The 144,179-nt window shown below is 36.6% G+C and overlaps 1 protein-coding gene across 7 annotated transcripts; it reads right to left on the reverse strand.

Moving 5' to 3' along the window:
• Positions 1-1,819: 1,819 nt before the first annotated feature.
• Positions 1,820-78,072, reverse strand: CD36 (CD36 molecule (CD36 blood group)). 7 transcript variants are annotated; one of them, XM_077863868.1, is made up of 16 exons: positions 38,622-38,895; positions 36,130-36,383; positions 31,567-31,655; positions 30,888-31,094; positions 22,060-22,220; positions 17,672-17,819; positions 17,044-17,223; positions 15,700-15,791; positions 13,631-13,677; positions 10,357-10,426; positions 9,042-9,229; positions 7,772-7,890; positions 6,677-6,750; positions 6,040-6,094; positions 5,038-5,202; positions 1,820-2,669 (listed from the first exon to the last, which is right to left on the reverse strand). In XM_077863868.1, exons 4-15 carry the CDS (start codon positions 31,005-31,007, stop codon positions 5,038-5,040), a joined length of 1,419 nt encoding a protein of 472 aa, XP_077719994.1. In that variant the 5' UTR covers positions 31,008-31,094; positions 31,567-31,655; positions 36,130-36,383; positions 38,622-38,895; the 3' UTR covers positions 1,820-2,669. The 7 variants fall into 7 exon arrangements, with proteins under 7 accessions (XP_077719994.1, XP_077719991.1, XP_077719996.1 ...); XM_077863865.1 differs by lacking the exons at positions 36,130-36,383; positions 38,622-38,895 and adding an exon at positions 77,880-78,072; XM_077863870.1 differs by lacking the exons at positions 36,130-36,383; positions 38,622-38,895 and adding an exon at positions 53,918-54,051.
• Positions 78,073-144,179: the final 66,107 nt, after the last annotated feature.

Consider the following 144,179-nt stretch of genomic DNA (forward strand, 5'->3'; position numbering starts at 1 on the left):
GATACAATTGTGTGGCTCAGACACTGATCGTGGGTTAAAAGATTGACAGATTATTGCAAATGCACAAATCCAAACACAAATATCTAGTACTTTCACGGTAAATTTTCAGGGATAAACAATTTGTCTATAGTTTTTTTTTTTTTCTTGAAATGATACCCCCTTTACCTCTTTGTTCCTGAGAATCAAAAGCTATATAGACTTTTTATGCACTTATTAGCAACAATGAGCATTAACCCATTTTGAGATGTTGTAGAGTCTCTAAATTATGTTAACCCCTTTTCAGATTCTCTAGATTTTCAAACTTAAGATATGAATAACAACTACAGTTTGTGTGATGGTTAAGGTAATTTGGGATGAAAATGTGCCTCTCTACCAAATAGTGTTTTTCTGTGGAATAAAGCATACACATTTACCAATGCAGTTATAGGTGTTTAAACATTTTCCCTCTTTGAACACCACACAAGTCACACATTTAATACATTCCCCAAAATGCCCCACTCCCATCTTAGTACACATATGTGCATGTACACACACATCCAAACCATTTTTTCTTATAAAAAAATCTTATAAAAAAATCTCGATTCTTTAAAGAAAATATTGTCTTCCTCACAGGATATTTTTAATACAATTGACTTACCTTTGCATATGTATTATCTTTCCTCTTGTACATATTTTATAGAATTTGAAGAAAATGTTGAGTAATGATAAAGATTAGAATATACACACATTTAAATAATACTAAAGACACAGAAGTGAAAATCTTTTCCCTGATACCTAAATTCTGTAGATGATTTTCTGTATGAAGATTTTTTTTAAATTTATTTATGATAGGCACATAGTGAGAGAGAGAGAGAGAGAGTCAGAGACACAGGCAGAGGGAGAAGCAGGCTCCATGCACCGGGAGCCCGACGTGGGATTCAATCCCGGGTCTCCAGGATCGCGCCCTGGGCCAAAGGCAGGCGCTAAACCGCTGCACCACCCAGGGATCCCTGTATGAAGATTTTAATGTCTGAATCATTGCTTAGGTACACAGATGTTGTGTGAGGTAGATATGTATGTTTTTCATCCAACTCTTCAGCCCCACTTAGTTCAAGAATTAAATTTTCTTCATATATCTCTTAGATCAACATGTCAACTTTGACCTTTCAGAAGATGTCTAGAATCTCATCTTATGTGTCCATATCTTACAGGGATACCCCCCCCATCTAAATGTAAACACATTAAATCAGTATGCCTTTGAGATTTTCTCAAGAAAAATCTGATGGTGTCTTTAGGGTTTTCAATATTTGCCCTAGAAAGTAATGTGAGGAAAACTAGTTATTTTTAATTTTAGTATCCATACCAGTTCCCACTAATTTGTCCTATAAACCCTTGTGTATAAAGCACTAAACAGAATGTGGTCCATTTTCCCTTTCCATGAGGAGCTTTTTAGGAGGAATAGTGCTCTCTGCAATAAGTAAACTCTTGCTAAACAAAGAAAGACTACCTGTCTAATAAAAAGGTAAAATCCTTAGGGTCTGGACTGACGTCCTGCTGATGTAACATATGAAACCAAATATCTCTTTTGCTTTTCCTCTCATGAGCTTAAAAACTTAACCTAGGAGAAAGTGGTCATGATTGAATTAAGAAAACATATGCCAGAAAGAAATAGAGAATCAGAACATTTATCCTAATTTTTTATATGAAGTATCCTATAATGCAAGAACCATGCAAAGTACAGGAATTTAAGGAAGAACATAGTTTAATGGTTGAGACCGTTCTAAGATGACTATGAAAGCAAGAACTATTACAACAAAAAACTATTAACACACATTCTAGATCATCTTTCATACAGTAATTCCTTTATTACCATTTACATCTCAATACTAGCACAGCATTCTGAAGTTGCCAAGCTTAAGTTGCATGTAACGGAGTAGAAAGATATCAGTCTACTTATAGTGCCAGAAGAGCTGCAGCACGTGGGAGATGACAAAGTCCTTAAACACGAAGAGGCAAAATGTGCTAAAAAATGATGTCCATTTGCATAATCAGGGACAAAATATAAGTCCATATTGTTATGAAATAAGAAAATGGTTACAATGCTTGCTGTTGCTGTGTGAAGGATTCCACAGAGAGAGAGACTTGAGTAATATATAATGAATGACTCCTAGGCCAATCATTTCTTTTCCATTCTTAAATGTCTTTCAAAACAGTCAGTGCTCATGAGATGTAGTGTACTGACAGTCCTGGAGTCCGTCTATTGCAAGTGAACAGGGATACTGTTGTCTTCCCTTGATAAAAAAGACAGGAGTTCTGGGTCCAAGATTTGTTGAGAATGTCCACTCTGCTGAATTTGCCACCAGGGAACCAGTTAGTAAATCAGTACCAAATAAAAGCAGTTGGTTCATGCTTGAGCCAGGTCTATAGAAACTGAAATCAATTCGATGGTGCACATGAGGAATTTTAAAAGGTTCCATATTTGTGTTCAAAGTATGGATTTTAACAACATCTTAAAATCCTTTAGAAATATGCTGCTGTTTAGTGCAAAAAAAATAATGCCACCATTTCTTCAACTAGAAGATAAGGTGTGTTTTGTAAAAATAAAGCATATTAAGTCTTTATCTTGTAGGCCAATAGTAACACAGGTCCTGTCGTAGCTGGTACATTAAAGGTTAAATCTCATTTACTGCCTGTAAAATAGAAGAAATATTATCACTTGTTAGAAAGCAGTGGAAAAATAAAACAGGTACTACTTAGGTTCTATATAAGCAAGATATCATACTTTCTTTCAGTTAGCCTAATTCTTCAAGTAACAAAAGTTCTCGAATGGATGTTATGGATAAGGCAATACATATTCCCAATCAAGGATACATGAAAGGCTATTTCTTTTCTCCCAAGAATTAGCCAGATAAAAAGTGGTAGCTACTAAACCATTTTTTTCCTGTCCCTTCAGACTATCTTTCACTTAGAGATGTATATACTATTTATTTTTATTTTTTTTGAGATGTATATACTATTGCTTTTGAAAGAAATATCGGCTTATTTTGTGATCCATTGAGTAAAACCACACATTAGCTCCACCATCTTTATTCCCTCTGTATATCTCATTATTTTTTCAATTGTTTACAAATCCACCCAAACACATACTTTTTATAATATTCAAAATGGATGCTGAAGGAAATCACCACCTTCTGTGATTTTTCTAGAACCTGTAATCTACACAGAGAAATTTCTTCTGTACTTACAAACAAAAAGACAGTTTTATAAAAAGCTGTAACTTTTTCTTATAACAGTCAAGTGTTCAAGCAAAACTAAAATACTTGCTGCCAAAACACTCTGAAAGCTTTCACTTACTCACCTTAACTTAGTCATGCATGGACTGAAGAAATTTGACATTCATGGCTTATTAAACACTGATGAAATTTGTCATATAATGGTACTAGAGAATCCAGGAAAATTTTTATAACTACTATCTTTTGAAAATCATGCTGTCCCACTAGAAAAAGATTTTTTCTGTAATTTATTTGGCTTTTAAAAGGATGACCTTTTCTATTAAAGATTGTCATAAGAATATCTTTGTCTAATCATAACTTATTTTTTTCACTGTGCTAATGCTAGGTCTTAAAGTGATGTAATATGTCCTTTATTTTAGTGTGAGTGTATTAGGCCATCATTTTGAATATTCTGTCTGAAGAGATTGTAAGCAGAGTCATCCAGTCTACTTTCTAGTGGACAAATATTGGCAGAAATGATCAGAACAAGATTTGGCTGCTTCCCTAGACACAAGCTCTGAATCTCACACAAAAATATTGAGCTGAAAATTCCACTGTATTATTTTTTAACAATTAATTTGCTTCATATTTTAAGAATGAACAGTATTTGTACTGTTAAAATTTTCTGGAATGTCTCCAGAAGATAGAATGAATGCTAATGATTTCCTGGCTAGTGTAAACTCATGAAATTTTATTAGGGATTAGTTGTGATAATCCATGAAAAATGTTTAACATAATCTTGGCACATAGTAAGAACTCCAGAGTTATCAGGGGCAATTCCAGATTTCTATATAAGACAGCTTAGGGTCAAAAGTCTGATTTGAAGTAGTGTAAGAGGACTTGTTTTGAAGTTGTGATTTTCATAGCAAGCATATTGCTTTTATTTAGGTTGTATTTTGTTGTTTTGTAGTGCCTAGGAAGAAAGCCTGGTGGAAACATTTGGGAAAGTAGAAAATTCTCCCCCAGAGGCCACACCAGTACCACCGGTGGTAATGATTAAAGACTTTCATTTCTGTTTATGAACAAGGTGGCACAGGCACTAATATCTAAAACACAGAGGTCTGAACTACCTCTACAATTTTTCCAAAACTTCCTTTAAACTGAGTAATTTAGTTTTGCTGTGGTGAATGCTACTTTTTCCTATTCTCTTGTACTATTATATTCAAACTGAACTCATGTGTTTTAATCCTACATTGGGGCTTCCACAGTAAACATCTTGGGTGCATACCCTAATTTCAGACCAGCATGGCCGGCATGTCTATATGTAGCAATTCTGTTTTTATATTAACATATTCATTTTACTTCAGTGTGTTTTTTAATAGCATATTTTTCTTTTATCTCTTTTAAATGAGTTTTTAGGTTTTTTATTAATTGCTAGCTTAATTTTTATTTTTTCCCTTAAGAATTTCAATCTCGCATAACCTTCCCTAGGCAATGATATATTAATTACTTGTGACTCTCTTTATAATGAGCAAGAAATAATCAAGGAAAGTAAGAATAAAGCTGTAGTCATACTAACTTTCCAAAGGTGGTAATTTCATCTTTTATTCCATTCCTCTCAGAACTTAAGATGTAATGTAGCAATCTGATATTCATAGGCCATATTTACTTGTTCAGTCATCATTTGTGTTTTAATCTAGACATTCTCTAAAAATGATAGTAGATAGTAGACTAAACAAGGCTAGAAACATTTGCAGCCTAATTTATAAACCCTATTTGGTAAAATTAAAAGTAATATGTAACCTAATGTTACTGAAGCAATATGTAATTTTTGGTATATACTTACTTATCTTTTTCCCTTTGATCTGCATGCACAGTATGAAATCATAAAAGCAACAAACATCACCACACCAACAGTGAGTAAGATGATTTCTACCAGGCCAAGGAGGTTTATTTTTCCGGTCACTTGTTTTCTGAACTGTGCTGCCTTCTCATCACCGATGGTACCAGTCTGTAATCAAATAATAATTAGCATTATTTGAAATTGGTGAAGCAAAATACTTGAAGCCTTCCACATATATGGCACTCTTTTCTCCAAACACCTGCATGATGTTAGTTATCTGTATTTTTGTGACAAGCCAAGAGAATTCACTTTGCACGTTGTAGAAGGCAATAAATGCCAAGATAGACTACTTAGAGTGAGATATAATCCCCCTCCCTTTGAAGATATTATATAGGACTATTGAACATACTAGGCTTCATTGCTTCAGAATGGCCTTACTAAAATAGTTCACAATTTTCCAGCAGATGTCTCCTATTGACAGAGGGAAGTGACAAATGTCAACAGTTTTGATCCCCCTAAAGTCTTATTTCCTAAATCTGTGGCTAATTGATTGCATGGTTTACACTACAAATATCTCATCTAGTAATAGGATAGACTGCCTACACCTACTTTAACCTGACCTCTATAAGCTTGTTTGATGATACATTAAACTGTAATATTTTTTAGCACTGTAATATTCACAGTCTTGGGTTATTTGGAGTTACCTAAAACAAGCATTATGACAAGAAAAAGTGCTTAAAAGATGCATTTTGAAAATAATCGAAAATGGTAGAAAATGCTTTGAATTTCTAAAAAAAAAACCGGTGAAAACTAACACAAACTTGATCTCAGTGTAGTTGGGTTTTCTCAAATAGGTATAATATGTATACTCATCTACACGGGCAATGAAAACATGTACAACATCAAATACTATACATACATAATCAATTTTGAAACGCCAAAAGCTTTCTTTTTATATACAAAGAAGTTTACTGCTTTTCACAACTGAGAGATAAAAATACTAACCTCATTAAGCCAAAGAATAGGTACAATGTAGTTTCGCTTCAGATTCTTTAATGCTCTGTAATATACATTAAAAGTAATTATGGAAACATATATCAATATATTACACATATACAACAGAAATTTCAGTAAGTACTAGTGTAAACGTATGTTTAGAAATTAGCTGCTCCTGCAACTTGGTTAAGGTCCTTGATTTTTTTTGTTCCCAGTAGTAATTTAAATGTTAATATGACTGTTTCTCAGAAATCTTTTATTCTTATAAACCTTTCTAATACAGATTTCTAACTAGATTAACTTTCTCTATGCACAAATTTTCCCTTTCAACAAATTCTACCCAGGAAAGTAAAATATGAATTCCAGAAACTGGTCACAGAAATATTTGGAAAGCTAGCAAAATAGAAGATACCACCAAATACCCAAAACATTCCAAAATATATGTAAATATCATTTCAACAAACACTAGATATAATTCTAAATTACTAATAAAAATCATCATGAACATTTAGTAATTATTATTTAATGACATTAAGCCAGAGAGAACTTGAACTTTTGTATTCTTTCCACTTACTTTAATAGATTGACTCACATTCTTACAAGAAAATACTAAAAATTGTGTAACCATAAAATTAAAGAGACTCACTCAATTTTTTTTGCTGGCTTGACCAATATGTTGATTTGCAGCCGTTTTGCAAATCGTAAAGTGAATCCAGTTATCTAAAAAGATAACAAACTAATTACAAACTTCTAAAAAAAATCATAATATCCAAAACTCACTTTTATTATTATATAGAATTATGATGAAACTTGCAACTTGTGAAACTGAAATGTTAAATATATTACATAACTATGATTACATGTGTCTGTGCATGTATGCATACAGATGCATGTATACACACACACAATTTTTTTGATCAATCAAATCTCAAGGTTTTAGTTAGATTTGAGGTATTTACCAAAAATGGTTTTGGGTAATTAACAATACTGAAACCCAGAACTCATATAGATTGCTGAACTATGCATCACCAATCGTATATTCAGTCAGAATCAATGTATCATCAGTTTAATTATAATAACTAGTTCTATCATTTAAACTGACACATGACCACTAAAATATTTCATTTAACTTCTGAAGAGGAAAATATTTAAATAAATTAAACTGTTGAGCTATAGGAATTTTTAATTAATTTTTCTTGACACTAAGTATAATAGATCTTGCCCCGAATTCACATATACCCATAAAATCTCTCTCCCTCTCTCTCTCTCTCTTTTTAAAGATTTATTTATCTGAGAGAGGGAGAGGCAGAGGGAGAGAATCTTCAAGGAGACTCCCCAGTAAGCAAGGGGCAGGCTCCATCTCATGACCCTGAGATCATGACCTGAGCTGAAATAAAAAATTGAACGCTTAACCAACTGAGTCACTCAGGTATCCCATAAATTATTGTTTTATGCTTATTTTATACATATTAAATTGTTTTAAGCCAATTAGAATCATTCCTATCATTGGTATTCATGACTTAGGAACCATTAAAAAGGCCTATAAAGTTCCATATGATGAAAAACTAAAGTTTAATGACCTTGATATTTCATAACCAACACAAGAAAGAAATCAATGTAATTTTCACTGAAATAAAAGTAGTAATTTATCAAGACTGTGAGTCAATAAATGATTAACAAGAGAATTTATTTTTTCTTTCAATTTAATGAATCAAATCAGATCAATAATATATTTGCTTACAGGTTCAACATCTAAGTATGTGCTATGTTCATCTTCATTTGGACTTAAGCCTTCAATAGGTTCTCCAATATCAGGACTTGCATGTAGAAAATGAGGAAGTGAAATATACACAGGTTTTCCTGAAAATAAATTTAAAAGATAATTTGGGATAAAAAGTTTTCCTCATTTCACATACCACTAGGAAAATAGTTCCTTAAAAATATAACTTTTTCAATAAAAGAAGACATAACTGGGCTTGAACACTGATGGGGGAAGAAGTTGTATGATCTGATCACTATTGTACAAAAAATAAAATACAAATCTCTGCATCATCCTACTAACTAATGTCAATTGTTTTTCCTGAGGTGTTCATTTTCAATATGTAAAATGTAGCTGCTGAGCACAAAATTTCAACCATTATGTTCATATTTCAGTGAGTAATATATCTGTGAACTGAGAATTTAGTAGATTTTCTTTTTTCATTCACATTCATCCCAATATTAAGGAGGTGCACTAAACTAGATGGACTTCAAATTGTATTTAAGTCAATTCTTGTTTCAGAGACATACTGAAAACATATATTTTTTATGATTTTATCTTTATTTATTCATGAGAAACACAGAGAGAGAGGCAGAGACATAGAGGGAGAAACAGGCTCCATGCAAGGGGCCCGATGTGGGACTCGATCCCAGACTCCAGGATCACAACGTGAACCAAAGGCAGACGCTCACCCACTGAGCCACCCAGATGTCCCTGAAAACATATTTTTATTAATCAATTTCTAGGGAAGAAAAAGCTAGAAAAATGGCAGACGGATAAGTTGGTATGCTCAGAATATCCTAGGAATTATTTTATCCTACCTGAAAAGAGCACGGGAAACCAACAAAATAAAAGGGCTAACTATGGAATGGTTACAACAACCAATATCCAATAAGTAGTTAATATCAAAAATACACAATGGATTCGTAGAACTCTAAAAAAACAAAAACAAAAACAAACAAACAAAAAAACACAAAACACCACACAACCCATTTTTAAAAAATGAAATAAGGCCCGAAAGAGACATTTACGAAAATAGAAGGGAAAACATCAGTATGGTTTTACCTAATAATAACTAAAGTTTCACAACATTGACACACAATTTGGACCTGAAAAGCAAAACAACACTTCTCTACCACCACTTGCTTTCTCACTTTAATTTTAAATTTTTGGTGGAAAGGGATCTTGGGTAAAGGCTGCATTTCAGACTACTGCAGATTATATAATGGACTGTGGTACTGAGAACACTTACCTTCTTTGCATTTGCCAATGTCTAGCACACCATATGATGTGCAGTTATTTGAGATAACTTTTTCTGTGCAGAAACAATGATTATCTGGATTTTGAAGTGGAGATGCAAAGGCCATGGATGGAAGAACAAATCTATAGACAGGAATTCCTTTCAGGTTAATTTCAGCTCCAAAAACAGCATAGATTGACCTAAACACAGATAAGAAAGAACTTTATTCCAGGAAACTGAACTTCATTCTGGAGATTTTTTTCTTTTATTTTTAGATTTATATTCTTGTTAGAATTTTAAACTCTCATGTAATTCACAGGAAAAAAAAATCTTGTGAAATTTCAGGGCATACCAGGACATACAATAATTCGAGTAAGAGCTCTTCTTACCTTTAGTCTCAAAAGCTTCCAAGAGCAGTTTTTGTGAACTACCATGGGAATTTATACTGAAGACATTTCTCATAGTTAATTTCCTCTATGCATTAAATATTTATATGACTTCCCTCAAATCCCTATTTGTGCCCACTTTACATGAAATACAATTAAAATTTCTTTCTTTCAAAATTTAATCCTGGAGGGAAGGCCACGGACTCACTGGGGCGTGTGTATGTGAGTTCTTGATACATAGATCTCATTATTTCCTGTGCACCCCCACCATTTACTGAGTACTCACCCATACCTAGACAATGTGCTGGGGATCAATACATATTTCTTCTAATTCCCACATAACCCTATATGAAGAAACACTGCTCTCTTCAATTTTACAGATAAGGAAAACATTGAGAGATTTCAAATGTTTGCCCATAATGATACATTTTTTTTTTCATAATGATACATTCTTTAGGAACAGGGCAAGGACTCAAGTGGACTGCCTTGGGCTCCAATGCTTGTGTGATATCTGCTGGGCCCACCAATCTTAAAAGGGGCAGTAGTAGCACTAGAGCTCATTAACATAGTTCGGTGACAATGGCATCATTTTCCCTGGACATCATTAAAAAAGATGGGCATGTCCTAAACATGACTGTTATTGAATATAGTTCTAGTGTAGTAAAACAATAAAAAATAAAAAACGAAAAATAGCTCTTACTTAAAAATGAGAAAGAAAATAATTTGCATTCTGTATATTATCCTTCTGCAGCCCTCAATTTTTATAAAAGTTAATAAGCACATTATGAGTTCCATATTGTATTCTGAATAAATCCAGAAAAATCTCCCTATGTGTACTTTTTTCTCCAGTAACATCATTAAGTATGAGCTTCTTGGTCTGTGTTTGGTCACTGGGGGAAAAAATTTTGACTCACGGAACTACATCGGTGTCTTTGTCTTACCTGCAAATGTCAGAGGAAAAGAAACGCAATACTCGTGTCTTCTCTACAAAAGGTGGAAATGAGGCTGCATCTGTTTAAAAATCAAGCCAGTGACAAGGGATTAGATGTAATGTGTGTCCTAGAAAAACCTAGAAATCTCTATTCCAGTATAATCAATAGAAATATAAGGCACATTGTATATGTAATTTTTAAATTCTTCAGTAGCCACATTTTTTTAGAAAATAAAAAGAAATGGGTATATTTGATTTAACCCAATACATCTCGGGGACACTTTGGTGGCTCAGTGGTTGAACCTCTGCCTTCAGCCCAGAGTCCTGGGATCGAGTCCCACATCAGGCTCCCTGCATGGAGCCTGCTTCTCCCTCTGCCTGTGTCTCTCTTTCTCTGTGTCTCTCATGAATAAATAAATAAATAAATCTTAAAAAAAAAAAGTCTCAAATGCCATTATTTCAACATGTAATTGATATAAAAATTAACAAAATCCAGTGTGTATTTTACATTTATAGCACATTTCAATTCACAATTCAATTAAGCACATTTCTTAATTTCTTCAATAGCATCATGTGGCCAGCAGCTGCCATATTCAATAAGTCCAATTTATATTCATTGGTATTTAATTTCATATTAAGTCTTCCCACTCCTTAAAAATAAATGAAAGTTTACAAAAATGATGCCAAAGTCACATGTTTTTAAATGTTAGTTTTTGAAATCCCCCACCTTCTCAGTAGTGTGGCACTTTTCTCACTATGAAGTGTCTTACCGTGAAGTTCACTTAGAGCTTCTGTTAGATTTATGTTGTCCTACTTTTGATAGTAATTCATTCATCTGTCCTAATGGCTGATTAATATTTTTTTTTTAAGATTTTATTTATTTGACAGAGACCACAAGCAGAGGGAGCAGCTGGCAGAGGGAGAGGGTGAAGCAGGTTCCCCACTGAGCAGGGAGCCCAATACGGGACTCGATCCCAGGACCTCAGGATCATGAGCTGAGCCAAAGGCAGATGCTTGATTGACTGAGCCACCTAGGCACCCTAAATATTTTGAAAGTCATTTAGTAAAATTCTCTCACTAACCAGAATTTCCCCCAAATGTATTGAAAACCTATCCATCACACACTTAGATATATGAAGAGATAGCTAGATAACTCTTGCATTTGCTTCCCAAGTCAGTGTCACCAAAACGAGCCACACCACTGAATGTGTTTGTATTTGTTGAAAACAGGAAGACCCATCCTTCAATAATGCATCCTGGGTTCTGCTTCTGCTTAAATGCCTCAACCTTGTGATCTTGTTACATTTCACTTATACTCTGTGATAAGTGAAATATAATAGAAGATCACAGTGGACTTGATCCTGGCAGTAAGAGAACTGGATCCTCAAGGCTAGTTTGAACTACTCAGGACTCTCAGTGGACAGTCTACACCTGCCTTCCCAACACCGTAATAATTAAAGGGAAAGAATACACTTAAACGTTTTAAGAATCGTTATATGAGATACGATTGAAGATTATACCATAATTATTCCCAACAATTACCATGGAAATAACTATAAGATTGCTGACTTTTTTAAAAGTTCAGTTGTATATCAGTATTTTCATTTTATGTCTCTTCTTACTTACTTTAGAAAGTAGACGAGGCACTTTTAAATCAGGACCTTTTTTGTTTTGTTGGTTGCTATTCTCTGATGCCATAAACAGAGAATCTCTCTCACAGAAATCACATCAGAGTCCCTTGCCCTGTCCAATCTACCTCTGACCCTAATTTGTTTTCCTTCCATTTTCTTCTTAGATATTTTTTTTTTTAGATACTTTTAACTTTATGTCTGATGCTCACACATTCACACATTTATCTTTTTGTGATTAATCAATCCTTTACCTCTCCTTTTAAAGCTTCTAACCTGGCACCCGGGTGGCTCAGTGGTTGAGCATCTGCCTTTGGCTCAGGGCATGATCCTGGGGTCCTGGGATCGAGTCCTGCATCGGGCTCCTGCTTTTCCCTCTGCCCATGTCTCTGCCTCTCTCTCTGTGTCTCTCATGAATAAATAAACTCTTTAAAAAAATAAAAATTCTAACCTTTGGACAGAATCATTTAATAGTTTTATTTTTTTCTTAAACTCATAAAGAATCCTTTACTATTTAGGAGCAGTACAATATATTTCTCTAATCTACTTTCTGAAGTATTATGCTTATGTAATGACTGGAGTTAGTAGCATTAGTTCACTTGATGATTTATTTGCAAAAATTCTTTACTTGAAATTTACTTGAAATTTGATACAAAGCAGACTCAAGATTTTTGCTGTTTTATCGTTTTCTCTATAAGACAGTGGTAACCAAATTAAATAGATATGCGAAGCTCAACAATAACCTTTGAAAAAGGAAATATGCCCTCTGTTTCCTTTTTATTCTTGCCCTTTTTATAATTTTGTATTGAACTTTCTTCATCTTTATTATACTGGTTTCCTGCAGGGTGGTGCCTCTCCAATTTTGGAACCCTCATATTTCTGCCCCTGCTTCTGCATTGTTGAAAGCTCACCTCAGGTCAGGTTTTAATCACCTCACAGTATTTGATTCCCATTTGCCTTTTAAAACCTTAATCCTTAATTCTTCAACCAATAGGTCTATGTGTACTTTGCTTTTGCTTTCCTTCAAGGAGAATAAGCAGCCAGATCTAACCTTGCTGCAAAAATGTAAACTCATACTACACTTCCTTTGTTTTCCCACTTCTAATTCAGAATGTTCATTTCTGCACACATTTCTCATGGTTAGTAGATCTCTAACCTTGCGGGAATTTTGTTGTTCTTTTCTTCCTTTCACCCTGACCACCTTGTTCAAAATAGATGCGACTTCACAGGTTGTACTTCAACTAAAAAGCTCCTGGGATGTATGTTTTCTTTTTCAAAATTCTCTCAATTTAAAATTATTATCTGCACAATATTTATAAAATATGTGAATGGTCACTATGTCTTTAACTTTTTATTTTTTTAGCCCTTTACTTCTGGGGCCAGGAAGGTAGTTCCTGCAGTCAAGCTTTTATCTATCAAATGTTTCCCTAGTAATGCAGTAAAGGCTAATCCTCAAGGACTAATCTTCAGAAATCCCATCACATTAGACAGATATTTACTAAGCCTATGTAACGATAGAGACTCTGAATTATGTTGTAGGGCTATAAAGATAGGTAAATGCATACCCTTAACCTTCAGAACATTACAGTGGTGGAATTTGTGCAACAGAGGGACGTGGGTTCATTGTGATAATTACCACGAAATAAATGCCCTTACCTGTACCATTAATCATGTCACAATAACTTGGCCAATAGGAGAGATTCCTGAGGAATTAAAAAAAAAAAAAAAAGAAAGAAATGAGCAAACATTCTCTTCTCTGGAGCACCTTTCTGCCATTACTTTGTCTACTGTGATTCAATACTTCTGATTCAATACTCTTTAAAATAATAAAGATTAAATATGTGACACATGCTAAGTTTAAGAAATGTTCTCAATCATTCAGCCCATGTTTTATTTGAAGGTTCCATCTTGTTGAGATAAACGAAGTGCCCAATACTGTTAAGTGGCCAGGTCATAAAATAAAATTGCCACGTGTTAATTTGAAACAACTTGGAATAGAGAACATTTCTGAAGAAAGAAAACGGAGAAAAACATCAGAAATTCAGATCTCTACCTAGGGGAGAATTTTTTTCCCATTGGGAGAAATGGTTTCCTTGGTAATATGTTGAGTGTTCAAAATAAGTGGGAGAAAAATATCAAGTGGTGAAGTGATAAAAATATGAAGTGGTTAACTTCTCCTCCAGTCTGAGGGAGAAGAGGCGCATGGAGAGGAGGTAAGAAAAGGAGATGTTGAAGAAAGAGAATAGAGTGGAAATGTGCAGACCATCCAATTTATACTTTTTTTTCCCTTTTAATGCTTGGAGGAGCTGGTATTCAGGTAGGACAGAGTTGATTAATTTCCACTCTGGTGTCTAAGTCAGATACTGGAAGCAATAAAACCAATAGTAGTAATAGTTTCTCTGTATCCTCAGCCATTTTTTGGTGATGGAAAACCTGTCTTTTCCCCACTGTTAACATACCATCTAGTGACATGTCAAAGCAAGCTGTTGATTGTTTTTTAAACAGAACATGCTGGCAGTCATGCTCATTCTTGCCATGATCAGTTAAATTGACCTTACCATAGTCTTAAAATGATGTGGAATTCTTACTTTGATTAGAAGCACTTAGCAACTCTCCTCAAAATGTCTCTGTAATAACGAAATGGCAGAAATGTTCATGTTCCTCAATATACAGTGATGCTATTTCCCCTGAAATAAGCATTTAGAAGTGTTTTTCTTCAACTATGCTTTTCTATAGAAAGGTGTTACTATGGAATCTGTAGAAGAAAAGTACTACCTTAGTGATTATTACTGAACAGTTGTATGCAATTTTTAGAAAGGGACTCAGTGTGAGGCAGTGGTTACTTATAATAAAAAAAGTTAATCTCTTTCAATTTTGACTACTGTAATCTTTTCCAGGAAAAAAAACTGATCTAAAGCATATTTATTAACTTTGATTAGAAGAGGACTTTCTTCCTTGACATTTATTGAGATTCTTCCTATTTTTTATACATATAATAAATTTTTTATATGCCAGATGAATGGTCAAGAGCCAGGAAAAGAAAAGCAAATCATGACTATACAAACACATGTCATTCTATTACTACTGCGAAGGAGGCGCAGTCTTTATTTTTAAGTTTAATATGCCCATTTTAGAACTATACTTGCAGTAGTAATTAGTTTTTTTAACTGACAAAGGTTTAAAAAGGCTGGTTTATCAATGTAGAAAATTATTTCCAGAAATTTTTGAAGGGAAAAGCCATGAAAACATTTGCACAGATTCGTTGTTTTCATCTTTAGAGACACATTAAGTCATTCAGTGAAATGAACAATTTTTATTTCATATGCTGAATAACAGAAATACAACACTCCCAGCAAACTGTTTTTCTAACTACTGGTTGATCAGCTGATGTATAGCTTTTCTGCCTTTCATTTGTGGTTACATAACCGTAGGAGTGCCCTGCAGTGCTGGCTGTGCAGCAGAGATGGAAATAGTCCCTTGGGATTTCATTATGTAAGCGAACCTGTGCATGAGGGTAAATCAAATTCTAAAGTGGGGCTGACAGTCAGCAGCTATGCACCAGGTGTGACCAGCTGTCACAACTAAAGGGTTCACACTTGGCACACAAAAATTTCCAGGGCTGAGATACAGGTACATCTGCACCATGGTTGGTGCCTGTGCCTTGCCAGATGTTAAGCCAATACCATTCTTGCCTTGGAATACACGCAGTTTACCTGGATACTTACTTTTTACCTTTGTAAGTGTCAATTATGGCAACTTGGCTTACGTTGTCTTTCCCACTGAAAACTGAATAAACTCCATCGACGGTGTTGTTGTACTGAAAAGATATGTACACGAAGAAATTACTCCTAGGACAAGCCATATTTTCCAAGTTATAAAAGATGTAACTCACTTTTGTGTTTTTCAAATACTGGTTATTCGTTGTAATTATCTTAGATGGCTTGAAATATATATGCAATGAAGTTTTAAAATTATTGGTCTTGAACATTTTAAAGGCAGACTATAAAAGGCCCTGAGAAATAAGTGCTGGAGGTTGAGACAAAGGAAGAAAAACCAATATCTTAAGTTAACATGATCCCAACTCTAGTATTCTTTGTCCTAGCTAAGCCAGTAAGGTGATTTTGATCACTCCTCCTATTATACTGAGGTGAGGGGATATTTAAAAATACCTATAAGTACAAGGACAGACTTCTAGAGGTATTCCAAGTGTTATGATCTTTAATAAATAGATACTAAAAAATAGGCCTACAAAATTAAAAACAGAATTAGCCAAGGAAAGAGTTATGAGTTCTTGGTTTAAAAATAAATAAAAACTGAGCCTCTGATCCTTTAAGGCTTTCTACATTCATATTTTTTGACATATAACCTTGCAATCCTAAACACGATCTAAAAACTAAAATAGCAAAAATTTGAATAACACCATATATAAACTAATACCACACATAGTGCCAAATAAATCATTGTCGAAATTCCAATTCAATAGCTTGTCCTATTTACTATAATTCAAAACCTTAAGCTATAAGTAAGTACATTGCCAAGTTCACCTTTTCTTTAATCTACAAACTGCCATTTCATGACAAATTGCATTAAAATAGGACGTTGCTGATTTATTCATCTCATTGTGTGCAAATTTAGGCTAACTTTTAAATTTATATTAACACAAATTTGTTAAGAGGTCTGGAGACGGAGGAATGATTAGATTAATCCATTTAACACAAATAAAAATATGGTATAAACCTGATATTTTGAGAAAGGAAAGCAAAGCTGAAAATAGAATGCAAAACCTTATTGGCTTACAACCTATTTTAGACAATTGTGTATTTCTCAAAGAATGGAAACGCAATTTTAATCTCATCATCTTTATTTTAAATTTGTTAAATTTAGATGAGTAAATTTTCCCACCCAGGAAAGCTGAAGCCATGTGAGACAGAGACTTTAAAAAATTAGAATATTTGTTCCCAGATCAGAAATCATGTAAACCCACTAAATCATTAAATTATAAATTGTCAATGCCAACATATTTATCCAATCAACATATAAAAAAATCAACATTTATATTTGGTACTCACAGGATAAAACACACCAACTTTTGTGTTAACAGGGTATGGAACCAAACTCAAGAATGGATCCGTGTAGCCCCACAAGAGCTCTTTCACAGTTCTATTTTGAAACATAGACGATTTTGACTTTTTGATAAGTGAATTGAGTACCACTTGAACAAATGCATTTGGATAGAGATGGGGTGCAGCCTACAAAAAAACAAAGCAAAACACTGTTTGAGACATAAGTTTCAGTATCTATTTAGTATCTAACAGATGGATTAAATACTAGAATTAAGTATAATGGGGGAAAATGAACTGTACCTTTAAATTATTCTCCAATCTTTAGAGGACAAAAAGTATAATTTGTCTAATCTCTGGATGATTACATTTCTCTACCTCAGCTCTAGGCACAAGGAGACATTTAAAGTCAGATCCTATTTTTTTTAAATAATATACTTTAAGTGGTCTTCCAATTCAGTTGTTATGATTTTTGTCATCTTTCCAAATGACCTTTACTCCATTCAAAATTATGACATAGGAGCATATTTTTATAAAAATGACAAAATAAAGAATACTTGATGATAGTTCTACTCATGTGATTAACTACACTGAGTTCTAGAGTATTTCAAAACAAATAATGTTGTTGTTCACTCACTGCTACAGCCAGATTGAGAACGGTCATAGTGTCATCTTCTGTTCCAACAGATAGTGAAGGTTCAAAGATGGCACCGTTGGGCTGGACAAAAGAGACTAAGTGGTTCTCAGTGTCATGAGTTATATTTTCTTTGGCTAGATAACGAACTCTGAAAAACAGAAATTGATAAAATTCAAAACAATTGTCTCAAGTGAACAGGTCTCAAATTCCATCCATTCATATAATAAATAATTTTTGAGTAGATAGACTATGTCAGAAATTAACCAATTGGTTTACAATGATAAATAAGCCAATGCTGGGTTGTGGGCAAATAAGAGAAGGGGATTTTAAATCTGCACAACACGGGAGAAGTAATAGGTGTTATTATGAGTTTTCATGGAATCCATGGGAAAACCCAGAACAGATACTTGGTCATGGTGAGAGCAAGGGTCAAGATACATTTTGGTAGCAATTCCATATAAGGGATCTGGCAAAAGACGTTAAATAAGGAGAAACTGGGTAAAAAGCTCCACAGTGTATTGTTAGAAATGCAAATTGTTGAATTTGGTTGGATTGCAGAGTGAGAATAAGGAGAACAGTGGGAAATAAAGCCATCAAACATAAGCAAGAGCTCACACATAAAGGGTTGCATCCTATTCTCTAATTCTATCCTGAGGGTAAGAAGACAGTAGAAAGGTTCACATAGGGAAATATGAAGAATCCCTTTTCTTATATTAGAAAGAATGCTCAACATATGTGGCCTCTCCAGCACTGACTTTTCCATATTTTCCAGTACTTTAATGAGAATTAAAGATAACTAATGGAATATGATTTCCATTTTACAGGCCAGTTGCCCTCCCCACTCCAGACATATATTAAATACTTACTAGTTCTAAGCTCCTGGCTGTAAAATCTCTAGGCTGAAAAGTACCGACTACTTTTAGGAACATGGTGATGGGTAATTATTATGCGGAAAAATCTTTTGCAAATATGAGAGATTTACTGAGACAAAACAAAGTATGCATCATTGCACTATCACATATGTGCATGTCTATACATGAGATGAATCCATAGGTAAGGTGAAGACAAAAAGCACGGAACTAAAAAATGTAAAAACACAAAACACACTATTTCACTCAGGTATAATAAAAATGTAAATTCCTGGGTGGTTCAGTTAGTTGGGCACAGGACTTTTGATTTCAGCTGGTGTCATGGTCTCAGGGTGGTGTCATGAGCCCTGCTTTGGGCTCCCTGCTCAGCACCAAGTCCTCTCCAGATTCTCTCTTCCTCTCCCTCTGTCCATCCCCCAGCTCGCATGCGCACGTGCACACATGCAAGTGCTCTCTCAAGCTCTAAATAAATAGAGTCTTTCTTTCTTTTCTTTTTTAAGTAAGTAACTGTAGGGTAGGAATTATCACTGTTTTGTATCCCCAAGCACACAGTGCATGGCACATGAGTTCTTGATAAATTTAAGATGAATAAATTAATTAATGGATCACATTCTTTTAAAGAGTTCACAGTAAGATGAGAAGATAATTTATTTTTACCATGATTTCATCAAAGCTTTATTATTTATTCTTCTTGTAGTACTGTAGGCATAGCAGGAATATATAATTCTGAAACATCCCCCAGGACAGTCTATTGCTAGACAACTACTATTTTCTCTGACGCAATTATATCTTAAAATCAGACAACCTGCTATTAACATTTAAAATTGAAGCTCTTTCATTTTCAGGAACATTTATCTATGTGTAATCATCAAGACCATAGCAAAGTAAGTGACCAAGATTCCAGCTCACTTAAATTGTACTTACAACATTGTACCAGTAGATGGCACTAAGAGAAAAAGCCTTTAAACTGACGCTTGTGTTTAAAATGTACTTTGAGAAAGAACATAATCACTCACTTCTTTTGTTTAAAACCGTGGAATGTATACAGGTTTTGGAAAGTGTCAGTTAATAAGGTCAAAGGGAGAAATTGGCCTTAGATTTAGCGCCAGTTGCTTTCTTTGTACCGCTGCCAAGGAGAAGCAACTTAAAAACAACAACAACAAGAAGCAGTAATGTGGGATCAGGGAAGATTCTCTGGGAATTACTGACCTTTCATAGAGATGATGAAATTGCAATATATATAATTAAGATCTGCACGCAGGCAATTTCATGCTTGGACCCATGTTATACCTTGTCAATCAAAGTGTCACTGAACTCACTTTAGCAGACATCAGCCAAATGAGCCTGTGGTTCTGTGTGGGGTGGGACATCCTCCTAAGCTTCCAGGATCAGCAGCATTCAGGGTGTCATATATGTGGAAGCAAGGTCACCTCAGCCCATTAACTGTTAGGAAGACTCTAAAATGACTAACTTTTTTCTGAAAGGTAACAAATGGTTTTCCCGTTATTTAAGGCAACCAAACAGACACTAATGGCTCCACTTTGGTGACATCCTAAGACAAGATGACCCCGAGTTAATTAGAAATCCCTTTAACATCATTATGTAAATGGGAATTTATTATTTATAAACTTTAGCTGCAAACCCAACTTCTCTAATTCAACCTTCTTCTCACTGCCTCTCCAAGTAAATCAAATATATCTAACCCTTCTGTCCCTTGGAGGGATAGGCTAAAGTCTCTAGAAAGAAAATATATATTAGCTGTCACCTATCAGAGCAGAGGGTTGGGTTCAGTGTTATGTTGATGTTTCTCCATATCTCAAGTAATAGCTTTAAAAATAAAAGATGTGACCTTCTCCCCAAACAGAGACGTTCTCAAATTCTAACAACGATTCACTTTCCTCGCATGTTCAGTTCACCTGGGTTATAATTTTGTTTGATAATTTTTCTTAGATTCTCATTTGTCCATGTGTGAATTCCAGATTTTCATAGGTATACATCATAGCCATAAACATTTTTTTTTTAGCAAGATACTCATAGAGGCTTTTGATAATAACAAGAACTCTAAGACCATGAAAAAATGAAAACATTTTCCAAGGTAAGATTTTCTTTTTTTCCGCCAACAATGAAAACCAAGTGTTCTTCAGTAGCAGTGTGAATAGTCACAGACACAGGCACAGGTACAAGAGACTGGACAACTGGTAGGACAGACGAGTCACCAAGGGCCTCTAGCATGAGCTACGGCCCCAGGCACTACCCTCCCAACTGCTGTTGGTGTATTCTATTTTGAGTGTGACCTGTCAATCTACAAACATATTAACGTCTAGAGGGGAAAGAAATTATATAGACTCTCTAAAACAGATGCGATTTCAAAACTATGAATTATAAGAAATCATTATAAATATGAAATTTTGTGGTAGGAATTGATCATGCTGTGTAACTAGTGGTAATTATCCTGGAGGAAAAGCCACCCATTTGTATAATAGCTGATACTGCAGGGCTTAACTGTGTTCCCACATGGATATCATAAATGTATTCCTCATCTTTGGTTATGGTTAGTGCCTTTTGCACCTCAGTTCCCCCCCCCCTTTTTGTACCCTAATAGTTGGAAGAAACCCCTAGTCTGTAGTTTAAATAGGAAAAAAATACATAAGAAAATCTAGGAGTCACCAGTTCCTAGGTCCGTGTGAACACAGACGAATCACTTCACTTTCCCTGGTGTCAGTTTTTTTAGTTTGCAAAATGAAAAGTTCCTGGCTAACCATTTCCCTTTAGTTCTAACATGTGAAGATTCTATTCAAAAGCATGTTCAACTATTAGGGAATATCAGATAGGGCTACAGCAGCTTCAATCTTAGTCCTGGAGAAAATATAAGGATGAAACCACTGAATCAATACAAACACCTGTCTGACTTGGAAATTAGTTTTAACAGAAATCCTTAGCAGGTACTGCAGTTACACAAAATCCATTTGATGCTGTGGTTCTCAAAATTGAATATGTACAGGAATCACCCAGAGGGTCTGTAAAATTCACTAATGGGCTCCGACTCAAGAATTTGATTCATTTGATCTGGGGTGACATCTGAGAGTTTGCATTGCTACCAAGTTCCCGGGTGAGGCTGATGCTGCTGGGGAAGGAACCCCACTATGAGAACCACTGGTATAATGTATACATTCAATTTTAGGATTTTAAGATGCTCTGGTTATTTAAAATTCTGATAGATTGTTTACTTTTAAGCATGCACACTTGAGAGTTGTCAAGAATATATGTCACAAGTGTAAAACACCCATGATTTCTTAAATGTAGGGCAGTTATTTGATGCTGCTAAATTTCTAATAAAATCCATATTTCTTATGATCATTAAATCCTTAGATTAGGATTCACTATAGACAGAAACTAAAACATTTCATTATATGTTACTGGGAAAAATAATAAGCACATCTGAAAACAGTGGCATTTTCCAAGTCTTTTCAGAAATACATATGGTGAAGGAAAGAATGCCCCTTATCTGTGTGGACTCACCTGTATGTGTAAGGACCTCTTTGTTTAACCTTAATTTTGCTGCTGTTCGCAACCACTTCCTGTGCATTTTGCACGTCAAATATCCAAAACTGTCTGTAAACTTCTGTGCCTGTTTTAACCCAATTTTTGAAAGCAATTGTACCTTCTTCAAGTACAACTTCCTATGAAAGAGAAAACAAGTTTGCGTTATTTCTGTGTAGTAAGATAGGAGCACATCTGGGAGTTCCTCACTTTCGGTTAGCTTTTGCGTTATTTCTGTGTAGTAAGATAGGAGCACATCTGGGAGTTCCTCACTTTCGGTTAGCTTTTGAAAGGACCAAGCTCAAGGACCCTGTTCCTGAGAACCTTGGTAAACTTGCCATACAGTTGCAACAGAGATGTTTTTAATAAATTATCAGGGCAAACCTCTTTCAGTCACCCTTTTAAAAAGGGAGTCAGTGTGTGATACTGCCGACATGGCAGCTGATTTAAGGCCAACCATTGGGATCCCTGGGTGGCGCAGCAGTTTAGTGCCTGCCTTTGGCCCAGGGCGTGATCCTGGAGACCCGGGATCGAATCCCACGTCGGGCTCCCGGTGCATGGAGCCTGCTTCTCCCTCTGCCTCTCTCTCTCTCTCTCTGTGTAACTATCATAAATAAATAAAAATTAAAAAAAAAAAAGGCCAACCATTGGCAAGCTTCAGGGTGCCCCTCTGGTAATATTGCAACAGTTTTAACACAATTTATTAAGCAAATTTTATTAAACCCGTTCCAAATAGTTCCTATCAGCTTGAACATTAACTTCTCTTCTGCCCTTAGTGAGACTGATGAGACAAAACAGAAAAGCTGAGAGAAAAATGTGGTGATATTGAAAGCTTTAACTTTTCTTCAAAAGTTGGACAGTTGCAGGGGATGATCACTTAACATTTATTAAATTAAAAAAAAAAAAAAAAGCTTCTGGATGAAAAGAACAAATTTGACTTCTCTCCCAAATCTTCAATCCTGGGACACTTGGGCAGCTCGATTGGTTAAGCATACAACTCTTGATTTTGGCTCAGGTCATGATCTCAGGGTTGTCAAATCAAGCCCCATGTGAGGCTCCACGCTGGGTGTGAGCCTGCTTAAGATTCTCTCTCTCCCTCCTCTTCTGCTTCTCCCTGCCTCCCCTCCTGCCTGCTTGTGCACCTTCTCTCTCTCTCAAAATCCTTCTCAATCCCTAACTCAATATATTTGTGGCAACTGAATAGGACATGTTTTCAAAAGCTACAACAGTCAACATTATTAAGTTCCTACTTTTAAAATAAAAGGATGAAATAAGGAAGTTGTCCTATTATTTTGTGGAATTCATTACAAATCCTCGACACCCCATGTAGTGAAGATAAACAAGTGGAAAAAGTGCCAATGACAGAACCACAAAATGCTATATTAGAAATATGTTCCCTTGTTTTAGATGCTGTGGGACAGAGTGGAAAGTCACCAACCCACTCAGGCTCAATTTCACCATCTATTAAATGAGGGAGTTCTAGAAGCTCTCCAAGTCGCTGTCCATGGCTCCCACTCCCTGGGCTGAGGGTCTGTAAAGCTATCCTAACTAGAGCCAACCAAGGTGATTTGGTAGTAAGGCAGCATTTCCAACTAGGTACCTTGGGAAGAATGCCCAGAATGGAAACCTTGATCTTTGTGCTTGAGGAAAAGGAAGAAAAGTATTTCACAGGAAATGAGCCCACACAGACCCATGAATACAGGAACAATCTGACCTCTTTGTTTCCCTCACCAGGAAGCATCAATTCATGGAATGATGAAATCTGAAGGGACACTGAACATCACCTTGTCTTCTAGGAGAGCACACGGAGGCTCTGAGGAGCTCTGTGGCTGGCGCCCAGGCCATCTAGCCAGAGCAGAACCACCATGAAAATCCTAGTCTCTGACTCTTGGACTGTTCTTCTTTTACACTCTGCTAAAAATATCTTTTTTTTTTTTTTTCCTTCTGTCAACTCTGGACTTAGTTGGTAGAAGTCAAATTAAATTTCATATCTTCAGGATACGTTACTTATTGCTTAATGCAGAGACTAAGGAAATTCCTTAGAGAAGAACAGGGCACCAAGCTGAAATGCTATGACGAAATCCTATGCTGTTGCAATGCATTTTCACTGGGTTCACTGGAGCTGCTAAAATGATGTTAGACCATTACTTTTTACGACTTGTCCTTGAAAAACTTTCTATTAGCTCCTTAAGTGTCTTACTTCCAATACTAACAAGCTCAATATTAAGACAGAGTTACATGCAGATGCTAGATGAGGGCGTTGGAGCTAAAAGCTATGATAATGTACCAATTTCAAGAGACTGTATGAGGGGGAAAACACACTACTACGCTTGCCCCATAAGAAGCTTAAGGACTAATGCAATATCGATTCTTTATCCTATAACTCTTAAGCCACACATTTTACTTTAGTTCCTAATGAAAGAAACTCAATAAATGGTTATAGAATTGAAAAAGAACTGTGATGGAAGGTATTTGACAGGACAGAAAACTTCCCTACCTCTGAGATGTATGCATTTCATATAATTGAATATTTATCCTCCTCTTATAGAGATTGATAAATGCGAGGACTTAGCCCAGTGTTAGCACATCACCAAGCTGTGTGCTAAGTTAGCTATTATTCTTATGCAAATCCTACCTGGCCGTTGGAGGGAGAATTCTAACATCATGAGCTCTCCATACTGCTTGAATTATTTCACTCACAGCATTTCCTGTCTCAACCAGTCATGTGGCAATAACTCATGTAGGATACGGTGACACTTCTTTTTTGCTATTTAATCATTTTAAAATTTATTCTCACTGAATTGACATTAAAACTTCCTTAAAATGCAGAGACATGCTGAAAATAGTCTTCACCCCCCCTTACTCACCACCACAATGTGTTCCGTTTAGGACCAGTTAAAAGCCATTTCCTCACTCGCAAAAAGGCTTGTGCGTGCACTATGTGTGCGCAAGTGAGCATAGTGCATGTGCACAGGAAGACACTGAATTATTAGTGGCAGTTGTGCTGACAGTCAATAAAGGGCTTCAGTCTCAGGTCATCAGTTAAAACCCACCATAAGAGTTGGTGAAACCGATTAGATTTAATGTTTCTGCAACCCAGGAAATTAGCCTCCAAAAATTTATGTGAGAACTTAATATAGGAGATTGTGCATTCGGCATGAATACTAAATTATGTTGTTATGTTAATATAAATTGGATGGAAGAAAATTATATATACATACCTGCTGTTTCTTGAAACACTGTTAAGTAATTTTATTACTGCAGTTAAAATGCAAATATATGTAGCATTTAATCCATTTTTATACCTCTCTTTTAATTTAAAATTTACTTTGGACTGTTTCATGTTCATGTTTATATTCTCATATGTTATTAATATAAAACAATCTCTACAAATTATTTTTTCATACCTGGAAATACCATAAGCTTATATTATAAAAGTAATATACGTATTATATTATTTAAAATAGGGACTATCGAGTCAAATATTGGCCATTTAAAAAAAAAATAGTATTTCAATTTATTTTATCTGAAGCCACGGCTTACAAGCTACTAAAGGATTGTTCTTTTCAAGAATAGGGGAAGGAAATGATGATATAATTGAGTGATGCTATAATTTAACATTAGTCTTTCAGGAGGAAAGATAAGAAAGCTTTAATTTGCTTCTTGATGTTCTATACTTAATATCATAGGGAAACTAAGATTTATTTAAAAATACCAATGTTATACAAAATTCACTAAACATTTATCAAGTCATATTAACCATGTCAATTAATAAATTATCTTTTGTAAATGGTGACAGAACTTTGACCTTTTCCAAAGTGTTCTGGTAGTTTCTACATTTGTGGCAGCTGATACTGTTGACTTTGTCCATCTACGTAAGATTGCACAAACCTGCTGGCTCTACAGAACTCTGTTAGGAATCATAGTCAAAAGAACTGGTAAGGGTGGCATAGCAGTTTGGTGCCTGCCGTTGGCCCAGGGCATGATCCTGGAGACCCGGGATCGAATCCCACATTGGGCTCCCGGTGCATGGAGCCTGCTTCTCCCTCTGCCTATGTCTCTGCATCTCTCTCTTTCTCTCTCTGTGACTATCATAAATAAATAAAAATTTAAAAAAAAATTAAAAAGAACTGGTAAGAAAGTTTTCAGCTGTAATCCATAAAAAGGTATGAAGTCCTAGAAAACATCCCTTAGAAATAAAGTAAAATGAGTATATGTTTACCTATACATGCACACACATATATATCAAAGAAGTAAAATTTCTGGACCATTTTAGACCATTTTAAGTCTCGCTGTCATGGTGCTATCATTTCGGTATCACAGAACATATCACAGAGTTCCAGCTCCACTTTATAAATGAGAGAACAGTATGGGATGATTTTCTGATCTTTTTCAAATAAGCACTTTAATTTTTTTAAATTGTGCTTGTATATAGGTAATAACTTTCCCAATTTGCTGTTAGTCAATTAAATGAAGAAAGTAATCTTCAGTGAATTTCAGTAGTAAACAAAAACCAGAACTAAAATTTTTATACATTTGTAAAAGGACAGCTTTAACCTAAGTCCTCCTGAAGTAAAGGGGTAAAAGGCACTTGGCTCTTTTGGGTTTATGCATAATTCAGAGATTTGACTCCCACACTATGTCAAACAGATACATATTGCAATTTTATTTTAGGACAGTTTTATAAACTGAAGAAAAAGGAAACAGCCTAGAACAAGGAAAGAAAAAGTCCCAGCATCTTTATAGGACTAAAATTGACAAGGAAATCTGAGAGCAAAATCAGGCTTAGTCTTAAATACATCAGAGATTCTAACTATTGAAGGGATTCTTTTTTTCTTTCTTTCTTTCTTTCTTTCTTTCTTTCTTTCTTTCTTTCTTTCTTTCTTTCTTTTTTTTTTTTTTTTTTAAAGATTTTCTTTATTCCTGAGAGACACACAGAGAGAGGCAGAGACACAGGCAGAGGGAGAAGCAGGCTCCATGCAGAGAGCCCGATGTGGGACTCGATCCCAGCACCCAGGGATCATGACCTGAGCCAAAGGCAGGTGGTCAACCACTGAGCCACCCAGGCACCCCCATTGAAGGGATTCTGATGATTAATGGATATGTGGTAGGCGTACAATATAAACTATCATGTCATAGTTTTTTCGAACCCATTCTTCCTTAAAGCTCAGTTTTGTGCCTCCTCCTGCCTTCTAGGTCTAGATCCATAGTATACCCCTTGTCCTGTAAAAGATTGCACAGATATCCCTTATTTCAAAAACAAGAAGAGAAAGTACTCCATTTCTTTGTTGTGTCCTACTCTACTAAGTTTATTGCCCTCTCCTACTGAATTTCTATTTTCAAGAACCTTAGGGACCATGTTCTAACCATTATTTCCTGAATTTTCATCTGCCTGAGAGCATTTTATTTTCTTTCCTTGAGCGCCGGCCTCTTGATAACTTCCAAATTAATTATACTCTTTTGTTTTTATTTCTTCACCTAAAATCATTGTGGCTTTTTGGTTTTCTTTCCTCTGAATTATGCATAGAACCTGTAGTAATCTCTCTGCTTTTTTGTCTCTACATTCAAGCTCTCTAGAAAGCAAATTGACTGTTTGGTTTTATCTATAATCTCTATAGCAATGATCAATCTGAGTTCTGACCTTTGAATAGATACATGTTCACATCACAGCACTCATAAAACCTCTATCTTTTTTTCTCCTAAGGTATACATCTCTCCTGATAACTCAGCTGGACATCTTGAAGTATTTTTACCCTCTCTCCTAATTTTGTTCCATATCCAAACTTCCACTGCACTCCATCACCTATTTTTTTTTCTGTGTACTCCACCATGCTATCTGGGGCACCTTTGTGATATAATGTGCAGACTGAGCAGAGATCTTCCTAAAAGGGAGTCTCAAGTTCTCCTTGAGAAAAAGAAAGTAGCCATGTCCTATGTAGTTTTTCTTCATTCTCCTGTTTTTGGCTTCCTTGCTCTCCAGTCCTTTCTATTGTAGGATCATAGTGCACAGTACTGTGTGTCCTCTAGTTTTTGCCTTCCTACTTCCTAGTTTCGGGAACTGACTCCTCCTTTTGGCCACACAAGTTGGCAAGTCGATTTAAGGTTTTATGATTAAAATGAGTAAAATAATAAATAGTACCTTCTCATAGATATCCACAAAGATTAAATGAACTGGTATACATGAAGCTCTTCACAGCACTGAACAAAGGCTAGCCATGTGATATCAACCCCTAGACACAGGCTTTGTTATCTCTTACATTTACCAGGAGACATTCCCCAAATACCATTGCCTGTCACATAGTCAATTAAATATTCTTCTTGATGTTTGAAGCTTCCTAAATTTTACTCCATGCTGTTTTTCTAATCATCTCTTTTGTTGATACCATATTAGGACACATTTTCTATACTCTTCCTTCTGCCTCCCAGTAGTTAGTTGCATTTTTCACATCTTTTTCCGTAATATTAATGAGACCTCAGATGCCTTCATTGCAGTCCTCTTTGGACTTTCAAAATCCTATACTTGCTCAAAATCAGCAGTTTCACCTTTCTGAAGTTATTGAATATTCTGAGAGATTACTCTTTCTAAGTAGCATTTTCCCATAGTATGCACTAGGCTTACAGTTCCCTATATGTTGGTATGGTATGCTTGTCCCCAGTTAAATCCTATACTTGTTGAGGAAAAAAATTATTTTACTCTCTGTCACTCTATAAAAACAAATTTTTAACATCTCAAAACTCTTATTTTCTTTTGATTAACTATTATGAACATAAATATTAAACATTAAAATAGATGTTAGCCCCTCACACACCACTGCATAGAGAGGCTATCTGCACTATTGTTGAATGAAAAAAGAAAAAGATAAATGATCAATATTTAGCTGTTGGACATTTGTTATGTGTCAGAAAAAAAAATAGTTTAAAATGCTGTGCAGTAGGAGATTATTGTGACTTTCCATTCTGAAGACTTTCCCAAACGTTACATTCTAGCCTGTGTGTTAGCATAGAAACCGATTCTGTTCTCTCTCCACAGAAGATCCTAGAAGAGAAGCATAGTTTACAGAATAGGAGAGGACCGTGTGATGGAATTCCATCTCACATGCTCACCTAAGCCCTCACCTCATCCACATCTGCCTGTCTCTATTAAACTAGATCATAAATAATAGCAAGAAAATGAGGAATTCCAAGGAAGGGGGTAACATTCCTATTTACAATATATTTTTTAAAGTTAAAATGCATGGCATTGAAGATTTGGAATCTGTTAGCAATAGAAAAGCTAGAAATGCCAATATTATTATTGAGAAAATATAGCACTCCGATCTATATCTGTATCTATACCTATATCTAATGTCCTACTGTCCTCTCTTCTATACTAAGCCAACAGCTATAGTGAGACAATTTCATTTAATTTTAAAACCATTATCATTTGTAGCTAAGGAAAAAAATACCGGAAAATTGTACCCTCTTGTCATGAATAACCGGATTTGAAATGAATACTTCATATTAATTTGCCAATTAAGTCAATGCCTCAGTGAAATAAAATGGTACTTATTTATATTCACAGTAAGAGCAAGAGGTCAAAAGGGATGACTGGATGAGAGAAGTAAAGGCTTTGGCACTAACAGAAATTTCCATATAAATTGGTCAGTCTAGCCCATTTTATGGATTGTTTCTTGTTGTTCTCCATGATCTACTATGCTCACTAACTCACTTGAGCCATTGATATCTAAGCAGGCTGAGAGCCCAAGGCAGCACCCTGATTATGTTTTATTTGGCCAGCATTGTAGTAAAAAAACTGAGCTTCCATGCCCTGGGGCAGGACACACACTCTCAAGGTTCACAATCATCGTGTTCTTATGTTATTTTGTTCTTGGAATGTTCTTGGAACCTTCACTTTTTTTTTTTTTTTTTTTTTTTTTTTTAAACCCTGTCTCCAAACCCCTGAAGCCATTTGAATTTGCCACTGCTGGTTTAGAAATTCAGCAGATCTGCTTCTTAGTCTGGTCTTCCCTCTCTCTCAGTATAGTTCAGTGAGTGTGAAGCTCATTAGAACCAGGGTGGGAGATGAATCCTAGTTTGCTGTGCAAAGCCTGTGTATTGAATCAAAAATTAATTTTTGCTAAGACTACAGGCAACCCATTGCATATATGCTGGCATGTGTCCTACATAACGTTTCTGAAAGTATTTTTGCAGAATCAGCATAAAGCTTTATAAGTAGGAAATGTTTACAAGACAATCATACATTATTACATGTATTGTAAAAAGCAGCAGTTCACCAAGTGAAAAAGTTAATACCAGTTTCGCCAAAGACTCCTGCTTCATTATTAAATACAATCAATTTTAAGTGTGTGTGTATATATATGTATTCTTATCTATATAAAACTTTTCTCTGTTAACCAAAGCACAACTAATTTTATAATTAACACATAATAGTTATTACATTATACATAATTAATACATAATTCTATAATTAATCACAAAACACACTTACTTATTTCTCATTCAAAAGCTATCAACATAGCCTTTAGACATAACAAAAAGCCACGATTTCTACTAACTGACCCGCGTCCCTCTAAACAGCTTTTATCAGAATTTGGATATCATTCTTAAGCCAATGGTGCATTCTTGTTAAATGTAGTTATCCTCTGAACATTCCTGTGTCATGTGAAGTCACCAGGGTTCAGAATCACCCTTGTGTTAAAGACACAAAGTTGCCAGGCACCATGAAGTATAGTAGTGGTGCACAGTGCAATGGGGACAGAAGGCAGACTGCAGCACAGGGCCAAGAAATACCCTTTAGAACCCCATACCTTCTTGATTGTCTTCTCAATCAGCATGTCTCCGACGGGCATCAGAATGCCCCCCAGCAGGGCGAGCACTGCCCCGATGACAGCGCCCGCGATGAGCCCACAGTTGCGGTCACAGCCCATTCTCTTACGCAGGGAAAAAAATTCAGGTTCAGCACCTGTTGCTCTCAGACTCCCAGGTCTGATGAGGTGGTTTCCAGAGGTCTGGGTCTAGCATGAGAAAGAGATCATAAAACAGAAGCTTAAATATCAGTACAACAAGATCAAAGTACAAAGAAAACGCAACTGAAATATCCCTTTGCCAGTTCCAAATACACAGATGCTTTTTCCTTTTGTTTAATGAGATGGACTCACCAGGTTAGTCCCTCCCCTTTCTTGCTTTTACCTACCTACCTACCTACCTACCAGTGGAAGAAACAAAAGATACTATCATATAGGGTATTTCCTCAAAATTCTCGTCTTTGAAATTTTCTCCTATTGCATGAGTATTGAAATGGTATCTCCGAGAACATGCTTACTGTGCTTTCTCCCTTATCTACTGTCCCGGGACACCCAGATGCATCCTCGCCCTTCATCTGGCTTCTCCCCACACACAGCCACACACATCCTGTCTGTAGCTCTCGTGCGGACTGAGGTCTTCTCTGTCAAATGCCAAGCAAGCATGGTGTTGTCTTTACTGTACCTTATTCACGAGTCTGTAGCAAGGTCAGATTTTATAGGAAATGTTCTGATGAGTCTCAGAAAGAACCAATTCTTCTAATCATTTGTAAGCTGTTAAAATAAAAATGCATGGTTAACTTGGGAAAATATATTGTCAGGAAATTAATACCAGAAGGCCTCTGATGTCACCAAAATTAAAATCACTACTAAAAGAAAATCTCATTTTCATGAATACTGAGCTCTTGCCTAATTGTTTTTTTATAAACAATGTGGAAAACTGAATAGTTCAAAGAAGTATACCTTACTTTCAATTTCGTGGTTAACAATTAACTTTTGTTTAGACCAGAGGTATGAAGAATATCAAGAAAATATATAATGTAGAGGATGTCTAATTTTAATGGTAGGCATTGCTTTGTTACTAGCTTCAGAGATTTTTTTTTTTACATATTCAACTGCAATATTGTTTATTTTTTTATCATGGGCAATTGCTTCACCCCAATTGTGTTAAAACCAATTAAATTGTGCCAGTGTGTATTTCACCTGGCGGATCTTAACTTTTGGTGCCTGTATATACTATGTGGTTATTTCACAAAGATTGAAAGAAAATGATTTCTGAAGTGAGTAATTCTATTTAAGAGTTTATTCCTTCTCATATTTGGAAACACACTCATACTTTGGTTGTAACAATATTCTTTTAAGTGGGGCTGATCTGACATTGATAAACAGTCAAAATGTGCTTTGTAGCTTATAAACAAATATTCCCTACCTCTTTGCCCAAAGCCATGGAAAACACAGTGCTAAAAGAATGGAGACTACAGACAAAAAAAGATTCACAAAATATTTTTGTCAGCACCGTAAACTCAATAACAAAAATTATATTTTGTAATGATCTCGGATTTTCCCTCCACAGCTTAGTTGCAACAGAAGTGCCACCTTTAACAATGTCATTAGCACTTATTTCCACTGGAGGAACTGTTTCATTTTTCAGGAACATTACTTGCATAGCTAAGAAAATAAGGAAAATTAGACTTTTCCTCAAAATGGAGAGACAGAAATGTCACACAATTTTCCCATGGCAATTTTATTTATTTACCTTTACTCTTTCTAATCTTTGTGCTCTCCCTTTCCCCATGCCTTACACCTTGGATTCTTCTGCTGTAAATCATGATGCACTGAGCTCATTCACATGGAGGTTCTGGTGGCTAAGAAGCTTGAATACGATTAGTGTCATATGTTTTTTCCAATGTAAAAGGAAATATATAAGCCTCAGCAAGTGAGTTAGCTTTCCCTGTGGACTGGAGTTGGCTTTTTAGTAATTGCTTAGGAGTAGAGTGTGAAGAAAAGCTTTCCTTGCCCTCTGAAATCGTGTAACGTGCTACCCATCCTGGTGTGTTCTGTATACTATGAACAAATAATCACAGTCAGGGTAGCTTGTTAAGTAACACCTCACTGGATGCTTATTTCAAAGACCATCTTCCAGGTCTCATTTGCAAGTTGTACCTTAAAGTAGCAATCCAAATACAGAGATCTAACCTAGTGTAGTTGAGACTAGTAGACTGGAGATTAAGCCCAAACCTGATTTGCGACTCTTGCCAGATGACTACGAGCAAAGCACCTAATCTCTCAATACTTCAGTTTCCTCATGTGTAAAATCAGATGCCAAGATGAGATCAGCAGTTTTTAATTTAAGTAGCTGAACTGGTTCTTGAGATTCTAACACGGAAGACAAATGGGCAGAGCGACTATAGAGGACAATGGTCGTGGGCGCCCTGGCATCTTGGTTCTCAGCTTGGTCTCCCCACTCCCCCCTGATATCTCCTTTCCACTTTTAGGAAGCTCTAGGAGAATCTCTATAGAAATCAATGGCTCTGCAAACCCATTTAAAAATTGGCATAAGAAGTCCCCAGAGTCAAATTGCAGTTTTCTTTATATAACATCCTGAATCTGTTTAACAGGACAACTCAAATATTAAGTCATCCCTTTTGGAAAGTTATTTTATGTTCTGTATAAATGTCACTAAACATCTTCACTAATAATGTCATTTGCAACTCTGATGGATGGACATAAAAGGATTAAAAAATGACAATTCTGGGATCCCTGGGTGGCACAGCGGTTTGGCGCCTGCCTTTGGCCCAGGGCACGATCCTGGAGACCCAGGATCGAGTCCCGCGTCGGGCTCCCGGTGCATGGAGCCTGCTTCTCCCTCTGCCTATGTCTCTGCCTCTCTCTCTCTCTCTGTGTGTGTGTGACTATCACAAATAAATAAATAAAAATTTTTAAAAAATGACAATTCTATTGTTGCTAAAATAGATATATGTGCACAGATTTGCCCTTCTCCAAACTCTATGCCATAACCTAGTCATGAATCTGATATTTTCCAGAATTATTCTCTTTTATTCAAGCAGCCCATGTACTACAGAGAAGAGTTTCTGCAAAGGGCAAAGAGTCCCAAGAATGTCCACTGGAAGACCTAGCAGACAGCATATGTTGTCCAGTGCCTCCCTCACTAAACCTGGAAACTCATTTTATTACTTCTAAGGACCCAGAGCCCCAGAGACGTCAAGTAATGGGCATGCCTGGATCCTGCCTAGGCTCTGTCTGCTGTAAATTTAAAACTGAAGTGAGATAGTACATCCATTCCACTGCTGTTGAGTTAAGTTCATCAGAAAACATAAGGGTCAAGTAATTTATCCTGTTAAATCTCATGGTTAGACAGTTATTGGGATAACACTGGTCTGGGTGATATAGCTGCAAGTAATAATCTAACATTACTTCACACATATACCAATACTTTTAAGACAGACTGAGTTTGTGCACTTTTTTTTTTTTTTCAAATTTTCAACTGACTGATGCGCTCTTGGTATTTTGTTGTAAGTTTCCAACATTTTCCCCCAAATAATAGGCAAGATATTTGACATTACTTGGGTTCATTTATTTTCCTTTAGTGCCTTGACACCGTGAGTAATAGGTATTGTTATTCCACTCATACTTTAACCTTATGCTTCCTATTATAAAATTAAAATTAGTTTTATTCACCTGAGGCAAAGGAGGGCAAACACATTGTGTTAGACACACACTGAGTACATAAGAGAAAAGTCCAAGTTATAGCATTCTATTCAACAGTTTTTCCACCCATGTTTATCTTCAGGAAAAAAAAGGGGCATAGTTTGTCCCCATTCTTCTCTCACATTTAGCTAGGGCATGTAAAATTTGTGTCTAGCACACTTGGTTTTCTTCATAACATAGTTCCTTACATATTAAAGTAGTAATTGATTTCACTTGCTAATTTTGGAATATATTTTATTATTTATTATTATTTCTCCATCATTAGAATAGATGAGACGTTGATATCTGCAATAATTTACTTCTTGCTTGAAGTACACAAATTTAGAAAGCAAATAATAATCACAAGTTCAGGAAGGAAAACTAATGGTTGAGACTTGTATAAAGAAAAGAAGGTGTATTTAAAAATATCATATACCTTTCTTGAGTCTATAGGGAGAGCAGCTGTATCCTATCAGTTTACAGATTACAAATCCTATTCCTTTTGTAGAATTTGTAAGTGTATCTTATTCCCTTGGGTTTATCTTTGAAAGAAGGAAGAAGAATACAATTTTTCTTTTTTTTTTCTTGGTAAACCAATTAAGGGTTTCCAGAATGAATTTAACAAGCATTACACCTTTTCACTATGTTGGAAGCCTGATGGTAGAAACTTGAGAGACTAAGCTATAGGAAGCCTCTCCAATAAATAGGTCAGAAAATCAGAGAAACTTCCCAGAGGATCTATAATTCTTCCCATGTGTGGATAAAGCTGTGTTCCTTGGGAAACTCCACCCAGAGAAGGCATGGCCTAGAGGTAAAATTTCTTGGGATGTGAATTGCAAAACTTGAAAAAGCTTCAGATTACAAGAGTATTTGTACTATAAAAGAATGCCAGGACCTGCATGACATTTTGTTACTCATGAGTGAGTATCTCAGATTTCCTATTCTATCATAAACCTTCTTTGCACATTTCCTTAGAATAGAAAACCAGACCACACACTTCTGCTTTCAGACACACACACACACACACACACACACACACACACACACACACAGTTCTTTTGATACACAGCCTTCCTCACCTAATAAATAGAGTATCTGCCCATAAAACCCATTTTTGGAGACTTGAGGGGGGGGTGATTAATTCAACAGATTGGATATGAACAATGAAAGCTTTTAAAATTAAATTCCTTTTCACACTCTTACCCTACACCATGCCTGGATGTGTTTGCATGCCATGATTTCTGAGACATGAGTATGATGCAGAATCAAATCCAAGTTAGTTGCAATGGGTGTAAATCAATAGTTTAAATCTGTTTATGCTTCATCACGTGGAAACAGAAGGTGATTAGATCAGTACTTTATAAACTTCTATTTAGAAATATAATTCTTTACATGCAATTCCAATATACAAACATAGCTAAAAGAAAAGCTATTCTGGCAAAAGGGGGCAAGAACTGTGGCCCTTTCCCCTTCCTGTCATACTTCACTTGGGCTCTGAGTCATCCTCACAGAACTGTAGAGCTCTGCAGAAAATACTTACATAACTAGATGAGAAGTTCTCCAACATCTTTTCTTATTGAAGTTACCATAATCCTTTTCATATGTACATTTGTATCCTATTAGAATATGTGGAGGTAGGGGCACTTGGGTGGCTCAGTCGATTCCGTGTCCAACTCTTGGTTTCAGCTCATGATCTCAGGGTTGTGGGATCAAGGCCCACATCAGGTTCTATGCTCAGTGGGGAGTCTGCTTGGGATTCTCTCTGTTCTTACCCTTCTGCCCTCCCCAGACCCTCTAAAATAAATAAATAAATAAATAAACCTTTAAAAAGATTATGTGGACATAAAAATATGTAATAGGAAAAAATGTATAAACATCTATAATATGAAATAATACATATCATTAATTATACTTTTCAAATATTACAATTTAAAACTCGTTTTGGCAGCAGTTTTAAAACAATAAGTACATTGGACTTCATATGTCATACCAAGGATCCTTCTAGAAATAAGCCTATCTTTTGGAGTACTTGATTACAGGGATTACTAGAAGTTTGAAATGATTCTCTTAGGGTCATGTCAGTTTAAATAGGATTGTCTAGAGCTTTTCTTGATCTTTGAACTTCAGAAGGAATGTTATATTTTTCCTCTCTTGAATTGTATTACAAACAATAAAATGCCATGTGGTTTGTGATGGTTCAGATTCTGGACTTTGAAGTCAAATGATTTAGGTTTAATTTGGGTCTTGATAGGATAATTTCTTTGTGGCTAAATTTTCTCTAAAATGGCTGTATCACTAATCAAATAAGTTGTAAATGTCAAACAAAAGTAAATGAGGTTATGTATAAAAATTCCTATCATAGCAAATGGTATTTTAACATGTTATCATGAAATGTTATTTTGAACTGTACAGTTAAACAGTAAAATGTTATTTCATATTGGCTAAATTCTTCAATAAATGTACATAGTTTACACAAGTAGGAATGATTATTTGAAAAAACACTTCAATGACAATAAAATCTGATGAAATGATTTTTTTTATATATATAGGAACTTAGAATATCATGCAAGTGGAAAGGCAGCTGCTAGCTTAGGAGATGCGACTTAAAAGTTTGATCCATAACTTGGGCCAGTGACCTAAAACATCTTGCGATTAAATCAAAAGATAGCTACAGATTTGATCCTTCAGAAACAAAAAAATCCACAAGAATCAAAAGTGTCTGAGTAAACGTGGCCAAACATTTTCATAAAAAATAAGGGAGGCAACTATAAATTCCAAACTTTCCAGTACATCCTGTGCAAGTACTCTCCAATTGTAAGGATGATGTTCCTCCCAGGCTAACCTGTTATCTGATGATGGTGGATTAGATTCATTGTTCTGGTATAATAATGATGCTGGTAAATAAAAATTTTCTACATATTTTTCTCTCATAAAATCCAATGGACCACTAGACTCTACATAACAAAAACCCTTTTAAAATTTCATTTTATTTTCTGAACCAATATTGGAAGCAATGTTTCTTTTAGTTTCAGAAGGTAGTACTATATTAAAACCATATAGAAGACTGAAAAATGCATGCAAACATTTTTAAAATGTCTTTCACCACGTTTCCTGATAATTCCCGAAACTGTGTGAGATTTAGTGCAGAGAGTTTATACCATTTCCAGTATGAATTAACTTACTGTAGTTAAGCTGAAAACTTTAATTATCCTAGAACGATTTATCCTTTATTTAAATTTGGTGTCACCATTGAAGGAAATAATCTGCTGATATTTGTAATAAGCTTCCTACATGGCCAAAAATATTAATTTTGATTTTATTCTCCTACCGCATTTTATATAATTTACACTAATTAATTAAATCTAGAATCATTGTCTGGAATATAATTTACATTCCAAGTAGCAATTATGGTATCTTTGTTCATTAGCGGGGGAAAAATGCCTAACAAGAACATATCCAAAATACACATTGCATTTAACCATAGTGACAAAGTCAGGTTCACCAAAATCAATGCAATTTAGTTAGAAAATGAAACACATCAGTGACTGTCAAGTAAGAAGTAGTTAACTACAAACTGGAAAGTATTTTGACATAAGAGTGGCAAGTCACTTAAAAGAACCAATGCATTATTTTAATCTTATGGTGAATTTTTATTCCTAATTTAAAGTAAAATTCAGGTATAAACAGCCTAGCTGTACCATGAAAGTTTTACAATAATCAAAGTGGATTATAAATCATTTTAAATATATACAAATAAATGTTTACAGACAGATGTAAGACTTTAAATATCAAAACATAAAATGCCACTGACCATTGGACAAGGTTTTAATATTTTTTAAACATAAAATGTAGAAAGACTGGCAACCTGGAAAACACCACCAACTTAATTTTTAAATAAAGCCTAATGACTTTGAAAAACCGTTACAGCTTTTTGTTGAAGTTCTACAACTTCTTAAAGAGTGTTTACAGAGTAATCTCCTATCATTTAGGAGACAGAAATCTTTTTTGTTAAAAACAAATCATATGACTTACCTTTAAAAAAACTAAGAAATATTTTTCAATCAAAAGCTCAAACATTTGAACAGCCAGTTCTTGGTAGGACCAAATGGTATTCTTCAGAAAAACCCTACACTAAAATCCTCATTACATAAAGTGTGTGAGTTTAAATACGCTTAAAAAAAAAAAAAAAAAAAAAAAAAAAAGAAAAAAAAGGACGTTATCGAATCCCAGTAAGTGGTTTGTTGTCAGAGAATTAGGAAAAAAAAAAAAGAAGAAGAAGAAGAAGAAACCCACCCACATCACACTACTGGTATGGCTCTTAGGAGTCTATTTTTATGGTCTGGTGAGGACCCATTACCTATATCTGAGACACTCAGCAGGCTTTTTTTTTTTTTTGGACATTTTCCCATCCAAGTAAGTCAAAGGGCAGAGAAACAAAAGGCACTGGCTTGCCGATCTGCCTCTAATATATTCTATTTTCCTACATAACTGTTATTCCAGACGATGAACAGGGTCCGGGGGTGGAAAGTGTAAATTGGGAAGAATTAGCAGTCTCACTTCCTTGTCGTAATTTAGCTTGCAAAATTCCATGAGGTTTCAATAAAATGCACTTCTCTATACAGTTTTGATCTGAAATACACGAAGACTAAAGATTTTGAAAACAATTGGAGACAATCAACAAGGATGACAAACGGACTTTAGAAAAGGAAATAGCATATTGTTCTAACTGGAAATTCTTAACTGTTTATTACTTTCTGTTAATTTTCCAGGAGTTTCATGAGCACAGCAAAATACTGCTATGAAAACAAAAAAAGTAAATTTCCCTTCAATTTCTTCTGCCAAAATATAACTATTAAATAACATTTAAATAGAATTACATTTAAGATGACCTTTTCAAGTAAAAAGGTATTTATTCCAGGTACTTCAAAAGAAAGGCATTCTTTTAAAAATCCCATAAAAATAGAAGGTCTTGGCGGGCGGGGGTGGGGTGGAGGTCATCTTACAGAGAAATTCTCAAAATCATGGAAGGCAGATCAAGATCTTTACAATGTTAAACTGTCATCTGTCAGACAGGCCAGCTGAATAGATGCCTCTAAGACAACCTTGAAGTAAAGCAAGCTAACAATAACAGGCAGAAATATATTTAGTTCATTAGATCATATTTAAATAAGTCCTTTTCATTGGACTGCCTGTGTTAATTCCTCCTGAGAGTGTGGTGAATCTTTTTAGTTGTTAGTATTACAGTACAACTGGAAAGGAATCTGAAATGCTCTTTTTCCCTCATGCATTGCTTACTTTTTCCAAGGTATTTTTACTGACACATGTATTTAAAAATTAATGCTTAGGTATTAAAACTTGAGATACATTGGGATTTTTTTTTTTCAAATTTTAGACCACTTAGCTAGGATAAAGGAGAAATGAACTTGTACAATCTTCTTGTGATTTATGCTTTTCGTTTCCAAAGAAGAGCTTAGAAATTTCAGGTAACTTAAAAAGAGGATTCCTCTAAACCGTGACCATTTATCTTGGCTACATTAGTCAAGAGGCAATAAGGGGCTGTTTTAAGAAATATTCTGATTAAGAATGTCTGTTTTATTGTATTTTAGCTGCTTGGATCTATTTCTTCTCAACTTTAATTCTCACATATCTCCCCCGCCCCCCGCATGACAATACAGAAATAGCTCACCGACACAGGAGTTGAGATAGTGCCTATTTTAAAGAGCAAATTTTAAACATATTGAAAGCATAGTTAAATTATGAGGAAAGCATAAACACTATTTGAGAAAGATACTTTGGAAAAAAGACAAGCAAAATAGATGCTTTAAGTTGACACTGAACTTACTTGGATCATTCATCAGTAGCCTAATGCCATCCAAACCCTCTGGCTGTCTCTGGAGAAGAAAATGTCACACACTCCCAAGCAGTCCAAAGAATCAAATTTACATTCCCAGAGGCAGCTGTGTTCAATCCCATGGACAGCAGTTCCTGAGTAGCTTTCTGAGTCTTGTGTGCTAAGACCCGGAAAGGGCACAGCTAAATAAAATCCGTAACCAAATATTTAGATTTGGAGCAACATATATACCTTGAACTATAAGGCAGAAAAGTGCTGCACCCATTTCCACATAAAGAAAGTTGAGGCTTTCCTTTTGGGAAAAGAATATGTACCCACAGTATTTTGAAGGGATATATTTTATGTGAGAGTATACCTTGCCTTATGTAATCCACTATAGCACTAGATGAATCTAGTATAATGAAGGATAAAACTTTCAGCAAAGTCAGCTTAGGCATCATTCTTTGGGAATTTTTTTTTTGTTTTTTTTTTTGTTTTTTTTTTTGTTTTTTTTGGTCAGAGACAACATAGAGTTTGGAATCAGACAAGTGAATTCTGATATTACTGGGCACTGGTTGTATCAAGGGGGGGGTTGGTAGTTAAAGGATTACTTACTCTTATTCTCTTAATCAGAAAATGGACAAAACTAAGTAAGAGGATGGTAATAACTAAATGAGAGAGTTGTGTCAACACAACTCCCCTTTGACAGGGGCCTGATTACTAGGCGCTCAAACTCAAATCCTTTCCATCAGGCCCCTGCTCCATTTTTCCTTTCTTTTGTATTTTCTTGAGATTACATGGCACCATCAGACATAGATCTGGCTTTTTTTTTTGGCCCTGATTTTGCATCTGCTGGAATTTTGGCTCCATGAGGAGGGGGACATTTGTGCAGTCAATTCGCTGCTGAAACCCCAGTGAAGACTAGGCTCACCGCTGGTAACCAGTTAAATAAATGATCACATACAACAATTGTCATAACCGTGATAATATTTTAAAAGGAGTGAGAACTGAGGGCACCTGGGTGGCTCAGTGGGTTAAGTGTCTGACTCTTGATTTCAGCTTAGGTCATGATCTCAGGATCGTGAAATCGAGCCCTGCATCAGACTCTGTACTGGGTGTGGAGCCAGTTTAAGATTTTCTCTCCTTCTGCCCCTCCGCTTTCTCCCTCAAAAATAAAAAAAATAAAAATAAAAAATAAAGGAGTGAGGATGGCCAGAAATCAGAAGTTACTATGGTGTCTGTACCACATTTATTCAATGGATTGTTTGGGATGAAGAGCATCTGCTTTGAAAGTCAATGGACCAGAGTTTGATTTTGGAGTTCATCGCTTCCTAAAGTATGTGACTTGTTCTAACTACTTCACTTCTCTTGGTTACAGTAGAAATATTGGCTTTTCAGAATTGTAAAGATGGACAGTGATAATATAAAGAATTTAGCACAGAGCCTGACATAGTATTTAATCAATACTTGCTATGGTGATCATTGGCTATCAAGCAAATATTTATTTTAGGGAATTTATTATAGTAATACGGACAAATAATATTGAAAATTATAAAAAGGTATAAAATGATGAGTTTCTTTCAATTCCCATTTCAGGTATGTTCTCAACCTCCTATAGCTTTACAAATTTTAAATTTACATACATATGTGTATGGAATAATACATATACCAAATCATACTTTCTGCAACTTGACTCTTCTCAAATTATGTGCTTTGGAGATACCATATTTTGGATAGAGTTGATGCTCTTTTTTCCCATTATTGAAAAATATTCCATAGTAAATGATGTATTGTCTTGTAAATAACAGATCTCTTATTTAATGGACACTTTTTTTTATTTGCAGTTTTTTGATCTTACAAAAAATATTAAGCATTCATACACAGTTTAAAAATTTTTTTGAATGTAGTTGACACAACGATGTTAGTTTCAGGTGTACAACATGGTGATTCAACTTCTCTGTGTTACGCTATGCTCACAAGTGTCGCTCTCATCTGTCACCATACAAGGCTATTACAATATCATTGCCTGTATAGTCATTTTGTTTACCTGTTCTAGGACACCAGTAAATAGCAGTGAGTGAAATTTCTCGGTCAAACATGTGTATGGTTGTTTGTGGGTTTTTTGGGGGGGGGCGGGCTGCAGGGAGGGTGGAGTTTTACCAAATTTGTTTATACATCTACACAACATTGTGTGAAGCTGCCTCTCTGCACACACACTCATACTGATTTATACTGAACTCTGAGGTGTAAAAAAAAAAATTTTTTTTAAAGAATTGTATTTATTCATGAGAGACACAGAGAAAGAAGCAGAGACACAGGCAGAGGGAGAAGCAGGCTCCATGCAGGGAGCCCAATGTGGGACTTGATCCCAGGACTCCAGGATCACGACCTGAGCTGAAGGCAGACACTCAACTGCTGAGCCACCCAGGCATCCCAAACTTTGAGTTTTTAACAGATACTTTTTTATTGGTAAATATTCAAATATATGAAGTTTACCTTATTTTAAGTATGTTAGCCATTTCTATTTTCAAATATTTGTGAGGGGTACCTGGGTGGCTCAGTCACTTGAGAGTCCTACTCTTGGTTTCAGCTCAGCCCTAATCCCTTAGGGTCAAGAGATTGAGCCCTGGGGAGGGAGGTGTCCATGCTCAGCGGGGAGTCTACTTGGGAATCACTCTCTCCCTGTCCCTCTGCCCTCCCTGTGCTCACTCACGCACATGCTGTCTCTCAAATAAATAAATCTAAAAAATATTTGTGATTATATTCTTGTTCATTTTTTTTCTATGAATTTGTTTGTCCTTTCCTTCTTGGTTAGTAAGGAACTGGCCAGTCTTCTGATATTGGACAATTAAAAAAATTTTTTTGAATATTTTAAACTTTATTTTTATTATAATTTTATACTACTAAAATTTAGAATTTTTATGCCATTAACTTTCAAAGTAATTTCCTTTTAAATATTGTGCTGTGCTTTGAAAGCCTCTTCTCATGAAAATATTAAAAATAATAAAACTTCTCTTAGCATTTGTATGGTTTAAAAAATCCTTTGTAACAGTATTTTCAGATAAGCTGGTTCCCGGAACTTAATACTTAGGAAGTAAAAGAGGAAGAGTAAAGTAAGTTAACAAATATTGCAACATATTTGAGAAGCAGATGATAGATGCATTGTAAGGACTCTAAAAGAAGGGTCACATGGCCTGAGTTCTGATCACTCCTTATTAAAAATAACAAGATTTGTGGACTCAGTAACACATAGTCATTGTATTTCTGATTTCCTTTCTTGCCAAAGAGGATTATCATACAGGACCCACATACACCCTCAGGCTGAAAGATCAAATCAGATATTAGGTTTATACCTAATGTAAATCTATGCAGCTTCTACTAAAGATGGAGTTTTTTAAAAATATTTTTTACAGTTCAGGAACTGAAAAGAAGAATCTTAGTATAATATGCATTGCAATTGTGGATTGTATGGGTAAGCAATGACCTATTAATCATGATGATGATGTAATACGAGAGCTACCACACACTGGAGGCTTGTTGAACTAAGTATTTCACCTGTGTTACCTCATTGGCCTGTCATACCACCTCCCTGGGCTCTTGAGACAACTAGCTGAGGTCACAAACATAGTATGTGTCAACGCAAGGATTAAAACCCAGACAGACTGGATGAAGATCCAATACTTTTTTTCTAAAACAAAAAAAGGACATAAAAAGTTCTTGACCAATACCTGATCTTGCATATTCTTTGACACATTTGTTCAAATTGAATAACAATTTTAAATAACCTGATGTTACATTGAGAGGAAAAGGATATCTAACCATAACAAAGAATGAACAGTGAACATAGTCTGTAAGTGATAGCTAACAGAATTATGTTGAAATTGAATAAAATCCTTCTAAAGGCCTGTAAACTATCGCAGAACATTAGTTAACAGCGTCCAAACATAAGTAAAATTTGTTTCATCACTTTAATCTTTGGAGATAACCATAGAGATTTATATACACACATATGCATACATATTTATGCACACGTATATACACACATAATTATGTGCATGTGTGGACATATATAAACATACATCTAATATTTTCAACTGCTACCCTGCTTATTTGTGAAAGCATTAAACCAATGGCATGTTTTACCTACTTTCTATGCTGAGGAAGGACATCACATACAGGAATAAAAATAAACATATATGCATATAATTAAGACTTAACAGCATAGTGTAATGCCAGGGAAAGCTTTAGAGACTAAAACAGAGGCTTCTAAGATGGCCTGAAAGGGAGAATTTCAACGACATCATTGAAGGTAAACTGCAGAGTATCAGAGTAATTAAAGTTTAGGTTTAAACCATGTGATCTAATGAACAGAAACACGGGATAAAAGCAAAGATGCCGCATTAAAATCAGAAAATAAACTTACCCATGTGTTTAATAGAAGCCATGGTAGGAGCTGTGTGTAAAAGAGAGATTAAAGAGGGACACCTCTGTTTATGTGGCTAGTGCTCCTGTGGGCGGGGCCAAATCAATATGTAAATTTCACGGGCCATCTAAAAATGTTGACAGACCTAATCTTTACTTGAACAGTTTGCAAAGCTGACTCAACTCTGTAAGGTGAAAGAAAGTAAGTCAACATTTAAATGATACTAGGAAACATAGGAAAAGTTATAATCAGCATAGTTGTCAGAATAATTTGTGCTCATACACCAAATTGAAAATTATTAGGGAGGAAAACAGAAAGAATCAGGTAAAAGGATAACTAGGTCTGAAAGATAGCATGGCGAAATAGGAAAAAAAAAGCACAATAATCAATAAGGAAAACAAGCATTTAGTTAACAAATGCCAAATTAGAAAAGGTTGAGAAAAAGATATACACAACCAATTGATTTGAAAGTTCACAGGACAGAAATGTACAAAAATGACTGAATTGAGAGTGCAACAAATTTTATTGTGAAGGAATGTAATCTGAATAAAGACAGTCCCTGAAGTGGGGTCTTAAAAATGAAATAAAATGATTTTGAGAAGGGCTAGAGAAATCAGTTTACACTCACACTAGCTCATGGCTTGATCAAAATGATGTGCTTTAAAAAGGTTTTCTACTGTTTAAGCACCAATGAAAAATTGAAGGGTGTGGCAAATGTATAACAACAAAAAATTATACAAAGAAATCAGCTGGACAATGAGGATCAAAGTGATTTTGTTCCATTTAATAGACATACTAGAGACAATTAAAAACTTGGTTATATGGACATCCATCCCATCTGACAATCTGTCACCTTAAGTTGAAAGATACACAACACTTGGACATCAGATTCCCGTAAGAGGTAGATGTACGTACATGTGTGCTACGTGCATACATGCACCTGTGCACACGCGCATGCACACATACGCCCACACATATGCCCACGCTTTTCCAGGGACAGAGAAGCATACCTAATCAGGTTTCTTTTTAAAGATGAGAGAAAGCTTCTAAGATACAAGTTGTACGACAATAATTTATTTGAAAAAAATCACCACCCAGGAAAACATACAATCTGGATACCTTTCTTTTTCTGTTTGTTTGAAGCGGAGGAGTTTGCCACTGTGAAGAATTACTTGGCACAAACCCTACATTTGTGTGACACAGCAGCCTCTGCTACAAGTTCTAAGGAACATAAAACAGTCTATCATCGATCCTAGAGTGATATCAGATCATCACCATCATCATCAAAGTTGGTTCTCAGTGGGCTGGAGGGAAAGGTTTGCTCTTGGACAAGCCTGAGTTTTCTGTCTTCAGAGAGACCAAGTTTGGTTTAGAGTGCTACTTTTCAAATGAACTCCTTGGAAGAACTTGAGATATATCCTTGATTTCTAGGAATCCATAGGATTCAAAGTGGGAACATTTTACTCTAGATTTATTTTTCAGTTTGAATAAAGCCTCATAAAACTGTACGAAAAACAAACAACAAAAACATTGAACACACACACACTGTGTATATATAGAAATATATCTGATAAAACTTCCAGGAGCAAATATTTCCCGGAAAATGTTATGAATCATTTAAATCACTTCCTTTATATATTTCAATGGATATATTCCAGAGAGCATAAACAGCAGAATCCAGAGAGAATAAGAGAAAAAAACTGGTACGCTACCATTCTCGAATGCATTAGACAGAAATAGGAACTCAGAATAACCTAAAATGCCAAAACCCTGAAACTGTCTCTGTGCTTGCTGGTTAGCTGTTTGCATGAAAGAAATTACAACTCATCAGAACTGGAGTAAAACCTTCCCTTTGTAACCTCCACACTGCAATTTTGACTCCTAAAGCAGTCTGGCCTATTAAACTTCATTTTGGCTTTGACGCTTTAGCATGAGAGCTGGCATTACGTTTTGGGACATTGACTGAAAAACTGATGAGGCAAATTACCTTGTGGTAAGTGTGGCAGGGGGGTGGAGGTGCGTGCAGGCAGCAGCCATCCCGTCCCTGCGAGCATCTGCCGTCCTCACAACTCTCCAGCAAGAAGCCAAGGACTCACAACCTACATACACCTCAGCCACCCCTTCCAGATTCCTGAAGGTCACTCTTCTCTTTTGTTCGGAGCTTGTGATTCAAGCAAACAGCAGCAGGTAGTAGAATCTGAATTGCTACAGAATGTCACCCTCCTGTGACTCTACTAGTCCTGCTAGCTTGGCTCTGCTTCATGACCTCCCATGTCCTCAGGGACTGCAGGGACACAATTGTTCTCTTGGCTCCTGGGGCCTGAGGTGTCCGGATTGTGGCACAGAGGCAGCCACTCTCCTCCTCCACAGTGCCTCCCGTTCACAGGTAAAGCTACAAATGTGATTGGAGGGCCTGTGTTCTCTGAGCACCTTTCCCTGTGCTCTGTGATGCTCCTTTGGTTCGCTGCACAGTGCTCTCCTGTTCAGAGAAGGCCGAGAATATTACTGTTTTCCCAAACCGCATACCCAAGGCTTGGAGCAGCGTCCTCCAAGTATTCCAAGGACTAAAAACTATTTTCTGGACACAGTCCAAGAATGTTGCTAGGCCTGTTTTTCCGCTCATTTCCTACAGCTCCTCAGGGAAAACTGGGTCATCACAGAAGGTTGGAGAAACGAAGGCTACCATGAGTAAAATTAGGAGGTGAAATAAGTCCATAAGAGCATGGAAACCACACCATTCCATGAATTAACTCAATTCAGAATTAAAAACCATTAAAATATTTCCTATGTCATAAAGAGGTATGTCCTCAAATATTGTTTTTATAATAAGCCTCAGCACAGGCTTCTCTCTCATGAGCTTCTCGGTTTTAATTTTTGCTTTTTTCCTTCCTGAGTTACCCTACACATCTGTCCCAGGTGATTTCTGTGCGACTATTTGATATTTCATTTTTATCTTTTTAGGTTTCTCTAGAAAGGGTACACAATTTTGGATATGTAAATTTGAAGTTGCATCCAAATTACTTCTCGCAGTTGCATTTACAAAAGCATAACTATCCCTAAATCAGCGGAAATCATCAATTCATTTGATCTTTCATTCCTTTTACAAACATGCTCACATTATCCACTTCACAGATATTTTCGTTTTGAAAGGTATCCAGCCTCCAATGGGAGTTCAATATACAATTATTGGTTTCCAAATATGACCAGAAAATATTCTAGTCAAAACCTTGCCTTATGTTGCCATTTGTTCTTTTAATCTCATATTTGCCACCCTGTACAGTAGAAAATACTTGAATTCTTCAAACTATGAAACTCAAAAAGTAAAGGTTATATTACATCTGTGCTATTTACTAAACTTTCTCTGGTTTAACCTCCAAGCCAGCTAGGGTTGGGGAGGGGGGGGGGGGAACACTGTATGATTTTTCTTTTTAAGTCTTTTGATGCAAATTTATTACTTGGAAAACTTTTTCTTTCTAGAATATTCTGCTATCATATATGTCAGTCTTTCGATCTTCATCCAACCCTAGGTGAATTAAATTAAAACTGAAGATAGACAATGTTGTTGTTTTCAAGCCCCATACATAAGTATTAAGTACATGTTTTGGGAAGTTGGCTTTGGTTTTTAAAGATGAAACAGAATGAATACATCTGATGAAACACAGCCATTTTAATTAACTAAATCATGACTTTTTAAAAAAGATTTTATTTATTTATTCATGAAAGACAGACAGAGAGAGAGAGAGAGAGAGAGAGAGAGGCAGAGACAACACAGGCAGAGGGAGAAGCAGGCTCCATGCAGGGAGCCCGACATGGGACTGGATCCCGGGTCTCCAGGATCACACCCTGGGCTGAAGGCAGGTTCTAATTAAACCACTGAGACACCCAGGGATCCCTAAATCATGACTTTTAAGGGATATTTCACTATGCTTGAGAATTTTGCAGAGGAAAGACAGTAATTCTTTAGGAACTTCACACCCTCAACCTTAGTGCCTCCTCTGTAGAGAGCAGTGGCTTGGGACCTGGAAACCATGAGTGGTTGACTCAGCTTTTAGATAGGCCTTTAAATATAGAGTTCAGAAGGAAAGATTCAAAAACTGCCTCCATGTTTTGATTTATAAAAGTTTTGAATCTAGAGGCATTGCCTCTAAAAATGCAAATGTCCCATTTAATATTTTCCTTGAATTACATAGGGAGTGTTACAAGAACATACATTTTCCCTCAGGACTCACAAAAACTCATTTGCTCAACATTGGTGGGAATCCCTCGTTCTGTTATTATCTCGCCCCCACCCCCATCCTGTGTGTAAAAATATAAGGAAGGACATACTCGTGCTGCTGGAGGACTTCTTAGAACCTCAGGGAAAGTCATTCTGGGTCAAAGTCAACACCCAAATAAAGGATGAATAGAGAAAGATAGAGAGAACCAGCAAGTTTGATCTACCTATGCCTAAAGAGTTCTAACTGGAGTTTTCAATTTTGTGGACCACCAAAAATCCCTGTTTTGAGTCAGTTTGAGTTGAAAACACCCAAACAGATACCCTGAGATTCTATGTAAGATGTGGGCATTACGTCACATACATTTTAAGCAACTAAAATACCTAACCAGAGTTCTAGCTCATTAAATGTGGTCAAGGAACAACTTAACAAGGCCTTACGAAAAGAAAAAATGAAAGAAATACGATTTTCTACACTATATGCAACAGAGATATTAATATGACATTAAGCACATGTAAAATGCCATGTAACTACACTTTCTTCTATGTATCCCCAGAACACTTTAGTGTTATAAAGAGTCCTATAAAAAGCTCAATTCATAATTTATTTGTTTATTCCCAATTTTCAAGGGAGCAAGTCACAGTGAGGCCCCTTATAATGTACTCACTGGGAACTGGGTTGGTAGTGCTTATCATTATACCTCAGATTTTAAAAGAGTGCCTGTGAAAGAAAAGAAGGAAAAGAAAAAAGAAAAGGAAAAGAAATGAGTGCCTGGCACATGATAGGCATTTAAATATGCATTGAACAGATACTAGAAAACCTATACTATAGGTATCACAGCATATTCCAAAAAGAGACCTGGATATGTTAGATACTTGGGTAGGAGAGAAGGTACCAGGTTATCTGATACCAAGTTTAAAAGAACTGGTTCTTCCCTAGGTGTGCATTTTTTTATATTTAGTAGACACCAGGCATGAAATCAAAGCAAGAACCGATGTGGTCTGCTTGAAGCAAAGATCTGCATGCATTGAACAAATAACTGGATTTCTCCGCATTAGAAAATATTCTTATGAATGGCTCTGTCATTCCAGACGCTTACTGAGTAGCTGCCATGCGAGGATGAATGACATGGGCCCACACCATAAACTCTTTGCAACCATTTCAAATGAATCTAATATACCAATTGTGTTTATGGATCCACAGCAAGGAACAGACATCTTAAAATGAAGATTTCTAGAGTCACCTGAGTGGCTCGCTTGGTTGGGCATCTGACTCTTGATTTCAGCTCAGGTCATGATCTCGGGATCATGGGGTCAAGCCCTGCAATGAGCTCTGTGCTCAGCAGCAAATCTGCTTGTCTCCCTCTCCGTCTGCCCCTCTCCCACCTATGCACGCGTGCAGTCGCTTTCTCTCTAAAATAAATCTCTAAAAGACAAAGAATCCTAAAACTTGCTAAAATAATTCAACCACACCAAAAACCATGATTCAATAGTAGATGTAGATATCACTAATAAGTGATTGTGTTGTCCTGTTTCACCTATGGAAGTTTTTGCACGTCTTCTGAATATTACCATCTACCATCTAATTTTTTACATGCCAATCTATCTCTTCATAAACTATGTGATTCCCAGGCTAATAGTTTGATTCCTCTGGGTTGCCTAGAGGATTGGTTCTAGACTGCTTATTTTCTTAAAAAAAAAAACAATGGGTCTTTATCTGACTTCAAACTGCACCTTTGTCAAGGGTGTTAGTATGGCACAGTCACTGGAGCCTTAAACAAGCATCCCCGGGAACTGGCTCTTCTCTTCTGGTAGCAGTGAGTTACAGAAAAACACCTTAAGTTCTGTCTTTGTATTTATTTCTCTCTGTGAGAGGAGACATATATATTATCATTAAGAGGGGCATTGCCCAGCTGAATAGACATGCTGGGGGATTAAAAAAAGTGATCAATTTCAGAATTCTGTAGATAATAAAGTACAGAGAACAAATTAAAAGTATCACCACACATATCTTTCCTTGTCCCATGAAAACCTGGATCAGACTGATTTTTTTTTTTTTTAATTCTCAGGAGAACCTTTAATACAATGAACTCCTAAATATCAAAACAAATGCATCAATGCCAAAACCCAGGAGAAAAGGACAGTTGTAGAACCTGCTAGCATTCTTGCCTCAGGAGAGGCTGCAGCTCTACCTCTGCTGCGGACTGTAATAAACATACAAAAGTTTAGATCAACAGGGAGATAAGATAAATGCAACACCTACATATGAAGAGGTGAAAAGATGACAGTTAAATACAGTGTGAATATATAAAGAAAATGAAAAGGCATCATTAAAATCTGAAAACATGTTTAAAAGCAAAAAGGGCAAAACAGTTGCAAATGCACTGCAGGGAGCAAATGCTCAAACCGAGGATGAGACTAGGCCTCCAATGTCTTTTCCATTATTGCAAAAAAATGTGCTTTTCAAATAATTATCTAATACATTTGTGCATCAGATGACATGGCACATCACACGTGGCATAAGATTTTTAAAAAATAGTATCATAAAATATAATCATATGCAAATAGTTAATATAAAATGAAAATATCACTAAAATGTACAACATACATAGATACATTTACAAATTTGTAAGGAGCTATTAATCTAAATCAAACTCACAGAAACGTTTTATTATCACATAGATTAAATACTTTACTAGTCTTGCTATCTCGTGCTTTTGATTTAATGAAAATCCTATATATAAGAGCAAGGTAGGCAATGGAATAATAAACAGCAGACAATAAATTTGAAATAACTAAAATTACACAGTAAATTTAAGCTTAATTTTCATGTAGTTGCTATCCACTATAAACTATAGGCTGCTATTTCAAAATTCAGTAATCTGTGAATTTTAGTTTGATTGTGTAAATAATGCAACAGAGGATGTGATCTGAATATTCTTACCAGCGAAGTATGGAGGTGTAGCACAATGCCAGCTACGTTGGCTTTGCATTCACTGATAAATTGGGTTGCCATAGCAAGCCCATAGTCACTCGGTTCCTAAGCAACCCAAGACTCAACAGACTTCAGATACTCAGGAAATCACTGATCTTTCATTGTCCTTATGGGAGAAATAGGAAAACCCGTAGTCCCAAATTCAGTGGAGGATTCCCCGAAGACCCAGTTGAGTAGTGGCCTCCTATAAAATGCCCCATGTTGATTTAACGTATTAAAGAATAATATTTGGAATGGGGCATTGACTATCAAAGTGCTATGTGGATGAAATTAGATATAGAAAATGGTCAGTACTGAGTATGTGTTGGGCAGACAAATATTTGTTGAATAAATAAACACAACCCAACTCTCTAAAGACAAAGTCATGTACATAATGCCAGCATGCATAAAGTCCTTGCCTTTCAGTATTAAAAAACCTTTTCTCTGTGTAGTAGCATTGCCACAGCATGTCATTTCAATTTTTTTTTTGTTTTCTAATTATTTACATTAAGGTAGCATAGGTAATTATAAGTCTGTAGTTGCCTGTGATCTTGTACTGAAATGGTTAATTATGGCTTGTCTAGGAGGCTTAAATAATATTAACCACCGAGATGTCAAATAGAATTGTAGAGGGCGGAGGTACAAGCAAGGTCCTGAATGAGGAGGTATTAGATCCCCGTCCCTGTCTCTGTCAAGCACTCTCTCTCCCCAGCCCCCTGTCTTCACACAATGCCCACAGAGGGGAACCACTGCCCCTAAAGCTGCCTTGGGATTCACAGGGGTTACTTCCCAACTATTTAAGATAATTGCAGTGAAATGCAGCCCAGGCATATCAGCATGGTTTCTTCCTGCCGAACACTGGGTTACGATGCAGGTCAAAATAAAATGCCATCACTAGAAATGGTCACATGTGACCTATAAAATGGTTATGTCTGAAATCTGTAAAGTTTTACCTAATTCTACATCTGGCCTTTGACACCTCCCATCTATCATTTCAGGTGGCTGCTTTTTACCATGAAAAACAGCATAGGAATGATGTACAAGTTGAAAAATGGGCTTTAATTTAGTGGCTGCTTTTTTTCCACTTTCTATACCCTGTTAGCCTTGCATCAAAGATTCAGTCACCCGAGTCAGCTATCCAATACGATGACTGAATTCCCCAACCGGAGTATAAAATAAAGTTGCAGAGTCACCTCTCAAACAAGTCCCAGGAGACACCTGTTGGCTGCAGCCACCCCGGGAATGCCAGCAGCAGCAGCTCTGCCTGTGCCCTCCACTGATCATGTGGACTCTAGGGGGCAAGGACGGCTGCTTCCTTCTCCAAGATTCGGAAGACAACCCCCATCTTAATACAAGAGAGACCAAAACCTGCGTTATTATGAGATCTGACCGCCTCTTCACGTAAAAAGTGACCATCTGCAACTTAACAGTCTCCCCGAGCACAGGTATTCTTAAGAATAAAAGCTAACTGTGAATGAATTTCCCCTTTTAGGATGTGGCTGCTCCAGTAAGATAGTCCTCGATTGCTGCTTGTATATAAATACACGTGTGTTGGAAGGTCTGGGTACCTTCAAATATTTTTTAATATCCTCTGATCACTTAGTATCACAGTTCGTACTGACAGGAGCACAGTAAAGCTACTACACCTGACCAACTCTTTCCATTTTCTTTTAGATACAACTTCTTATCTGAAAGCTTGAGATAGGGTGCCTAAATGCCTGGATCTCAAATACTCCCCGAGAGAAGAGAGAAGCGCAAGTAGAGCTTACACTGGACACGAAGAAAGCAAAAGTCAGATCAAAGTAGAGATCTTAGCGTTGCAGGCACCATCTCGAGTCCTATGTTGTTAGGCTAGAAAACTTGACAAGGATTACATAAGCGTAATTACCAGTTTGAAGTCCGATGCAAAAGTGCGAGTCCACCAAGGTTAACTCACTTGCAAAATGCTGGTTGGAAGACAATGGAATTAACAATGGTAAGTGTGGTTGAGCTTGCCCCAGGTGCTGGGCCAAGCCACTGCTGTACATCAGCCAGCCCCACCTCCAAGGATCCCAGAACGGCTGTGGAATTTTGGGTGACACCCACTGAGGCAGTGGGATTCCTGAACCACACACAGCCCTGCCGCCAGCCTTTGCCAACCTCCCCAGCATGAAAGTGAGCTGCTCCTCACCTTGGTTCTTTCCTTAAAGGAAAAAAAAAAAAAAAAAAGACAAAAAGAAACAATTAGTCTGTGACGTTTAAAAGAACACAGAAGCAGGTCTCTCTCCAGGGGTATCCCTACTTATTTTCTCATAGCAATTCCCTTGACTCTTCTCATCCTGTGTCGTTGTTATAGGACTCCACTGTCCTCCAAGGAACCACTTAACAACGTGCATACTTGTCTAGGGTGAGAAACAAAGCATCGATGAATATTCAGGCTTGTGAAAGCTGGGGGGTAAGAGGCTTACTGTGCCAGGCCTTGCAAAATGAATGAGTTCAGGGCTACGATAGTTATAACACTCTTGGCCATTTAAGAGAACCAAGACAGCAATATTTGGCAGGTATGCTATTATAAACACATGCCATAAGAAAAACAATTTTAAACAAAGACACTCCAAAACCAAATCAAGCCATTATAGTATATGCTAAATTAGACCCAAAAAAAATTTAAAAAGATTTTCCCACACCAGTTCGGCAATAATTCCCTGGGGATTACTGTTGATGACATACACTCTTATCCATACATGTTGTTTTTGATAAAACTTTATCATCTGGCCACCGTGTACCCAGAAGTCTGCCACAAAGAGGAAGAGAGCCTGATTCCTACCAGGAGGTTTTCTGCAATGTCCTTCAAAATACTTCTATATAAAATACAACATGTGAGTTCTGAGCACTTTCGATCTTCCTTCTCAAAATGTGGTGCCACCTGGTTGTGGACATTCATTGTAGAGCTATTTAGCTTGTAATTAAAGTCTGTTATTTAGTGATCTTTGTCTTTGAAACCCGAAAATGCCCATAAGAATTTAATAGGGAGGTTTTCAATGGTGAAATGAATGGTTTCAAAGATTTAGGAGTTGGCTAAAAATATGGCTAACTCCATATTCTTATATTATTAGGCCCCAAATACCCAGCAAGCCCAGTTGCCTAAGGCTTAGGTGAGAAATGAGCCATTGTCTAGCATTTGATTTGGGGGCACTCCTGGTTGTCCCATTTCGACTGGGCAGTTCGCTGAATTCCACTGTTAGCATGTTAAGCATATGCCTCTGAATTGTCCAGGTAAGAACTACAGAGACAGTGAAAATGCAAAGTGTGAGGGCTTCGTGCAGCAGGTTCAGTTTCTGCTTGCTTCTCCTCTGCTTCAGTGTGAAGCCAATCTGAGAGCTTTCACTTTATTTTGTAAAGAAGATCCGTAGCTCTCCCTGCTGTTGGTTATTGAAGGCTACCAAAATTTACTAAGATAACCCAATAACAGCATATGCTCAAATTGGCTAGGACAGGTTAGCAACACCTACCTGCAAGGAGCTCCCATTCTAAGGATGCAGCTCACACAGGATAATTCTAAGCGAAAATTCTAGGGTAGAAGACCACAAAGTTTCCTGGGCTCCCAGAACATGCACATTTTATCAGATATAAATAGCTGTGACTCTTCGTTCAAAGACCTTTCACCCACTTCTGTGTAGACACATTTCCTCTCTCTATTCATGACCTTTATACTGCAGAAACTGAAGGAATCTTAGGAATCAGCTGGTCCTGATCATTTAGCAGAAGAGGTTAGGGAGATCCAAAGAGCCAGAAATGCTTGTTCTACATTGTCCTAATGGTTTCCAAAAAGACAAAACAAAACACAAAAACAAAAACCAGCCTCAATCAGAATACTGCTTTTTCTCCTTATGTTTATATTTTCTCCATTTTTTTAACCTCTTTTTCACATATCTTCTTTCAGGTTCTGGCTTGATAATTTGCTAAGACACTGCTTTAATTTTGCGTGTATTTGTCATGATTCTTTGTTCTTCTTCAGCAATGCTAGTTAATTTAATATTCAGTTCCTAGATAATTAGGATACTTTGACTCCCATATGCTAGACCCTGTTACTAGAGTGAATTTGAAAAACTATTCTGGTTCCTGCTTTTTCGACTTGTCAAATTTTATTTAACTATTTAAAATTAAAAAAAATCATTTAAATTATTAAATATGAAAAAAACCATTTCTATTTAATTAATATATTCTATTTCTTCCTTTTCACACGAGACAATTTGGAAAGTTCTAGGAAAGAGTAAGAGAGAAGACAAATATTTTTAACATTATACCATGGGCCAGGCATTGTGCTAAATGCTTCCATGTGTCATTATTTGAGTCCACAAAAAATTCTATAATTAGGAATTGTTAGCCACATTTTTACCGAGGACACAACTAATACAGGGAAAACTAGGAACATTAGATAAATGCCGAGATTTTCAGTATTAGTATGAAATGGATGATCTTGGGTTTCTACATCCAAGTGACACATATGATCAAGATTAGTAGGAAGACATAAGGATATATGGTTACATACAAGCATTTCCTTGCCCAGATCTCAATCTTTGCTTTTTGTCAAAATAGAGGTCTCAGATGCAGATGCGTTTTGCTATGTTATTTTGAGGTTTTAGATTTTCATTACTTTTATAGAGAGATTACAGTCTTAAGGATGTGAATAAATTTGTCTTAATAAACTATTCCTCTTGGGACTGGATATTTCTGAGTCCCAGGGATTATGAAAGTAAATAAAATAAAACCTTATCTTCATGGATTGAGAGACAGACATGCAGAAAAATTATGATATTAGTACAATAGGTGGTTTAATAGAAGGTTTAGGGTGCAGAATAGAACCTACAGAATAAGGAGATTTCAGAATGAGAGATGCCAAGCTTCACAGAGGAACTCTTTCCAGCTTTTTCCGCAAGCATGAAGCAGACACCAGTTACCATGTATTGGCCAATACAGAGAAGGGCTAAAGGCAGAGGATGTTTCTCAATTTTAGAAAAAAAGAGCAATTTCTACCAGAAAGCTGGGGACTTCAATGAAGAAAATGTAAAATGTAGTTGTGGCAACATAAAAATGAACAAGATTAGAGGAAATTAATTTCCAAACAAGTGTCTGCTAAATTCAGGCATTGTTAGGTCAAAGTGTAGTTTTATCTTAAAATTCAAAAGCAATTTGCATTAAACTACCAAGAGTTATGACTTTGCATAAATGAGTCCAAGAAAGAACTAAAAATTCTGCTTCAAGGCACAAAAAAAATTTAATTAATGTTGGAAAAAAATCCACACTGGATGCATTTTGTGAACCTCTTTGGTTGTTTGGTATGGTCACAGATTATGAAAGGTCATTTAAACTTAGAAAATGAGAGTAAATATGTTGTTATAAAAACATACCAATTTGATTAAAAAATAATGAAGATGAAAAGTAAAGGTATATTTATGACTTTGGAAGTGCTTGAATCATTTCTAAATCTAAAACCAGTCAGGCTAAACATATCAAAATGTACATGCTTATGACATTATAGGTTTCTTTGTTGTATTAAGTAAATTTTAAGAAGATCTTAGTATATTTATATATCCCTTACTATGGATAAAACCTGTCATTTCTACCGTGAACGTTAGGTGTTAGAGAAAGCAGACATTCATATTCACGCCTTGGTAAACAAAAAACCTGAGGTTGTACAAATACTAATTCACAAAAGATAGAAACTTAAGGCATTCTTGTTTAAAAAATTAAATTAAATGCAAGGGTGAGGGGTGGAATTTGTTTTCATTTGAAAGCATGGAGAAAAAATATTCTTAAAGAAAAATTTCTCAGTTCTTCTATTTTTTCACCATAAAGCATTCTTAAAATATGGATAGCCTACCTTGCAGCAGTAGGTCAGAAACTTGGCTTTCTATAAGTACTGATTGGCCTCTAATATCCTCTATTCCTCTCATTTTAAAAGTCTTTTCCCAACCCCAGATTACTCATTTTAAAATCTACTCCTACAGGTGCCACCTAATATCATGCTTTCTGGTCATATTCCTTTCGAGGCTTTCCTAATCTTATAAGACACAGGCAATGCGAGGACAGGACACTCTGCACGCAATCCTCGTTCTGACCTCTGTCAGGCAGCTTATCCTGGAGTCTCTCCCTCTTTATTGCTCAACTGGATTAGGTAATAAAAAGCCAAGTCTTGCTTTATTCTATCAAATAGGTAACTCCCAAAGTCCCTGGAGGCAGGGACTGGATTCCTCTATCTCCAAACATCCCTGAGCTTCAATGTTTAAACTCACAAATAAGTGTGCAGATATATGGGTGAGCTCCTAGAATGAGACAACTGGGCAAATAATTATTTAAATCCAATTGTAAATACTGCCTAAATGGTACCTTGTACCTCTTCGTGCTTTAGGTTAAGTACAACCGAAGTTATGTTTGATGAGTAATTTCAAAAGTCATTGCACTTATCTCCAGAATCTGATTGCAGGGCAGGTTGATGTGGTCTTATCATGTACTGGTTGACTTTTTAAATAATCACATCATCATTATTATTTCTTGTAATGTCACATCATATTTTATTTGTGAAATGATCATTTCATTAGAAGCACATATTTTTTTGAAAAACCCAAATTGTGTCATGTTATACTAATGCTAACACAGAGGGTGTTTACTTTAGACCAAGAACTTTATATGGGTCTAAATGAATCTTTCTAACACTTAAGGTATTATCATTTCCCCAGTAGTACAAATGGCAAAAGTATCAAAGTGCTGAGAGGCAAAAGAACTGACGGGTTAAGTATGTGGCTCAAGGTCAAAGTGTGCTTGAACTCTGGTTGTTGTATCAACTGGAATGCTTTCGTCTGTAAGCAACAGAATGTACCAAAAAAAAAAAAAAAAAAAAAAAAAAAGTAGCTCAGAATACAGAAGAACACTGATGTATTTGTCAAATAATACCTACTAGGAAATAATTATCAGCTTCTGAAATGCTATATTTTGTCTAAAGCAGCCATTTTAAAACATTGTGCTGTTATATCATCTTGATAGCAGAGTTATTTGACCAAATCGTGCATGTGTGTGTGTGTGCGCGTATGCCATCAACTTAAAAGAGACCACAAAAATGCCACAGCATCTCCTGTCACCTAGAAGGGTACATATTTCTCTTTAAAGAGAGAAAATGACGGGATCCCTGGGTGGCGCAGCGGTTTAGCGCCTGCCTTTGGCCCAGGGCGCGATCCTGGAGACCCGGGATCGAATCCCACATAGGGCTCCCGGTGCATGGAGCCTGCTTCTCCCTCTGCCTGTGTCTCTGCCTCTCTCTCTCTCTGTGTGGCTATCATAAATAAATAAAAATCAAAAAAAAAAAAAAAAGAGAAAATGTTCCATGTTAAGGTTTCAAAATAAAATCAAAATCTAAAGTCAAAAATAAATAAATAAATAAATAAAGTAAAAGTCGAGTCCAAGTTTCCATCACTCCATGAAACAGAACTGTCCAGCCTGACAAAGAGAATGTGGAATACGAAGTTCACTCCTATGCATCCTGGTAACCTTGAGAGGGTTTTCCACTTGTCTTGGCAAGAGTGACCCGTCAAAGTTGGCAGCTTTGGGAATGACTGTTTATTACTGGAATGGAAGTGAGCTTCAGAGTCACAAACTCAGGTGTGCAAAGATGAAATTCTATTTTTCTACATTTTATTTTTTACTTCAAGCCCTCATTCTATCTGGTATAGCATACTTCACAGAGCCACTTTTAACAAACTTCCAATTTTTTTAAATACTCCTCAGTCATTTAGAGTTTAAACTCTCAATTATAGATTTCTCAGGAAGTGTTAGGTTCAGAGGAAGATGAGAACACAGATCATACCTCCTCTAAACTGGCGGCTGTGACTTTCCCTGGCCCTGAGCGCTTAGCAGATGATGGCTCTGGTTTTCTGTCTACTTATACAACCTTCTAGGGCTCTGAGCACAGTGTTAGGGTCCCAGGGTCTTCATGAATCTGCTTCTAAGCATATCTGCCTATACACCACACAGATCCCATGATACACCACTGCTCTGGGGCCGTGATGGACACGGTGTTTTCTGAGGCTGCTCTCGCTGAGCCACACCTCAGCGCTGAGATCCTCATACTCCCCTGAGGGGAGGGGAGAACGTTTGCCTTTAGGAATGTGTCTATGGCAAGACAGTAGCTCCCTGGATTCCTTCACATCTAAGCTCCTGTGTTCCCACCTCCATTCAAGCTTATTGCTCTTTTATCTACCTTGGGATAATGTTGAGAACAGGATTTCGGGTTGATCATAACTACTTTCCAGATCTTTATTAAAACTGATTAGTTGGGGTGACTGGGGCCTCAGTCCCTTCAGCGTCCCACTCTTGGTTTCAGCTCAGGTCATGATCTCAGGGTCATAAGATCAGGCCCATGTGGTGTTCCATGAGGCTCCACCCTTAGTGAAAAGTCTTCTTGAGATGCTGTCTCTCCCTCTCCACCCCTTCTCATTCATGCTTCCCCCCAAAAAAAATTTAAAAAGATATCCTGAATAGTCACGTGAAGACCATTTCTTGTCTCCACTTAAGGTCCTTCCCCAATTTGTAGCTTCCTGTTTTGTGGTTCAAAGAGAATGACCAGTGTAGGAGGGACAAAACTATGTGGATTAGTATGTCACAATCACATTTTATCCTATTAGAAAAACTGTAAAGATGAACGGTCACATGAAGTCCTGAGAATATATTCACAGAACTCTTAGATCCTTAATCTTCCTTAGAAGATTCATTGAATTCAAACAAGGAGAAGGAAATGAGATTCTCAGAAAATACAATTAGGTAATTATATGAAGCATTTAGTACTGTAACTGGTATGGTCAAAGAAAAGCACGTGAACAACCTGTGCCTGGTTCGACATATCCACAGGGAGATGGAAGTACATTTAGATCAGGTTATTGGAGACTTAAATGCCTGAGCAGAATCTGATGGAAAGGAATGAAGAAGGAAGAGATGAAGTACTATTAAGACTTTGGTTAAATGGTACATTGAATACATTTTCACTTGCACTCGAAATTTCTTTAAAATGAAAGTAATAGAGTTTATAAAAACAAAAATGCATGTGTTCAGCCTAAATATTTAGATGAGATAGACCAGAAACAAGTCAATATTTAGAAAGCAAACAAACTAATGATAATTGCTCAGCAGATCATAGAGGGTCATATTCTCAATATTTCTGCTGTGAACAGAAAGCCAGTAAGAAGCAAAAGGAATCTATTATATAATCCCAGACAGGGCCATGAACTGGAAGCACAGAGTACTATGGGAAGCAGGGTCTAACTTGGTTGAGTATCTTTAGAAGCCCTAAACCGTAGATCTTCCCTCCACATACTCCACTCAGCCTGCTGAAAGGTGGGGGTTGCTCCTCTTTGGCATATTGAGCCAGAGAATTCTGGGCTTAAGAACAGGAGACACAGTTCTGGGCAGGAGCGAGATGCATGCTGAAATAAGTTTAAATGAAATTCCACATATTGGGACACCTGGGTGGCTCAGTGTTGAGTGTGTGCCTTTGGCTCAGGGCACGATCCTGGGGTCCCAGGATTGACTCCCACATCAGGTTCCCTGCATGGAGACTGCTTCCTCCTCTGCCTCTGCCTCTCTCTCGCTCTGTGTCTCTCATGAATAAATAAAATATTAAAAAAAAAGAAATTCCACATACTGTTTCCTTTTCTGTTGCCATTTCCAGAATTCTAGCAAGCCAGAAATGACAGGGTTCTTTTCTGGGGGAACTGACTGGTGTCAGAGAAAACATGTTGATATAACTTCCTAGTGGAGATAAGCTGTGGGGGAAGAATATGATATGGTCAGGACCTTATCTGATTCCTCTAGTCTGATACTATCCAATAAAAGTATAATAGGAGCCTCATGGCTTATACACTTTTGAAATGTTCAGTAGCTACATTAAAAGCATAAATGGGTGATATTAATTTTAATATATCATTTATCCTAATATCATACATGCTATTATTCTAATCAATTATAATCTGTATATATATTAATATATATTACAATGTTATAATGCATTATTTATAATAATCAAGATAAAATTATTAATGAGATATTTTTATACAAAGTCTTAGAAATATGGTTTTTATTTTACTACTACAGCACATCTCAGTTTGGACTAATTATATTTCAAGTTCTCAATAGCCACCTATGAGTAGTGGCCACTCTCTTGGTCAACGAATCTCTAGAATGGGATTTGTATTTATTTGCCACAACTTCAATATAAATGGGCAATCACCATACATTTGAGGAATACCTCTGGCGTGCAGGATAGAATTTAAAACAGACAAGCAGACAATAAGGATAAATATAAAAAAAGGGAATACAAAGCACTAAATATTTTTTGTGATTAATGTCTTTAGGCAACTGAGGGAAGATACTCCATCCTGAGACTAGTGAAACAGAAAATCATAAATCATAGAAAGGGAAATAAAACGTAGCAATCTGGAAAAATGAAGTGATGGTTACAGAAATAACACAGTAAGTGGAGCAGTTGGACTATGAGCCTCACAGCATTAGCGTCCAGAGGAGCCACAATAGCACCATCACAGTAGGAGAACAGATCCGACATTCACATGAAGGCATTTCCAGGGAAAGCAAAATAAAACCAGAAACAAAATGAAGAAATAAGGATAGAATGCATGAGTATTTTCCAGAATTGTAGTTTGTAAGTCTCCAGAGTACAAGAAGTCACCCAGCTATAGTGTAGTGGATTACCGGGGCCACAGGTGGGGTCCTACCTGTCCGGAGGTTGCAGAGTGTCAAGAATAAACAGAAGTTCTTACAAACCTCTGGTGGGCTTGGGAGTAATGTCACACACACTGGGAATTTAGAAGTCATATGAGCAATCTCATCAAAAATTTGAGGGGAAATTATTTCCAACTGTAAATTCTATATGTAAACATGCTTTGAGGAATGAGGATAAAGACATCTTAATGTCTGTCAGTTTCCAAGTTTTACCTGTCTTTTACCCTTTCCTAAGGAGCTCAAGAACTCCCAGCACAGAAGCTCCACCAAAGCAAGGAAGTAAACCAAAGAACCACAAGACTGAGGATTGAAGAAATAGCTGGTCTGACAACTGAGAGACAAAGGGAAGTTCCACACAGAAATTTAAAGGAAGCTTCAATTCCAAGAACTAGGTCACAGGCCTGGAAGAGGTGTGGGGGAATGGGAGGTGGGAGTTAATATTAGATCAGGGAAACTATAGAGGAGTTAAGGAGACAGTTATCATCACCAGGAAAAGAGGTAAAGAAAAATTTTGCCAGAAAGCATTCATTCCAAACTTGTGGCTCTACTTTTCAGAAAATTTATAATATGAATGCAAATAATCAATAAATATTAAAAAAGGAACCACACTGATTGGGTTGGAAGAATGTATGTGGAGGTAGTGGGTGAAGTGTAGGGAGGGTTCTGTGAGATCCTCCTCCTCCACAAGAGCAAATCAAAGGCTAATGTGTAAAACACATTTTTTTTTTTTAATCAAGGAATGACACTATAAGTATGTTATCTAGAAAATGTTCAAGGTCTTTTTCTCCCTAGAAGAGACACGGGGAATAGGAGATAGGGAAACTAGGGCAATTGTCTTTTTTTTTTTTCTTTAGGTGCTAAAATTCTATTTGACTTTTTCCAATCACATTTATTTGATAATCCAATATGTTTTTTTTTTAATTTTTATTTATTGATGATAGTCACACAGAGAGAGAGAGAGAGAGGCAGAGACACAGGCAGAAGGAGAAGCAGGCTCCATGCACCGGGAGCCCGACGTGGGATTCGATCCCCGGTCTCCAGGATCGCGCCCTGGGCCAAAGGCAGGCGCTAAACCGCTGCGCCACCCAGGGATCCCCTGATAATCCAATATGTTTTAAAACAATATTATATTTGAATTGAGCTGCCCACAGTAACTTCTTACCAATCCTTACTTTTTTTTTTCCCTACCTTGTGTCTCTTACCTTCACTCTCTTGGTTCTTCTGGGTCTTCATTTTCTTAAGAATTTCACAGGAAAATTCTCTTCTCAGAAAACTGCCTTACTTTCTACTCTACTGAAAAGATATTGAGGCCATCTGATATAGTCTCGACATCTATATAAAAATAGAGTACCTGCTTCACACAGGTACTATAATTCCTCACCTGGAATCCTTAGCTCTTGTGAAGGTATTTTTATGGGTCTGTAATTGTTCAGATTGATGTTTCTGGGACAGAATTGGTGCTAGAAGTCTCTAAAAATTGCTTTCTTGCTAACATCATTCCTATTTGGTCTAAACATTTTATTGAAGTCTTTATAAGATGCTATATAATTCTGTAGATCAACACACCAAAATTTACCTCTGTTTTTGGAATTTGACCAAGATGTTATAGCCTGTCACTTACCAGTTCCCAGCCACCTATCCTGTAAATCTAGAACACTTTCCCCTGTTGAGATTACCTTCATCTGTCAGTAGTTGTAGGAACATACTTGGGAAACTATAGTGTAATTATATTTACAAGAGGAAGGAAATGGATGTATAGATTCGGATAATGGATGATCAAGTCAACTTAGACTGGAAGATTCTTTATAGATCACCTCTGTACAACTCTACACCTCTATACAACTTCCTTATTTTAGTTAAGAAGCAGAGAAAGGACCTTAAAATTTATTTTCTCAATGTCACAGAGAATATGAGAACAAGGACCAAAGTTCACATCTTCTAATTCTGAGCCTGAAAGGAATATTAAAAATCACTTAATCTAAATGATTTCTCAGATGAGGAAACAGAGCTCCATTTTTTTTTTTTTTGTATAGTCTGGCTTTTAAAATCATAACCGTAAAAATAATTGTACACCCATTTTACAGATGGGGAACTGAAATACTGAGAGATTGCATAATTTATTCAAGGCCACGTACACATACATCACACTTGAATTCAGATCTATTTAATGCTACATAGCCTATAATTTTTACACTTGGGAACTGCTATTGGGAACAACTCCAAGAATTTTCATAAGGCTTTCCTCCTAAGCTTTTTTTTGGAGAAATTATAAAGGGTAGAAGAAGTAAAGAAAGTTCCAAGTTTTAGATTAAAAGGGAAGAAAGGTGTTAGGGAACTCATTTACTCATATATTCATTTAAACACTTAACTGACTATATCCAGACTTCGAGCTTCAAGCTGGGAAACAAAGATGAATAAAAATATGGTCTTTAACAGCTTGTGGTTTTGTTGAGAGGAGACACACTATACATTAATGCAAGGGCTTCAGTGGATAGGTAGACATTTTCTAATCACATAAGAGGGAGAAAAGTCAGGACAGACAAAACAGGGTGTGTAAATTTACAGTCAGAAGGGAATGATGTGTTTGGAAAGCCACAAAATCATTTTTCAGGGAAGGAGCCAAAAGTGAGGAAAATGGGTGGAAACCAGATTTTGAAGCCTCTTGCCTAATTCTAAGAAACTTTCATTTTATTCTGTAAGCAGAAGAGGATCATTAAGTAACTAAGTAGGGGAAATGACAGGATAAGAGTTTTCACTTATAAGGGTCATATGAAAAGCACTCAGTCGGGATAGAAGACTAATGATACCAGCAAGACAGGAGGCTCTAAACCCAAACTGGTATTCAACCTACTATGAAGAGGATGGAGTCATTCCAGGTGGAATCTGGAGTAGGGGGCAGCAGTTATGGTGGCAGCCATGGCAAGGGGGGCTGTCAAACTGAGAAGCTAGGCCCCCGCGTCCTCATGAGTGGGAGAGATACCCCTAGCAGCAGAGGTCGGAAGAGGAGAAGTAATGAAAGCCAGGTGAGAGCTGAACCAACAGCCCCAGTAAAAGCAGAGACAAAAAACACTAAAGCCCAAAGGAACCTAGGACTTCTCTTGGCTCTGGTTGAAGCTCCAACTACAGTATAATGCAAACAGGTGACAAAGCAGGTAACAAGGGCCCTCGTGACCTTCAGCTCTGTTAGGGAGCACTGAATCTCCTAATTTCTCATTTTTCCCCACTTCCCATTCCACGCTGCAATTTGGCTCACAAGGTAGTGCAGAATCGGGGTAGCATGTCAGCATCATGGGAGTCAGGGAATAGATGCAGGGGATGAGGTTGCGGAGCAAAGGTCAAGAGAGAGAGGGCTCTATTGCAAAGTCCTCAGACCAGGAAGTAGGAGACATTGATCATTTGCTCTACTTAGTCCAGGGTCAGTAACTTAGAGAAGGACTTTGTCAGGAATAAGCAATAAGTAAAAAAGATTATATGAACCTGCTTTCTTTGGTCCACATACGTACAATTTGTCTTGTTTGGCCAGTGGGTACCTAAAACATAAATGCATTAGGACAGTTTAAAGAGGCATAGGATAAAGAAAGAAAGAGAATCAAAGCCAGTGGAAAACAAGAAGACTCCCCAAGAAATAATCTGGGTAGTTTTTGCAGTGAAAACCAAACACCTCTATTTGCCTCTGAGGCTGATATGCTCTGGAGAAAAAAGGATTAGATAAAAGCAAGAGGAGAAAGTTGCCATTTTATTTTGGCATCAGTCCTAACAACTGTTTTAAGAGTACCTATGATGGGGGCGCCTGGGTGGCTCAGTGGTTGAACATCTCTATGGTATGTGAAGAGTACAGGAATGCTTCAGGTAAAAAAATGGGCCCTCATCCTTTTTTAGTTCCATTTAAAGTGGGTAGCTCTTGCTAAACTGAGCACACAAAACTACTTTGACCCTTACCAAAGGCAGTAATTAATGTTTATCTAGAGCCAACTTCTGGACAGTAATACTAAAGAATAGGTACATCCACAAGTACATTTATGTAAATTTGACCCTGCATAAAATAGAGAAGAATGATCCTCAAGAATACTAACTTCCCAAGTAACTAGTGGATATTTTTTATATCTAGTGGTATTATTTCCTTTCATTGCTATTAACAAGGAATCAAGTCAGTTACCAGGATCTTGCTGTAACTATTGTACTATTCAGATTTCGGGATCCCAAGTGTCGCCATTGGTTGTACAAGACTTGAATAAGCCCACATCACCTAGGCTCATGACAGACATCTGTAATCTTTAAGAAGACATAAGCCTGTTGTTTAATTAGTAGTCAGATGTTTAACTGGAATTTTAACTTCTCAATTTTAGTCTCCCATTCAGTAAATTATTATTCCTGGCTCACACAAAACAAAGCTACATGTTTCACTTGAAAACAGGAAAGATGAAACAGGATCCTGCAAAAGGGGAGATCTTAAGGAGAAAGTAAAAAATGCACATCTTTCTTTGTTTAGATGATATCCGCAAAAGTAACTACAGGGCAAACTCTATAAAGTTCAATGAAAATAGCTTCTATTTATTAACAAGATAGTACGATAAATAAAGCAGAGTAAAAACAAATCTCTGTTTACTTTGTGTTGCCTTCATTCTATTTTAAAACAAATTGAAAAAAATCAAAAGATGGAGAAACTTAATCTTTCACATCTGACTGGAACCTTGGATTTTAAAGGCGGCCTATGTTTAAAAAGTATACATATAAAAAGTGGTATATTTAACAATATGCCAAGTGTCTTAATTATTGCATTGTGGAAAGGTATTTTTATCATGTGTGACCTATGGATTCAAGCTTAATTTGTAGCCTTATCACATCTTCTCCTCACCACCTATCCCATCCCAATCCACATCACCTCCTCTACAGACTTATAAAAAATTCTAAAGTTAATTACAAGCCTGGGGCACTTGTCAATGTTTCTAATCATTTTATATCCACACATTACTAAAATGTTGAATATTATTCAATTGTGAACCTGAATCACTTACTAGATGTTCTTTTATGCAAAACTTATGATAGTCTTATGTAAAAGAAAAAGATTATCCCATTTATTTTAGGAGGCACCTAGAATATCTAAGTGGAAATTTGGCATATTTATTTTTAACCACATTTATTTAACTTTGACTTAGATCAATTTTCAGAAATACTTTGATTTATAGTAATTCTCAATTCCAAGATTCTGTGATCTCTGATTAATTGAACCCTTTCCCTATGTAGTAAGTGGAAAGACTCTCTTAACTTCTCCACAGGTAAATTTCACTAAGTGAAATTAAGATTTCATTCCATTTATGTCATACTCTCAATGGTATATATTTTTCATTTATATAACAAACTTGTTTTTATCCTGTAAAGGCAAAGAAATAAATCAATTCCCTAAACCAGTACACATTATAGCTATACACAGATTGACCTTCTGAGGTTCTTACTGACCATCAAAATGCTAGCATAAAATAAATGAAGTTTTGTATTACGATACTCAGTGCATTGGCCATACCTTAGGGCTTGGGGAGAAAATTACAAAGAGACTTTGTTAGAATCTTACCACCAAAATCGTGGAAAGTGGATTTTATAGAAGTAGGTTTCATTACTGAAGTAATAAAGAATTTTGTCATGAGAAAGAGAAAACAGCCCCTGATGGCCAGGACCTGGCCTGCTGCTATCTGGTAGGTCTTGTTGTTTCTGGACACTGGCCTCCTACTCACAGACAGGCCTTCGGATCCTCTTGTCAAACATGAACAATTTCACAGGGTATCAACTTTAGACAAGGCCACTCTATGATCACGGCGGGTCACAACAAAAACAAAACGCTCTGTAATTGTGTCCAAACATAGACCAATTATGAACATTGTCTAAGCTAACATACTACCCCCTTTCCCAGCTAAAATGGGTCTCTGGCTTCTTTGCCACTTGCAGCCTTAGCCATCTCATCTTCCTCCTCCTAGGTAAGATCAGACACGCGGTTGTAAAGTTACCCTGCTTCCTGACAACATCCAATTCAAAACAAAGCTGCTTTCTTAACCTCTCCCTCCTGCCCTGCCACCCAATCGCCCAAAGTCCAGATTCTTTAAGAGATTCTAACATCTTGAGTCACTCTTGGTTGCCTGAAGTATACTTTGCCCTCCTTGCAGTGAGTTATCAACTCAGCTTGTTCAACTGCAGGTGTGCTCCTACTGGTCTTGGGCTAAAGAGCATTAACAATTATGAAGCAGCTCAAAAGCTTGGCTCTGCAGGCCAGTATCATCAGGAGGCTCTGATATATTTGGTACCACAGTCTCCCAGAATGTTATAGAAGACTAAATGGGACTTGAGGGAAGGAGAATGAGAAGATGCCATAGTGGCTGAGGAACAGGAGAGGTGGTTAGGGTCATGCAAAATGGCATTAAACAAAGATTTTGAGGTCAGAGCAGCTGTATCAAATATAGAACAAAAGAATATGCGAAGATGAGGACCAGAAGCCAGGGCACAGGGAGGACCGACATATCAAGAGCTGAAGGACACTGAAACACTGTGAAGAGCTTTATAGTCCTGCTTCAAGAGAAGTTAAGGGAATATGTTAACTCTTTTTGACCAAAACCCCACTAAGGGAAGGACTCTCTGCCACTGCATTGAAGATACAAGTCTAACATCCACAAAACATAGCAATAGCACATATAGTTAGAGAACTAATGACCCTCCCAGTAAAGGGCTATCAAGATACTAGTAGGTTGATTTTAAACAACTTAAAAGGGATTAAATTTTACTGGTAATCAGTAAGGGGGGGAAGTACAAGGTGTGAGTGTAGATTAAGAAAACAGTAAGAGAAACTATGATGATGGGGATGATGAAGCAATATAACAATAGATTTCTTCAAAACAGGCATTATGAGAACCGAGTTAAATATTTTTGGTTATTCACATACACACCATCTTTTTGAGAACTACTGCACTAAATCTGGTCTGATTTAAGCAGCTCTTAAAACTGAGTGCTCGGAGATAATAGTTTCCAACACTCACTTGCCAGTCCTTGTTTTTCAAAAGAAGGAAAGTTTAAAACTAGAGCAGCAGACTGACTTTGGCTCACCCATCAGAGTGTTGTCCTTCCCTAATCTTGTCTTGCCCTTAACCCTTTGCCTACATAGCAAGCACCTGTTAGGCGGTCATGCCTGCAACCTGAACCAAGTCCTGATCAGGCTCCCTTCACTACCATATCACAACCCAGAAGATATGCAAATCCTTGCTCCAGGCTTTTTGCAATTATTTTTCCAGGTTCCAATACTGGATCATTTCCTTATCAAACTCTTCCTCATTCTTGAAAATCCAGATTACTTATGAAGCTGCTTTGCTATCGTAGTCTGAATCATTAACTTTGTTTTTCACTTACTTGGACTTTTATTTCTCCAGTGACACTGGCAAAAGTTTCTGTAGCCTTTGCAGGAGGAAAATAAGTTTCTTAGGTATTCTTAGTCTGGATTTATAATTGGGATAAAATAGGAGAATGAACAAAATAAAAACCTGGTGTTTCCCCTCAAGGAACTCACAGCATGGCTGGGAAGATAAATTTGTAAATAGACAATTAGGATACATTGTGACCACCACACCCAGACTAGAGAAGAATGGTGCTGAAGGGAAGGGTGATGAAGGACATTGTGGTGGAAGAAGCGTTATCTTACTAGAGAGTTCTACAATACAGGTCTAGGTAAAGAAAGTGGGAGAGAGTGAAGGGATGAAACACATTCCCCCTTAAAAAAAATTTCTCTCTCTCTCTCTCTCTCTCTCTCTCTATATATATATATATATATATATTTGAGTGGTTCTGTTAAGCCATGGACTCTTGAGTTCAGCTCAGGTCGTGATCTCAGGGTCATGAGATCAAGTCTCCCTCTCCTTCTGCTCCTTGCCCCATGCTTTCCCTTTCTCTCTAAAATAATAAATAAATCTTAAAACACACACACACACACACACACACACACTGAGGAAATACAGCTATTTCGAGAAGGCTTTGGTACAATGTCTGAGCTTTGGAAAGACAAGACAGGACGCTAGAGAAAGGTACAAATGACCACATGAAGCCCTCATGCCACCCATGCAAGACTGAGGTGTGTGCCCCAATCCCTAGGAATTCATTCTCTCAGGAATTTCTCTTGAGAGAAGTATAGAGCTACTCAAGTATTTTAGGGAAGGAGGATGTAATAAAATTTAGGTTTAGGAATATGGCTTTGGCACTCTTGGAGAATAGATTGGACAGAAAGTCAGAGGAGATCTTCTGAAATAACCCAGGCAGACAGTTAGATGTTCTGAACTTATTAAGATAGTGGCTGTGGGAAGGAAGAAGGTCAGATTTCAGAAATATTTAGTGGAGATGGGGAGATATTTAGGAGGTGGCAGGAATAACTAAGCCTTGGTGAACAATTAGCTAGGTAAAGGCAAGAGAAAAAAAGAAATCAAGAACAAGCCCTACGTTTCAGGCTGTAGTAACAAGAATAAAGAAAAGGATGGAAAGGAAATAATAGGACTAGATGTGGGTGTGGAAGGAGGTTAGGTGTATGCCCTTTTCACTTAACCAGCTGCAAGGTCCTGGGCCAGTTTCTTAATCTCTCTGTTTACTCATTCTTAAAATGAGGATAACACTACCCATGTCTAAATTATGGTGAGAAATAACAATAGCTAATCCTTCTAAGCCCTTACCACGTACAAGGCACTTGTGTAAGTGTCTTACATGCAGTAACCCGCTTACTTTGAACAATTGGTTTATGAGGTAGGTACTCTTATTGTTCCCACTTTGAGGAGAAAGAAGAAACACAAAGAAGTTTTGCTAGCTGAGCCAGGGTCATGGAACTGGCAAGAGGCAGATCCAAATCTCAAACCTTTTCCATCTGACTACAGAGAGGGGGTTTCAACCGATAGTTTACAATGCCTCTCATTAAATACTAATCATTTTATATAATTATCATCAGAGTGGTTATAATTTCTGGTTTCACCGACAAGACAGAATTACCCACTGAGCCTATCCACTTGTCTAAGAAGTATTTGCAGAGTATTTGTAAGTACATAGTTTACTAAGCGCTCGGAGAGACTCGAGCATAGTAAGCGACAGACCTATCTTGGGGCTGCTTTCAGTTTAGTTCTGAATGTCAAATGCACATCATGAAACAGAACACGAGATTATGCTTTTAAAGGGTCAGATGCCTTCAACGTAAGACAGAAAACATTCACATGGAGACCCTGAGCAGCAGGCACTAGGGCCGTGGCATGTAGATTCGGGTCCTCTTCGACACATTGGTCAAACGATCAAGACTGAGAAGGTCACTTAGGAGGTGTTGACAGGGACCTTAGGAAAAACCCACCGACAAAGGTTCAGGGGACTGACACCCCAGTGTCCAGGCAACGGCATAAAAAGCCCATTTAACTTCTGTGGGTCTCGGAGTCCTCACTTGTAAAATTGGTCGATCTTGGCTTGAGACGATGCTAAGAACTCTTCCCACTTCTAATGTTTGCAGCTTTTGCTGTGAACAAATGTGAACGTTGCGAGAGCTGCCGAAAGTCGACTTCAGCTTTCACCCCTAGAGAAAAGGCCCAGCCTCATAGCTGTTGCTCTGCCATGGTAAATCATTAGTAAGTAGTTTTCTTTTCACAAAAGACCATTCAGCTCGTTTCAGTTGCTTTTATTTATTCTACAGGATGTCAGCCTCAGAAATGTTCTTGCGGTTACTATGTACAGAAGTTCTGTGGGGGAGAGTTTAGAGACAAACAAACAAAGTGGCATCTCTGTTACTCAAGAGGAATATCAATGGGGGGCAGAAGATGATGGGCAGAAGCATAGTAAGCTGCTGCAGTTTGCCCCTTAATACCAGGACGTCCCTGCTTCTCGCCTAATCTTTTCCTCCCTTCACCTGGTAAAACAGAAGACATCACTGAGTTATTGTGACAGGAGTGCAGTAGAAGGACAATGACATAAGGAGTACAATACCTGGAGGTTGGGCAAACCAAAGGAAGAAACCGGTGAGAGGCTCTCAGTGAGGTCACCAAGATATGCTGACCACGGGGTTGAGAGACCACAGATGATGACCATGCTTCCACCGCCAGCTGGTCGCTCCCTCCACCCCCAGGGAGGCTTTGGGGGTTCTGTGTGGCCAGGCCAGCCAACAGCAGCTACTATACTTGCTGTGGCTTCCCATGAAGTATGTGAGAAGCAGAGACATCATAATCTGTACCTGGGGCCGGGGTAGCAAACCTGAAGACGACCCCTGGGCCCTGAGTAGACGGACAGAACTAAGAGGTTTTCTCTAGCTTTTTCCAAAACGTGGCACAAGTAGTAAAGCCATCTCAGACACTGAGTGCAGAAGTAAGCACATCTCAGCTTTGCACGCCCACGGCAGAGCCAGGGAAGGGAGATGAAGAAATCAGTGGGATTAGGAGAAATAAAGGAGCTTCATGGACTTGACCCATCAGATCATCATCGGTGTGAGCTTACACACTTAGTGTCGTGTGAATTAGACAATATTTGTGTATTACATTCCATAATTACATTTGTAATACATGATCTGCCCTGCATTACAAAATAACAACCAAAACAAAAACCCAGTCATGCTGGGAAGGGCCGGCGGGTGGTGCGCACACCCTATGCAACGACCTTCCTAAGGATGTCGCACACAAAGCATTGCACAGATCTATCACTTTATGGTAGGGGTTTATATTAGTTTGGAGATCTTTTAAAAGAGCACTCTGCCTAAGAGATGCATTTAAGTGATGAAAACTTTTTGAAATTTTAGTCAGAGCACTTAGTGGAAGGTGAATGCTCTGGGTTAGAAAACATTTAGACATCAGAAGTTTGGATAAATGAGTAAGACCGAGCTATTGAGCACTTACTATGTGTCAGGCCCTGGGCAGTGCTGATGCTCAGGTACAAATGACCCCTGCCTTCAGGGAGCTCACAGCCCAGCCAAAGGGCCGACCCAAGGGAGTGGGAAGGTCTGTGAGCAGTGCCCTTATCACCATCCAGGACACTTATCACCATCCAGGACACTTATCACCATCCAGGACACTTATCACAGCCTGTGTCCTCCATGGTAATTGCCTGTCCACGTGGCTGCCTAGGTCTAACTTTGACCAAGAGGCTCTTTTAAGATGTTATTTATTTATTCATGAGAGACACACAGAGAGAGGCAGAGACACGGGCAGAGGGAGAAGCAGGCTCCCGGCGGGGACCCAATGGGGGACTTGATCCCAGGACACCAGGGTCACGCTCTGAGTCAGAGGCAGACACTTAACCACTGAGCCACCCAGGTGCCCCCTGACCAAGAAGATCTTAAATGAATGAGGATCCTAGAAACTAGCAGTTTCCATAGAAACTAGACGTCTTTCCCTTCCCCACCAGGAGAGCGAGCTACAATTTAGATTAGTATTTATTCCCCACTTCAAACTAAACAGTTCAACACAAAGTAATCTTAAGGAGCTATTAAGCGCAGTTTAGAGTGTGTACCCCTTTGTGTTGCCGTATTCTGGAGGAGTTTCTGTGTGTTCTGTTAACACTTTAAGAATGGCTGGCTTATTTGTAGGGGCAGGAAGCAACTCTGCCCCGCATCTCCCTTCTGGTTCTGTAAAGGGAACAGCCCCCCATCCAGCACATCTTCTTCAGGGCATAGATGGTCCATTACAGGGTCAGTTTGTGGGCACCCATGGGGAATAAATACTATTCCCATGATCAGTGGGATTAGTATTTAAATCAAAACCCATGATTTTGTCCACAAAATCATCCCATGGCTCTATCATTTACAAAGTTTTTTTTTCTAAAAAAAAAAACAAAACAAAACAAAACAAAACAAACAAAAAAAACACTTTCATCAAAAGATTTCATTCCATATAAACAAAATGTAGAAGCACCACCTGGGGGTGTGGGGAGAACAAGCACCTGAAAAAAAGATCCTGGATCTGTAGAACTCTCTAGCACAACATTATTAGCCACGTTCACCAGAGCCTACAACGTGTCTGACACATAGTAAATGCTCACATAAAGATTTTAACAAATGCATCAGGGAATAACTGACTCTGAAAAATAGTTGATTCCATCAGGTTTGCTGTTGTAGGGCTCACCCTTAGAGTCAGAATAACTGCCGCTCCGCTCACTTAACTACAAATTTAGGCCTGTTCTAAAAAGATACCACCGTGTTTAGGGTCTATGCTGTGGGGCCACTGCAGTGAATAAATGACCTATTATTACTTCACTTCGAAAACTTCTTACATTGCAGCTCAAGAAGGACACTTTAACTGGCCTCTGTGACATTTCAAATAGAAGAATAAGGAAATTCCAAAATAGGACAACATGAGTCTCCACGCGACTCTCGATTGGACCAGGTTCTTAATTTTTTTGAACTATGACACGACCGCTACTATGCTTTTTGATTTCCTAAAAATTAAAGTGGGAGAACCATAACATTTATATTTGGAAGATTTTAAGGAGAAAAACAACATTAAGCGATGAAGCTAATAGCTTTTTGTTTTGTCTTTTTAAAGCATCACTTTTATTCCACGTTTAAACTTCGGAAGCACTGAAGGAAGAACAATGCTTTTCTATTTGGGGACACTCTGGACTGCTTAGTGAATGGAGCCAAGCTATTGGCTATGCCCCTCAATAATGCTCGCCAATTTCCTGTCATTTCCTCTTTCAGATAATAGTGTTTGTGTGACAAAGGTCTCTGGGTCGATTTCAAAACATTTTCAATAATTTAACAATGGACCACCAAGCACCTCCTATAAAGTGTTACTCAATTTCCACACAGCTAAATTGGTCAGAAGACACAGATCAGAATGCACCTTACCAATCTTCACAAAGAAATGGCTAGAAAGTTCACTGGGAAACCAGGGGCGGCTGACTCATTGCCTTTTGTGAAAGAAGAAAGTATTTAGTGGCTGAATGTATTTCTGCACTTTGCTACAATACAGCAAAGAGTAAAACCAATTATTTACAAATCTATGTGTTTTTTTTTTTTAATATTCTCTGTGCACTTAGGCTAGTTTTAGACTGTTTCCTTTCTCCTGATGAACAGTTCATTATTTGTGATGGAGAGAATCACTATTAACGCAGCATAACTTAGGATTCCAGGAATCGGGTGAAAAAACAGGGTCGCTTCACCTGCAGTACCTCCCCCTTCCTCACTCCAGGCCACTTCTTTTAGGCTGCGGTCAAGTGGTGAAGCACTTTGCAGTCTTTCATCCAAAGAGCAATCAAAAACATAGACAATGGACCAATAAAATATATCTTCCTTTTTGTTCATTTTAAGGCATTTTTTAAAATTTCCGAATCCTATGAAGCTTAGTTTATAAATACTAGGAATATTAAATTCCTTAGTGAATAATCTAAACTAGCCATTTGTGCTAAAAGCAAAATTAGCCATAGTCACAGTAACATCAATAGATTATTATGTATTTCTTCACCCTAAGAAAAACACATTATTTCATTTAATTGGGCTACTCTGCAGGCTTATATAGTCTCTACCACTGATTTGTTAACCATGCTAAAGCCCCTCTTTTTTTTCTTTTTTCTTTCTTTCTTTTTTTTTTTTTTTTTTGCTGGCCAGTGACTCTTCAGAGTTCAGGAGCTTACCTTTTCCCAGGTGAAAACTGTTTTATTATCCTCAGGTGTTTGCTTTCTTTCTTAAACCCTCAGAGCAGTTAGCTGCAAAGTTGTCATTGTCCTTTACAAAAGGATCTGATTCCAAATAATTAGTGTTTGTGTTGTACATCATTTGAAAATATTTCTCCTCTTTTCCTTGCCAGGATTACAGGAGTCTCATGTATTGCCCTACAAATCCCACTTCCATTACTTAGTCAGGTGTACCTGAGAACAGGACAGGTTGCCTATTTCTCTTCATGTGATCCAGGTCCCACCTGAGCTGTGGGTTCTCACACGCGGAATGAACAATCTAACACTTCTGTAAGCATCAGTTCAGAATGCTATCCCCAGAATTCAGCACAGCTCCAAGCCACCATTTCTCCAAAGAATAAAAGGGAATGATCTTTAAAGGTAAAGAATTGTACCCAATTCTTTTCAAGACTTATAAGTTAACATGCGGAGGGGGGGCGGTGATTTTTAAATCAGAATCTGGTTTGATCTCTAAGTAGGTCCTTAGGTTTCCGTTCTGCTTAAGTCACTCCTCTATCATTCTTCAGTGTCTTCTGACCTGATACAGCCACGCTACAAAACACCCCAAGTAACAAAGTTTTGCTATGGGACAAAACCTCCTCCTTCCAAAGTAAGATATCTGGTGCCCACAGTCAGTGCAATTTAAATGATCTCTCGGGATCAATAAGTATACATATGGAAAGATTTTTTTTCCTTCTAAATCAGTTTGTAAGAGGATCGGGTCTTTTAAATTATTTCTTAAATAAACTTGTTAGTCTTGACAACGTGCCAAAAAAACATTTTCAGAGTCCCATGAACAAAGGTCATTCAGCTTCTAGTCTCATTTAAAAAAAAAAAAAAGTTTTCGGTTTGGAAGAGAAAAATTTAATTGGTCAGATTTTTAGAGTGTCCTTTTCAAAAGAATATTTTTTTTAAAGCCTGGAAGAAGGCACACAGAAACTTAAATAAGATAACTCAGACACTGAGGGGGGGCACTTGATAGGATGAGCACTGGGTGTTATTCTATATGTTGGCAAATTGAACACCAATAAAAAATAAATTTATTTAAAAAAAGATAACTCAGACTAGATTGGGACAAGTCATATTAACTTAGAGAGCCTGAAGGAATAAGATATCCAGTAAAATTATACTTTTTGAAATGAGGAATTTACATTTTCTCATACTTTCTAAGTCAAAGCCACGAAAATGTGTAAATGGAAATTTCATAAGATGAATTTGGAGACTAGTGGAGATGTTAAATTTAAGTGTCAAGCATCTTTTTCTTCATCTATTTAGTTGAAAGCTTACAAATGTTAGAAGAAGCATCATAGACTAAATTATCACAACAGATAGTATTATCTTCCCAAAGAGTTAAAAATAATTATTAATATTTACTAGATGATAGCCCATCAACAACAAAGACCCTTATAGCCACACCCCTAAACAAAAATCGTTTTGCTCACCAATTTCTGGAGGAGCTTGCTTGCCTAGATGTGGGATCTGAAGTCTGGCTGCAGAGAGACTGTTGTAGGAGGAGACACAGAAAATAAACACATGATTTCCACAGCACAGCAGCTGAGAACTCAAAAATGAGGCACGGGGTCTTGACCATTCATCTGTCTTTAAGGTTATCCTGACATCTGAAAGCCATTGACGTCCTGAGCCTTCCAGCACTCCAGGCGCATGCCTAATACAAGATAAATATAGATCCCTGACACCTGAGCCAGATGGAATGGAAGTTAACTTGAAAAAAATCTCATTCATTTTGTGCCTCAGTTGAGGAAAATAAAACCTTTAATCCTTTTCCTGTTAAAACCTTTAATGCCTCTTAAAAAGTTTCTGTGCTTATGAAACATGAAATTTGAAATGATCACTATTAATCTATTTGCTTCTCTCCATAATTACCATTTGTTGTGACAGCAAGAGAGGCTCAAATTCTCCTTTCTTGGTTAAGTAAAAAAGACACATAACAGTGAATGTTAATTATCTACTCAACTTTTTTAAAAGTAACTTTTGCAGGTGAATCCTTAAATGTGAGTATTTATTTGGTAAACTTTCTCGTATCCTCTCTCTTATATTGTGAAGGAGCAATTTGGCCCTTTATTCTGTGCCTCAATTAGTGAGGAAGAAAGTGTTGTGCATTGCCAGGTACTTTGGTTTCAGTTCATCTCTTGTCATAGCTGTATAATGTAGTGGATTTAAGTTGAATTTTGCTTAGTGCAATTAGGAAACATATAAATGAGGTTACCTTTGGCCTACGAAGCTATGATTAAAGTTATTTCTTTGAAGATATAATGGCAAAATTTCTAACAATAAATCACTTTCTAGGATTCATAATTTAAGAATCTCTATCTTAGAATAAAGTGAACGGAGGAACTAGAAAAGTCACACTGCTCTCATGAGATTTTGAGGCATTAAATACTTTTAGTAAATAGTAGGTTTTGCTACATGCTATTAAAGAAAAATAATGGATTTGGGGTTACCACTTTGCAAATGAAGCTGATCTGTAACTAGTAGTACCTATCATCCCAGAAAGGAGAATGGTTCTTTTATCAGATTCCTAAAACCAGTATTTTTGTATTTTAATCATAAGTCCCATGTGTGGGGCCACGTCTGTATTCTTGGCACTTTGCTAAGTACATATCATATAATCTCATTTTCTTTTCCTAATCCAAAAATATCCTTTCAAATCAAGTTAATATTTTTAGGTCCAATTTTGCAGAAAAGAAACCTAGAACTTAAAAGGGTAAATATTGACAATGGACTATGGCTAATAAGTGGCTCATATGAGAGTCTAACTCATACGATTTTGACTGAAAGCATATTCCTTTCTTATCATACAATATAGTTACAGATTAAAAATGAGTTTCCTCCATGCTTTATCTGTATCACCTTAGCCACCCTATGAGTAATTCTAAGGCTTCTTTAAATTTTTTTATTTTAAAACAAAGTTAGGAAAGTACAGAAATGGTCCCTGTGGAGTATTGCTATGACACCAGGAAATCCCCAAAAGCATTATGTCCCCAGCACAAAGAAAAGATAAATCTGTAAGGCACAATTCTAGCCATATATATTTCTCATATCTTTTATTTATGTTTTTCAACTTGTCCTCATTAATTTATATAAGCAGAGTTTGACCTGCCAAAGCCTGCAGGGTAGGGCCCGATGGCCACTTCACAGCCATAATAGCAGGTCTGGCAGTTGGAGGTTGCAAGACCAGCATAAAGGAGGAATATCCACGTGGCAGAGAGTCAGCCAGTGAGGTTAGGAGGTTTTGCATGAGGAGTGGGGGCGGGGGGAGGGGAGGGGGAAGGTGGTGTCACATTTTCCACTATCATAGAATGTGACCCTATTCATTTAAAAAAAGTATTGTTCCATGTGTGTAAAAGGTTTTTCTATTACTTGAACTTATTAATAAAATATTTCATTAAAAAACTGAGAAGACAAACTTTGGTGAACTATCACACATATTTTCCATGAATCACAATGAATATCATAGGGGGCACCTGGGTGGCTCAGCGGTTGAGTGTCTGCCTTCGGCTTGGGGCGTGATCCTGGGGTCCTGGGATCGAGTCCCACATCGGGCTCCCTGCAGGGAGCCTGCTTCTCCCTCTGCCTGTGTCTCTGCCTCTCTCTCAGTGTCTCTCATGAATCAGTAAATAAAATCTTTAAAAAAAAAAAAAAAAAAAGAATGCCTCCAACACTAAGCACCATTGTCTTTGAATATGGATTATGTCTTATAAATAAGAATAGGAAATTTTGAATTTCCTTTCCATGAATTACATATTCATTGTCATTAAATTGTTCACTCCCTGCTAGGCACCAATTTATAAGCAATGGGTGGTGAGGGCGAGGAAAGAATAGTGGTATATTGAGTTTAAAAAAATAAAAAGACTGCGTACATCTGATAGGCTCAGTTGGTAGAGCATGTGACTCTACATTGGGTTCAAGCCCCACATTGAGTATGGAGCCTACTTAAAGTTAAAATTTTAAAAAGACCATAGCTCTGGGACAACGAACTAGGACAACACCTCTGACGCCTTCATCCAGAGAATCGTCAGAAACTTTCTTCACCAACTATCTTCAAAATTCAACATTTCACCACAGAATGTCAGTTAAACCCACGATTCCCCCCCATCAGTCATCTTTCAAGTGTCGATGAGCCTAAATTTTTGAACCAGACAAAACCAAAACATCTGAGTTTTGTTGCCCACCAAATGGCAGAACTTTAAGGTGTTCAAGTTGAACCAATAATCCCGCTGTTAATAGCAGCTGTTGCTAGCTGTTGATAGACTGTTCCTCACAACATGCTATTATGGAATTTCCCATTTTTTTTGGTGAAGATCTCTTTTCAAAACAAGCAGTTCATCTGTACATATGCAAAACATCATCAATAGAGTGGCATGAGTAGTAGTCACGTTTTCTGTCCTTCCCAACACCTTCCCAATACCTCCTCTCTTTGAGGCCTCCAGGGTGCCAGTCTTCTTCCAGGTATCTTTCTTCTTCATCCCAACAGCCTTCATCAAGTATTAGTAACAGGATTGCTATCACCCTTAAGCATGCCATGATATACACATTTAGGACTTTCAAATGAACAATATGCTTGAAAAAAATTCTCTTCAGAGAAATTCAAATTAAAGATCTGTCCCTTATTTTATATTTCTGTCCACTGTGTAAGAGTTAACATGAAGTGCTTTTGAATTCCTGGCTCTGTAACATAACAGGGAAGGAATAGTTTGTGGCTTGTTGGGAAATGTTGGCATAAGCCCCTGTACACACTTGAAAACAATGAGAATATTCACCAAGATACTTCAACACATTAACCTTGCTACCTTGTTTTTAGGAAAAACATATTTGGAAAACGCCCTTGGATTATTATCAGCTTGCTTAAAGTGTATATTCAGGATCTGAAAGACATTTTGGGGTTTCTTTGTAACAGATTCTATTCACAGACTCCTCTTACCAGAATTTTCTGTTTGTTTCTCTATTTTCCCATGTTAGCATGGAATAAATAATTTTACTCAAAAGCTTCTTCATAAGGAGCATTTTCCTCAGTAGGGCTGTGACAAAGGTTTACTAGTAATCTTCTCTTAATTTGCTCTCCTCAAATCTATATGTGTGTGAAATGCCTTTATTCTGAACATTCATTTAAGGTAAAGTTTTTCTTACCATTTATTCTCAAAACTGACTCTATGAGAGAATTCTAGCTCTGTTTGTTATTCAAAAGTAATGATGATAGATGGAAATCTATGCTATCAAAAATAATCTAATAGAGTAGTTCTTTTGGCTTTAAGTCTTTGAAGCCTCAAATTATTGCTAGATTTCATATCCTTACTTTTATCTCCCCTCTAATGTCATCTTCATTAGTCATAAAAGCTTTACTAAGAATTTGCATGAAACATGATAGCCCCAAAGCAGCATTCTTCCCTTTTAAGTTGGATGGGTGGTCATTTATTCATTTATTAATTCAAAGCAAGATGTATTGAAATTCTGTTTTTGTGTACAGGATTGTGCTACTCCTTTGGGGAAAAATGCTTAATTAAGAGCCAGAGTTTGTGCTCTTCAGTATCTTATTGTTTAATGAAGGAAGACAAGCACCACTTAACAAATCCTAATGTGTTACAATAAACTGGGATAAATAATGAAAGAACGTGTCATTGTGATAAGCTAACCTGAATGATCAGAGAGGTTTCTCTAATACATATGTGTGTATGTATGTATATATATATATATATTTATATGTGAGATCATATATGTATATCTGTATATAAATTATAAGCATTTTTATGTATATCTGTGTGGATATGGAATATATCTATATATAGTTGTATATATAAATACACAATATATAAGGAAGCATATATATATATATATATAGAGAGAGAGAGAGAGAGAGAGAGAGATCAAAGCCTCTCTGATCTCAAGCTTATCTTATATAAAGTGTAACATTCCTTTTCAATATATTCCAGTTTATCTCAGTGTATGATTATATATTATGATTTCTTAAATAATCCCTGGCTGTCTTCATAAAACAACAAGATACTTGGGAGCACAAACTTTGACTTTATTTACTATTTTTAGTTACCATTTATTTTACAGGCACATGCTAATATCTAAGAGTGAGTAGGTTTTAAGAGGCAAAGAATTAGGAAAGCATTCAAAGGTAAGAAGCCAGCACTCTAAGCAGCCTGCCATGGACAGGAAGGAGCACCAAAGATTCAAGTAACTGCAAGCAGAAAGCAGAAGGCCAATGTGGCTGGATGAGAGGATAGGGAAGAGTAACAGAAGAATTAGGGAAGAGCCAGGCACCAGAGACATTTGCAGAGACATCCTAAGAACAATGGGGAGCCTTCAAAGAATTTTAATCAAGAGAGATACATGATTGAATCTAAATTACATTGGAGAAAACATACTCTGATAGCAACATGGCTCCTGGGATTGAAGAGAGGTAAGAATGGATGTGGTAAAACCAGCTAACTTGAATGGTAGCTTCACCTAAAATAAATGTAAGAAAAAATGGAGGAAAAAAACCCACATGGATTTACCAAAAAAATATTTAGAAGGTAAAATCAACAGATTTTGGTGGTGGTTGTGATTGTGGTGTATGAGGAAGGAGGAAGAAGAAAAATTAATCGAGGAAGTCAATTATTGAAGCTATTCCAAAAATTACACCCTAACATGAACACTTACTCTTCAGAAAACACGAGAGAATTCATCTAGCTCAGTGCTTGGCACAGAACTTATGCTGAAACATTCTTCAGATGAAAGATTTCTCGGAGAAATGAATAGGTGAGTGAGTGGAATTAAGTACGTTGCAAACAGGAGTGAACAGTTATGTTGTGACATCATATACCTCTTTTTTGTTTGTTTTATTATAGGCAGTTTTCTCAAAGCTATCACAAGGGGAATCATAACACAGCAAGTGACACTTCAGAGACCAGAGGGATTGTTAATTCTCACAGAAGAAAGAACAGGAAACCCTGAAAGAACCCAGTGCAAAAAGGAAAGAAATTTTGACTTAGAGAAACTGTGCAAGAGTCTTGCACACATGTAGCTATGTGTATAGAACTTGTAATCTAGTGGAAACTTGGGTCCCCCTGGACCAAGAGCAAATAATATCCACAGAACATAAAGTCCTCCTTCCAACACAACAAAACAACAGGCTGGTAGCCAATTACGATAACAGCCAAGCAGATGTCCCACTGGTTTTTAAAACTAGACACAGAGCCTTGGTTTATTATAATTATTACTTCCACGTTGAGCACTTTCTGTTTATAATATTTTGCTTTTATGTTATCACATAATAATCAGCTAACAATCAGGCAAATCTTAGTACTTTATTGGTGAGTGATTGTACAAAGTAGTATCTAGTGCTCTCTCCTTTTTCCTTTAAGAGAAATGAGAAGAAGACTAAGTAGGAAATCCCGAAGTCAATTAAAAGATTCTAACAAAGTTCTAGAATTAAGACCTCCAGTCTGTCATACTTTGCATATGATTCCTTTTTTTGCTGCATTTTTTTTTTTCATCTAAAGATCAGACATCCATTTTCTTGGCTGTCCTTGTCCCATCCATTTTTGGGTTTCCCTTGCTCTGTCTAGATTCTCATAGGCATCTATGAAGGTCTAGACCTATCTCTTCTTTTCCTCCAATATTTTCTTTTCCTTGGCAACCTATCCTACTCTGGCTTAATTTGGCACTCATGCAGTTAATCCCCAAATCTCTTTTTTTCCCCTTAACTTCTATCCTACTAGTAAATTTACTTAGCATTTTTGAGAACTCTCTATACACTAATAAAGTGTATGTATTATATATTTTAAAAAAATTTGGGATAAAACTGATATTTACTACTTCACAAATTTATTTTTATCGTTTGAAAGATTTTATTTATTTGTTCACGAGAGACACACAGAGAGAGGCAGAGACAAAGGCAGAGGGAGAAGCAGGGTCCATGCACGGAGCCCGACGTGGGACTCAATCCCGGGTCTCCAGGATCACACCCTGGGCTGAAGGCAGGTGTAAAGTGGGGACACCTGTGGGGGGCCTGATGTGGGACTCCATCCCCGGACTCCAGGATCATGCTCTGAGCTAAAGGCAGTCGCTCAACCGCTGAGCCACCCAGGTGTCCCCACTTCACAAATTTAAATAGAAGTTTAGTAAAATTAGAGAGCTTCAGATGGAGATATTTGGGTCCAGCTCTCCAGGGATCCAGCTCTCAAGCTGGGAGACACTGCTATGTTTGACTCCCTGTGATATAATTTCATCTCCTGCTTCTGTGGACATCTCTACCCTGCTGCCTTCAACACTCATCTCTGCATCCTTGTCTCTGAGACTGTGTTCCCAACCTCTGCACTGTTCTATCACTGTGCTTTCCCTCACTCAGCCTGAAACTGTGTCCCATGCACCCAGTCATCTTCCAATTCCTAATAATTCTAACTCTACCATGAATCTTCTATTTGTCTTCTGTGTTTTATTTTTGCTGTCACTAAGTCAGATTTGGATCCAACCTACCTTGTCCACTGCCATGATCTCCTAATTGATTTTCCTGCATGCAGAATTACTCCCTTCTCATTTATCCTTCCCACTGCTTGCAGATTAATCTTCCAAAACCACAAATTAGCTTTTATGACTTATCTATTTAAAATAAAACATTAATTGTACCCATTGCCCAGAGAATGGACTTTAATTCCTTAGACCACTGTTGAAGGCCCTCATCTGTCATTTTTATTCCTGTGTGAAGTCTCTTCTTCAGTGATATGGTCCCTGCATTCTCACTTTGCATTTCCCACTGCTTCAAATATATCCTCTGTGTAAAATTCTCAATGCTTTACCTAAATGTTATTCTTCAAATTCAATAATTCTTTAACATGGTGTGTACACTGGAAGCTTTAAGAAACATAATATGCTCAATTTCCATCCCAGACAAATTAAATCAGAATTAATGGATACTTCCATGTTTAAAAATGACTGTTAATGCTGCCATTAGCCCATATGGTTACATTGTGCAAATGAAAGGAATTACTTCTTCAAGATACTCTGCTATACTCTGTGAGAAAGTTGCCATATATTTACATTTATTTTTATTATATATCTTATACTATATTACTATAAGTTATAATATAAATTATATATAATTTATCACACATACAGTACAAATGGCACTCCTTTGTATTATTCAGTGGACAGCAAGCATTACTATATTTAGCAGCCCACAGTAGTCCTGCCTCAAAATTCAATGAAAATCTCTCCTCTTCATCTTGTCTTTGTCAATTCCCCCTAGTGTGAGCTTCTCTTATATTGACATCCCATAGAATTATACGTGAGGCTTTCCTTCCCTGTAAACTTAAAATCTTATTTTATCATACTTAGCATACCTATTTAATCTCTTTGATGACATTGGGAGCTTTTTTTTTTTTAATTTAACTTAATCCACAGTCCCTAGATACTAACCAATTGTTTAGTAAAGGGATTTACTATGAATCATAGTTTTAGAAAGAAAGATCTCTGACAGGCAAATGGTTTTACTCACCTCCCCTTTTTTATTGTATCTGTTTTCTAAAAGTTATTTAAAACAATAGACAACATAAAATCCATGAAGACATGAAATAAATAACAATCACGAAGGAAGGGAGACAGATTTATTTCAAAACCCTACCTGAGGAATGTTAGTTCACTCAAAGCCAAGATTACTGTCTCCTGGCAGCCAGGCCCACAAGGGAACTCTGACATATGTCAAAGCTCTCATCATAAAAGAAAACTCAGCAGTCCTTCAGAAGACCTCAAACTTCATGTACTCTAAGTTAACTTAATTAAGTAGTTCTTTAGGTCTGTGGTCTGATCTGTGATCAAGTGATCTTTGATGTTTTTATTGTAACTGCTTTAGGGTATCACAAACTGTGCTGTATAGAACACCAAACATAATTGATAAATGCTGTGTGTGTTCTGACTGCTTCATTGGCCAGCTTTTTCTGATTTCTTTCCCTCTCAGGGTCCTTCCTATTCCCTGAAACACAACAATATTGAAATTAGGCTGGTTAATAACCCTATTCATAAGCACAGATTTCAAGATACACTACAAAGCTATAGTAATCAAAACAGTATGGTATTGTCACAAAAATAGACATAGATCAATGTGACAGGAAAGAGAGCCCAGAAATAGACCCCCACTGAAAAGGCCAAATAATCTACAATGAAATAGGGAAGATATACAATGGGGGAAAAGATAGTCTTTTCAACACATAGTGTTGAGAAAACTGGACAGCTACACGCAAAAAACTGAAACTGGACCACTTTTTTACACGTACACAAAAAACAAACTCAAAATGAATTAAAGACCTAAATGTGAAATGTGAAACTGCAGAACTTCTAAAAGAAAAATAGGCAGTAATCTCTTAGGCAAGAACTTTAACAACGTATTTATGGATAAATGTCTCATCAGGCAAGGAAAACAAAGGCAAAAATAAAGTATTGGGACTACTTCAAAATAAAAAGCCCTTGCATAGCAAAGGATACCATCATCAACAACAAAAAGGCAACCCAGTGAAGGAGAGAAGTTATTTGCAAATGATATACCCAATAAGGGGTTAACATCTAAAATGTGTAAATAACCTGCACAACACCCAAAAACCAATAAGTCTTATTAAAAAATGGGCAGAATACCTGAATAAACATTCTTTCAAAGAAGACACACAGATGGCCAACAGACAACATTAATAATGCTCAACATACTAATCATCAGGGAAATGCAAACCAAAACCACAATGAGATGTCACCTCCCACCTGTTAGAATGGCTGGCATCAAAAAGACAAGAAATAATAAGTGTTGGTGAGGATGTGGGGAAATGGGAACCCTTGGGCACTGTTGCTGGGAATGTAAATTGGTGAAACCACTGTGGAAACAGTATTGAGACGTCTCAAAAAATTAAAAATCGGGACGCCTGGGTGGCGCAGCAGTTTAGTGCCAACTTCAGCCCAGGGCCTGATCCTGGAATCCTGGGATCGAGTCCCACGTCGGGCTCCCTGCATGGAGCCTGCTTCTCTCTCTGCCTCTCATGAATAAATAAATAAAACCTTTAAAAATATTGTCTTAAACCAAAACCTAATCCAAAGCAATGTTCTAACTCTCTTTAATTTCCTGAAGAAGCTGCAGAAGAAAAGTTTGAAGCTAGCAGAAGTTGGTTTTTTGAGGTTTAAGGAAAGAAGCCATCTATCTCCATATCATAAAAGCACAAGGTGAGCAAGTGCTGATATAAAAACTGCGGCAAGTTATCTAGAAGATCTAACTAAAATAATTAAGGTAGCTACACTAAACTACAGATTTTTAACGTGGACAGAACAACCTTATGTTAGAGGATGCCAGGTAGGACTTCCATAGGTAGGGAAAGGTCAATGCCTGCCTTCAAAGCTTCAGAGGACAGAGCCTGACTCTCTTGTTAGGGGCTAATGCAGCTGGTGGCTTTAAGTTGAAGCCAATGCTCCTTGACCATTCTGAAAACCCCAGGCCCTCAAGAATTATGTGAAATCTTTGCTGTGCTCTATCAGTGGAACAACAGAGCCTGGGTGACAGCACATCTGCTTATAACATGGTTCACTGAATATTTGAAGCCCACTCTTGAGACCTCCTACACAGGGGATCCCTGGATGGCTCAGTGGTTTAGTGCCTGCCTTTGGCCCAGGACATGATCCTGGAGGTCTGGGATTGAGTGCCATGTCGGGCGTCCTGCATGGAGCCTGCTTCTCCCTCTGCCTGTCTCTCTCTCTCTCTGTTTCTCATGAATAAATAAGTAAAAAATATATATATTTTTAAAAGAGACCTCCTACACAGAAAAAAAAAAAAAAAAGATTCCTTTCAAAATATTCCTGTTCATTGACAAGAGCTCTGATGAAGGTGGACAATGAGATTAATATTTCCGTGCCTGATAACACAATATCCATTCTGCAGCCCATAGATTAAGGAGAAATTTTGAACTCCAGGTCTCATTACTGAGGAAGAAATACATTTTGTAAGGCTATAGCTGCCATGGACAGTGGTTTCTTCAATTGACCTGGGCAAGATAAATGGAAAACCTCCTAGAAACAATTCACCATTCTAGATGCCAAGAAGAACATTCACGATTCATGGGAAGAGGTCAAAATATCAACCTGAGCAGGAATTTGGAAGAGGTTGATTACAACCCTCATGGATGACTTTGAAGGGTCAAGACTTCAGTGGAGAAAGTAACTGCCGATGAGGTGGAAATAGCAAGAGAAGTAAAGTAAGAAGTGGAGCCTAGAGCAGTCACTGACTGGCTGCTATCTCAGGGTAGAAGTTGAACAGATAAGGAGTTGCTTCTTCTGTATGATGAAAGAAAGTGGTTTCTTGAGATATAATTTATGCTGGTGAAGATTTGAAATGACCGCAAAGGAGTTAGAATATTACAGAAATGTATTTTATAGAGCAGTACCAGGGATCAAGAGAATTGACCCCAATTTTGAAAGAAGTTCTGCTCTGGGCCAAAGGCTAACACACAGAATCACATATTACAGAGAAATCATCCGTGAAAGGAAGACTCAATGTGACAAGTTTCATTGTCTGATTTGGCAAAATTGCCATAGTCACCCCAACCGTCAGCAACCACCACCACCCTGATCAGTCAGCAGCCATTCACATCAAGACAAAATCCTCCACTAGCAGGAGGGGTACAATTTACTGAAAGCTCAGATGGTGGTTAGCATTTTTTAGCAATACATTTTAAATTAAGGTATGTACATTGGGTTTTTTTTTTTTTTAGCTGTAATGCTATTGCACTCTTTAACATAGTATATGTGAACATAGCTGTCATCTGCACTTGGAAGTGAAAAAATTCATTTGACTCACTTTATTGTGATATTTGCCTTATTGTGGTGGTCTGGAACCAAATCCACAAAATCTCTGTACTGAGTTCAGATCATAATTACTGATCGTGTCCATGATTCAGTTGGTGACTCAAAACCCAACCAGAAATCAGTCATAACAATAAGAGTACAAGGAAAAGAGATTTCCTATCTATCAAAGTTGAAACATTTTTGGCAGAAAGCCTAAAGACTTAATAATAATATTATGTAACAAGATGTTTTTATGTTTTTTTGTATGAGAGAAGGTTCAAATAATTTTATAATTACATAATTCATCACAATAGTCTCTGTTACCAGATGATAAACCGGCATGTTTGCTGATCATACTTTGATTTATTATGAATTTGCATGCGGCAGTCACAGATCCCCAAAAGATGTTCGTTATGTTCAGTGATTTTAACTTTTGTCTTTTCATTTGTAGTTATGAATCCTTTCAAAATACACACCACCAATAGCTTTCTAGTCTTTATTTTGTGTCTAAATTTTTATCTTTGATGGAAAAAAACAGATTTTAGTTTCCTTTTCTCTAGAAACTATATGTTTTGGGGCACCTGGGTGGCTCAGTGGTTGAACATCTGCTTTTGGCTCAGGGATCCTGGGATCGAATCCTACACTGGGATCCCTACAAGGAGCCTGCTTCTCCCTCTGCCTCTCTCTCTCTGTGTCTCTTATGAATGTATAGATAAAATCTTTTAAAAAACAAACTATATTTTTTTTGCCTTTTCAAACAAATAAGCAGATTGACTAAATGATACACAGTGTTCAAAGGACATTGTTGTCTACTGTCACTGATGGTGGATCAAATGCCATAATGAAACAGCGATCATTGTGACTTAATGCAGGCTATGTCAAATCCTATTGGAAAGTGCACAAACTTCAACAGGGACCTTTAAGAAAAGGCTGTAGATTTGTTCCATGGCTGTTAGTCCAAGAGGGTCAGATAAAATACAAAGGCTCAGGCATAGAAGAACTAACTAGTTCATATTTGAGCAAAGGTCAGGGGTCTGAAAACTATAGATTTACCCTAGGCATGCAATTGTGGAATTTTTTTTTTAACCTATCCCACCAGTTTTGTCAATGTGAATTTATTTCTGTGACAGTAATGCATTTGATATGAGTCACTAGTGTGCTTTTTAACCCTGGGTTCCTGCAACCTATCCCTGGGTGGCTTTTTTGTTCTGAGATACATCATGATTGTGGAACGTGAGATATATATGTATATCCTCATATATATATATATAAATATATTTTAAATTTTAATTCCTGTAGAGTTAACATATAGTATTATCTTAGTTTCAGGTATACAGTACAGTGATCCAATAATTCTATTCCTTACTGGTGCCCATCATGATAGAGGATTTTTTTTCTTTAATGTTCTCCCAAATATTTCAAGAGCTGCCACAGGGAGTGGCAATGCACTCAACGGGGGCCTGCCATGCATTTTTCAGTGACGGAAGACTTTAGAAATAATAAATGTTAGGTGATGTGCCTGGTGTATGTGTCACATATCTGCCAGAAGGCAGATGCCAATAAATTGTTGAACATGTAATCATGTAACTTCTTTCCTTTTACTTCCAGTTCAACTGGTGAGTGTGTGGGTGGTTGTGGTGGGGGGGGGGGGGTTGAAAGTGGGCGGCCCTCATTGAGAGCGTAGGCTATTGTCCTGATGAAGAAGAAGCCTAGCAGGAAGGCAAGAAAATTTTCTCAAGTCATTTTATCTAATTACTGACATAGGTTTCCATTCAGAATCGGGGAGAAATTAGCCTCACTGACATCTCAACTCTGTTGCTTAGTTCAGACAGCCCATGAGATTCAGACACACTTGCTCACTTCCAATCTGTTTTCATGACATTCTTTAATTCCCTCATCTAGCTCTGAAACTTCTGATTTTAACCTCAAGCCTCATTGATATTGGTGTTCTTAGGTTCTTGGCCTGGAATATGCATCTCAGCCTTATTTTATGGACTTGGCTTAGGCTCATTCCATTTGCAATGAGGGTTTCTCAGTTTTTTTGAGTGGGCTATTTTCAATGAGGTCTCAGTCCTTAAAAAAAAAAAAAATTCAGTCTTCTTCCTTGACACTCATGTGCTGTCCCAAATGACTAGCCTGTGTTTAACAGTTTGGATTTTTTTTTTTTTTTTTAAGATTTTATTTATTTATTTGAGAGAAAGGGAGAGAACAAGCAGGAGGAGGGAGAGGGAGAAGTAGACTCCCCTCTGGAGCAGGAAACCTGACACAGGGCTCAATTCCAGGACCCCAGGTCATGACCCGAGCCAAAGGCAGACACTTAACTGGCTGAGCCACCCAGGTGCCCCAACAGTTTGGCATTTAAAATGGAATCTATTTAGGCTTCTTGAATTTATTTATCACCTGTTAAAATACATTTTAAAACAGACATTTGAACATTTAAGGACATTTTAAGAATTTACTTATATTCTGTGTATATGTTTATAGATAAAGTTAGTAGATAGCAAAAAAAGTACCAATCAATTCCTTCTAGGCTCTGAATTGGCAAGCATGTGAAACAGAATTTAGTGGCTGTTTTTTTCCTAGTGACAAATGATTCCTCATCATAATTTCTGGTGATACTTTGAAGTAGCTGGCCTTCATCCCTAAAATACAGCATTTGTTAAAAAAAAAAAAAAAAAAAAAAGATACAGCCTTGCCATTTCTTTCCTTTGGAAATATCCTGTTGCTAAATATAATGAGATCTTGAAAAATAATGTTTGTCAGGCAAAACCACATAACCACTTGCAATGAGATTTAGATGAGATACAAGATTGACCAATTCAATATGTTTGACAACGAAATGACAACTTAGTTGAGACTCTGAAATCTGAAAAAGAAGACCTCTGAGAAGCTGAAAAAAGCCCAGAATATATCTTTAAATGCTATTTTTCTTTTATTATCAAAGGGAAAAATGAGCTGTTTACATAATGGGAATCCTTGAAAATTAAGCAATCTGAATCAGGAGGTCTGGGATGGTGACTCTCCCACTTATACGTGATCATAGGCCACTTAGCTTCTCTAAATCTTAATTTTATTATTTGTGAAATGCAGCAGAAAGATGACAAATTAATAAAATCTAATTAACTTGACTTTCAAAATAGCTGTTACAATCCTAAATGCCTTTCAGTGATGCTTATTTTCTATTTGATCATATGGAAAAAAAGTTACATCAAAAGAAACATAATGAATAACATTGTCAGTATTTGTTTTTCCCATTAAGCGATTATATATAGTTATATGTAATTATATATTTATATATGTTTGTGTGTATATTTATATGTATATACACATGTATATTAGAGGGAGAGAGAGAGGGGAGAGGAAGGAGAAGGGTAGAGAGAGAATCTTAAGCAGGCTCCATGCCTATTGCAGAGCCTGACATGAGGCTGGATCTCACACCTCTGAGATTATGACCTGAGCCAAAATCAAAAGTCCATCGCTTAAGTGACTAGTCCTTTGAGGCACCCCAATATAGTGAGGATATCAGGCCATGGAGACACTGTCACATCCTAAAAGTTACTAAAAGCTTTTCTGAATATTAAACTAACAATGTGAATTAGAACACTCCCCATTAGGTTTTGTTTTGTTTTGCTTTGTTTTGTTTTTCCTTCTGCATTAAGTTCACAGTTAAAACTGGAGAATGTTGTCAAGTATATCCATATACTGTGTTTGTTTCTTTTATTGTTGTTTTTTCTTTCCACATTTTTCACTTAGAGTTTCCTTCCTTGTCACTGAGACACTATTCCAGGCTTCCCACTCAAGAACTCTATAGTGTAGTGCTCCTCAAACCACTGCATGGAAGATATTGGTAGATATGTAGTATAAGAGAAAAAAGGGAAGCAACTAAGAAGCCTTAGCATGATCTAAAGGAAACATCTGGTCCCTGACTCTAGTAATACGTTAAAAAAAGAATCACCGACTTGTGGAATTTTATATTTAAGAACAATGACCACCACACAGAAATGGTGAGTTTAGCAGTTAGGATTTCAAGGCCTAACCCTTGATCAAGATTTACATGATATCATCCCGTCAAATAAACTTAGAAACCATAGGAGACTGAGAGCCTTTCATACAAAATCTTAATTGCACACAAAATCAGTACAGAAAATACTTGTTTTTTTAATGGGCATATTTATGTTCTTTAGTGGACAGAGGAAGCACATTTAAGTCTGTGAGTCTACCTATACACTTCTTTCTGTAAAGTCTGTGACTCTGTACTCATTTGTTAATAAACACAAAATCATAAAAAAAACCCACTCTTGTTATGGTTTTGTATTTTAGACTTTCTAAAAGCGGAAATAAAGGCATAATGACCTTATATGACCATTCCCCAGCTTCAGTGTTTATTGTATTTTGCCATTTGGACAGCAAATCACTTTTACATATTGAATCCAGAAGGCCTTTGATGAATAGAAAGACATACATGGGGGATACATGAAAAATAATGAATATGTGAATATTGAAACTTGAAAACTAAATAAGAAATTCAATTAGAGTTGCAAAGACCAACACTGGGAATCACTAGATAAAAGCAGCCATGAAATGCTATGTTTGTCTTGCATGCAAGCCAGTTCACAAGCCAGAATGATGAGCTTCATTTTGCTATGTCAGTTGTAGGATCAAAGAGATAATATAAATCCTGGGGTCTAAAAATGTCACTTGTACTTTTCTTGATGACATGCCAAATGAGAGCTCTACTCCACTACCTCTGCCACATTATATAAAGTCCTTGAGGTTTGGCTCACTTATTTGCCATTCACAACTCAGAGCCTGTCACACTGAAGGCTTTCTATGGAAACTGACTGAACAAATGATTTGAAAGATCTGTGTGAGGAAATATTTCTGGTTACACTGAGAGACTGATGGGCTACCAGGCTGACAAAGAGTCATTAAAAGGAGAGCTGATGATACTCTGAGGACAAAAGTCACTGACTTGACTTTTGGAGCTGTGTCAGCTCTGGGCACGTGAGTGAACTAGTTGAGCTTACCAGATGCAAGTCTTCCCTCACTCCAAAGAGCACCAAAGAAGCTCTAAAAACAAAAATTCTAGGTGACCAAGATTTTCCCATCCCCCTCTTCTTTGTGCCCAAATTCTGTTTCCCTTCCTCATCTTTGAAAGTCTTTTCAAGCTATACAAATAAATAGAATTTCTAGATCCCCTCACTCCTTTTGCTCATATTGAGAATTTTCCTCCACATTCACAGGAAGAAACTATAGAGAAAAGTAACTTGTGGAGCAATATGATCTGTCAAAAGTTAAAAATATCCTAAGGAGATCTCAATACTTGTCTCATTTGTCTGAAATCACTGAACAACATTTAGATATCCTCTAAACCCATACGACCCAGTCAGATGGGATACGTAAGAGCCAGAAAAGATGTTTACATCCCTATATAGTGTGAGAGACCTCTGTAAGCCTTTGAATAGGTCCATGGGATTAATGAAAATTGTTTCTATCATCTAACTTTCCATAGATGATTCTATGAATTCACAGACCTCCTTTTGCAGTCTTTTGAATAATAACCTTAAAAACAGCATACCTTTTAGGTAGGACTTAGACTAAGATAGACTTTTCTATCAGTTTCACTTAGGAAGGGGCAATTAAGTGAATTATTTTTGTGGCTTAATAAAAATATACAACATATTTACACAAGTGCCATGTAACAGATTGAATCAAGACCTAGTAAAAGCAATTTCTTTTTTTCTTCACTGAGAACCGAGGTGCTGGATAGACCTTCACTTAATCTAGTTTATCAGTAAGATTGATGTTTTTCTATTTTTTTCTATAAGTCTTGAGTGTGTCTCTTTTTTTTTCAAGATTTTATTTATTTATTTATGAGAGAGAGAGAGAGAGAGAGAGAGAGGCAGAGGGAGAAGCAGGCTCCATGCAGGGAGCCCGATGTGGGACTTAATCCCAGGACTCCAGGATCACGCCCTGGGCTGAAGGCAGGTGCTAAACCGCTGAGCCACCCAGGGATCCCCTGTATCTCTTTTTTTTAAAAAAAGTATTCCACATTTATAATCATGTTATAGAAAGTTCTGGCAATTTTGCATCGTGGCTTAAAAATATATCTGTTTTTTAAAAGACATAAATAAATTATGTTCAGAGAACGTCACTGATGCCTCCATTTAGGCTTGTTGCTCTTTCCAGCCACATTATAAAACAGAAATAAAGAATAAGTTGTGTATGGCAATAATCAAGTCAAAAGGAATTCAATATAAATAGCAGCTGATTCTCCTTGGGGAAGAATGTACATTTAGTTGAGTGTTTGGTTTCACATGAAAGCTGGACGAATTATGGTCAAGGAGCATGGAGGCTTTACGAGCCTTTCTGTTTAAAAAGATTGTTTCTTCTTATGAATTCCTGGAGAATTTACTGTCAGTGACATTTATTTGAAAATTAACAAATCCTGCCTTGTGTTGTTAATTATCATTACCCACTAAATTGGGGTATGCAAGCCAGTTCACAAGCCAGAAGAAACTGATGAGCTTCATTTTGCTATGTCAGTTGTAGGATCAAAGAGATAATATAAATCCTGGGGTCTAAAAATGTCACTTGTACTTTTCTTGATGACATGCCAAATGAGAAGATGCCAAATGAGACATGCTCCTAGAAGGAAGTGATTTGCACTTATCATGGTGTCGAGAACACAGTGGGTACTCACTATTTTTATTGAATTCATCAATTCTTTAGTGTGATAATTATCAATATAAAATTTGATTGAATTCTGATTGCCCAGACCATCCAAATCATGAACAGTGAGTCTCCATCATGCACAAGGATTTCCTATTGCACAATCAAGCTAACTTCTCTTTCCCCTTGGATCTCAGGATTCTCTCCAATGTCAGGGCACTCTTAATGATTGCACTATCTAGAGCAAGACTGACTTTTGAGCAAAACTACTCTGATGACTTGTGATTATAAAAACCAGACTGGCTGACACATATACATAAAGCAATTTACTCAAAGTGAATGCAAATTACCAGTGTCAACTGAAGTCACACATATGGCAGATGAGAAAAGTTAAATGCCTTCCTTTGGCTGCTCTGCTATTAGATGAATCCATTGCAAACCCCTGGTCTTTATTCTGATTTTATGTCTCCAAGGTATAACTCAGGGCTTATGTTCCCACAATGTCTAATTTATACTTACTCTTTTACTACTCCTGTTACGACATTCCACCTTACGGTTACTTACAGGAACACCTCAGTTAGCCCTTATTAAATGTCTCATGTAAAGAACACTATAGTGCAAACTACTAGATTTTCTTGATTATTATTGATCCTTGCTGTTAGAACAGCTACTAATCAAGGGTCAAGTGTAAGTTGGTTATAACGTCCTTCCTTATCCTGGTAGCTAGTTGTTATGCTTTTACTCCTACAACTAGAATTCTTAAATAGGAAATGAATGCCTAATGGATTACCCATAACTCTAAATTTTCCAAACACTTGGAGTTGATTTCCCAATACTCACCTGTCTCAACTAACCTTTTTTTTAAGACTTAATGAAAACTTTTCTCAGCTATGAACAAGAGTTCAGAATCCTGGGCTCTTGAAAGTTAGATTATGGGTTATACTGATTCTAAACTTGTCCTTGGATTTATCACTATATAAATTTGAAAATGAAGTGCAGCAAGGGCCTGATAGCAGAGTTAAAGTTGTTTGTTTTTTACTATGGTCTTTTTTTTTTTTAAATTGAAGTTCAATTTGCCAACATATAGTATGACACCCAGTGCTTATCCCATCAAGTGCTCTCCTCAGTGCCCATCACCCAGTCACCCCATCCCCCCGCCTGCCTCCCCTTCTACTACCCTTTGTTTGTTTCCCAGAGTTAGGAGTCTTCAGATGTTTGTCATAATATCTAGGAATAATGATCAAAATCAACTATAATAATAGGTATTTAGAACATTAGAAAAATACTCCAACCAAAAAAAAAAAAAAAAAGAATAGAAGCAGAGCCTAAATGAATGAACCAAGTTATAAAGAATTAATTATGACCATTTTTAGTTCTAATCATTCCTTTCATATACTGTTAATAACACTGAATTTCTTAGTTTTTTGATACTATACAATAGTTTATCTTCAACCACTCTTAAGTGATAAGAAATAGCCTTTCCATTGGAAGAAAATACATGAAACCTTTAGAGGTTTTTTTTACTTACTTTTTACTTAGGAATTTTTTTTCATTTTTAGGTATTTTCCTATTTACATTTAAAGAACATGTTCATCTTTATACAGAAAAAGTCAATTAAAAAATGAAAAATTATACCAAAAAAAGACAATATGAAAGCTATGGTTTGAATATGTTTCCAAGGAAATATTACTTTATGCAACCTGACAGTTATATTTTTAATGTGAGAGTATAAGAAATAAATATATATTTAGTTACTTGTAGTAGAATAAGAAATAGAACAAGCATAGCGTTATAAACAATATACTTTCCTTTGTTTTTTAAAACTACTTTATGGTACTAATGAAATTTAAAATTAGTATTCATTTAGTTGGGAGAAGTTGATCACACAGTTGAAACTTCCTTAAGGAATTATAAAAAAAATAGTATGTCAAACTATTGCCTTCATAGCCCGTGCTCCCTTTTTTCCATCTTGTACCTTCTCCAAAAATCATCCTGCCAACTCCAACATTTATACAGCCTTGAAGAAACATCAGTCTCAAGCCCAAGAACTTGATTGAAAGAGCAAACAGAATGACTTAAGAACAATTGTCTTCCACCTGGGAGATCCTGTAAGTGAAAAGGGAGTACATTTCCTCCCAGGAGAAATCAAGCTGTAAATAAACAGAATGAACTCATATCCTAAATTCTCTGACATCCAGACATCTCTTACACACCCACTCCCAGAATGTTTCTTTTTATAACATAAAAACTAGAAAATCTTGGGTACTAATAACTGGTGACATTAAGTTCTGTAACAGCAGGGGATGAACAAGACAACTTGAAAAAATACCATCTTGAGGCTCTTCTACAAGGGACAGGTAGAGATGTTAGCACCTTCCCAGAGCATCTCTTCCCACAGCCATTTCTAACCTTTGTTTTGTATGAAATTAGAGTGTACTGATGACCTATTTCTTGCTAAATATACAAAGGCATTCTAACTGAATCATTTGAGGGTAAGCAGAAAATGGTACCTAAAATGAGAAAATATATGAAGTGAAGGCCCTTTCCTTCAAAATTTTAAAACAAATGACATTGCAAAGATTGCATAAAAGAACATTCTAAGGCTTTCCCCAGTTCTAGAATCTTTTGGAACAAAACCTGCAACAAATTTCAGAGAAAAAAAAGGACAAACAATATTAGTGAGCAAACCAGGCTTCCACTATAACGTATATCCCAGCTCCACTAGGGAAATCATATACTCTGTGCTGCAAAGGAAATGTCTATTTCTTGTTCTTGATCGTGGATCAAGCGACCTAATAATAAGTTTCCATGTAATTATTTTCTGGATTTTATTTTACTTCCTTCTGTCAGTAAATTCCCTAACAGTAGGGTTGCAGAAGAACCTCAACTTATTCTGCTTCTAGTACATTGTGATAGCAATTCTGTGGTTTTCTCCTTTTTTCTTTTACTCTGCCCTACTTCCTTGGTTCCCTTGGTCACTTTGTCCTGTGTCACAGGATCTGATTACTTGATCAAGGCATTTATGCAATGTGTTGGCACAGCTCCTGCCTCCCAACTACCTTGACCAACATGCTTATGGTAGAGATTATCATGTGAATCTTTGGCTGGGCCTATTTAAGATAATAGAGCAACACACATAATATCAAGGCCAAAGTACAAAAGGTGCTTGGGAATTAGAGGAAAAGAAAGAGAAGAATGGAAAATAATAATATCTAATAATCAAAGAACAAATGGGTACAGGATATAAGGAAACGTGGCAAGGTTTTATTAGATCATGTACCTGAAGTGTGATTTGTAGATATGGTCTAATAAGGGCAATGAGGAGACTCAGATTCTTGATGCAGTTCTTAACCTCAGGAAAGTCACTTAGGCAAGTTCTCTGGACCTCAGTTTTATTGTCTGTTAAATGGAAATACAAATATTTGCCCTGCTAATCTGGTGGCCTTGTTGTTTACTGCAGAATGCTCCAGTGTCTCTAACAAAGTATGGCTGCAAGCAGGAGCTCAGTACAGCTGTGTATACCTAGATAGAAATCCTTGCAAGACAAACTCCCAAGGTTCCTTTTAGGCAAAAATTTGAGGCAGAAGTTTTATTTTGATTCCTTGGATCCTATTCTTGCAAAATTATTCTAGATTTGGCATCTCTCTTCTCCCATTAAAAGGTGTTGGGCCATTTCCATTTGTACCCTCTTTGGAAAACATACATTTAGGGGAACCTAGGTGGCCTAGACGGTTGAGTATCTGACTCTTGGTTTTGGCTTAGGTTCCGATCTCAGGGTCATTAGATTGAACCCCACATGGGGCTCCACATTTTCTCTCTCCCCCACCCCTCCCACTCATGCTTTATAAAATAAATAAATATTTTTTTAAAATTAATACTTACGAAAACTTACACTTATACTGCTTAATATTTAAAATTGGCAAATCTTAATCATGTGCTTCAAGATACAAGTATTTTAAGGCTGGTTTTATTGCAGAATGGGTTATTTTTATTTCATAGGTAGACTCATGTTTTATTACCATGCTACTCAATTCAAAACAAGGTAAAGGGGAATGATAGAATGTAACCTTGGCTCAGGTATTGATGGCAAAAGAAAGTGGCCAAAGAGGGTAGTGTGAAGAGATGAAGGGAACCTAAGATATGCCAGTAGGGAGGTCTGTATAACAGGGTAATAGCACAGAGAAGAATAATAGGCATACAGAGTATAAAATGCCACTATATACTCTGTCTACAGTTGGTTTTCTTGGGTTACCTAATGTCAAAAACTTGAGACATCTCAGACTCAAAATCAGTAAACTTTTTGAAGTTTGAGTGTATTGAGTAGGGAATGGAAGGAGAAGTAAAATTGTCACTATTTCAGATGACATGATATTATATACAGAAAACCGTAAAAACTCCATAAAAAATCAGTTAGAATAAACAAATCCAGTAAAGTTGCAGGATATGTAATCAATATGCAAAAACCTGTTGCATTTCGACAGACTGATGAAGTATTGGAAGGGCACTATTAAGAAAAAAATCCCATTTATAATTGCAACAAAAAGAATAAAATATCTAGGAATAAATTTTACCAACGAGATCAAAGACTTGTGTATTAAAAAAACAATTATGAAAGAAATTGAAAAAGACACAAATGAATAGAAAGCTATTCTGTGGTTATGGATTAGAAGAGTCAATATTGTTAAAATGCCCATACTAGTCAAAGCAATCTATAGAGCCAATGCAATCTCTATCAGAATCCCAATGGCATATTTCAAAAATACAGAACAAATAATCTTAAAAGTTGAATGCAATAGCAGAAATCTCCAAATAGCAAAAGCAATATTAAGAAGCTGGAGGCAGGGACACCTGGGTGGCTCAGAGGTTGAGCATCTGCCTATGGCTCAGGGCGTGATCCCGGAGTTCCAGGATGAAGACCTACTTTGGGGTCCCTGCGGGGAGCCTGCTTCTCCCTCTGCCTATCTCTGCCTCTCTGTGTTTCTCATGAATAAACAACAACAAAAAAATTCTTAAAAAAAAAAGAAGCTGGAGGCATCGTGCTCCCTCACTTAGAACTATACTATTCAGATCAACAAAACAGAATGAAGAGTCCATAAATAAACTCATGCACACATGGTCAATTAACTAACAACAAAAGAGTCAAGAATATATCATGGAGAAGGACAGTCTTTCAATAAACTGTGTTGGAAAAACTGGACAGCCACATGCAAAAGAATGAAACTTGACCCTGATCCTGTCCTATACACAAAACACTATCCCAAAATGGACTAAAAATTTGAACATAAGACCTGGAGCCATAAACTCCAGGGAGAAAACATAGGTGCTAAGCTCCTAGAAATCAGTCTTGGCGATGAGTTTTTGAATCTGACATCAAAAGCACAAGCGACCAAAGCAAAAATAAGCAAGGGACACTGTATCAAACTACAGAAATTCTGCACAGCAAAGAAAACCATCAACAAAATGACAAGGCAAACTACTTGAATGTGAGAAAATATTTGCAAATCATATATCTGATAAGGGGATAATATAAATATATTTATATTATAAAATATAATATAAAATATAAAAACATGAAATAAAATATAAAAATTAAAAATATATAAAATATAATATAAAGAGCTCATACAACTCAATAGCAAAAAAACAAAACAAAACAATCCAATTCAAAAAATGGCCAGAGGACCTGAATAGACAATTTTCTAAAGATGACATACACATGGTAAACAGATATGTGAAAAGATGCTCAACATCATTAATAATCAGAGAAATGCAATTCAAAACCACAGTCAGAAATTAAGTAAAACCACACCTGTTAGGGGGCACCTGGCTGGCTCAGTCAGTGGAACATGTAACTCTTATTCTCAAGGTTGTGAGTTTGAGCCCCATGTTGGGCATAGAGATTGCTTTAAGAAATAAATAAAATATTTAATAAAAATATACCTATTAGAATGGCTATTATCAAAAGGACAAGAAATAAGTTTTGGCAAGGCTATGGAAAAAAGGGAACCCTTGTGCATTATTGGAATGCAAATGGCGCATCCCTTTGGAAAACAGTATGGAGTTTCCTCAAAAAATTAAAAATAGAACTGCCAGATGATCCAGGAATTCCACTCTGAGGATTTACTTGAATGAAATAAAAACACTATTTGAAAAGATATATGCATCCCAATGTTCATTGCAGGATTATTTATAATAGCTAAGATATGGAGGGAACCTCAGTGTCTACTGACTGATGAACAGATAAAGAAATTGTTATATAAATAGATATATTACAGTACATATTATGTATGTACAGTACATATGTGTATATATTACAGCATATAGAGTATATATTACAGTATACGCACATACATACGCATAATGGGATATTATTCAGCCATGAAAAAGAATGAGATCTTGCCATTTGTAACAAGGACCTTATGCAAAGTGAAATCAGACAGACAAAGACAAATGCCATGTGATCTCTCTTACACGTGGAATCTTAAAAGACAGAAACGAAAGCTCAGATACAAAGAAAAGACTGATGGTGGTCAAAAGTGGGAGAAATGGGTGAAGAGAGTCCAGGGGTAAAAGAACAATAACAAAACAAAACAAAACAGAAAAAAAAAGAAAAAGAAAAGGAAAGGAAAGGACAAAAGAGAAATAGTGGGTTTTAAGGAGAAATGATAAGTTCAGCTTTGGAGATTTTGAGTCTGTGGTGCCTGTGGGATATAGAGACATCTGTCATGTCTCAGAAAACGCCCCTCTGGGCTTGGGAAATGGGTTTGAGTTATAGGTAGACCGGGAAGCATCAGCATATAACTAATACCTGATGTCAAATGAGAAGGCGGAGATGAGCCAGGAGAAATGAAAAGTGAGAGGAGGTACAAGCCAGAGCCCTGGCATGTATTAATACCCACTACATTTAATGTCTGGGCAGAGAAAGATGGACTTGGAGTGGAAACTGAGATAAACATCCTCAGGGGGAGGAGGAATTAAAAAAAAACAAGTGGAGTCTGAGGTCACATAGGCTGCTGGAGGAGTATTTCTCACAAGAGGAGAGAACAAATACAGTAAGATTTGAGAAATGTGAGATTAGCAGGTGGGGCCTTTGACCTTGACCAGAGGCATTTCTGGGCATGGAAGATAGACTGGAGAGAGATGGAAATTAGGAGGGGAAGGACAAGCACAAGGAAATTCAGCTGCCAAAGTGGGGTAAGGCAGTGGGGAGGAACCTAAGGATTTGTGGAGCTGAAATGGAGGGATGGTGAGACAAAGCATGATGAACTGCTACTGGGAAGCAGTCAGTAGAAAGGCAAAGATGGAAACCACATGAATATAAGGAAAATAACCTGTTCAACAGTTAGCTGAGAGCTCCCATGTACCACTCAATCCAGCCGCCCTCTCATGAGAACGCAGGTATAGACTACACACATGACAAGTGAACCTAAGGCTTCACTTACCTAGGGAAAGCACTTCTTAAGCTGTTATTCCTAAAAGTTCTTATTCCAACCCCTCTTTCTCCTCTCCCCTCACCACTACATACGAAGATAACCTGCGGGAGAGGAAGGAAGGAGGGAGGGAGGAAGAAAAGGAAGGAAGGAAGGAAAGAAGGAAAAAAGGAAGGAAAGAGAAAGAAAGAGGGAGGGAGAGGGGAAGGGAGGGAGGGAGAGAGGAAGGGAGGGAGGAAAGAAGGAAGGAAGGAAGAAAAAAAGGAAGGAGAAACCAGATTCCTTCCAGTTTTTCTTACCTGGAGTTCCCCAAAAGAATCAAGCCCTAATGCCCTCAGTTGTCCATTGTGGGCAATAATGTAACTTCTCTCCTGTGCATCTAGAATGGCATTTCTTAGGCACTATGCATGGGAGATTTGTTCTGTGAATCAGATGAGGAACCTGGTTGAGAAAGGCTGCAATGAAGGAGGGCACTGTCCTACTCAAAGAGGAAATACCCCAGTAGCAACTGCTAGGACTTTCCCCAAGCACAGGACTCTTCATGCTTGGTTTTTAGCCATTGACAACTTCAGATAAACTACAGGGTGAAACCACTCTTGTCCCTTAAGGAATCATGCTCCATAAATTCCCGTTCTTCTCCCACCCTGGAAAGCCTGGACCTCATATGGGTGAGGTAAAGATGCCCAACTGGCTTAATCTGGGAAATACCATCAGGAGAGCTTGGTATAGATGTGGTGAAAGGAAAGGAATGGTTAGGAAGACGACATGCTATCGCTGGAGAATAGGATTCAGTGACTTCCTGTAATTACCAATAACAGATAGAAACTTTATGTAGCTGCCTTTAGGTCAGTCTTGCTCATGTTTAGGACACATCTCTCTGAGGACAAGTGGGGCCCTAGAGACTCTCTAAGACTGATAGGCTGGGTGAGGTGGCGCTACTTAGAAGGAAGATTAAGAAAAGTAAGCTCCTGGGGTGCCTGGGTGGCTCAGATCTCAGGGTCCTGGGATTGAGCCCCTCATCATTGTAGTTGGACTCCCTGCTCAGTGAGGAATCTGCTTCTCCCTCTCCCTATGCTCTTCCCTTCCCCCACTTATGATCTCTCTCCCATGCTCTCTCTCTCTCTCTCAAATAAATACAATCTTTTTATTTTATTTTAAGATTTTATTTATTTATTCATGACAGGCACAGAGAGAGGCAGAGGCACAGGCAGAGGGAGAAGCAGGCTCCATTGGGACTCGATCCTGGGACTCCAGGATCATGACCTGAGCAGAAGGCAGAGACGCTCAACTGCTGAGCCATCCAAGAGTCCTTAAATAAAATCTTAAAAAAAAATAGTAAGCTCCTGAAAGAGGTTGTCAAGCATTATCCCGGTGCTCAAGCTCACCAATCTTTCTCAAGATGTTGATGGCACTACTTTGTGTACATGTCACACTATCCTGGGGTAGCATCCCCATCTGAGATAACATACACGTTTCAGCTTTCTGGTGATCGAGGAGATGGTGACTATGGTGATGGCATGTGGTCACACAGGAATGGGAAAGAAGTATTGTTTGAGAGGACATAAAGACATACTAGTGGGGGGGAGTAACTAGATAAATTATTGAGTTACATATAAGTGACTGATCTCCATCTTTCCTTCTCTTATTTCTAATCATATTGCTATATCAGTTGAATGCTCTTACCAGAATGTTCTTGCAGAACATCAGATTGAAGTCATTTGAAGTTAGCTCCACATTAGGACTTTGTTAAGTGTTCCAACTCATTGAAGAGATTATGCTTGATATCATAGAAAGGAAGGAGAAGTGAGAGGGTAAATGAGTAGGACTCCAAAAGTCCAAAGAAGGAACTTTCCTCCAGCTTCATTGCAATACCTTGAGGGAAGTGGCAGGATCTCGATGGTGATGGGATCCTAGTTCCTCAATTTCATGTTTCTAAGGTCTATCTCCTTTCTTTACCCTTTCTCGAATTTCACTCTTTTCTTGAGTCTTTATGCTGTTGTGTCCCTACATTTTTGACAGTCTAAGCTAATCTGCAGGGACTTCACTTTCATATTTTACTTTATACCTACAAAGAACTCGAATTCTGATCTACAATTTCTCTAGCCTTTTCTGGCGTTTTGTTCTTAGTTTAGTCTTATCTTGATACTGATAGAGTGCAATGCCTGTCTTCTACTCAAAACTTTGAGACTACTAATTTGTCCATGAACAAAGAGAGAGGCAGAGACATGGGCAGAGGGAGAAGCAGGCCCCCCCGCGACCTGAGCAAAAGGCAGATGCTCAACCACGGAGCCACCCAGGTGCCCCAAATCCCCTCTCTTGAGTGTAAGTTGGATTAGTGAATTTCTTTTGACCAACAGTATATGACAAGGTTGATAGGATGCCATTTTTGTGATTAGGTTACAAGAGACTGTGACTTCTGTCTTGCTAGTATACTCTCTCTTGCCTTCTTGGCTTACATACTTTGATAGAACAATACACTCTGTCATAGAGGCCATGTGGCAAGGAACTGAGGGTGTCCTTCAGCCAACAGCCAGCAAGAAACCAAGACTTTTAGTTTCTGCAAATATACCCACTCCTCCTAACATTTGAATACTGCCTATTACTCAAAGTAATATGGGGATGTTTTTAACTTAATAGGTGACTTTCTATAACCAAAACACTTTAAAGATATAAAGGACTCGATAATGGCATAGATTTTGTTGTTGATTTTTTCCTTTTTCTTTTTATATTATTTTTGTTTATTTGTGTAAAGCAAAGTGCATTCCCCTAATCATTATGTGTAGCCTATCACATCTATTTTTCCTACTAAAAAGCTCCTGGTAGAGCTCAAATTGATTTATATCACCAATTTAGTTACTTCTAAAAAAAAAAAAATAGGATGATACTGAAATCTTAGTGAGCAGAAAATTAATACCCTGTAAAGCAACTCTTTTTTGACCTCTATTAACCGTATTCATTGCTTGGCCTTTGTAGTTTGAGTTCTATATCAAATAAAATTTGAAGAACTTTGGAGTAGCTCAAGAGAAAGAACTAAAAATATGATTAGCAGAAGAGTGGTATTTAGAGAAGTAAACAAAATAATTAGGATAAAGAATATATATATATAGTGAATAAGAGAATATGTTTGAGTGGCAATTGTCACTGAACATACGATTGGTTAATCTAAAGAATAGATTTGTTTTACCTATAAACATTGCCAAACAATACTATAAAGCAATGACCATGGTTTTTAAATTTTTTAATAGATTTTTTTAAATTCAAAGTCATCTGCCTTAATAAGACATGGTAATCCAACAGGCAAATAAAGTCAAGGGTCGGCAACCTTGCCTAACAGAACTGAAGAGGCTCTGTTTATATTTTCCATACAGACAGCACAACAAATGCTAGTGTACTCAGTTCATGAAAGGACAATTCACTAGTTAACTATTGCCCACACACCAAAACAATGTTCCTGAAACAATAATGCAGAACTAATCTCTTCTCCAAGTAGTACTAGAGTGTGACTGTATGATTAATGATGACTCAGTACTCTTTTTGGAAACTCAGTATCATTATGACATAAAACATGTGATATGGAAAGAATAATAGGATTTTGGAGATCCTACAGACCATTCTTTTCAGCTTACAAATGAAGCAAATGTGATACCATGGGGTTCAGTAACTTGCCTGGATACATATGGTTATTGAAAATGTCCTCATCTCTAATACAGTGTGCCTAATTGTAATGTAGGACTTTGATAGATTCAAGATGCTTATATATGATAGATAGAAAGTCACAGATACTTGCAAAGTCATCATCATAAATAAAATTTGGATGGATTTTGAATTTTAAAAGTTGACTGTCATTTAAAAAAAAAATTTTCAGAGTGCCCAGCAGCCTGGAAATGCTATGAAGCCAATAAGTTATCATGATTTTTAGAATGTTTCATGTAAGTGTCAGAAAATATAGATTCCAAATAAGACTCATTGTTGAATTCAGAACTTTTAGCCCTTCTGTCTTTTAACAGAGTTAAAAGGCTCTAGTGAATGTTAGGAATCAAATGGTAAGGGAGACATAGTTCCTACTCTGCCATCACTTTCAGACTACTCAGAGTTAGAAGTAATTAAACAAGTAATTAGAATCCAATATAAAAAAAAATAGTTTAAGCGCCTATTGTTTTTTAGACTATCCGAGGTTCTGTATAGGACAGCAGAAAGAAGGCAGGCAAAATCTCTGCCTTGCCCTTCCTTGGGTGAAGGGAGGAGAAAGAAAAGAAAAGAGCTAGAGAAAGATAAAGAAGTAAAATGTAAATAAATACATATCCATAGATATAACTCATCCCATGCGATACTGCAAAATGACAGGTGCTCTGATGAGAATGAATTGAGATAACGGGAACAGAATGCCAGGTTTCCAAAAGAAACACGCCAGAAGAGCGTGTTTCTTTTGGAAGGCTTCTCTGAGGTAATGCACTGAAGCAAAGAACTGAATGTAAAATAGATGAGTCATAGAAAAATCTGGAAGACCATTCTAGGCAGAGCTACCGCAAGTGTAAAGCACAAAGGTTGCAAAGGGTTGGACATATTAGAGAAACAATAAAGCCATTATTGTGGGAATGGAGTAAAGAGAAGGTGTAGGAAGAGGTGAGGTCAGATTAAGAAATGGTTATAGGTCATGGTAGGAGTTTTGATTGTATTCTATGTGTGTTGGGAAGCCATTTCAAAATAGGGACACGTAGGCGAAAGAAGAGAGGCAAAAGATTTAGTTAGGAGACCAGTGTAGGAGGCTAGAGGGGTTTAGGGGTGACCCAGCAGAGAGTAGTATTAGTGCAGTTGTTGAGAAAAGGCTAGATTTTTACAAAATATATGTATTGTATATATAAATACACACAAAAATATATAGACATACACACACAATTAGACATACACAACAATACACATACATACAACAGTTGATGCTTGAATGTTATGGGTTTGAACTACACTTATATTTGGATTTTTTTTGATAAATACAGTAAAGTATAAATACAGTAACTCTTTTCCTTGTGATTTTATTAATAACATTTTTTCTCTCACTTACTTTATTGTAAGAATATAGTATATAATTCATATAACATGCAAAATATATGTTAATTGTTTATGTTATTGGCAAGGCTTCTGGTCAACAGTAGGCTATTAATAGTTAAATTCTTGAGGAGCCAAAAGGTATACACAGAGTTTTGAGTGAGCAGGGGGTTGGTGTTAACCTTGTGTTGTTCTAAGGTCAACTTTATCTATATATAAGAAGTAAAGCATAGTCACTGATGAACTGACTGGATGTTGGATGGATGTGAAGGAACAGGAAAGGTCATGATGAATCCAGGATGTTTGCCTTTGAAGGTCTATTTAACTCAACCTCGGTGAACATGTAAGCTTTCCTGAAGAGAGCAATAACCTATCAGCTTAATAGGTCAATATATGCAGAAGTCTCTGATAGATATATTCCCTAAAGACGTAACTAAATATTTCCCCAATACATTATCTAAAACAGCCATTTCTGAGCTTAATTCAACAATAAAGATAAAAGCTTATAAAGTATTTCTTTTTAATTACTAATCTTGAAAGAAGTTGGCTATTAATAAAGGGTAGCAGGATGCTTCTTATTATCTTTCAAATGTTGTATGCAGACACGGACATAGGGAGGATACAAAGGAAGAGGGCAGTACATGTAGGTTATGTTTCATTGAAGCTGATTAAGCCAGCATGGTACAGTGAGAGGGAGGGAAGAGATTTATAAGGAAAAAAACCCTAATACAATGATAAAATGTTCTAGTTGAAAAGCACTCAGAAGTCATTTTGTTCGAGCACTTTATTTTACAGATGACAAATTAAGTATCAGAGTTATTAGGTAACTCAAAGTAATTTGAAGGAGATTCTTTATTTTCCCTGTTCACATACTAGTACATGTCATTTTCCTTCTTTATCTCACTCTTGGATTTTGAAAAAAAAATGTATGTTTTTTAAAGTTAAGAAGTCAACAACAAAAAAAAGTTAAGTCATCTAATATTTTTATATGATACTGAAGCCCTTATTATTTACCTCCTCCCCTCCCCAATTCCACTCAAATAATAGTAAAAACCTCATAAATGTATAATCCTAAAAAATGGAGGAGAACTTTCAATAAACAACGGATTCTAATACATTCTGGGAAAAGATAAAGGGACTGGAAATTACTGAAAGATGAAGTAAAATAAGTAAATCATGGCCTAAAATACATATAGAAATGGCTGTAGTGCAGCAGACAGAAAACTCAGTATCTGTGAGTTAAATCTTCATCCCATCAGCAAAAGGTATTTTAAATTGATAATTTAAGGGATCCTTGGGTGGCTCAGTGGCTTAATGCTGCCTTCAGCCCAGGGTGTGATCCTGGGGTCCCAGGATTGAATCCCACATCGGGCTCCCTGCATGGGGCCTGCTTCTCCCTCTGCCTGTGTCTCTGCCTCTGTCTCTCTCTGTGTCTCTTATGAATAAGTAAATAAAATATTTTTAAAAATTTGATAATTTAAAAAAGTAGCAATAGAGCTATTAGCTATTTAGTATTTAGAGACTTGGAGGTACTAAGAACTGCTAATATTCTACACGCCAAACAGTATTCTAAAATACTTTAATGTATTAGGACTTAGAAACTTCATCCCCAATTTATAGATGAAAAAATGGAGGCATAGAAAGTCAAGCACAAAGTCATCCAGCTAGTAAGTGGTGAAGCCAGGATTTGAAGCCAGTAGTCTAGTTCCAGACTCCTACACTTCAAAACACTGCAATGTGCTAACTGTATATACAACTGGAGGAGGAAATACTATCAGAACTGAAACTCGAAATAATTAAAAGAAGCTATTTCAGAAAAATGGGAGTGGGGATAGGCAGAAATGGGGCACGGATTATACCTTTTCTTTTTAGAGGTTCTATATTGTCTACTTTGTAAAACATTTTCAAATATTACTTAAAATTAAACCAACAGATAAAATTTTTTAAAAGGAGAGATAAAAATGAGAGGGCTGAATGGTATTCAATGGTATCAATGGAATAATACTGAGGAATGTGAATATATTTAGATGAGCCTACTAGAGCACATGAAGTGTTTTCTCTGTTTTTCAGTTTCTGCGTGAGGGTTAAGAACAAAATAAAACAAATGAAAAAACCCAAAAACTTTTAAATAAAGATAGAATGATCCTTCCTGTATCAAGAGATTCATTTTTGAACTTCAAATAGTATGACTACCCTCTGTAATATTTTAAAGTGTGCCTAGAAAGAAAAGCCTGGGGCTAAAGAACCATAACTCACAAGTCACAGAATACAATCCAAACTCTCAGTAACACTTATCTCTTTTCTCACATGAACTTAGATTCTAAGAAAGAAATTCAAGAGGAAGTCCATTATATAAGAAAACCAATGCCAGGAACTGATGATTTTACTGCATGAAGGCCACAGAGTCCTGGAAAGAGAGACTACAATCACATAATTATAGAGTAATTACTTGAAATATGTATTAGTGGGCTGTAGGCTATTATCTCAAATTGTATCTTGTGACCATTAGTGAACCAGGAGAATAAAATCACGCCAGCACTTTGAAAGTCATGATTTAAGGCAAAGAGAAACTTAATTGACTTAACTTTAAAAACAAAAAACATTTCCACAGCCAGATTTTAGAAACACTGACCTACTTAATAGAGTATCTATCTATGTTTAGGATAGATTATTTCCACTTGAAATAATCTCATGATTCAGATGGAAACAATCTACCCTAAACACAGAAAAAATGCAATATCCAGCCAAAAAATGTTAAAGATAGTCAGGGTCAGGAAGTCATTTTGTTTTTGTTGTTCCCATTGATTCTAAGAGAAATAAAGTAGCAAACAGGATAAATGGCATATGCATTAAAGAATATCTTTGGGATATTTCCTGAAACAAAAGGAAAATATGTGGTTAACATGGACTTTCTGCCATCACACATTATAGCCAAATTAAAGTATGTCCACAAATTATTTAATACTGCTGTCTTTAAGAGATAAATATATATATAAAATCTGACATTGATATCAGGGACATAAGAGCAAACTTGGCTTCTCAGTTAAACTGTGGGTTAAAATAGACCACATAATAGAGTCTAGGGCCTAAATCAATGACCTACTTTGTGGTTATTTCCTTAATCTCCAAACGCTTAATTGGGATTCATACATTTTGTAGCTGGAAAACCCTTATACTGATCCCTGGACCTGAGAGTTAAGAACCATTAAAGTAGCATAAAAAGAACCAAGTGAGAGTCCCCTGAAATTTCTCACTCTTGAAACTTCAGAAGCAATACCATATTCTGGATAGAATTGCAAGGATTAATATCATCCTTAAAGATTTAAGGATATAGGTATAGTAGTTGCCATTACGTTTCCTTTTAATTCTTTTGAATGGCTCTTGCAAAAACTCTACAGATGGAAATGGAATACCATAAACTTAACCAAGTGGCTCCAATTGCAGCTGCAATGTAGATGTGTTATTCTTACTTAAATATATCAACACAACAGCTGGAACAAGAATGTATCTGTTAATCTGGCAAACATATACTTTTAAATCCTATCAATAAGGATAATTAAAACATCAACTTGCCTTTACACAAGAAGGGCAACAATAAGCTTTTACAGTCATGGTCCAAGGTCATGTTAAATTGTTCGCTATCTGTCATAATAGAATATCCAGGATGCTTGTTCTTCATATGCTGCAGAGTATCAGTCTGATTTCTTCTTTCTTTTCTTTTCTTTTTTTTTATCAGTCTGATTTCATAGAGAGAAAATATAATACCATGCAAATTGGAACTGGCTTATAAAGCACAAATACTCTGTGCTAGTTAGACACATTTGAGCTACAGGGTGGAAGATAAACCCACAAAGATGCCTGGGCTCATCAAGAGGATCTTAGGAGTGCAGTGGTATGTTGATGTTTAGGATATCCCCTTTAAGGTAAAGGGCAGGTTATTAGACCTTGCACTTGCTACGTCTAAGAAAGGTACTCAGTTTGGTTAGTCTAGTTGGATTTTGGAAGCAGCATACATGACATTTGAGAACACTGCTCCAACTAATTTATCAGGTGACTCAGAAGGCTGCCAGTTTTGAGTGGAGTCCAGAACATGAGAGAACTCTGGAGGGTGGCCAAGCTCTGAGCTGAGAAACCTGCTAAGAGTTTCACAGACTAAGGACTTAACTGGAGGTCAAATATGTGAATTCAAATCAAGGAAAGGAACAGAGACCAAAATAAATCTGATTTCATATTCCACATAATGATACATTTATGCTCATACTACTGTGCTTTGTGCTTGTATAGGTGTTGGTAATTACCACCAGGAATCAGTTTTCTGCTTTACTCAAAAAAAGCAGGGTATAGGTTACTCTGAACACATTCACAATTAACTGGCTTCATTGGTGTGCACTCTACCATCTTTAGATCAACATACTAAAAAAAAGGAAGTGATATAACTGGGATAGTGAGAAAGACACGTCATTTTTTTATTCTTTGTATGTATATGTGGCCGAATACGGAAATAAAACATTTTCAAACATTTTGTTATAAGTGAATTATACTTTAGTTCATGAAAAAAGGCAGTGAAATATAGTTGTTCGACTGATCTTTTAGACACCTTCATAAATACACAGACACTGGTTAAAGTATAGTCTCTTAAAGCAAATACACATGCATTCAAATTTTGCACTACCGCTGGCTATGTGCCATTCACGTTCATTTTCCTAATGAAACAATGTTCTCTGTGTGTAGAATAGAATGAAAGTTTAATATATATTAACCAGTTATCATTACCATTACCAATTTCATTATCTTGCATATATGCGTACACTCAGCATATATTTACATATAATTTTATATTTGTATATATGTCATTTATATATACATAGATGGACTCTCATTTTATATTTACATATACATAAACCTGAAAAGGAGATATTTTAGCATAATATGGGATCATCATTTAAATTCACCATTCACATTTTTATTCCTTTGATAAATGATTATGGAGTACATCTATATGCCAAGTTCTATTCTAAGACTAAGAATAAATGAGACCTAACTTCTACCTAGAGGAGCCTACATTGTCGGCTTACAGCAAGAATGATACCTGTATCTGTATACATCCTCGTGTTTTCATATTTTATTGTAAATTATTTTACTTTTCCTCTCTTAAAGGATACTAGGAATCCACAAAACACAGACACAATATAGTTACCAACAATTCAATCATTCTTGCCTGCCTATCTCCAGAGTACCAGCATGTAATGCACCAACAATGCATGTTACCTGGAATAAATGCTCTATATTGTTTTATATGTATATTTGAGCCAGAGTCCATCAGTCTCAACATATCTTTGCATATAGTTAAAACCCACTTTCATTAGGAAATAAAAAATGAATACCTTTCCATGTTACAACCATCGTACAACCTAAATAAAATGCCGAGCACAACTAGCCCACCAACTGTTCAGTGCCACTTTCAAAGGAACACATTCCAGGAATTAAAGTAATTTAAAGCAATGTGTCTCTTAACTGCATCTCTCAAGACAAAAGAAAATTGTGTTCCTGGCACTAAGGTGACATTCCTGAGTAAATCGTTTCCCTTTTTGTTTTACCTCTTCCTTTTCTCCTTCCAAAATTCTTCCCAACATCCAGAATGTGTAGACCCATCCTCAATTACTCAATTGTGTATTTTACCTTATATATTAGGGAAATAACTTTGAACAACCCAAAGCTCTACAAGGACTGGATAGATGCTTAGCAGTTTATTCTGAAGGAACACATATGTTCCTAAAGTTCCCACAATTTTCCTGGAATCAAATATGGTCATTTGATAGCCAAAGATGATGTTCCAGATAAAACTCATTACTGATTCCAGAAACATTTCTTTTTTATTGAAGATATTACTATTTTTATTGAAGATAACTATTCTTATCTTTACAAATTTATTAGTAGTGATATTATTTGTGTGATAATAAATATCTAAATAATTATAATATTAGTATCTCTAGCTCAGAGCCTTTTAAATGTGATACAGTATTACAAATTTATATAAGCAGTCCACTGAAATTCAACTCAGAATCAGAATTGAGATATTATATGTCATGAAAGTCAAGTGTTTGTGTTACTTTTGTATTATACAAGAGTATACTCTGTAAAATTTTGAGGGATTGGCACACAAATTTAAGTCCTTCTGCACCTAGGAGCCTCCATCTCTGTGGAGTCTTTCCATTCATAAAAATTTAAATCAAAAGATATATAAAGCTGTAGGTTATAGCCAACTCTTAGAAAAAAAATAGTGAGAGCTCTTCAGTCTCTCTTAACCAGAGTTTTCACAATATGGTCCTGAATTTAATACTTGAGTTCCATTTATTCTGGGGTTTCAATCTGTGAAACTGGAATTCACTCAATAAATAACACCTTTTGTGTGTCAGGCACTGTTCATGACCTAGAGAAGAACTAAAATCTATTTAGTATTTTCTACATATTGGTTCATTTACTCTACACAGCAATGTTTGAGGCAGGGCAAGTATTTTTACATTTATTGTATAGGTGAGAAAAATGATTTTCAGAGAGACTGAGGGATTTTCCATGAATACACAGTTAGTATATGACATAGATGGATTCAATTTTAAATGATGTCTTATATCTAAGTTCTTTTCAAGTACACAAAATACTTTCACAGAAGGAAAGAATATTAACAATAACCATATGGCTAAAAATAATAATCCAACATATCTAAGATGGTGAGTAACATGTAAATAGAAGTACAGGTATTTATTAATTGAAGGTATTTATTACTTTTATATAATAGGAAAAAGGAATGAGGAAGTAACATATAAGGAATTAAAATCAGTAAATTTGACCTTATTCTTTATTATTTATTTATTTATTTATTTATTTATTTATTTATTTATTTATTGTCTCTGGTAAGATAAGATTATGCTTCACATGTAGAAATTCTAGAGTAATTATAATTTAAACAAGTTTATTCTCTCTTTCACTTCACAGTGGAAGGGACTCAAGCTACTTATCTTAATATTCTCTGCTGTGGCTTCTGATATCATGACCCAAAAGATAAGTGTTTCAAAATTGCTGCTGAAGTCATAGCCTCTCCCGTCCCTCTATCAGGGAGGAAGTATGGAAGTAGAGCATAACTTTCTTCCTTAATGCCATTCCCTAGACACCGAATAGAACTTCACCCACTTCCTACTGGCCAGACTTTTCGTTCCACGTCAGCACCTGTTTGCAAGAGAAGCTGGAAAATGCATTCTTCATTCTAGACAGCCAGCTACCAGTTAAAAATTGGAAGGTAATTTATTATGGAAGAAAAAGACAATGGGTGTGACAACCCAGGTTTCTACTACAGTATCCAAACCAAACTCATTCTTGTGCTCCATGGCTAGTTTTTCCTGTCATCATTAATAGCACCATATTTTTTCCTTTCACTAAGACTCATAGTCTTTTATTGTTAAATGCATTTTTTTTGGGAAGAATGTAGAAAAATTAGAGATTATAAAGTCAAACAGGACTGAACTTGTAACAGTCTTCTACTTGTAAGTTCTTTTTATTAATAAAAATGTTCTAACTCCTCTTTGCCTCAACTTTCTCTTTTTAAAAAAATAGGAAAACCAATGGCATTTGACCTCGAGATTTATAAGCATTGCATGCAATAACTTAAGATATTAAGCACCACACTTTACAGAGTGAGTATTCAGTAAATATTAGCTTCAGTAAATATCATCTTGCCTCTTTCTTTCCCTTCATGATCCATACCAACTCAATTGCCATAACCTTGAAAGCTAACCCAAAAATGGGTTTCTTAACTTCTTTTCCTTCACCATGTCCTGTGCTCAGCTTTATTTTATTAGCACGCATATAGCCATGATACCTCGCCTCCTAAACTGACCTTTGTGCTTTCATTCTTTTTTTCCCTGAAAGCCATTCAACCCAGCATAGCTAGAACTTCTTTCCAAATAACAACTCTAAAGAAAAAGATTTCTGGTATCCATAGAAAAAGTTCACGATTTCTTGTATGAAATCCACAGTACATATGAGAGCATGCAGAATAATGCTTGATGTGAAATAAGTTAGATCCCTTCTATCCCCACCATCCCTTTATACACACAAGTCCTTGAAATTGATGTTCATATAATTCAAATATCAGTTATATGATAACTTTGGTTTTCTTCTTGTCCCTTATTGTCTTAAATGTCTTATCTTTAAGCAACCCCTGAATGACTTTATCCTAGGGCCTTACCTTAAAAAATTTAGTTAAAATGCACACTCTGGCTTTTCCACCATCAATTTGGAAATTTTTGAAGCAAATATGGCAAAATGTTTATAGTAGTTGAATATAAAGGATTGGGTATTCACTGTATGTTCCTTCTGACTTCTGTATTTTTGAAATTTTGATTATAAATATTAAAAAATATTTTTTAAAGAATTGTAATTTCTTCCTAAAGAATAAAACAACCCTCCAACCTGGAAATACGCTTTCTTTCTTTTAGGTACACTAATCCTATTCTTTTAGGTGCACTAATCTGCATCTCCTTTTAGGGCTTATGCCCTTATGACCTCATCTGAATTTAGCTACCTCCTCCAGGTTTCATCTCCAAATACCACCATATTGGAAATTAGGTTTTCAACATACTAATTTTGGGAGGACACAGCCATCAATCCGTAATACCTAATATCTGGCATACCTAGTTGCTTTAAAAAGAGATACCTGTCTAGCACACGTTGTCTATGAGTAGAATTAGCTTCATGAAGAATTAGTGAAGAAATCAAAATTTAGACAACAGTAAAAGCAAAAATAAAACACTATAAGGAAATTTTTTTTTCTAAATGAGAAGGTAGTGAAACAGTTGGAAAAAGGAAATGAAAAATTTCCCATAAATTATTGGCAACTTTCTAGAGGATTGAAGACATTCTGGCGATTAGCACCATTTCCTGCCACATCATTTTTGACATCTCAAAAGTATCTACTGGGACTTGAATCTGAGTTTTCAGCCAGCTGAAATTAACACCAATTTATCCCCAAGCCCCATAGCAACACATATCACATATACAAATACATGCATGTCATCAGACTTTGAGTCATAAAAGGAGAATTAAAGGTCATAAAATTTGTTAAGTTGAGAAAAACTTAAAAAATGTTCTTAGAGATGTAGAAATTGGCTAGAAAGAAGAGATATAGATGCAAAGAAAAATGACCTAAGTTTCTAAATACAGGAGATTATATTTGGTATCATAAATAAGTTATCACTGAGAGATGAGCGCCTCAAGGTGAGCTAGAATCTTCTACATAGTTTTTCAGTATGCATCAAAAAGTGTTCCTAAGTTAGGTCTATAAATGTTTTACTTTACACTAAATATTTAGTCATTCTCAATAGGTAACCTTGGCTACTTCAATTATTTCCAAGTTAGATATGCTGGGTCAGCTACCTGAACAATTCACTCAAGAATTTGTGGCTCAAAACAAGAAAAAAAGAAACCTTACCATATTATGGAGCAGTGTGAATTTCTGGATTCCTTATAAATTATACATTTAAGTTCTATGTCCCAATAGATTATTTAGCACATTTAGAGCATAAAATTATTCAACGTAATCATTTTAGAGTAGTATCTTTGGAAATGTCAGTAGAAATAGCCCCGATTTTCACAGCAACTCTGCAGGAGAAATTATAATTCTTGCTGGAAAATTTTATTATCAGGAAAGGTTATCTCTGGGTCATTAGAATGAAGGCTAATGCTGAGAGAACAGGAAGAGGAACAGAAGGTCTGCCTATATTCCTAATTGAAAAGCAGGAAGTAGCAGAGTGACTTTTCCTCTTGATTTTTATCCCAGTAATTACATGTTTACAAGTTGCTAATTAAAGAGGCAGAAGGGTCTCTTCACCTAGATACATAGGTGCATCTACACTATCAAAAATGAAAATTAATTCTCAAAGTAGACCTCCTGCCCCCAATTTCTTCCTGATTTGCAGATTCTTGCCTAAAACATTTACTTCTCTCTGTCTGGTTTTATTTTTACGAAGATCATGTGATGCATCAAGTGAAATAAAATACTTTTCTATCAGCCACTGCATGGAAGGATAAACTTTTCTCCTCACAGCCATCACATTGTTTGACTCTGAAGATCATTTTCACCAAAAATGCATCAGTATTTCATTTCTTCAATGTAAATTCACACAGTCACTTGAGGGAACCTACCTTAATCCTTCAAGAGTCATTTGAGGTGTTCCTAACCACTCTTAAAAATTGCAGACTAAAATTAAGGAAGATTTTTTTGGGTAATTGAGGCAAGTGTACCATGCCTACTGATGACTTAGATACTGATGACTTAGATGCTGTGGGAAGGAAATTTGGTTTTCACTATGAGAGATTGGATAGAATAACTTTCCTCCTCTTAGCTTGCAGACTAAACATGGTATAGGAGGGGAATGAGCAGGAGAGCCAGAAAGCAAAAAACCTAAAATAAAAATAGAACCAGAAGAAAGAAGTAGGAAGTAGGAAATACACAATGGAAAGAAAGATCCTAGGTGTAGAGCACAATCCAGGTAAGTTCTCCTGTAAGCAAGATTGGCATCTCCAGAACTGAGCACATGTGCTATGGTACAATATTCCCTCATATTTACCTCGTATATATGGGGGGGATGCTCTGTGGGGTGAGGGATACCGGAGCAACCGGAGATGCAGCTTACAAACCAGGGCTTTGGAGTTGAGATTTTTGACTTCTCTACTTACTTCGTGAAATTGAGCCAGTTACTTAAAGTAAACTCCTAAGTTTCAATTTTCTCAACATTTAAATATTAACCTCATGGGATGATTCTATTAATATAAATATATTTATTAGGTGTTATATTATGTCATATATAACATATAATATAGTTACTCTGTGGCCATCACTGTTCTTTTTTCTTTTTTAAGATTTTATTTATTTTGGGGTGCCTGGGTTAAGTGACTTCAGCTCAGGTCAGGATCTCAGGGTCCCGGGATCAAGCCCTGAGTGGGGCCCCTATAAGATCTTTAAAAAATATATTTTATTTATTTATTATTTATTTATTTATTTATTATTTATTTATTTATTTATTTATTTATTTTAGAGTAAGTGAGAGAGAGAGTGTGTATAAGCATAAGTAGGGGAAAGGGCAGAGAGGAAGGGAGAGGGAGGACTCCATGCTGAGTGCAGAGCCTCAAATGGGGCTCGATCCCACTGTCCTGAGATCACAACCCTGAGTTCATGTCCTAAGTCAAAACCTAGAGTCAGAGGGATGCTTAATCAACGCAGTCACCCAGGTCCCCTTGTGGCCAGCACTGTTCTAAGTGCTTTCATTCACTGACTCCTTATTCTGTACAATACCACAAAGAGGTTACACACTTTCATACATAAGAAAATTCTAATAAGTTACAGATAGTCTGTGCAGAGTTCTTGCCACAGTCCCTCATACACAAGTGGAGTTCAGTAAACAAGAATCATTGTTACTTACAACCTTGCCCATGTACCTTACACTGTTGGAAATAAGGCTATTTTATTTATTTTTATTTTTTTTCTAATAAGGCTATTTTAAATGATTAAATTAACTAATTGCTAAACCATCTAGAAAGAGACTGTAGCCAGCAACAAAACTATTTACATAGAAAGGATATATTTCAACAAATAATTAAGGAAATTCTGATTATATTTACCTGTTGATTCTTAGTGAACTGGAAGTTGATAACATTTGCCAAGGATTTCTTTTTTAAAAAAAGACTCAATTATTCATCAAAATAGTATAATCATTGAAATATAAAATTTGCTTCTCTTAGATGTAGAATATTTTTCTTCTCTTCTCAAGTTTAAGAATGAGAATTTGGTTTTTGGGCTTCAGTAAAATGTAGTACCATTCAGTGCAAACACTATAGGGAATAAATATCAATCTAGGCAATTTCATTTCACAGATTGCCAGGATGAAGCAATTAATATTTAATGAATTTTGCTTTTCCTTTTATTTAAAAAAAAAAGCCCAAAATGTGTAAAATTTTTAAGATCTATGGGTTTTGGGGGGGCCCTTGGGAGGTTCAGTCAGTTAAATGTCTGCCTTCGATTCAGGTCATGATCCTGGAGTCCTGGGGAATGGAGTCCCGGGGACTCCAAGCAGAAGACATGCTTCCTGGGTAGGGAGAATGGGCAACATAAATTGCTCAGAAAAAGCAGTTGGTTTTTAATAATTCTGTTTGTTTCCATTTTTAATTTTACATATTGATAATTGTTCAAAAGACATTCTGCGGTACAAATCCCAGTTTTTTGACAACTACATAATGTTCCATGAATCCTAAGACTTCTCATTATTATTTTCCTTCCTGGGTTATATCTAGGCAAAATGTAAAATAGTTTTTTGACACATGCTATGTTATTACAAATTTGAGTTGTAATAGTTGGATAGTTCTGGGCCAGTATTTAGCCCTTTGGCACCATCTAAGAAACAGTTGGCCTCCATTTGGGCAAAAATACTGGCCAAGTTGCTCTTAGGAGTCAACCTGATTTAAAATTTGCAGTTTAAGGCAGCCATCTGGAACCTGACTATCACTGGGGAAATGGAGGAGGATGTCACTCCCATTGTACAATGGAGGCAAAAAGTGTTTATTTCCTCTCATGCTGATTAAATTTTAAAGGGAAAGGTTAAAATGGAGAATATGAAAAACAGAACTTTGGTCCCATATGTTCTCTTTGCCTTCTCATGCAAATTTGAAAGCATTATGGGAACTGGCAGCTCCTAAGACTGCCAATAGCAGGAACTGAAACAATCTAAAATTAGATGTTGATGGGGAAAGTCTCTGAGGATGTTGAAAAATGTTCTTTTGTTTGTTTGTTTTTTTGTGTCATTAAGTAAATATTGTAAATCATAGGTCACAGGTCTAGAATGTTTCTAAAAGCCAACTCCCTTTTATACTCCACATAATACCAACAGAATTAGAGAGCCAATAGGAATTCACTGTAAAAGGGAAAAAATACTCATAATGTAATAAACTGATTATATTAAACAAGCATATAAAAGAAAGGCCTAACTGCCATTTAGATAAAGTTGAGCTCTCAAGCTATAATAAAAGGTAGATAGTAACAGTTGAGAAATTAATAAAAAAAAGATATTTGTGAAATGTGCCACTTTGAGAGAGAGCAAGAATGACAGCAGGAGAGAGAAAGAGAAAGAGAAAGAAAGAGAAAGAGAAAGAGAAAGAGAGAACTAAAACTTAGAATCCCAGTCAATCATTGCCTATAGAGAAAATCCCTATCCTTTGATAATGAATTTGACCTTGACTTGACATCAGTCCAAAGGAGCTTTTCCTAATACCCAACCTCTACCCCAGGGGAACTGATACCCCACCCCTCTGCAGCCCTACTGCATGAAATCTGCATTTCTATTTCATATTTACATCATTATGCTTCTACTACAGCAAAGTAGTAGTAGGCATATGTCATTCAATAGGTGGATATCACAGATATTTATCAATTGCATTCTATTTACCAGAAAAATTTACCAGGATCTTGGAAAATGCTGGTGAATGGTCTTGCCACTGGGGAATTTTACCCCCTCCTGGGGGAGACAGATAATAAACAAGTAAATATGTGAAGAAATGGCTTAGAAATGATTTAATTTGACAAAGTGATATAGCATTTGAGATAGAGATAGCAAAGACAGGGAGACTTAAGGATCTATAATGAATGACTGAGAGGGAAGAGGGTAGAATGAGACTGGTGAAGTGATGGTGATGGTGTCACACTAAAGCTATGATCTCATACGAAAGTCTTTGAATGCCAGGACAAGGAGTTTAGATTTGATTTTCTAGTCCAGAATCTCAACTGGTAGGGATTCAGAAATATACATTTTAACAAGCTCCCAGGATGATTCTGATGCTAAATCACCCAGCCTAATCAGATAAAATAATCTGTGGCAATTTGCGGAGATCACTAGCAGAACTGCTATGTTATTTTTCGAATATTGCATAGCGTTATTATTTTTTCATATTCTTGGAATTACACATTATTGAATTTATGTCAGTGATTCTTTAAATTGAAACATGACATTGACATTTGCATAGGTGAAAAATGTTGAAATAGTAGTTACATATACTTTAACTAAAATATTTACTAAAAATTTATAAGTATTTAAAAAAATAATATAAAAAAATAAATAAAAAAATTTTTTATAAATAAAAAAATAATATCAAATATTTTAAGGCTATCTTCTTTACATAGAAGTTTTGTTACAAATCTTCAAAAATGAAGTCTTAATGAATCAATGTGTTCAGTGCATATTTACATATCCCAAAAATAGTAGTTGAGTGCCTAATATAGTCAGACATTGTTTTTTTTTGTTTGTTTAGAAGATTTTATTTATTTATTTATTTATTTATTTATTTATTAATTATTTCTCACAGAGAGAGAGATCACAAGCAAGGGAAGTGGCAGGCAAAGGGAGAGGGAGAAGCTTGGACTTTCATATTGGCCCAGCCATGCCCCAGTATCCTCCTTTGCACTTAAATTGCCTCTAAAAGAATAAAACACAAGAAAGTTTATTTCCAGGTACACATTAAAGTACATAAATGAACTACTTAGGATTTCTTTGCCAAACTTTTAAAACTACTTATGTTATAGAACAGCACAGCATACAAATGATAGCAGAAACAAAAATGTTTTAATTCTCATCTGTCAATGACAATTTGATTAATAATGACCATGAGTGACTGAAGGTAAATTAGCACAAAGGATTGCATTCCTTTGATTTCCTAAATTCAAACTTCATATTCTCTTTCATGTGATTCCTTTGCATTTCTCTCAGATAGGCCTGATAACTAGTCTGCACAGTAAAGATTTTTTAGTCTTTATATGAGTTTGCATAGAAATGATTTTTTTTATTCTTTTGAAGAAAGGCTAAAACACATATTTAGAAATACTTTTTGCATATATTCACAAAGATAATTATATCCACATTTAAGACTCACAAAGTTGATGAACCCAGTACAACTAAGACTACATATAGTCATGTGAAAAAAAGAGACAGAGGACTAGGCATGAATTAAGTAACACAGCAGATCCAAGAGCATTTGGTGGAGAGGTCATGGGAATGTGAGGCCCCTATCATGCCCCTTTAAAAAAGAAGTCCCAAATTAACCTCACTACCAAACCAGCTTTCCATAAACACTGCTGTTAATCTTCCCCAAAGAGATACAGTGTGCCCCAATCATTGCCTACTGGGACAGATATGGATGGGGCATGCAATTGGTCAGCACATTTTGTGTCCACTATAGTTGGTATATCCTAACTCACTAGTTTAAAGGACCTTAGAAAATACAAAAAAATAATAACTCATTTACTGAGCATGTTGTGTCTTTCACAGAGGGAAGCCTAACCCACATTATTATTCACAATAATCTTGTGAATTCACCTGAGTATCCCCAACTGCTTGTTGGGAAATCAATTTTTTTTTTTTAATTTTTATGTATTTATGATAGTCACACAGAGAGAGAGAGAGGCAGAGACACAGGCAGAGGGAGAAGCAGGCTCCATGCACCAGGAGCCCGACGTGGGATTCGATCCCGGGTCTCCAGGATCGCGCCCTAGGCCAAAGGCAGGCGCCAAACCGCTGCGCCACCCAGGGATCCCTGGGAAATCAATTTTAAATCTGCTTTAAAATTACTCAAAAGCATAGATTTCTAGGTTTTTATTCCAGAAAGTTCTTTAATAACTGAATAACATTTTAAAGTATATCAATTAACTAATCCATTCATTACTGTAACAAGATTTATTGAAAGCCTTTATGTGTTAAGTGCTATGCAAATTAAAAGAAAAAAAATGAATTAATTCTACCCAGAAAGTTCTCAGTCTAATTCAGAAGACATAATCTTACTTATGTGAGATTAGCTGGAAATACCTATAATAGAACTGGATGCCTTTCACTATCATTTACCTTTCAACTTTAATTAGAGAGATATATTATTAGAAGACTTTGAAATAGTGAATAAAATGAGGATTAAGAAATTATATATATATATCCTTCTTCACAGAAGAGAAGATATATTCCTAAGGCATAGAAGCTTTTCCTTACCCTTTCTAATCTTCCCTTGGTCAATGATTCTTATAGAACAAGAGAATGATCAATTTGAGCTGTGCTAATAGTTTCCGGACTATGACTAAAGCTTCTCTCTTCCTTTCCTTTTTATTTATGGTTATATAATAACTCAAAAATTTAACATTGCTTTTTAATATTCTGAGAAATAAAATGTGAAAACAGAGCACAACATAAAGAAAAGAGATACAAAAAAATGTATGCTGGATAAAATATTCTTAGCTGCATATTTTTCTCATTTAGCACCCTGAATATACCATGCCAGTCCTTTCTGGCCTGCTAGGTCTCTGTGGATAAGTCTGCTGACATTCTAATGTTTCTGCCCTTGTAGGTTACAGATCTCTTGTCCCAAGCTGCTTTCAGGTTTTTCTCTTTGCCCCTGAGATTTGAAAATTTCACCTATTTTTATTGATTTTGAAGGGGAAGTTCTCTGTGCCTCCTGGCCCTAGATGCCTGTTTTCTTCTGACGATTATGGAACTTCTCTGCTCTAAGTTGCTCCAATATACCTTCTGTGTGTCTCTGTTTCCTCTTCCTCTGGGATCTCAATCATTCTAATATTGTTTCACTTTATGGCCTCATATATCTCTCAAATTCTCCCCTAGTGATCCATTAGTTATTTATCTCTCTTTTCTCACCTTCTTTATTCTCCATCATTTTGTCTTCTATATCACTAATTCTCTCCTCGCCTTGTTTATTCTAGAAGTCAGAGCCTCCATTTTTTATTGCATCTCATTAGTAGTCTTTTTTATTTCAACTTCATTAGACTTTAGTTCTTTTATTTCTCCAGAAGGGGATTTTCTAGTGCCTTCTATGCTTTTTCCAAGCCCTGCTAGTATCTTTATAATTATCATTCTGAGCTCTAGTTCTCACGTCTTACTTATGTACATACTGATTAGGTCCCTGACAATCAGTACTGCTTCTTATTCTTTTTTTGAGGTGAGTTTTTCTGTCTTGTCATTCTGCCTAGAGAAGAATAGACAAATGAGAGAGCAAAATGTTAAAATGGCAGCAACAACCCAGAGAAATATACACTAAACAAATCAGAAGAGACCCCCCACAAAAAAAAGTAAAAAAAAAAAAAAAAAAAGAAACAAAGAAAAGGCATCTGAACTGGCAAAGGAGTCAAACTCTCACTCTTTGCAGAAGATGGTACTTTATATATGGAAAACCTAAAAGACTCTACCCCAAAATAGCTAGAACTCACACAGAAACTCAGCAAAGTGGCAGGATATAACATCAATGGACAGAAATCAGTTATATTTCTATAGAGTAACAGTGAGACAGAAGAAAGATAAATTAAGAAGTTGATCCCATTTACAACTGCACCCAAAACTACAAGATACCTAGGAATAAACCCAACCAGAGAGGCAAAAAATCTGTACTCAGAAAACTATAAAATACTCATAAAAGAAACTGAGGAAGACATAAAGAAATGAAAAAATGTTCCATGCTCATAGATTGGAAGAACACATGTTGTTAAAATGTCAATGCTACGTAGAGCAATCTATATATTCAATACAATCTCTATCAAAATACCATTACCCTATATCACAGAGTTAGAACAAATAATTCTAAAATTTGTATGGAACCAGAAAAGACCCCAAATAGCCAAAGAATGCTGAAAAAAAGGGGTGATCCCTGGGTGGTTCAGTGGTTTAGTGCCTGCCTTCGGCCCAGGGCATGATCCTGGAGTCCGGGGATCGAGTCCCACATTCGGCTCCCTGCATGGAGCCTGCTTCTCCCTCTGCCTGTATGTCTGCCTCTCCGTCTCTCTGTGTCTCTCATGAATAAATAAATAAAATCTTAAAAAAAATGGTGGCATCACAATTCTGGACTCAAGCTGTATTACAAAGCTGTCATCATCAAGACAGTGTGGTACTGGCACAAAAACAGGCACAAAGATTGTAACAGAATACAGAGCCCAGAAATGGACCCTCAACTCTATGGTCAACTAATATTAGACAAAGCAGGAAAGAATATCCTTTGGAAAAAAGACATCTTCTTCAACAAATGGTTTTAAGAAAATTAGACAGCCACATGCAGAAGAATGAAATTAAGCTATTTCCTCACACCACACACAAAAATAGATTCAAAATGGATGAACAACCTAAATGTGAGGCAGAAATCCATCAATATCCTAGAGGAAAAAAAAGGCAGCAAACTTTGTGACCCCGGCTGCAGCAACTTCTTACTAGGAATGTCTCCAAAGACAAGGGAAACAAAGGCAAAAATGAACTATCGGGACTTCAACAAGATAAAAAACTTTTGCATAACAAAAGAAATAGTCAATAAAACCAAGAAGATATTTGGAACCTACAGAATGGGAGAATATATCAGATAAAGGGCTAGTATCCAAAATCTATAAAGAACTTATGAAACAAACAAACAAACAAACAAAAAAAGAAATCAAACTCAACACCCAAAGAGCAAATAATCCAATCAAGAAATAGGCAGAAGACATGAATAGATATTTCTCCAAAGAAGACATCCAAATGGCCAGCAGACACCTGAAAAAATGCTGCACATCACTCTGCATCAGGGAAATATAAATCAAAACCACAGTGAAATACAATGAGTCAGAATGACTAAAATTAAGAAGTCAGGAAACAATAGATGTTGGTGACGATGCAGAGAAAGGGGAACCCTCTTATACTGTTGATGGGAATGCAAGCTGGTGCAGTCACTCTGGAAAATAGTATGGAGCTTTCTTTAAAAAGTTAAAAATAGAGCTACTCTACAACCCAGCAATTGCACTACTGGGTATTTACTTCAAAGATACAAATGTAGTGATATGAAGGAATACTTGAACCCCAATGTTCATAGAAGCAATGTATACAATAGCCAAACTATGGAAAGAACCCAGATGCCCCTCAACAGATGAATGGATAAAGAAGATGCTATATATATACAATGGACTATTACTCAGCCATCAAAAAGCCTGAAATCTTGCCTTTGCAATGATGTGGATGGGACTAGAAGATATTACGCTAAGTGAAATAAGTCAATCAGAGAAAGACAATTATATGATATCACTCATAAGTGGAATTTGAGAAACAAAACAGAGAATCATAGGGGAAGAGAGGAAAAAATAAGCTGAAATCAGAGATGGAGACAAACCATAAGAGAATCATAGGAAACAAATTGATGGTTGCTGGAGGGGAAAGGGATAGGGGAATGTGATAACTGGGTAATGGACATTAAGAAGAGCACATGATATTATGAGCACTGGGTGTTATATAAGACTGATGAATCACTGACCTCTACCTCTGAAACCAATAATTTATTATATGTTAATTAATTAAATTTAAATAAAAATTTTTAAATATTAAAAAAAAAAGGTTAAGGATCTAAAATTAACCACCTACGTTCCCATCTCAGGAAACTAGAAAAAAAAGTGCAAAATAGAATAAAGTAAATAATAAAAATTACAACAGAAATTGATGAGATTTAAAACAGAAAATCAATAGAGAAAATGCAGTAAAAACAAAAGCTGGTTCCTGGAAAAAATCAATAAATCAATAAGCAGATTAACAGAAAAAAAGGGAATGGACAAATCACTAATATTAGAAATGGAAGAAAGGACATCATTATAGATCCCATTAATATTAGAAGGAATAGCTGTAGGCCCACAAATTTGATAGTTTCACTGAATTCAATAACCTAGACCAATTCCTTAAAAGACATAAAAGAAGATATTTAGATGGCAAAGAAACATATGAAAAGATGCTCCACATCATATGTCATCAGATAAATGCAAATTAAAAACCAAGATAATTCTATGTGCTTGTGAAAATGGTCAAAACTCAGAATACTGACGACACTAAATGCTTACAAGGATGTGGAGCAATAAGGAACTCTCATCCATTTTTTGTAGGAATGAGAAATGGCACAGGCATTTTGGAAGACATTTTGGTGGTTTCCTACAAAAGTAAACATATTCTTACCATTTAACCCAGCAATTATGCCCTTGGTATTTATCCAAAAGTTCAAAACTTTATGTACATACAAAAATCTACACGTGGTTATAAAGCAGTTTTATTTATAACTGTCAAAATTTGGAAGCAAACAAGATGTCACTCAGTAGGTGATGAAAAATTGGTACATCCAGACGATGGAATATTATTCATTACTAAAAAGAAATTAACTGTCAAGCCATAAAAAGACATGAAGAAAACTTAACTACATATCGCTAAGTGAAAGAAGCCAATTGGTAAAGGCTGCATACTTTATGATTCCAACTACATGACATGCTGGAAAAGACAAAACTATAGTGATGGTAAAAAACAAGTAAGAAAATAAAATAAAATAAAGTAAAATAAAATAAAATAAAATAAAATAAATAGCAAAATAAAATAAAATAAAATAAAATAAAATAAAATAAAATAAAATAAAATAAAATCAGTGTTTGTCAAGGGTTAGGAGGAAAGGGGGATATAAGTAGGCCACAAAGAATTTTTAGGGCAGTGAAACTGCTCTTGTCTACTATAATGATGAATATGCCATTATATATTTATCCAAACCCAAAGAATGTACAATACCAAGAGTGAACCCTAATTTAAACTATGAACTTTGAAAAAAAAATAAACTATGAACTTTGGATGATAATGATATGTCCATATAGGGTCACTAATGGTAACAAATATACCATTTTGGTGGGGATGGTAATAATGGGGGAGGCTCTGCATACAAGGACAGAGGTATAGGAAAAATCTCTATACTTTCTGCTTAGTTTTGCTATGAAGCTAAAATTGTTTAAAAAAATAGTGCCTGTTAAAAATTGAATAGACCCTTTCTTTTTTTGGATGTGGAAATAAAATGAGAGTAAGTGGCAAAAATACTTTGGTTGATGGAGTCAAAATGCTCAGTGCATAAAATGCCATGTAACCTATAGGTTTGCCTGAAGTTGTTCTGTTGTTCTTGGTAATGGTCTGTTTCGGCTTGGCACATGCTATTTGATGTGGTTCCCTAGGAAGCCAACCCTGAAACAAGACTACTGTAAAGGAAGTTTATTAGGGAGTCCTCCCATGATCAATATTTAGGATGGAAGTAAAACTATTAAAAATTGGGAAGAAGGAAAAATTGGGATGCTGTGCAGTAATACTGTTTCAGTGAAGCCCACAGGCGCTCTGAAACCAGGATGGTTCTTCAGACTTGACTTGAAGCCTCAATCATTGGATGCAGACTATCCCCTTTGGGATGTATGACCTTTGGTGAAGTAGATATTTTTGGCTGAGGGAAATTTCTGGAAAGAACTAACAATCCCACAGTTATTATCAGGCAACAACATTCTAGCATTTGAAGGGGAGTAATCTTCAAACCTGAATAGGGGTGTGGATGACTACGCACAGGATCCACAACAGGATATCTATGCAAAATCCTAGTAAACATGTCCGTTAGGCCACCCACAGGATAAAGAATTGTGCTGGAGATATAATCATCACTGGGTACTTAGGGGAGTCCTATCAAAACATCTCTTCTGGGCAAAGGACCCAAAAGGACCAGGAATAATATACTTAAAAAAAATACTGCCATAAGCAAAACACTGCTTTAATATTCTCTCATGTGTTAGTTCCTTCTGACAAGAGACAGATTTCATCGCTGCCATCTTTAGAGATGACATAAATTCAGGGAGATCTGCTTGACTTTCCATTCCCCTCCATTGCTTACTAAAACAGCTTTAATAAAAATAAATAAATAAATAAATAAATAAATAAATAAATAAATAAATAAATAAAACAGCTTTGATAGTGAGATCCTTAGGTAGTAAAATAGGTCTAAATTAAGGGGTTCTGTTTTGTGGGAGGGTTTGAAGGAAGTGTGCCATTTAGAAAATGGGCAGTTTTGTGGGTCTCTGAGCTTTTAAGGAAGGTCGGGCCAGGTGATATAGGAAAAGAAAAACTCAAAAGGGAGGCAGAGTGGGTGGCACAAATAATGATGTCACTCATTTGCTATCAGGGTAACTTTTTTTTTTTTAAGATTTTACTTTATTATTCATGAGAGACACAGAGAGACAGAGAGAGAGAGGCAGAGACACAGGCAGAGGGAGAAGCAGGCTCCTCACAAGGAGGCCAACATGGGACTTGATCCGGGGACTCCAGGATCAGGCCCTGGGCTGAAGGCAGGTGCTAAACCGCTGAGCCACCCAGGGATCCCAGGGTAACTCTTTTTAAAGGGATTGGTCTCAGGTCAAATAAAACTACTGATCATTTAGTAATGTTGGCTCTTCATTCCAGGTAAACATCATGGTGGATAATAAAGGTTTTTCTGAATTCTGCCAATGATCCATTATTTTCCTCACTGGGAACTGTTGGGTTTATGTTGTGTTTTTAAAGCTAAGAAAGAGAAAGCTCGATTCTTACTTTTTTGCATCTGGCCCAAATTGTTCGAGTCAACACAGAACACAATATAAACCCCCTATTCTCACTGCTAGATCTGCGCTTCCCTAAAATAAGTTTTCCAATTTACATACTCTGTATTTTCAACTTTTAAATGAATGTTGCAGAACCCTGATATCCTGGACATGTCTGGGATTCATAATGACATTTCACATGGAAATAACTTCAGGGAACAGATAGAGTGAAGAGTTTGTTTTTGAGGAAGACTGAAAAGCCCTGGGAGATTTTGCCTCGAACAGCAAAGGACTTATGGAAATATGGTAAAGTATGGACTAAACAGGGATTTTGGAACTATTTAGCAGAGAGATGAGAATGCCACATCTCCAAAACCAATGAAGATTCTCAAATGAGGCTTAGGAAATATATTTAGTCATATTGTGGAGCTGAATGGGAAAGGGAAGGGTGACAGGCTAAGAAATCTATTGCCAAGGTCTACATAGATTCCATCAAATCAGGGATGGACAGTTGTATGTTCACAAACCTCACAATTCTGACATTCCAGGATGAGATTTTTACCCTATTCTTCCAAAATATCCTCCATTTTCAAAATAGAATAATAGTCTTTCTTAACCACTAGTCATGAATTTTCAAATTCCTAGAATACGTTGCTTCAAGGAGATTCTTCTATTATGTTGAATTAAATAAATGTTAGTCTTCTTATCCCCCATTTCAAATATTTTGTTCTCTTTTCAAAATCCTGTTCATTTACAGCATCATCATTCCAATTCAGAATAAAAAATGCATAAGCTTTCCATGTTACAATTGCACAGCAAATTCACTGGTATCATTAATTTTACAGAGAAGATAACCAGGGCTCACAAAGATTGAGTATGTGATTAAATTCACAAAAAGGGATCCCTGGGTAGCTCACTGGTTGAGCATCTGCCTTTGGCTCAGGGCCTGATCCTGGAGTTCCAGGATCAAGTCCCACATCGGGCTCCCTGCCTGGAGCTTGCTTCTCCCTCTGCCTGTGTCTCTACCTCTCTCTGTGTATCTCTCATGATTAAATAAATAAAATCTTAAAAAAAAAAAAAAAAACAGAGTGCAGGCAAGATTTTGAGCCTAAGACTCTCTGATTCCAAAAAATTCCTTTTATTACTCCAAATTTTCATTCCAAGTTCCTCTTTCCATCAGGTATCTATTACCTTTCTGTAGGTATTATTTCTTCTATTTGTATATCATTTTTAAGTTACTTTTCTACATTTGATACCTTAATTCTAAGCTTTATTTTCAAATGTTTCAATTACTGTATTGGACCCCTGACTTGATGCTCTATTTCTATCCTCTTTCTTTCAAGTATGGTAGATGAATTTCTATTTTAAAACACTTCTGCTTGACTACTGTTACTGAAGAACATTCATTAGCTCCTTCTAACCTATATGACAGACTCTTTACCTTGTAATAAAATGCCTTTCACAATCTTGTTTCGATCTATTTTTCTAAATATGCCCCACATTGCTCCCAAATATACACAGTCCTTGAACCAAACTGATCTGTTTGTAGTAACTCCCCACGCTGTCTCTTAAACTCTCTTGTGTCTGTGGGAATTCCTGCCTCTGGTTCTCAGGACATGCAGTTTCCTTCATCTGGAAAAGTCATAATGCTATTCTATATTAAAATCCTGTGATTCTCCAAGCACCATGCTAGGGGTTTTACAGACATTATATTTTATCTTCAAATAACAACAACAACAAAAAATGTTGTAAGGCTCTCGCTTTACAAGGAAAGAAAATCAGTTTTTAAATATTCAGAAATTTGCAAAGGAAGACACAACTACCAAGGGAATAGTGTTCCTACGAATTCCATGTCTTTGTGATAGTCTATACTGTGTTCTGCAAACCTTTTATTTTATCCATTTGAAATTTTACTTACAATTCAAAACAGCTAAAATCATAACTTCTTCATACAAGATTCCTTACATTTAAAGTATATAAAAGTAATACTTCTCTCTGAACTTCTTGAATCTTTGTGTGTGTGTGTGCATGTGTGTGCAATTCTTTTTTTTTTTTTTTTAAGATTAGACAGAAAGCAGGGGGAGGAGCAAAGAGACAGGGAGAGAATCTCAAGCAGACTCCCCATCGACATGGGGCTCAGTCTCACAACCCTGAGATCATGACCCCGAGATCATGACCTGAGCAGAAATCAAGAGTTAGACACTTACTGAGCCACCCATGTGCATCTTACAATTCTCTTGACATTAACGATAAACCTCTTGTACCACAGTTTTCTTGTGCACTTATATTATTGACTCAGCCATTTTTAAATATTCTCCAGAAATATCATTCTGTGGTATGACTATAGTTTGAAACTTCACTACAGATATAAAAAAGAGTTGAATAGGTAGAGAAATCCCTTGAGGATTTTCTAGGAAAAAAAGTTTTCAATGGAGATATGAAATTTTTCTTTTGCTAGCATGATGGAGGAAGAGAAAAATGCATGGTCACTGAAACATTAATTTTTCTTCCCGTTACCATCAAGCACCCAGTAATGTCTCTCTGACCCATATGTGCAGAGAAAAAATAGAAACCACAACAAGTAAGAAGGAAAATACTGGATCATGGGCTAGTGTTGGTGAGTAATGGCTTTGTGGCTGTTTTTAGGCTTTCATGTGTTTTGCGTAGTGTGGGAGAAGGGGGAAAACACTCAGATTAGGATTTATGCAGCATGAGTCATAGAAAGAAGGCCAAAGTTGGTATGTACAGTATAATTTTGCAATGGCTGGGTGAGATGTGAATCTTTTAGCAGCGTCACCTCAAGAGTTTGCGTGTGGTGAGATGAACGGATTGTGGTGACAGTTAGGCAGGAAATCTCAGTGCACACATACAAGCCAAACAGGTAGTAACTAAAAGCCGTTAGCTACTTGTACCTATTTAAATTTAAAGCCAAAATAATTAAAATTGAATAAAATTTAAAATTTAGTGTTTATTTGCACACACTTCAAGTGCTCCATAGCCACCTGCAGTCACTGGCTACTGTATGGGACTGTGCAAATACAGACTATCCCCACCATTGCAGAAGATTCTATTGCATAGTTCTTACTAAAGGACAAGTAACATGTAGTACCTTTTTTCAGATTTCTCTGTCTCTAGACCCCATAACTCATCAATTAATACGAATAATTGTTGAGGGAGGGTCATCAAGAAGATGCGACTGCTGGTTAACCTGTGAGCTGGACCCAACAACTGGAGATTTCTTACCTTTTCCTCTGTCCTTGGATTATGGGTCTACTTGCCTCCCCTGATCCCAGAGCTTTGAGATGCTAATGTAAAGTTGAGACCATTTAGGTGGAATATGTGACTGAACTCAGTTAACCCCTCTATATAAACTTTTAAGATTTCATGGGCAGGTGCAGAAAACGACTCATCTTGCAGTCCCCCAGAACAAGCCTCCTATGTATAAGTTCCTTTCCTTCTTAAAACTACCACCTACCAATCTGGAGTGACTTCTTTCTTTCAGTGTTTCTCTGCCCTCTGTGTTAGGGGGTCAGTTTCAGATTATACCTAGAAAGCCCTCCAAATCAATAAGAAATAATAAAGTAGATGTATTAATACTTTAACTGAATTGCAATAAGTTCAATTACCTTTACAAAAGTGGTCCTAGTAAAGTTCTAAATTTTCAGACAAAATATAAACAGCTCAAGTTCAGATGGAGTTCAGAATAGTAGATGCAGTGGCATTGAATCAGGAATTAAATACTTTTGAGATGAGAAAGGACATTTAGGCAATAAGAATAGCACAAGGTTAATGATGAAACGCATGAAGGGCTAACAAAAAAAAAGTGTGAAAATATTAAGTGATTAATTTGACTAGGATTTGAAACAAATATAGGAAAGAAATGTAATATTCAGAAGAAAGGTGGATTGAAATCAACTAGTAGAAGCTTAAAAGTTGTTTTTGTTGTTTTTACAAGGCATTTTATTTTATGATGTCTTCCTTCAATCTGGAAACACAAAATAAATATTTACAGAGATATTTGGAAGTGGAAGGTCTTCTATAATGGATAATTTCAGGAGACTTAAAGTTCTTTGGTCTTAGTGGTAAGTGCTTAGTGTAGGGTGGACTTCAGTTTTATTTGAACTCATAATTCAATGATTATTCTGGGAAAGATAGTCAGAAGTGAGGATGGAAATTGTGAAATTTCCATAATCAGCAACTGTTGAGTATTCCAAGGTTTTGAATAATAGTTTCTCAAATCCCGCTGTTTACATTGCAAAAAAAGTTAAAAATTAAAAAAAAAAAAAAAACTAGTTTCTGTTCTTTGGACCTTCTAAAAGTTTTTAACTTAAACATTGGACACTGTTATAAGGGACGTTGCCATTTGTTCTTTGGGAAGATAAACCTTTTATCCCTCTGAAGTCAGCTGGAATAAGAGTTTAGTTGAAAGGAAAGAGGAAGTAAGAATCTTTAGGGGTCTGCCCCAGTAGGCAGGGAGAGAGGGCAAAGTATGTACCTGGATAAGAAACCAAAAGGGAACAAAGGATTTGAAAGAACTTTGGAGTGCGTTAGAACCTATATTAAATGCAAGAAGAGGAGAAAAGCAGAAATGACTCAGATTTCAAGTATGAGGGAGGAAGAGAATCATGCTGGTGCACAAGGGACGAGGGAAGGTTTATACTGAAACATGGTGAGTTCAGTTTCCAACATGTTAATTCTGCAGTGCTCGAGGACTAGCCGCCAACTGAGGAGACAGTCTAGGTGGAAGGAAACATTTGGGGCTTCATCTTGTAACATTTCCTAAAGAGGAAATGAAATTGCCTGAAGAAGGAGCATGGGAATTAAAGCCAGAAATGTGAAAGAATTTGGCTTTCAAAAAACTAACCGGAAAAGAATTCAGTGAAGACAGAAGACCGGTGTGAAGGCATAAAAAGGTATTAACCAGAACGTGAAAGCTGAGTGACAGAGGTTTCAGAAGAATGAGCGGTTAGCAATGTCCACATTCCCGAGGAATTCCTGGACAAGCCATAAGGGAAAGAGGATTTGGTGTTTTGTACAACACAGTGCCTGACGAAGCAACTTTGGTAGAGTTGGAGGAGTGAGGTTATATGACTCATATACAGGATTATTTAGATAGAACTGGAAACAAATTCGATGGCTGTCTCACCTTTCTCCTTTGGCATCTCTAATACATGCTCCCACTCTTGCTTCCTATCTCAATGAGAAAACAGAAGCAATCAGAAGAGAAATATATTTTATTTTTATTTATCTTTTTTACTGAAGTATCACATGTATCCAACATAGATGCCATATTATTTTTAGGCTTACAATATAATGATTCAACAATTTTATACACTTGTCAGGGCTCATCAAGGTAAGGTATTCCTAATCCCCTTTATCTATTTTATCCATGGCCCCCACCTACCTCCTCACCTGACAACCACCAGTTTGTTCCCTGTATTTAAGAGTCTGTCCTTTGTTTTGTTTCTTAAATTCCACATGAGTGAAATCATACGGGATTTGTTCTTCTCTGACTTATCTCACTTAGCATCATACTCCCGAACTCCATCCGTGTTGTTGCAAAAGGCAGGATTTCATTCCTTTTTATGGCTGAGTGATATGCCATTGTGTATATATACCACGTCTTCTTTATCCATTCATCAATGGATGGGCACTTGACTGGCTTTCATATCTTGGCATGGAATGTAAATAATGTAAATAATCTTGTAAAAAATGTTGCAGTAAACAGAGATGCATATATTGTTTTGAATTAGTGTTTTTGTTTTTTGGGGGGTAAAATACCCACTAGTACAATTACTGGATCATATGGTAATTCTATTTTAACTTTTTTGAGGAAGCTTTATACTGTTTTCTACATTGGCTGCACTAATTTGCATTTCTACCAACAGTGCACGGAGTTCCCTCTTCTCCACTTTCATTCCAACATTTTTTATTTCTTGTGTTTTTATTTTAGCCATTCTGATAGGTATGAAGTGATATCTCATTGTGATTTTAATTTGCACTTTCCTGATGGAATAGTGATGAGCACCTTTTTATGTACCTGTTGGCCACCTGTAAGGCGTTTTTGGAAAAATGTCTATCCCATTTTGTTGCCCATTTTAATCAGATTGGGTTGTTTTTTGTTTTGTTTTGTTTTTGTTTTTTTGGTTGTTTTGTTGTGTTTGCTGTGGAGTTCTAGAAGTTCTTTATATATTTTGGATATATATTTTATCAGATATATCATTTGAAAATATCTTCTTGCATTCATTAGGTTGCCCTTTTGTTTTGTTGATGGTTTCCTTCCTTGTGCAAAAGGTTTTTGTTTGTTTGTTTGTTTTTTAAATATAGTCCTAGTAGTTTAATTTTGCTTTTGTTTCCCTTGCCTGAGGAGACATATCTAGAAAAATGTTTCTACAGCCAATGTTAAAGAAATTACTTATGCTGATGTTTTCTTCTAAGAGTTTTATGGTTTCAGAATTCACTTTTGGGTCTCTAATCTATTTTGAGTTTATTTTGTGTTTGATATAAGAAAGTGGCCCAGTTTCATTCTTTTGCATTTAGCTGTCCAGTTTTCCAGCACTTTTTATTGAAGAGCTTGTCTTTTACTCATTGTATATTCTTGCCTCCTTTGTCATAGATTAATCAGCCATATAAGCAGGGGTTTCGATATGGGTACCCTATCATGTTCCTTTTATCTAGGTGCTTGTTTTGTGCCAGGACCATACTGCTTTGGTTACTGCAGCTTTGGTATTATATCTTGAAATTGGGATTGTGATACTTCTAGCTTTGTTCTTTTTTTTTTTTTTTTTTTTCAAGGTTGGCTTTGGCTATTTTTTTTTTTTTTTTGTAGCTCCATGTAAATTTTAAGATTATTTGTCCTAGTTCTATGAAAAATGTCATTGATATTTTGATAGATGTTGCATTAAACCTGTAGATCACGTTAGGTAGAATGGGCATTTTTAACAATATTTGTACTTCTGTTCCATGAGCATGGAATATCTTTCCATTTGTTTGTGTCGTCTTCAATTTGTTTCATCAGTGTTTTATAGTTTTCAGAGTTCAGGTTTTTACCTCTTTGGTTACATTTATTCCTAGATTTATCATTTTGTGGGGGGTTCAATTGTAAATCGGAACCTTTCAGCATCATACCTAACATCTATTTGTTTTAGTATCAATTTGCTTTTCCTTCCTGTTACTGTAGATGAAGTGTCTGGTCTTCCAATAGAAAACTACCAGCCAAAAAAGAAAAAAGAAAACTACCAGCCACATAGGTCACCACCTCGCTTTCTCACTTACTCTGGAAGATCTCTGCAACAACACAGTCCCTTCTCTATTACATGTGATCAAATCTTACCATTTTCCCTCTACACTGTATCTTTCTTATCAGTTATATAAAAGCATCCCCCTTGACCAATGTCCCCTACCAGTTACCATGCAGGTCCTCTCTTATCCTTTGCAGAAAGGAAAGCCTGGAAAGCAATGTCCACTGCAGTCTAATTTCTCTCCCCCATTTTTTATCACTGCTTTAAAACCTCTGTTATCAAGGTTAGCATTTTTAAATTCTGTACCACCTCTATATTCAGTCAAGAGAGGACCCTTTCCCAAAGCCCCAAAATGCTGCTTCCAAGTCTGGCTTGGAAGGAAAAAACGCAAAGCTGCAAAGGTCCCAAGCTCATAAAGGCTGCTGCTTTTATTAGGTGCACTGCTTAACCCTATGTGTTCCAAACAGAGATCTCTACATTAGATAAGTCAGGTAATACAATGAGGCAGGCTGAAAATAACTTCTAATGAACACCCCTCTCATATAGGGTGCACAAGGAAGTTTCAAGTATGATGAACAGTCCATTTTTATGTTCCAGTTGGTTGCGTCCTGCATTCAGGACTTACTGTTCTTCTATTCGTAGAAACTTCTCTTTGTCTCACCATGGGGCGCATTTCTCAGGATCATATATTAACAGCCTCTTTTCTTAGATCTATTTATGATACAAAAGGCTTGTTTCCCACACAAAACTTAGAAGTCCCCTCTCTGGCCCTTCACTGGCTGAGTTCTTCCCTCAAGGAGCAAGTAGTTCATGAGGCTGAGAGGACATGCCCACCTGGAGCCTATATTCTTCCAGAATCCAAGAAACCAGAATCCCATAATTTCCTGCTAAAATCACTTAAACCTGCTTCAGGATCTGCATGGGCCTCTTTCTTAAGTCTGAGAGTTAAGTCTTAAGAGTTTATCACACTGTGTACTTATCCCTAGTCCTGAGAAATTGCCAAGAAGCACTCATTTGCATCATGTTAAGACGACTTGGCCAGAGCTTGCCTGTGCAAGGATTCTGTGCATGGCCGAGCATAGAATTGATGGTGGGAAGAGAAGAGGGGCAAGGTCCTCATTCTTTCATATTTTGGTGTTGAAAAGCACTCAGTTTGCTAAATCTGAACATCTTTTCACGGCACTATGAAGTTACATTTTTTTTTTCTTTAAGAGGAAAGAATGCATTTTCTTTGAGTTGTTAGCTTGATTTGAAATAAATATTTAGATGTATGGTAGATACGCTGTGAATGATAGTCTTCCTTGAAAGCGTCAGTGGTAGGCCTGTTGGGAATCAATGAACAATTCTCAATATATATTTACTTATCAGTAGCATTTGACAGAGTGCCTCACTGCCTTCACTTGAGAACCGCCCCCCTTTCCTTGGGTTCTAGGAGGACAGTGTGTTCTCCTCTCTTCTCTTTCCACATTAGCAACAACTTCTCAGACTTCTATAAAATCTTGGACACAACCTCTGAACCTCTTTTCTATCTTTACATATCTGATTAGATCGTCGACTTTTGATTGCTTTGATTACCATCATCTGCTAATGACTCCCAAATTATATTCTAGCTAGAATTATATTCAAGCCAGCCCTACACCCATAAACTCATGAGTAGCCTGCATAAACACTTAGTTTGGCTGCGTAATAATTATTCCATACATGTGATATTCACAATTGAGCTCCCGATCTTCCTCCTCCAGGTTGGTTTCACAGTCTTTCCTGTCACAATACGTAGCAACTACACTCTTACAATTACTCAGGCTCCTCTCTTTCTCTTTCAAATGCTGCATCTCCAACCATGTCCATTCTACCTGTAACCTGTATCCAAATCTGACCATTGGCTACTATGGTGATAATGTCGCCTAAATCATGTTGCCTTTCACTTTTGTTCTCATGAAATTTTCCTAATTAATTTTCAACACGCTATCCAGAATCCTGTCAACCTTGCAATGTTTTCCAATACCTCAGAGTAGAAGTCGAAGTCCTGAGCTGGCCTAGGAGTCTCTCAACAATCTGGACCCCTCACCCTGACACCTATTAACTCTGCTTTGTTCTCCTGCTGCCATCCCTGTACTCCTTCTACTGCAACCACTCTGGTTTTCTTACGATTCTTCGATACGGTTGGCAAATTTCTGCCTCACGGCTTTCACATTACCATTCCCTTTGCTCAGATTTGTCTTTCTCCAGATGATTTTGTTTTTTATTTCTTATCTCTTTGATGTCCTTGCCTAAATGTTACTGAAGTGAACATTCTGCTGCATCACTTAGAATTCTGTGACTGAGACACTTGTTCTTCCAGCCACTGGGAGTGGTGGCAGCTGAATCCCTCTTCAGGAACTGCTTTTGACCAAAAGGAGCTGTCTCTCCCAAGGCTTTTAACCCCTACCTGAGGGAATCCCCCAACCATCGACTAAACAATTTGGGAGTATACATGTTCATCCCTCGTCTCATTTATGACTTTGAAGATTCATTCTAGTTAAAGACTCCTGGTAAATGCATTGCGGTTCAATCTTTCATCCTGCCAAGTTTTAATTCTAATTCCATAGAGGCATCTCTACAAAGGGTTTTCCCCAGTCCACTTTATCATGTAAATCTGTCTCAGATTCTGTTTCCAAGAAACTTAATCTGAAAGAGTTGGTGTCAGCAGTATACCTAAGAAGCAGATGCTAAAATCACACATCGGAAAAAGATAACCCACTCCTTATCCTCAACCTCTAGCCAGCCGAACAATTAGACCCTCTTTACTGGTGGTAGGTCTATCACTGATAGCTCCTGGCTTCAGTAGTTGTTTAGTTTTGAAAGATTTTCACCTGAGATGGCATACTAGTGAAAGACAATGTATAGGTGAGCACACTCTTACTGTTTGAATTAAGGAAAACAGAAACTATAAGGACTGTAGCAGTGGACCACTGATTCACTGTAGAAAGACAATGAAAGGCCAAAAGTGATTAATAAACAATTAAATGCAAAGTAAAAGCCAACAGATCTCTTGTGCTGCATAAAAAGAGACTCATCTCCTGTAGTAGAGATAAGGGTGGAAATAGTGATGATCTGGTGTAGGATTTAATTATAAAGTAGGAGAATTCCAAAGAAGATGGAATTTTCAACTTTGGCAAGACTACTACATCAAAATCAAAGTCCTCATTGGAAAGGAGTGGGACTCAGAAACTTAGAATAATGATGCATTATTATTGACCTGATGCATCCTGATGCATCAAAAAATCTGGAATTCTTAGATTTGGACCCTCTGGAGTAGTAAAAATAGGATGCTCTTCCTTTTTAAAGGCTAGCACACCCCCTTGCATGAAGACAGTACAGAGGCCTTTGTCTTATAGCATGCAACCTAGTGAAGATCTATACCCACTGCTCCTAGAGATCAGGTAAATAACTAAATCTACTTATGACAGAACCTGGCCAGGGAAGCTCTGGGCCGGCCATTGGAAGAAAGAGTTCACACACCAAAAGAGCTACAGAAATTAACCAACAAATACAGAAGGGGATGACTATCCATTCACATAGTACATGTACATATGTGACTGGATTATTAGGGTGCTAGATCAAAGGAAGGTGAAACGTAAAGTTGGATAAAGGAGAAGTACCATACAGAAGATTGTTCTTATGATACAATAGGATACCAACACTTTAGGCGACAGTATTAACATGTTTTATGGGATGGACCTTAGAAGACTGGATATTGTGTTGACCTATGGAAAACGGTAGAGAAGGGCAACAAGAGGCTTAAAGAAGTTGGCATCCTAGATTGCAAAACCAATTAGACGTTAGGAAATGACCGAATAGTTTTCTATGTATTAAAATAATAAATACACCAATGAAGAAGACTTCAGCATTTTGGAGATAGTCCTTTATAGGCAGAGCTTAATAAAAAAAAAAATCAAATTATAGACCTAGGCTTCCTCAAAGCAGTAAGAATAATAGGATCCCCAAATAAGAAAGATCAAGTTCCAGTACTTAATTATGAGAAGAAAAGTAAGGGTAATATTATAATGAGAGTCAAAGTCAGAGTGGCAGCCAAGAGACCCTATATGTAGAGAGAGACTTATGAAAATAGTTAATAGAACAAAATGTTCTTAAAATCCAAATAAATGAGTAGGCAATAAAAGTATTGCTCAACCTAAACAACCAGAAAAGTGAAGAATAATCATTAGGAAGATAAGAGTGGTCACTTTCAAAAAAAATGTTATGAACTATTGTTCTGTTTCTATATCTGAGTTATTTCTCAAAGCCAGGACCCAATTACTGAATAATCCTCACGAATGACAAAACTTCAACCACAATGATGTATGTACAGAGTGAAGATTCACAAAAGATATCCTATGGGGTCTGTGTGAACCTTGATAGTTGGGGACCAGTAGTAGTATCATGGCCCTTATATTAGAATGGAAACTTATGGGAACCAGGTAATAAATGGTATCCTGGACCATAGTTAGGTTACAGAGGATCCGCTGGATTCACAGACTCAGCCAGTACTCATTTCTGAAGTCCCTAAATGCATAATCAGAATAAATATACACAGCAGTTGGCAAAATCCTCATTTTTTGGCTTATACAGTAAGATCTGACACAGCGAATATCAAATGGATGCCTATGATACTGCCCCACCCAGAACCTCACTGTTATGTTCTTAAAGGGGGTATACTGGTCCAGTCTTTGTGCTTCATTTCAATATAAATCTAAAGAACCATCCCAGGTTTTGAGATCCCCACAGGAATGGCTGAGTTCTCTGTTGTAACTGCATTGCAATGTAATTTCTCCTTTTGCCAACATTGCTTCCGTTACTCACTTATGTGGATTGTTCCAAAAAAACACTTTCTGATAAACTTTCTGCATGCATTTTTCATACTAAAGTCAGATTTTAGAACTCTTGATCCAAAATAATTCCTTTTTCAATTAGTTTTTCCCAGAACAAGTTATATAAAATTCTAATCTCTATCCTTACCACAACTCTCATACTCCTTATTTCATTCTGTTTTATTTAACACTTGTTGCCACCTATAATTCTGTATACTTTAAATATTTATCATGTTTATTGTCTGTGTGAGCCCCCATACATACTCACATTCTAGAATGTGAGGGTAGGTATGGGGGTCTATAAGAAGTGTTATCTAGGGCAGCCTGGGTGGCTCAGCGGTTTAGCTCTGCCTTCAGCCCAGGGCCAGATCCTGGAGGATTGAGTCCCATGTCGGGCTCCCTGCATGGAGCCTGCTTCTCCCTCTGCCTGTGTCTCTGCCTCTCTCTCTCTCTCTCTCTGTGTCTTTCATGAGTAAAAAATAATTTTTTTTAAAAGAAGTGTTATCTAATTTTTTTTTCCACTGGTAGTAGTGTGGGGCATAGTGGAGAATATACATATTAGGTTCTTAAAGAATGGGTACTATGGGAAAAAGTCAGCTAAAGAAAGGCAAGATATTCCTAGTGAGGAAATAAAGCATGTGTGAAAGCTAAGCTGGAAAATCTAGTTAGGAAAGAGATAAAAGCCCAGCTATAAAAGTGTGTTATGAGAAGTAATGGGAAATGGTTTGGGCTAGTTGGACAGAGCTAACCAGATTGCTCAGTATATGGCAGCAGGAAGCAGTAGCAATGAAGTAATTCTTTGAGTTTTCAACAAGAAAGGTATAACAATGAAATTTGGGTTTGAGGGAATTTAACCTGGCACCATCAGACAGGCTAGAGTGGAACAGAGCAGAGACTAGAATCTGGAAACCTAAATTAAGAGGTGGTTGCAATAATCAGAACTGCAGTGACTGAGGAGTAAGATTAAGGCAGTAAGTGGTGGAAATATTGCATTAAAGAAATGTAGTACAAAACATCTTAAATAAGATCCGAATTTGGGATAGGAAGTGGCCCCTTGGGAGATCATTATGATTTTCATCTTTGTCCATTAAGCTGATAACATTTTTAATTTCAAATAACCATTCCATATAACCATATTCTAATCCAAAAAGAACATGTAGAGTAAGTAAATGTAGAAATCAATTCCAATGAATAAAAATACATATTTGTATTACCTCTTAAGACATAAGAGCTGCTTAATGTTGGC

This window comes from Canis aureus, chromosome 21, assembly GCF_053574225.1.
Source record: "Canis aureus isolate CA01 chromosome 21, VMU_Caureus_v.1.0, whole genome shotgun sequence".
In the NCBI taxonomy this organism is placed as follows: domain Eukaryota; kingdom Metazoa; phylum Chordata; class Mammalia; order Carnivora; family Canidae; genus Canis; species Canis aureus.

Coding starts and splice junctions, on each gene's coding strand:
- CD36 (XM_077863865.1), bottom strand. CDS start 31,007: ATGGGCTGTGACCGCAACTGTGGGCTCATCGCGGGCGCTGTCATCGGG. Junction 10,427..13,630: donor TGACATGATTAATGGTACAG/GTAAGGGCATTT, acceptor ATTTTTAAACAG/ATGCAGCCTCATTTCCACCT. Junction 7,891..9,041: donor CATTGGCAAATGCAAAGAAG/GTAAGTGTTCTC, acceptor ATTTATTTTCAG/GAAAACCTGTGTATATTTCA.